The 144,179-nt window shown below is 40.9% G+C and overlaps 5 protein-coding genes across 10 annotated transcripts; all 5 read left to right on the top strand.

Moving 5' to 3' along the window:
• Window positions 1-14,056: 14,056 nt before the first annotated feature.
• hepacama (hepatic and glial cell adhesion molecule a) lies at window positions 14,057-24,633 on the top strand (the record flags this gene model as incomplete). The annotated part of the gene is made up of 7 exons (XM_080505874.1): window positions 14,057-14,153; window positions 17,805-18,152; window positions 18,501-18,782; window positions 22,565-22,655; window positions 22,771-22,838; window positions 22,957-23,027; window positions 24,265-24,633. The coding sequence occupies 7 exons, from the start codon at window positions 14,057-14,059 to the stop codon at window positions 24,631-24,633; spliced, it is 1,326 nt and encodes a 441-aa protein (XP_080362000.1).
• Window positions 24,634-31,407: 6,774 nt separating this feature from the next.
• On the top strand, window positions 31,408-39,478 carry pde9ac (phosphodiesterase 9ac; the record flags this gene model as incomplete). 2 transcript variants are annotated; one of them, XM_080514942.1, is made up of 18 exons in its annotated part: window positions 31,408-31,488; window positions 33,588-33,658; window positions 34,205-34,282; window positions 34,901-34,944; window positions 35,078-35,132; window positions 35,306-35,376; window positions 35,511-35,598; window positions 35,712-35,793; window positions 35,893-35,967; window positions 36,047-36,133; window positions 36,350-36,454; window positions 36,700-36,782; window positions 37,073-37,229; window positions 37,315-37,428; window positions 37,691-37,795; window positions 37,905-38,033; window positions 38,112-38,207; window positions 39,428-39,478. In XM_080514942.1, the coding sequence occupies exons 1-18, from the start codon at window positions 31,420-31,422 to the stop codon at window positions 39,476-39,478; spliced, it is 1,560 nt and encodes a 519-aa protein (XP_080371068.1). In that variant the 5' UTR covers window positions 31,408-31,419. The 2 variants fall into 2 exon arrangements, with proteins under 2 accessions (XP_080371068.1, XP_080371067.1); XM_080514941.1 differs by having other exon boundaries at window positions 39,425-39,478.
• A 21,068-nt stretch (window positions 39,479-60,546) lies between these two features.
• On the top strand, window positions 60,547-80,117 carry oafa (OAF homolog a). Its single transcript, XM_080508505.1, has 4 exons — window positions 60,547-61,123; window positions 76,212-76,346; window positions 76,449-76,629; window positions 78,095-80,117. The coding sequence occupies exons 1-4, from the start codon at window positions 60,893-60,895 to the stop codon at window positions 78,367-78,369; spliced, it is 822 nt and encodes a 273-aa protein (XP_080364631.1). The 5' UTR covers window positions 60,547-60,892; the 3' UTR covers window positions 78,370-80,117.
• Window positions 80,118-81,009: 892 nt separating this feature from the next.
• tlcd5a (TLC domain containing 5a) lies at window positions 81,010-87,296 on the top strand. The gene is made up of 3 exons (XM_080513680.1): window positions 81,010-81,127; window positions 85,244-85,444; window positions 86,753-87,296. Exons 2-3 carry the CDS (start codon window positions 85,252-85,254, stop codon window positions 87,283-87,285), a joined length of 726 nt encoding a protein of 241 aa, XP_080369806.1. The 5' UTR covers window positions 81,010-81,127; window positions 85,244-85,251; the 3' UTR covers window positions 87,286-87,296.
• A 5,550-nt stretch (window positions 87,297-92,846) lies between these two features.
• arhgef12a (Rho guanine nucleotide exchange factor (GEF) 12a) lies at window positions 92,847-140,457 on the top strand. 5 transcript variants are annotated; one of them, XM_080508136.1, is made up of 41 exons: window positions 92,847-94,442; window positions 110,036-110,056; window positions 112,273-112,364; window positions 114,242-114,307; window positions 118,594-118,692; window positions 119,700-119,749; window positions 120,016-120,073; window positions 120,181-120,353; window positions 120,574-120,651; window positions 120,896-121,015; window positions 121,466-121,576; window positions 122,522-122,656; window positions 124,488-124,589; window positions 124,736-124,846; window positions 124,932-125,030; window positions 125,465-125,507; window positions 125,802-125,907; window positions 126,027-126,164; window positions 126,265-126,297; window positions 126,916-127,030; window positions 127,223-127,328; window positions 127,416-127,619; window positions 128,575-128,713; window positions 128,807-128,842; window positions 128,969-129,120; window positions 129,287-129,433; window positions 129,989-130,074; window positions 130,811-130,936; window positions 131,146-131,260; window positions 134,655-134,755; window positions 134,993-135,070; window positions 135,177-135,252; window positions 135,342-135,509; window positions 136,136-136,223; window positions 136,315-136,392; window positions 136,480-136,574; window positions 136,711-136,914; window positions 136,990-137,226; window positions 137,789-138,021; window positions 138,119-138,194; window positions 139,142-140,457. In XM_080508136.1, exons 1-41 carry the CDS (start codon window positions 94,411-94,413, stop codon window positions 139,150-139,152), a joined length of 4,338 nt encoding a protein of 1,445 aa, XP_080364262.1. In that variant the 5' UTR covers window positions 92,847-94,410; the 3' UTR covers window positions 139,153-140,457. The 5 variants fall into 5 exon arrangements, with proteins under 5 accessions (XP_080364262.1, XP_080364260.1, XP_080364263.1 ...); XM_080508134.1 differs by adding an exon at window positions 105,330-105,353 and having other exon boundaries at window positions 136,315-136,574; XM_080508137.1 differs by lacking the exon at window positions 114,242-114,307.
• The last annotated feature ends 3,722 nt before the right edge of the window (window positions 140,458-144,179 follow it).

The raw sequence follows: 144,179 nt of genomic DNA, 5'->3' as shown, positions 1-144,179 counted from the left end.
GCCTAGCGCCGAATGTCAACAGGATACATGCGGCCCCCCGTTTGCGATTTGAACGGAGCAAAAAGGTCGACACAAATTACAGGTTCTTTCAGGAAACAAGTGGAACCTTAGTCAGCCAGACAGCGTTGGTCAGAGACGTCAACATGTCAGTGCCTTTCTCCAACACTCACCTGCGAGTCCCTCGAGGTTTCGGTGCCGTCCTGGAGGGCCTGGCTCGGGAAGTCCTCCGAGACCAGCCCGGGGACATCCCCGAATATGCCGCACGATACTTCCAAGCTCTCCTCAAAAAGAGAGAAGGTAACTTTAGCTTTGCGTGTTATCAAACGAGGGACTAATTTCTGCCACTGCCAGCGAATGTTTGTTTTGTTTTGCTCTCCCTGCAGAGAGTGGTATGGATCCCGCTGAGTGGGCTGCAAAACTGGAAGATAGATTTTACAACAACCGGGCGTTCAATGCTATCGAGGTATCAAATCAACCTGCTGAAGCTTTGTACTGCCATAGACTCAATACTTTACACAAGTTCTATGTAACTATGTGAATCCAGTGTCCATATAAAAATAAATGTAGAAAAGTCGCATTTCTGTGTAATTTCATTCAAAAAGTCACTTTTATCTACTTTGAGTTATCAGACATCAAATATGTGTGTGTGTGTGTTTTATCATCTCTTTCTTTCCTTTCACAAAAATTGAAAATACAGCATGTCAAATGATTAGAAGATAGCAATAGATAGATAAATAGATAGATAGATAGACAGACAAATCACTTCTAATTCTAAAATCTAAACACAAAACATTTGTAAATTTAAAATGTATAGAAATACTAAGTGTGTTAAAAGTCTATATCTACAGTATTTACATATTTCATGTGTATTATTAGTGTGTAGAAAATCTAAGATTTAACAACAACATTTTTAATGATTTTTTTTTTTTTCTAGATGCACATCCATTTTGTTCTGGTTCATCAGCTCTGCTCCAGTTCTCATCATGTTGTTGTTGCTGTTGTTTCAGACTGACCCTGAAAAGGAAACAGCAGGGGAAGTGACCTCCTCACAGTGAGTCTCTCCTTTTTGTGCAGCCAGGAAGATCAACAGGGAGAGGATGAACATCAGGGAAAGGATAGTAACATGTCCTCATCAAAATATCAGTGTTTGGAATTGAAACAGTATGAGGTTTACTTTGAAATCAGTAAAAATTATTACGTTTATCATCAATCATCAAACATCGCTTTGGTTTTTATTCATTTTTGTTGTTGTTGATTAGCTCCAAGCATTGTAAAGAAAAGCTGAATTTGTTCCACTTCACCCTCAGGTACAACTTAAACACAATGGTTTCAATCTGTTACAAACATAGAACAAGAAGTACACTTCAATATACACAAGGAAAAAAAATTAGAAACAACAGAAAAAAATTCTCTGCATCACTCAAATAAACCGCAGATAACCTACATTGATATTATTCACCTTTATAAGTGTTACAAAAGCAATCATAGCAGTCATTTTGGATTTACAAAAAAAACGGTTCCCCTGATACACCAAAGCATCACTTTAATCAGTATTATCTCTCCTCTTCACAAAATGTAACCTCATTCACGTCAGTTTGTTTCCTGTCATTCTTACTTTCTAGAGAAGAAACATGTGAATCACAAGCTGAGGATGAATCAAGTATTTCAACAGGAGCTCAAAATCTTTTCACTGCACTAACTGGAGTTGGCGAAAAGGCTCATGAAACTGAAAGCGAAGATGAAGAAAAGAATCACGACGTTGCAGAGAAAAATGCTTTTTCTGTGGAAACAGAACTTTCAGAGAGGGAATCCATCAACAGGTTGCTAACCACAGATATACAGCCTGATGAACCAAGCAGCGTGGAGGTACAGGCCGACCCGACAATAACTGCACTTGATCATGTTGACAAGGCAGTTAATGAAACAGATAGCAGCTCTGTTCAGGGACAAAATGCACCTCCGTCTGAGTTGGAGTCCACTGATTTGTCGTCATTCCGAGGGATGTCATATGTAGATGTGTGTGCTCAAGAGTTGGGAGCAGCAGAAGATGAAGGAGGTGATAAACAAGCATCTGCAGTTGTGGATACAGAGTCAGTAAACTCCAATGGAGAAGATAATAATGGAGTTGAGGAACCGGCGAAGACCTTTCCACATCCCACTCCTACTCATGTGGATGTGCGTGCTTCAGAGCTGAGAGAAACTGAGAGGGCAATGGAAGGAGGTTCTATTGAAGCTGATACACAAGTTGTCGAAGACATTAAAAGTGTAAAGCCCCAGCCTGAAGGAACTGTTGAAGAAACATCACTGCCTCGGGCTGAAAAGGTTGAGGGCAGCCAACAAGAAGTAGAAGATCGGCTGGGAAAAATGATAGAGGAGGAGAAAACAGAGACTCAACCCCCTTCTGAGGAGACACATGAAAGTTTGTCTCATGCTGAGTGTGATTTTGATTGTAATACTTTACCAAAGGATGACTCTTTGGTTGAGGTTAACTTTGAAGACATTCCAGAAGCTCAGCAGATCACTGAGGTTGTGGAGAAACAGCCAGAGGTCAGCTCAACGGAGCTCATACAGACTGAGATGTTGCACATTGAACAGAGGGAAGAGCCCATGGAGCCCATTCCAAGTACAATCCACCAGAATATATCTGATGAACAAATATATCATGACTTTGAGTCGGAGGGTGTCAGAAAGTTGGTTGACTCTGAAGAGGAGAAAGTGAAAAGTCTTCACGATTCCACTGATATAATGGAAGAGAGTGCCGTAACAAATGGCTCTAATTTGAATTACTGTGCTGATGAAAGTGGAATAAACACCGAAAACATCAGCTCATGCGATCAACCCACCACAGAGTCAGAAAAAGAGAAACAAGAGGAAGAAATCGTTCAAGGAATTGAAGATAATGAGACGGTAAATGAGGGCAAATCTCATCACTATGAAGATTCTGTTAAAGAGGCCGGGTCTGGGTGTAAAGATGAGAAGACAGATGCACTTGAAGCAGATGAAGACGAAATATACGAAGAACGTCACAGGGAGATGGAGGATGAAGAAATAAATGATGGTGGGGCAGGAAATAATTCATCACAAGTAACCCACTCGAGTACATCAGTGGTACCAGTGGAGCCGAGAAGTGAAATGTTTGAGGAGAGTGCACAAGATCTCACGGAGGAAGAAGAAGCGAGTGAGAGAACGCTGGGAGAGTCACAGCCAGGGGACACAAAGGAGAAAAAAGAGGCCACATCAAAGGATGCGCAGGAAGTTAACCAAAAAGAGATTGACTTTGAAATACAAGAGAAAAGTGACACATCGCCTGCAGAGGAGAGCGTCAGCCTCTGGACAGCTGCTGACCACCAAGACGTGGAAAAGCATGAGTCTGAGGAGCAGCCAACTCAGCTTGCAGGCGAAAGTGAAGATAAGGTAACGTTGCCAATCCCAGTCAGTGTTGGTATTAAAAATATGGCATCCCGTTTCCCTTATATTTCATACTATCGAAGCATCATCACAATATAAAGAAACGTTTTTGCACTGACGCAAAAGCCCCTAGTGCTTTATGATTTGCTTCCAGAGAGAGAGAGAGAGCAAGAGAGAGAGAGAGAGTGAGAGCAAGAGAGAGAGAGAGTGAGAGGAAGAGAGAGAGAGAGAGAGAGAGAGAGAGAGAGCTCCTACACAAATAAACTTCAAGGGTGACTGATCAACTTCAGGCCCTCATTTTCCACCCCTGCTCTCTCACAGGGTTTATGATTGAAAATGACTCAAAAATAATTCAATTTCTCTATGACGTTTCATCTGATTCACTGTATGGAGTTGTGTAAACTTTGCATTCTTAAATCGACATTCTTCCTGTCTGATGCGCAAGTGACAGGTCTACGCTCAAACATACATCTCAATGCGTCCCATAAGTAAGATCTAAGCTCCTGTTTTGCAAACAACACAATTTATTGAGGGATAGTAAGTATCCATAGTATGTGGGTAATCTGAAATACAGATTTAATTTAATCCATTAACTATAAATGGGATATATAAAAGGGAGTTTGTTTAAGTCTCAAAAGGAAAGAAAAATATCAAGATATGCTTCAACAACACTCTGGGGTTGAAATCCGCATGAAATTTCGATGAGTGCCCTACAAACGGCTAAAGTTGAGCACATCTGTCAGGTAAGGGCATGTGTAAGATGCTGCCTGAGGCCTTTGCTCTGCCGTGTGCTCATAAAAACTGTAATTCAGCGGCTGCGTTCGTTCCAGATCAAGCCTCCTCCCGGGAGCCACCGACAGCCTCCGCAGATTGAAACTTGATTCAGTGATCTATCATCGTAAAAGACCGCCGAAACAATTTGTCTGGTGAATTAGGCCCGTAACATTTTTACTGCTGTCACGGTTAGCCTCCTCTGATTCGTCTGGACCGACAGGGCTTCAAACACACGGCGAGGGAGTGCAGGAAGGGGTACTGAGGACGTTACTATGGTAACCCCTCACCGTCCTGCTCGCTCTTAGAGTCGTCATGGAATTAATAGGAGATGGCGATGCTGATCGTTGCTAGGCACCCTCTGTGTCAGTAATCCACCTTTTAATAGCAGTTTCTAACCGACTTATTAAACAGAAAAACATCTCTGTCTGTTTTTACTGCTGGATTTTGTTCCAACTGCAATATAACCAAAAACTGCACAGAATATAAACCACCGTTATCCAGTGGTGACCCGATGACAAATTGGCAAAGAATGTTGATTTGATCTCAGTGAAGTCAGCCATGTGTGTAACTTAACATATTGTTTGAATTTTTAGCAAACCAACAGCAGTAGTGTGTTAATGTCAGCGATATAACTCAGATAAATGGATGTTTTCTGTTTCTTGCTCGCTTGTTCTCTCTCTCTCTCCCTCACTTTCTCTCTCCCTCACTCTCTCGTTCTCTCGCTCTCTCTCACCGTCTTGTCTCTGAGGCTGGCAGAGGAGTGTGGGCGGCCGTACCAGCTGGGATCAGAGGGATGGAGAGGGCTGTTAGCTCACTCTGCCTCTAATAAATTTATAACACCTCTTAGTGTAAAATAGTCTGAGATGCTTGCATAGTTTTGTTTTTGCAACTATTAGTAGATTTTGAAAGTCAGCACTTATTGTTTTATGACCATCTGGCTTTTACATAGTATTGCTATATTAGTCATTTGTTAATATTTCAGAAGTTTATTATCGTAACACATTGCATTTTTGTTTTGTTTCTTGCTTCCCAGTGGGTAATATAGTCATTATATCCAGACTAGGATTTTCATCAAGATTCAAATCACAAAAATAACAAGTACACACTCTGGCTACTTGAAAGACTCAATCAGGTGAACTTGGTGAATAGTGAGGTTTGTTAAAAAAAAAAATTGTACAGTAAAAATTAACACAGTGGGTCAGCCACCTTAATGAGCCTGAAAAGATGGAACACATGCTGTTATGTTTGTAGGAGGTCTGAATTTCCCTCCCTCCCCCCCCTCTCTCTATAACTAGCTGTCCCTCTCTCTCTCTCTCTCTCTCTCTCTCTCACTCTGTGCGTGAGCGGGTGTTACTGAACATGCAGTGATTGTTAGTAAGAGCCAGTGAGGCATCTGTATTTTACCGGAGACTCGTTTGAGGAGAGCTTTGCTTGGTCTACATAGAGAAAGAAGCCCACAAGTCATATTAGGTCAACTTACCTGAAGACTGAAGTCATCTCTCTCAGTGAGAAATGGACTGCCACAATGTAAGTAGATGCTTCTGATTAACTTTTTTTAAACCTTTTTTTTTTTACAATATTTCACTCAGTTTTGAGGTACCCGCATATGCAGTTATTTGTAATTGTTTGTTATATTTGGGTTGTGTGTCCATTGTTTGTAATAGTTTCTTATGTTTGGTGGTTCTCAAACTGCATACCAGAGTCTCTTTTCGTGTCCCTTGTCTACACTACTAATTTAATATACTTATTGTGTATTTATGATGAATGTGATGAATGTTTCATCAAGGCATGTGATCACATAAGGGCCCATTATATAAAAGGCTTCCGTGCCATTTTCCTCATAAATGGATAATATTACATGGGATTTGCATCAGACTATCGAAAGTCAGTCCGTGTCAGATTAACTCTGAGACACACACACACGCACGCACACACACACACACACACACACACAGGAGATAAACACAGTAAATAAGCCAAAGGTGTGTTGCCAGGAACAAAAAAAAAAAAAAAACAGAGCCGCCCTGTATTATGTTGCTGTTAGAGACGGGGTTCTGGCTGCTCGGTGAGCAGTCAGACAGAGGCTAATGAATACTAGTTGAACAGGTGGGTGGTCACACTCCCACACTGGAGGGGTTTCACTGGAGACGTGATGCACTGCTTCACCAAGGCAGTGGGCTGGCAGTGGGAGCGTTTTGTGGGCTGCCTTTGTGTGAAATGTCAGTCTTTTACCATAAACGAAGCATGGGGTGTAGCTGATATGCGTCCGCCACACCATCTGAGTTGCTGTTTACATAACTCATCGACAGCCTTGGCACCGTTCCACTGACACATTGTGATGAGCCACAATTTCTCCCCAACACGTCCCATGTTTCTTCTATGGGATGAAGGCTTTGGCTCTGTCAGTGTCTGAATGTAATCTCATTGTTTGATATCTGATTATTATATAAAAGTAAATAATCACACCCCCAGCAATCCAATTAAGCAGCACCTTTCTAATGAAGGATAAAATGTTGGCTGAGAAATTAAGTTGTATGGCTCTCGTCTGTTTTTTTCCTCTCATCCTGCATTATTTCACGCTAAAATCTACAGATTCAAACATATTGTATTTGTATGGCAGGAGTTAAATAGAAGATGAAAAACTGATGAAGTAGGATACTGATCTCCTGAGAGATCAGTACCCTCCAAGTATAAATAGTCAATATTGACGTGTAATCATGAAATCTGCTTTCCTACTTTTAATTTCTGGTTTGGTCAACAGGAGGAATGCAGCCGGCCTCAGGAGGAGGAGGACATCATGGACATCCCCCTGGATGACCCTGAGGCCAACCGGGCTGCTGCCAAGATCCAGGCTGGCTTCCGTGGCCACATGACTCGCAAGAAGATGAAGCCTGAGGACAAAGCAGAAGGGGAAGAGGTGAGTGGCACTGGACGTGGACACACGGTGCGTTGTGATTATTGACTGCTCTTTTAGGTAGGGACGCTCCCATCAGGCACTGCACTGCATGACCTGAGAAAAATGAAGAAGATCATAAGACAACAAGTCCAAAACATGAGTGTTAAAGTAACTGAAATTAGCGGTGAGTGTGATGTGTGAATGAATGACACGCATGCTGTTTGGTGAGGTTTTAGCTGTTCCTCAGTGCCGTCATAATCCACAACACCAACTGATTTACCATTTCGAGCACAAGGAATCCATTTAAATGCTATACATAATTAAATACAACTATTAGAAGCCCTTATGGCTTAACCCAAGTGTGATTAATGCAATACATAACTGCATGACTCATTTAATTACCCCATAGGGTGCCCAACAACGGATGATTGAATCTTTCAATTTTTTTATTTATTTTTTTTCTCTAAATGGGGTTGTAGGAAACTTGCTAAAGATAAAAGACACTCATCAGACTTCACCTTACTTTTAAAATGTCAACATACATTATCATAATGTTTACACGCACGCTTTTACCATTTTTGCACAGGCAAAGGTTGCATCTCTATTTGTTTATCTGCCTTTTTCTACACTTTTGGGATGGATTTTTTTGTAAAAGTACAGACTCAAATGTCATCATTCCATCAGTTGTGGATTTGAGGGATTCTGTAAGAAGATAAAGCTTCAGCTATTAAAATAAAGCCCCCCTTCCCCAGTAAGACAACTATTTTCTTTTGGGATGTCATTGCCGAACGGTATCTGCGTCAATGATTCTTCCTAACCCAGATGCCTGCTGCTTTGTATCCTTATGTGGGGGATGTATTTATAGCTCCAGGTGCATTAGGTACAGCTTCAGAGGGCTGAGAAGAATTAATGGACCTGTCCAACTGAAACCAAGCATCCCAAGCACCTCCCAATGGGTGAGACCCCCTTTGTACAACAGAGGGCCTCATCAGTTACATCAGACATCACAGACTTGAGTTCTCAGTATCCTAAAATATCAACAGTAAATAATATATACACTGTACATTTAAACAAGAAAAGTCTTACTGTTTTATTTAAACGATTAATTAACTAATACAATGTTTTTTGATGAAATGAATATTGTGACAATAATATTGGAAAACAAATCTGATTTTCATAACTTAGAAGTTAAGATTATGAAGAATGAGGCAAAAAAGATTAAAATAGGGAGTGTTTGCATAATAAATCAAAGATATATGGGAATTTCACAGTTTGAATTGATTTATAAGGTGATAACTTCACTGTTGTTTCCACTCACTTCAAACTTTCCAATCGTGTTTCACTGTTGACCACAGAAATGGTTTTCATCATCTTCTCGGATCTTTACTTACGCTGCGCCTTTTTCTGTTTGCAGAGACAGGAAGATCGGGGCCAATAGAGAAAGCTGACACATCTGTGCCACAACAGTGTCCCGACCTGGATGAAGAGAAAGAGAGGAAGCACAGTAGTGAGAGATGGCAGGCGTAAGCCGGCTTGCAGGCACACTTTTTTAATCCAGGAGTCTTTTTTTTCTTCTTTTCTCAACACAAATTAGCAGTAGAAAATGAACAGTTTTGAGGGTGTGTTATGTGAATTTTGTGAACTTTTAACACTCCTTCCCTGCTTCTTCAGCAGCATCATCAGTACGGATGTCTTTGACCCAGAATTTGCAACTCACTGCATGTACTTGTGAAACTTCTGGTAGTGTGCTAGTTTTTAGATGATGATCTGTGAATGTGTAAATGAATGTCCTCTAAATGCTAAACAGGGCTTATTTTGGATGGATCAAATCACACCGTCTTTGTATGAAACTTGTACGCATCCTGTTTTGTGATTAGTGGCTTAAATTAAGTGTTATTTTGCATTGTTTCCTGATGTGATTGTATCATGACTATTATTTATCTGTTTGACTTGCCTATAAAATGATTAAAACATCAAAAACATGAAAAGGAAAGTAGCTATTTATGTTCTGATTATTTATCATTGTGTTTGGGCTCACATAACTACGCTCTCTTTTCACATTTTCATTCATTTTCTATAAATCAGATCTTCCAGAGCAGTAAGCATGCAGTAATTCTACTTTTGGTTTCTCTCCAAATGCATTTTTATCTCATAAGACACTGGTTCCATATACTCTGTTGTTCTAATGATAGGTTTGACTTGTTTGACTTGTAAAATCAGGTGTGTAGAGTTCCATTGTCAGAGTCCGCAGAGCCTTTATGCTTCAAAAGTAACTGGATTAGTACCTCGCTGAACTTTGTAGTAGTCATTACACTAATAAATCCACCTTAAATACACAGTGACATGTCTTTTTGTAAACTTCCTTAATTCAAGGATGTGTTTGTTTGCAACAGTGCGTTCGTTTCATGTCACCTCATCCTCTGTTGTTGAATCAAATAGTGTAAAGTGGAGGTATTTTATCCAAACATTACAGGGGCCAAAGCAAGCCCATTTTGTCTTGAACATAAGCAGGGCTGCTAATTAGAGGGAACAGATTTCCAAGAGGCTGAAACAATGTTTTGTCTCCTGGGCAGCCCACTTACACGGAACATCTAATGAATAATTCATCATGTAAAATTGTATCTCTATTATTTAGTGTTAACACCCACTTATACCAGACAAATTGATTTATTTTATACTAATAATATTTATTAGCGAAAAAATTATTTGATTCAATACAAACACAGAGCTTGTGCATAGCACATCTTCAACCTATCAACAGGTTGAGTGTTGTCAGCTCCTAACCCACACTGAGGTACGTGTCCAGGCTTTTACAGGGCATGCCATATTGCAATAAGGTTGCCGAAATCACAAAAGCAAAACACAATTTTGCTTCATCTGCCAAGGCAGTCTTGTTCGCTTTATGAGAAACAGGATAGAGCATCTTCAGTCTCCCAGTGCTCCCACTCAGCCCACCCACACACATCTGAGCCACACAGCACAAACTCAAGCTGCACATGCATTCTCACACAGGAAAATACACAACCCCTACTTCAGTGTGCAGATCCCACTCAAGTCACTCATTCTCACTTTCAGGCACACACACATGCATGCACGCACACACTTGTTGGCTGTGTCACCAGCTGTAGAAATGTAACGACCAACATCTTTTGCTCACTGTGGTTTTTTTTTTTTGTGGTTTTTTTGCAAAGTGCAAAACGCTTCCTTCTCATGCTGACATTCCTCCTCCGCCACAATCTCACAAACATCCTCTGAGGGTTTTATATGGACCTGTTCTTTTCTTTTCTCCTACTCAGTCCCGAGAGGTGTCATGGCCACGTTCTCCTGTCTCTTTAATGACTGTGGGAGAACAATCAATATCCTGCACACCTCCAAACATAGCACAACACCTACTTCCTGCTGTAGACTGAATTTTGAAAGTGAAGAGAAAGACAGCTTAAAAAAAAAATGCCCTGAAAATTGCGTTCGTCGGGATAATAATAGATCATCATGTGAGTGAGTTTATTGAACACATGGCAGCCTTTAGTGCACTGCAGGATTACACCTCTGTCCCATCCCTCTAACAGCTTGGTAATAAGAACCTGGACTATTTTCGGAGTGGATGATAAGAAAAATCTGCCTGGCTGGTTCACTGTCCTCTTAGACAGCTTGTCAGTGAGAAAAGCTCCCTGGTCTCCAGGGTGATAATTAAACATGAATAAGTCAGGACAAACAGCAGGGGGCGCATTTACCTTCCCTCCTGTGGTTATGCCACTGGCCTCACCATGTTAGGACTGACAGTCATTTATTATACTAAGGAGGTTATGCAACATAGAGGTATTACGTGGCTGTAAATTAATATTCTTCATTGTTACAATTGCATTAAATACGCCAGACTAAAAATCACAATCAGATTGAAGGAGATAGATCGAAAAGGGCACCAGAAGCTGAGAGTATCATGCACTGTATATCAAGATGTCACATGTGTATGTGTGAGGATGACATCAGTCTCGTTGTGGATTAAACGTGACAAAGGTTTCTGTCATAACACTTTCACCCAAACTGACTGAGATGCACAGGCTCCGTCTGTTCCCTCGGCTCTCCGTCCCTCCACTGACTGCCGAGTGTCCCCCTTGATTTAGAGCTTGTTAGAAGATGAGAGGGAGAGGGAGGTGCTTTATTTTAGAGAGGCCAGAGTTGCAGGGGAGAGGTTCAACTTTGATGATGCTCTACACAGGAGTCCCGAGTCCTGAGAGAGTGGTGACCAGCAAGCAGCTGTTCCCACAGCCTCCCTAGAGAAGGAGGGTTTCTATCAACCAATCTTTTCTTCCTCTGCAAACAAAAAAAAAGGAAGAAAAAGATTGCCTCTGTCGTCAAACGCAAAGCTCAGACAAAAAGTCCCCACAAAAGAGTTGTGGGTGAGCTGATTTATACAGCAACTGACTCATCACTGTATACAAATTGATGTCAACAATAGCAAAGTTTAAAAAAAGACTATTATATGGGGACTCTTCGCTTGGTATCACGTAATTTCACCTTAAGTTTCATACAGTGTTGCGGAGGTCAGTGCTCTCATCTCATCGGAAAATGGTTGTGACGTGACTCCTGGCCTCTTTGTGATGAGCTTGCGGAGTTTGTATTTGACTTGTGATCAATGACTGAAATGGCCAGGATTCATCCTGCCTTTGCCCATTGCTTGCTGGGATCAGCTCCAGCACCGCGAGGCCCTGAATTGGATGAAGCAGTATTGATAATTATATGATTTTCAGACATGTGTAGGTGTGTGCCGTTCAACAGTGAACAGGCCTTCTTTTTTTTTTTTTTTTGACTTATTTTGAAAGCCTATGAAGGATAAAGTGTAAAGTGCCACTTCAAGAAATATTTATTTTTCTAATAAAGCCAAGGGAATGATTTAATCTACTGTGATATTTATAGTTTTCATCTTTGTTGATCATTGTTCTTGTTTGCTCATACCTGAGTGTGATTAAAACTTACTGAAAAAGGTCATGACAATTTTTCACCGTGCAATATGTTTGAAAGTCTTTTGTTGGTCTCTGCTGGTCGCCTCACATTAGCTGAGCTCTCAGCTCTGTGATTCAATCTTAAAGACTAATTCAGTCATTACTTTCAGCTGGAGTTTCATTAGTTTGTTGAAACTTAAATAGTGGAGTTATTCATCAACGAAGTCATGTATTTCCTCCTGTTGGTGGAGACAATATAAGCCATGCAAAACTCTCTATAACATCTGTTCTTGAAATAAAGAGATTGTACAAATGACAACAAGTAAAAGCAGGAAATTAACAGCTGAGGAAAAGAACTAACATACAAAACAGTTCTTTTAAAGGTAAACAAAAAGATCTAAAGCATAAAAAAATCCCTAATATTAGTGTATGCAAGTGTAACTGAGAGGTGAGGAGGGTCCTTCTTCAAAGTGGGAAATAAGCATCTGATCACGTTTTAACATATATTAAGAAGCATAAATTGATATACTCCCTCTCAACTGCTTCAATGGTATAGACAAGACATCTGTATCGACCATATAGTTCCCAGTAGATGAGCACCACCCATTTTTCAAAGATATGGAGAGCATGAAGACAGAACAAATATCACTACTTAATAAAATATGGTATTTTGCAGTGGGTGTAAAAATACAGAAATAAGAGTCAATGACATATTTGTCATGCTTTTTTACTCTTAACACCACTCTCCCTGCCTCCCTTCACTACATTCAAGGGGCTTTCTTTCTCTCCTTCCTTTCTGCTCCATCACCAACATTATGTGTCCATGTATTTACCATCTCCTCCACACATATTGCAGCCATCTCTACCTGGCTTCTATATCTTTATACTGCTTAACCGAAGATGTCCCTGTGGTGTTTTCTAAATGCTTTTCTTTATCAGATTTGTACTCAGACACAGGTGTGTCCTTGTGTTTTTCTACTACTTTTTGGACGACACCTTACACTACATTTATCTGAGACCAATAATTTGACAGATGACAAATGAGAAAAAAGATGTATAGCTCAACAAGCCACACTTTCAAGTTCAGAAAAAGCTCCTTTGTCGACAGCCTGTCTTCAAGCTTCTCTTACAATTGCCTCTGATTTCGCCATTAGTCCCATCAGTTTTAACCTTGATGCAGCTTCTGCACCACCTAGAGGTCAAAGTAGATAAAAAGCTTTTCTATTTGCCGTCTTTATTTCCTGCTCTTAATTATTATTATGCAGCTCTCAGACAGGTACTGTGCCATGGATTTTACCCATGACGAAGTAGAAACGAGCAGCAACATGATTCAAGGCTGCCTGTGTTTGTGTGCAGGTCATCAGCAGGCTGGTTGCCAAGTGACAAACTGTGAGTTTATTGCAAGGCTCCAATCCAAAGTGGAATTTGCACAATGTGACAAAGAAGATTTAAAAAGAAGGAAAATCTGCCCTCCCCCCCCCCCCCCCCCCCCCCCAACTCAGACATTTCAAGAGGGCTCAATTTTAGATCACCAGTTTTACCCGAAGTACAGTTTTGTAACTCAATCAAAAATATTTCTTGGGTTTATTGGGTTGGAATTCAGATACATTAAGATAAATAACAAAATTTACACACACACAAAAGCAATACAAACAAACAATCTTGCCTTGGAGCTCTTTTTGAAAGGATAATGTAGAGTAGAAGAGAGGAGCTCATCTACACTATGCCTCTGTCTCACATGAACACACACACACACACACACACACACACACACACACACACACACACACACACACAGACACACACACACACACACACACACACACACACACACACACACACACACACACACACACACAGTTGGCTGTTGTTGGCTGTGACCGGGGTGCAGTGAGGAGAGTGGGGCTCAGTGTGGCCAGGCAGAGGCCAGTGTTGCAGGCAAAGCAGGCGCTGGGGAGAGTGTTGAGCCGTAGATACGTGCCCAGGGTGGATAAACCATGCTCACTAAGTGGGAGAAAGACTCTGCCCAGGACACAAGATGAAGGTGGAGAGGAAGCCCTCCTCTTCAGACGACAGTTTCACAGACATTCCTCCACTGCTGACGCTCTTTGGCCTCCTCTTCCTTCTCTTCACAGGTAAGTCCAAACATTTGTTGTATGATCCTCAAAAAGAAAAACTTGTAAATTCATTAATTATCAAATAGAAGCTTGACGAGGCTACAATAACTTTGCTTTAACTAAATTAGTACAGCTCCAGGATATTGTTTGAATTTCTTATATTTTGTTTCAATCATAACCAGATCAACAATGACTGTCTTTTTTAAATCCAGGTAAACTTAGTCTAAAATGTTTGGGGTTTTTTTCATCTCCTTTGTGTTCTTCACAATGAACTTGTTCATGGTTAGTTCTCAGCATTGGGGACCCCATTTTCTGCTTAAAGGAGCTTAGAGTGGCAATTGAAGGTGTCCATGAAGGGGACACAGGGGTTAAGTGTGATGATAATAAAGTTTTGTAGAGACCAGTTGAATTGGACAGGGCCCTTTTCAGTGTGAGGGAAGCTTTTGGGGGAAATAGTGATCAAAAGTCAGACTCGAGTTGTGTGGATTTGTTTAAAAGTTTGTGATTTGAATTTGTTGCACAGGCTGTGTTTGTACACCAGGCAAGTTTTGGTAGAATCACTGGATCCTGTGTCTATCTCCAGCTTCACCAGTGACAAAGAATTTCTCTCTCTTACCCTCTCTCACTCTTTTCAGGGGAGGAAACTCGCCCCAACAATCATGCCCTTTGTCTTATTGCCTTGGCAACCCCTGTCAGGCGGACCAAATGGTTACCACGGCAATGAGGCGATGCCCTGCTAACTGCCTCGCTTGCAAATAATAGTGAACAGTGCAGAGTCCCTCTCTCTCCCTCTCTCCTCCCTCTTTCTCCCTCCTGGGTTGATCTCTCCATCACAGGGGCCAAACAGTAAGATGCCCCTCAAAGGGCTGCAGCCAATGTTTAGACCCCCATGTGTCCAGCTACAGTTGAGTTATAGGAACCTCCGCTGGGAAATATAATGGCTTTTCTGTGTTTGGTTTCCCAGACTGGGCTTCCCTATAAAGGTTGAAATGTGGCTCATGCCATAATACCTTACCCCTGTGGGAGGTGGAGGATAACTGAGGAACACAAATCAAAATTAGCGCATTGCTTGTTCACGGCAAGAGGTTATGAGGGATTCCTGCAGAGAGTTTCTGAGAAACAGATTAGTTGATCAAGACATGACTTTACATCACAGGCTTGAGAGAAAGCTGAGGGTGTGCACACAAACACTAGGTTCAGCCGTGTATTGTTTGTCACAACATGAGAATATGTAATGTTTGATTCCTGATATTGTGAGACTGACAATGAGAGGACTGTTTGACAAGTTAGAAATTAGTTGGAGCACTTGAATAAACTCAGAGTAACTGAGTAGGGAAGTTATTTCAGTAGTTGCATGGGAAAGAAACGTGTGCATTAAAGTAACTGTCTCTCTTATTTAAGAAGTCTTAATAGTGTGCATGGAGTTGTGTTGCTGTGACACATTGGCCGAGCTGTCAGCTCCGCGTGGGTCAGTCTGATGACACATTAAGTTCAGCTGTCAGTTGGTTGGTAGTCAGATTGTGGTGCACACATGTTATTTTGTATTGTTTCGTAAACCAGCCATCATAAAAGTGTGTATTTTACACTGCTAAGCTCCCAACAAAGGGGACACAATTTCTAGCAAAGCAGCTCAACATGTTTGTATTGATGTACTGTATGGATAAAAGATGAGGGGGAGTAGCAAGGCTGTTGAAATAAACTTCCAAAATGAATATAAGCCATTTTTTTTTTTTTTTTTAATCTGTGAAAGGTTTAAGAAGACAGTCTCAGTGATTGCTAATACCTTTGTCATAGAGCAGGGCGGAAGGAGACCGCAGCTCTCCAATTGTTTTTATCTATGAAAAAAGATGTGAGTAACAAGCTCACAGAAACTTCAACAATTACTTCCAAAACATAGTGGCACTACAGTCACACTGGCATTCTTGTCATGTTTCAAAGTATATAATTGTGTAAATATTTCTTTTCATATCCGTATTCAAAGCAGGTCAAGTCAGTTCATTATATACTATATATTTCATCATTTACAAAATAGCCTTCTTGTGGCCCTTTGCAGCAAAAAACCTCAACAATCCTACATGAGCAAACATAGGTGACAGTGGAGAGGATAAAGTTCTTTGTAAGAAATCTCTGTGGGTCAGAGGTGGCAGCTTCCTACTGCAGTAGTTGAGGTTATAGGTTAATAAGAAAATGCACTGGGAGTCATTCTCTAACACTGCTGACACACTAATGTCAAAATGCCAGATTTTAAAATTTGATTTAAGTCATTTTTCCCTGTCCATGCATGAGGTGTGTATTGTGCAAGTTAGGTCACACAGTAGTTCATGATTTTCTGACTATAAGGAATAGCTTGCAGCTAAATTAAAGGTCAAGACTCATCAGCCTCCATCCAAGAAGTAGAAATCCACCTTTAACAACTAATTTCACAACATGTATTGCGATCATTATTTTTCTAAACCAAAGATAACCAGATTTAGCATATTTATATCTACACAATGCATCTGGTTCAACCAGCTAAAGATGAAAAACTAAACTTAAAAATTGTCAGAAAGATATTAAAAAGAAACAAATATGCCATCATTTACATTCATAGTTAAATATGTCAAAAAGTCCTTCTGAAGTATGACTTTTTCTCTTATAATAGTAGAATTTCCAACACAGATAGGACCATAAAACTCACTTTTTCCATTTCAATGGCAAGTTCAATATTAAGAATGGGAGCCTGTGAACATTTACATCAAAGGCAAGCCCTGAAAATTGTGTGATCAATATTTCATGCTTCATTCTTGAACCTTGGCACTCTAAGACAGGTGCATCAAAAAATATATCAGTTGAAATTAACACCATTTCAAGAAAATCTACAAAGTATGATTCATCCATCCCTCTTTGATTCTACCTCATCCTGTTCAGGGATGTGAGCTGTCAGAAACAATTCCAGCTGCGGGTGAAATCCAGGGTGGATCCTGGACAGGTCATCAGTCCATCACAGGGCAAACACAGAGAGACAGACAACCACACACTCACATTCACACCTACTGGCAATTCTACAGTGGTTATCCTCAAATGGATGGTAAATTGTGGGACGAAACTGGAGTACTCAAATAAATCCCTCATGCAAATTACTCACAAGCCTCAAACCAAGGACATTCTCACTGTGAGGTGTGAGCACTAACCATTACAACACTGTGGGACCCCTGGCAATTAGTTTTGATGGATGGATGGATACAAGTCAAAATTCAGTAAATATATTAGTGAAAATGGCCCTTTTTGCTTTTGATATCTCAATTGTAGTGATAGGAAATTACCCTCATGAGTATGAATGTTTTAGTCAAATGAAAGCATGTTATCAGTGAACTGCAATTACAAAAGAAACGTACTTAGTTATTTTCCTCCTTTACTTCGCAAGACCTCTTCTGTTCTGATGATTCATTCATGTTTGCATTGGCAGTAATAGCATTAATTAGGGTGGGAGTAATTAGTGTGCTTTTTTGCATAAGTTTGCATAAGTGTGTGAGCAGATGATCCCTCTGATGCCTTTTCGGTGGCACAGTATCAAAGACGGCAAAGTGGCTGCCTTTTATTCCCTCAAACAAACGCGGCGCTTACGTGTGCTCGCCACCGTTTGCTCGTCAGTTCCAGACCTCAGCGCTGCCTCTTTGCCCTCTGTTACAGGTGAGGTGTCCGGGGTGAATGTGACCAGCCAGGCACAGCTGGTGAGAGGCACGGTGGGCAAAGAGGCCCTCTTGTCAGTCAGCTACTCCAGCAGCAGCTCTGACAAGCCTGTCATTAAGTGGCAGCTGAAGAGGGACAAGGTGAAACCTGTCACCGTCGTGCAGTCCATAGGAACGGACATCATCGGGAACCTGAGGCCAGAGTACCGCAACCGCATACTGGTCTTTGAGAATGGGTCTCTCCTGCTACACAACCTGCAGCTGTCAGACGAAGGGGCCTACGAAGTGGAAATCTCCATCACGGACGACACTTTCACTGGGGAGCACTACATCGAGCTCACTGTGGATGGTAACACGATGACTGCTTGTTTTTTTTTTCTTTTCTCAAGAGCGGAGTTTTGCCTCGAAACATCTGAGCAATCCAAACAGCACACTGAAAAAGGAGTTAGAAGCTAAAAGAAAATCAATACCAGTTCAAAATACATTATTTTGCCCAGGGACATGTTAATTTTAATACTGGAGTTTACTCTTTAGAGTACAGAGTGATTCACAGTGTTGGTGGTGTTTTATAAAAGGCACAAAGAGGGAATTCACTCATCAATCGCTCTTCAATATCTTGAGTTCAGTCACCCTGTTATGTAGCTGAATGACATTCTCAGGCCTCCTCGTCTCATTGTCCTGTCTTCCTCCTCCTCAGTTCCTGTGTCCAAGCCTTACATCCAGATGATGGCCTCTTCTGTGCTGGAGTATAGCGAGCACTTCAACCTGCACTGTTCCCACGATAACGGTACAAAGCCTGTATACAGTTGGCTGAAGGGAGGGAAAGTGTTGACCAACGACACACGTCTGCTGCTGTCACATGACCAAAAGGTGCTGACCATCGCACGCGTTCTGATGTCGGACGATGACATTTACATGTGCACGGTGGAGAACCCTATCAGCAGCACGAAGAGCATCCCTGTCAGGCTCACCGTCTACAGTAGGTCGCATGTTACACTGGTACAACCTGTATTATCAGTCACACTGGGTTATCTCATGAATGCAAGCCTAAACAACCTTCAAAGACTTTTCATTTGGTGAAAGAAGAAGCAAACTGACCTTGTGTCAATTTCAATTCATTTTCCACAAGTGATGCATCATTGGAGCAGTCCGTCAAAAGTAGAGTGGAGAAAGAAGGCCAAAGAAACCATTTTACAATAATGAAAAATATTAAGGGCGGACAAAAATTATTATTATTTTTTTTTTTTTTTTATCAAATAATATTCTATTTCAGTAAACACCACAATTATCAAATTTGTATCATAAATATACACATATTTTCACTGTTAGGCTTTTGTTTTTCTTACAAAAAGGACTTTTAGTGGAACTGAATTGAAAAGCAGATGAAGGGATCTGGACACATTTTGGTAATGAGAATATAATTACCATATACTGGTAGTTGGTTATTCTGATAAAACATTTCATTCTTTTTATAGCAAATATCATAAAATGTTAATTAAATGTTGTTTTCTGGGAAAAGTTTCATGAGAATCACCCATATATACAGGAAAGAAGAGAGTACTCAAAATACATGCGTTAGCAACACATGTACAGCGACTGTTACATTGTTTCAACTGTCGGCAACCTCAAAACCTGCAGTGGTCAAAGTACGAGCTACTTTTCATCCTCATTTTACTGCACCATGATGGCAGGCATTTGATTCACTTTGACATGATTCCAGGGATGGACCCACAAGCACAACTTTGAATGTGGTCTAACAGATTATCTATCTTTATTTATTTGGAGTCCACAAACAGGCTGGCAAGTTCAGTTCACTTGATAGTCAGTCTAACAATCAAAAATACAATGATGAATAATTCTAATGAAATAAATTGTGGGCTTACTCATGAGTTACTTTTGATTTTTTTTTTTTTATTTAAAGGCAGATTACACAAGGCACATTTTGCATTGGTGTGAGTAAAGTTACTGGAAAAAAATGTGTAAAAGTATTTGTACACAAAGAATATTGCTTGATTACAGTAACATTAGCATTTGGAACTATATCATGTGAACATCAGCATTTATATATTACTCCATTGTTGAGTGTTTTTATATAAAATGTATCCAAAGCCTGATTATTGTGTTAAATAAATATGAGACTTATTGGATTTTAGGCAAACGCACCAGCTTGAGCTTGCCTCAGCTTGGATGAGCTCATTTCAAATCATCATGAATTCCATATAAGATTATTTGCTGCCAATTCAATTCACAGTGAAGCACTCTTATAGGTTATCTATGTTGTAATTATACGAGGTAGATTGATATAAACATGGGATGGTTTGTATATTGTACCAAGAGACCGTTGTACTATTGGTTTATCGGAGCACAGTGCCGTGGACACCGCTTCATCGTTCACCAGTTTATGAACCCAAAAGACACACACACACACACACACACACACACACACACACACACACACACACACACACACACACACACACACACACACACAGATTTCTGTCTCTTCTCGGCCACTCCTGCTGTTTCTTGCCCAATGGCCGTTCTAGGCCATCCAGCACACACCCCTCCGATGCTCAGCTGCTCTGCTCTTTCTGGTCCATCCATTTCCAAGTCAAATCCTGTTTTTGTTATGTTGAATGTTTCTGTGATTTATAGCTCATAGTATGACTGGAGTAGAGAAATATTTTGTTCCCTCATCCTCTTCATATAACCGTAACTACACATACAGGAGAAGTGAAGAATAGCACACAAATAATATGTGTGGAAGAGAGGTGATTGCAGCCAATTGAGGCTCATCAGGGGATTGCGTCCCTCCCCTCTACCACAGGAGCGTGGGACATCAAGGGCCTGTTCACACATGGCAGTAACATGCGCTTCAGGTGAACTGATCACAAGTGGCGAGCCCTAAAGACAAGTGTGAATAGGCACCAAAGGCCTTTCACTCAAACCACTTCCCAAGGTAGTTCGGGACACATCTGACAACATAGGAGTTGGAGTGTGAACAGTCATGCATCGCAAATGCACTCTGGGACAGTGGTATCGCAGGAAAATATGTCATATGTAAATGTCGTCAGTATGCACCATGTTTCCGTTCAAGAACATCCACTGTTCTGAGTTATAGTCTTTTCAACTTCCCAAAGAAATTCTGAAAAATAATATCTACGTCTGTGCCTGGAGGTCTGCAGAGACACTGCGCCTTATAGCAGCCTGGGCAGAGGACACCATCCAGCAAAACTGATGACCCATAAGTGCACACTGGGCCAATTAGCGGAAGTGACCAATGCTAGCAATACAATCCAAACCCAAGTGGTGAGCCGAAAACACATGATATGAACAACTGTAAAGAGTCTCCGTCAGGGTTCCCCACATGTGATCTGATCAGCCGAAGTGCATGATCATTACCGGTGTGAATAGACCATTGGTGTCCTGCGCTCCCGTGGGTGACGGCAGGGAAGCAATCGGTGACATGATGACCTTCAGGTGGCTTCTTCCCACTTATATTATTTGTGTACTAAGATAATCTTCACTGTTTCTGCATGTATAGTGAAGTTTACTTGAATAGGATGACTTAAATACAATCATTGTCTAAAGAATTGGTGTTTCTCAATTACCTGTTGGTAAGAGTGACTTCCATGTGGTGTTTGGCCTCTAATGAATTGATGACTTCGTGTCCTTGGTCTTACCGGCATTTCACTCATTATCATCTGCTTTCAATTAAGAGTGTCCTGCACCTATAACTTTTTTTAAAGAAGTTATTGAGCCTGTGTGGATGAGTAAATGTGATTGTATTGTGTAATGCTTATTGGTTTCTTGGTCTGACTATTTCTTTCAGCATTGCCAGGCTGACAATGAATGACAATGCCAGCCATTCTGAAAAGATATGTCTGATTCTGAAAGCTAATATTTTTTGCTCATTGTTCACAAGCAATCCATTTTCAGTTGCCATCAGAAGCAATTATCCTCTAATGTTGACCCATACAAAAGCATGGCAGGCCCCTCGAACAATGTTGTTTACAAGTGCGAGCCCAGGCTGTGATTGTGACGGAGTTGGCTCATAGCGACAGTTACTGGGCGCCAGTAAAGAGCCGCATGTCAGGCTGAGAGAGAGAGAGAGAGAGAGAGAGAGAGAGAGAGAGAGAGAGAGAGAGAGAGAGAGAGAGAGAGAGAGAGAGAGAGAGAGAGAGAGAGAGAGAGAGAGAGAGACAGACAGACAGATCCAATGAATGGACAGTTATTTCCGAGAAGAGAAGAAGGCAGGTGGGAAAGATGCTTTGCCTCAGTGGCCCTCAGTAATCCTGACTTCATTATTGCTGTACTATGGTGTGCTGCATGAAGGCACAGCTACAGGCACTGAAATGGCTCACTATTCCCTCTGCATTCACTGAGGCTTGGCACAAAGTCTCAGAGTGACTACACTAATGTGCTACTTCACTGCACCCCATTCCTGCCAGCACACACAAAGGCTGACAAGCAATTTAGAGGAAGTCAAATATTCAGCATGCTCCATGTCCTGGCTATGTTTCATTTTCTTAAACGTGCAACTTCAACTCATTCTACGAACTACATTTTCACTGCCAGGGAGGAAAATAGAAATAGGCTGGAAAAGGTTTTGGCTTTAGCAGATCCAACTTTGAGCTCTAAAACTATGAAGAAACTGCACACATCAGTGGTTCAGTGAAAACACTTTTAACTCAAAACAGCCCTCCTTCTTTCCTCCTTTTCTTGTGCTTCTGTCTACCTCTCTGTATCACTCTGGTTTAGGACGGAGCTCGCTATACATCATCTTGTCCACCGGGGGCATATTCCTCCTCATCACCTTGGTGACTGTGTGTGCTTGTTGGAAACCATCCAAGTAAGACCCCCCCCCCTCTCTCTCTCTCTAATGTACAATTGTACACGGTACATTGTTGCTTGTTTGTTAAAATGCCATTCATCAACAAGCTTGTGTGTTTTGTGTCCTTGTACAGAAAGAAACACCGACCAGTCCCCCAAAGAGCTCCTGTCTATGTGGAGCAAAGTGACAATGGCCATGATGGTGAGAAACCATTAATACGGCATCTCCCATCACTTACACGCTTGATTTGTTATGCCGAATTCAGGGACAGGACTGAAATATGTATGTGAAATAATTAATTATAATTCATATTTTGCAGTTGATGTTGTACCCAAACCAACCACACTTGGTCGGAGGAGTCCCATGCCTCTTTACGTTCTCAATGAAGACGTGAGTTATTTTCTAGTCTTCTGTTTAGAGGTGTTATAACGAGGAACAGTCAAATTGATGCATGAATATTCTCATGCACTTTGATGCTTCTAGCCTGAAAGCTCATATCAGTATGCAAACACAGTATCAAGGACAGCAGCTGGAGGATGTCTAACAGGTATGACGATACCATCCATCTTCTGTGCCCACTTTATTCAGCTTAGAGCTGCACAGTTGATTATGGGTTCAAATTCCGGGCACACCCTGGACCGGTCACTAGTCCGTCCTGCGGTAAGCACAGAAAGACTGACAACTGTATACATTCACATGCACATTCACCTCGAGAGGGAAGGAGTGTGAGTGCAGAAGAGGGAAAAAAAACTCATATGCACGGGGAGAATATGCAAATTTCACAAAGAGCGTTCCCAATATGGAATAAAGATGTGGTCATTTTGCTCTGATGCAAGACTTCAAATCATTACACCACTGTGCGGCTGTATGATTGGATGATATTACAGTTCAAAATGCCACATTGGCCAATCTGATTTTATATTGTGGTTTGGACAACCCAAAATAATGTCCAAATATGTTGACGCCAGGCTCTGGGAGGATAAGGATAAATGAATAGCGTGGAAATCAGATTGAAGAGATTCCAGATGGTGGGATTATCAAGATATGTGGGCTGTAGTATGTTTCTCTGTATATATTTTTATGGCAACATGCTATGTGTCGGCATAAATGTGCTTGTAGAAGGCAAGGCAAGGTTGCTTATTTTGTACTGCACGTTTTAGCTAAAAGGCAAGCTATGAGTAACAAAAGGATGATCTGAAATATTTACAATTTAAATAATTGGAGACAAAAAAGTTTTATCCAACTTAGACTCATAGGATGCTGGAGATCATCCCATCTACTGGGTGAAAGGCAGGTCACAGGGAAAACAGAGACAGACTGTCACATTAGTGCTTACAACTACAAACTCTATCGTGAAGCATTTTGAAGAATTAATCCATGCCTTTCTGAAGGCAAGCAACAAACAGAAATATCAACATTGCTTGAAAGGAACTCAGAGTTAAAGCCATCGTGAACTTTTCTTCAAGCTTGTTCCAAAGATTTGGCGCATAAGAACTCAAATGAAGCAGTGACTGTGCTCCAGCAGTTGTTTTGGTGCAAGTTCTGGCTTCGTCATTTGAAACTGATGATCGAACACCACAGCTGCTGATGAGTTTCACACATGTATCCTGGTCTTTATTTTTTTCAGGAAACTCTGGAGCGTTTGGAAGAATGTTCTGGCAGTGCTGTCAGCCAATCAGAATTGATTGTCCCAGCCACCTACGCTCCCGTCCTTCCTCCTACCTCCAACAGAACTGACCGGCCTATCTGGTCTGCCCCCCGCAGGTACCCCCGCAGCCCCTCTCCACTGGCACAGCCTCTTCCACAGCCCCTCCCAGGCCCCCCCTTCTTACGCCCTATCCACTCCCCTGCTCACTCCCCGGGCTCGTCTCCTCGCAGTTTTAGTCCGGTGAGGAAAGTGCGGCCTCCGGTAGGTATCCCCGCCAGCCACCTGCCTGTAGAGGTGGAGAGCCTCGATCCCGACGAGACTCAGACTCACTGTCCATCACAGCATTGACATCTGCGCGGATGTTTGTTTTTATAGTTATGTTGGTCTTCTGTTGCGTCCAACCAAGACAGTAATGGGCGTGATGCATTAGAGTAAAAGATGGAATCACTTTCAGCTAACGTAATGTCTTCATATTCCACTATTTATCATATATTTCTCTACAGTTATGCACAGTATTCTCACAGTTTCCTCTCAAAAGGTGTTATATCATGTCCATCAGCAAGTATATGATATTATATATATATATATATATATATATATATATATATATATATATATATATATATATATATATATATATATATATATATATATATATATATATATATATGTATGTATGTATGTATGAATGTATGTATGTATGTATGTATGTGTATATATATATATATATATATATATATATATATATATATATATATATATATATATATATATATATATGATGATGAAACAGTAAAGAGTTCTGATATATGTACTGGAGAGTTTTTCAAAGTGCTTGTATATAGTGTATGTAAGTTAATAGTTTTGAAGGGTTGACGGTTTGTGTTGTGCTGTTATCTTTTAAGTAATTAAACCACACACTGAGTTCTTATTCCACATTAGATCACTGTATAACCTGAGGTAATAAAAGAATTTTAATAGTTTATAGTTTGCTGTCTGTTGTCCCAACTATCTCAACCATGACTGAAATATTCACACTGTACATGTTTTTCTAGTCCCTTCAACAATTCCGCCAGCCAAATACAGTGAAAAAAATAATGCCACAAATTCTGGTGCGGCTGGTACATTGTTCAATAATTGCAAGGTTGAGGGTTTGACCCCTATCTAATAATGTACATATATCAATGTGTCTTCAAGCAAGATTGAACTCTAAATTGTTCCTAACGTAGCCTTTTGCATGGCAGCAGTCACCAGTGCTATATGTGTGAATGGATGAATGTGATTAAAAATGCAAAGTGGAATTTCTGAAGGGGGAAAGCAGTATATCAGTAAAATACTTTTAGTTTCACTTTCCTCAGTCTTTGTGGATAAGATGAATATGATCCATTATGGATAACTGGTGTCATCAAGTAATAATTTTGGCCAATTGGTCTTTCGTGTGTGTGTGTGTGTGTGTGTGTGTGTGTGTGTGTGTGTGTGTGTGTGTGTGTGTGTGTGTGTGTGTGTGTGTGTGTGTGTGTGTGTGTGTGTGTGTGTGATCTTTGTCAATAATATAATAATAGTATTGCAATATTGGAGTTTGGACTTGCAGCACTATTTGCGTTTGGGTGTAATGCCTATGTGATCCTTTAGATGGCAGTCACACATCTCCTTAAATACATAATTTCAACACACCCACTGGTAGTGTTTAGGTTATAGTTGTCGTTTACACTTTTTGTTGTACAGTTCTGTATCCATACTTTAATTTGCACAGTAATACAGGTGTAAATCACCAACTGTGATCTGTTGTGCTTCAGACCGCTATGTATTTTTGGCCCTTGTTTTGTCTAAAGAAGCCATCCACAAGCAGAGGGTTGATGGTTACTTGACCTTGAAGAGCAATCAGATTCAAGCATTGCTTTTACCCAGTTATATAAAAAATATTGATTAACGACATTAAATAGATACTAAGCATGTGAGTTAATCAACTTCAAGAGGACCTGCTATTTCCATGATGTCGGTCAATCAGTTCGTGAGGGAAGACGTGCAATCATGCAGCATCCACTTGATTTTCTATATATACATATTGCAAAAAAATTAACAACTGGATGAAGTTATCACCAGATCACCTGAGAGAACAGCTTGTGAGAAAGCATGGGACCATTAAATGAGAAAAAATATCTTGAGTTGACACAGCTTAAAGACATAACATTTATAAAAGCAAACAAACGGGGGAAAAAAATCCATTATGAATTACCAAAACTCATTGAATTGTGTTGTTTCGATGTTCTCTCTGTGCACATGTTTGTGTACTCAGGGTACAACCACCCATAGTCCAGAAACATGTGATTGAAGCTGATTGGTGTCTGTAGATTACCCATCAGTGTGAGAGTGTGTCGTTGTGTCTCTCTGCTGTGTGTTTGACGTACCTGTCCACAGTTCACCCTGCCTTCACCTGAAGTCACCTGCCTGTGATCTTGAGGTGCTGTAAATATATATACTTTCTGAAATTTCTTCAGTATCTCTTTTTCCACACTGGATACATGAGTAAAGAATGTGACTACTGTGATGACCCAAACTGTTTACATGGTTGGTTGTCCTCTCGAGGCCCAATTCTGCTACAGAAACACAATGAGGCAAAATGGACTAAAAAGAGCAAATTAATTAAATCATGAAGTATTTAGTGAACCGTATTTAGATAAGGAGCACCAGCTCATCAATGAGAGTGTAAATACATGCAAACGTTCCCCCACAACGTGACCTACTTTATCATTATTATCAAGATAATTTGTATTCCCCAGAGGCCCAGCTGCACGTCTTTTGTCATGAAAATCTGTACAGTTTTGTCCACTGCTTTTATCCTGAAATGCATCTTGCAGCACTGAAGGTGTGAGTCCCGATGTTACATAAGCAAATCACATCTAACCTGTTTTGATCTGGGCTCTTTGTTCTATTTGAAACACCATTTTTCCTCAGCACACAGGCTCATGAATACACATGCAGCCTCCATGGGCTCACACAAAATCATACATGCACGCACACACGCAGGCTGGCAGGCGAGATCTCTCTCTCTCTCTCTCGCTCTTTCACTCTCTCTCTTTCACTCTCTCTCTCTCTCTTTCTCTCTCATACACACGCGCACACAAATCTGCGAGCGGACGCATAAATGTATGCATAATCACCAGCGCCTTACAGAAAGTGCAAAATGAAATGTAGGAACGTAATAAAAGTGGGCTGGTCTGATTGAATGTGGAAATTGCCTGAACATATTGTGATCTCACTTCGTGAGTGTTAGTCACACAATCATGCCCCATCATGTCCCGCCAATTCTCAACTGTGGCAGAAGAGCTTGAAAGGCAAGGTGGTAATAAGACTCAGGGGGGACAGCGTCGCATCCGTGTGAGCAATATGTGCGCATATGTGTCTGTGCATCTGCCGACATATGAAGAGGAAGTGTCTTACATGTTGAATAGAGAAGATCTGTGATGCTCTTGTTTTTTTTTTTTTTTATAAATTACATCCTTCTGCTGTCTGATTTAGCCGCCTCACTAATTTCCTGGTCCCACTGATGCACAATCACCAGTGGAGGAGGCCGACTCCATTGTTTGGGAAGCTCTTATCTGATCTTTCTTCCTTTTTTGTGGAGGTCTGGACCTACAGTGTGGGCTTTGGTCTGTTTTGAGGTCAAAGAATAAAGCAGCTCAGGGTGGCAGAAGGAAGTTATCTAACAGTATCTCTGAATCACAGTAATTACTCAGAAATCTGTTACATGCTGTCACTTATTCACGCAACTTTTTAGAACTTAAAATGTGTACCTGATTATTGTTGTCATGTGTATTTATTCAATAATTCATATTTTATTGATGATTGGGTTTTTTGGGGGCATAGTGTATTCAGTCCTCCCATTGCCACAGTTGTGTACTTTGAACATAAACCTGCAATAGTTGAATGAAATGGTATAGATGTCAGAAAAAGCATGAGGAGATTTCTGAGACTTTTTTTTTTCGAGAACTTTTGTACAAACTGAACAGTTTCGTCGTCAGGAAGAGTAATATATGTCACAGACGTGTCATGTGCATCAAGTACATAGTATGTGTTTTGAAAGTCTCGTGGTTTTTTTTTCCTTCAAATGTATCTCTTGATGAAATATAAGTGTTGCTCAGAATAACTTGACAACTTGAAATCCTGCCAAGGGCCTCATCAAACTCATCTGACCAAACCACCTGCAAGACCTGTTACCAAAATAGAGGAGACGAGTGGACTGAGGTGAAGAACACACACGCACGCATACACACACACACACACACACACACACACACACACACACACACACACACACACACACACACACACACACACACACACCGTGGCTCAACTCTGTTTCCCAATACCGGTAAATTGAAATTTCAGTTTGAAGTCAAATCTTAACTTGAAACATTGAAGTGAAACATTGTTGTTTTGGTCGTCATTCAGCTGTCGGACCCCATGATGGTTCAGCCTGTTGTCAAGTTTTGAGACCAAAAAGACAGAAGAATACAGACACTTTCACACTCTGATCACTAACCTTTGTGAAGTACCAAAAAGTTTTCCACACTATTTTCTGATACTTCAGTTGAAAGTTGGATGATTTTCTAATGAGTCACCCTCTGCCTTACCAGCTCTTTCTTGAGTCATGTTTCATATGAAGTCTATTTAACAGAAGATTCCGGGGGTCTCCAGACATTTAGTTTGTGTTGCTCGAGTTTGTGCTGTTCTGGATCCAAAGCTGTGTTCTGGTTAGTTATTTCCTGTTTTCCATCCTTCAGAATGCAGGTTTCACCAATCTGGTGCCAAAAGGCACCTATTCACCTCATGTTCTTGAAAACTATCTTATTACGAACATTTTTACATGACGCTCTCTAAATATTCAAGAATATTTTAATAAGTACCCCCTCATTCTAGCTGTCAGTACGACATTTACAAGGTGGAGACATTAAGTTCAGGTGTTACTCCCTTAAAATGAACATGAATGAACAATTACTTACACACTTTACTTCGTAAGCGCTCCATATTTGAATTCCCTGACCTTGAGCTTCAAAAAACTCCTTAGAAATAGCACTAAAGTCAGAATTTTGATCATTTCTTACTATCCAGACGTTTGCACGCCATTGCTCATACTTATCACAAAACTCACTGGCTGCTGACGTCATTTGAAAATTTGTCATCCTTAATTAGAAGTGGAGCCCTCTGATAAGACATCATTTTGTTCTATTTATTGTTGAGTGCTGTAATCAGTGTTTTGTTTGTGCACTTGCTCTGGGACAATACAATGATAATAATAGCAGTGTTCAGCAAAGGTGTTGCATCATACAGAAATTAAATAAAAACCGAGTGAAGGTAGTGGGCAAGAAAAGGGTTTAAACTTACAGCAGTGTTACCAGTGCTTAGTAACTTACAAATCCTAATGCCTGTTAATCATGATGTCCACTACATTTGGGAGGTTTCTAATAATTAATTACAATATAATACATTATTGTATGGCAGTAACACAGTAACATAAAACTAGAATAATAGAAAGCTTTGCAGAAATACACATGGAATGAAATCCCATATAGTCATGTTTTAGGTTATAAAGTAAAAAAAATGTTTCTAAAAATGTCAGATTATCTCTTTTTAACAAATTTTAAATCAGAAATGATTTTCTTATTTAGTGCTTATATCTATACATCATTGATTACATATTTTAATAATACTTCATTTTTTGTAGTTTACCAGTGTTCCAACTCTATTCTATATTTGAAAGCTGCATTCGATTTAATTTTCACAGCACACACCTCAGTAGAATAAAGTTGTATTTTCGGTGGCCAACTTACATTTTGACTGTTTTGACACAATCCACAGAATCGAAAACCAACAAAGGGTCGTTTTTGTTTTTCTGATTTTGGTCTGAGTTTAAAAAAAATGGAACTATCAAAACGTACCTTGGTCATTTTCCCTTTACAATTTTATTTAAAGCTTCCCTTAATTAAATTTAAAGTGTTTTGAAGATCAATGCAGCTTTAAATCTTTCACGTGCTAACAGGGGAATAACAGTTTTTGTACACTGTTCATAAGGTTCGTTTGATTATGAGTACACAATATGCAGAATTAAAATTAGCTAATTAATTTAAGTGTAAAAATGGTTTAGGTTTTGAATCAGTTCTATATGTATGTTTCCTTCTGTCAGGCATGGTTAGATCCCACAGTAAAAGAAAAATAGAATATCCCTTTTGCTTTGTCATATAATCCATGTTTCTTACAACCAAGTGTGTAAGCTGTATTTGTTTAGCTGTGCATTTATGATATCATAGTCTTGATGTTTTATTTTACAAGTCTGATAGGAGGTTTGTGACCACACAGGTTAAAAAAAAAAAAAAAAAAAAAGAGCCACTTAAGACATTCGGGTTGTCTTTTTTTTCTCTCCATAGAAACACTACCATGACAACCAGTGTGAGTACCTGTTATATTCATAGTACTTCTTACCCCTGCGGCTCCCTCACTCATAGCCTGCGCTTGTTCTGTGGCTCCATCACTCACAGCCTCTCTCACCTCTCTCCTCCACACAGCCGGAGGTCTGCCTCTCGCTTGTGCCTGCTGGGGAATCAGCTGCATCCCCTGCACCTGGGACATTACTGCCAGTCTCCACAAGGGAAGCTACATCGCTGACACTGTGAGTTTTTACAGATGTCTCAATGGTTAACTTAGTGTTAAAAATTAACAAAAAATTATTACTATACAGCTAACGTTTAATGTTTGCTCAAAGTCAGTGTTTTATTGTGTAATTATACTGGCGGGAATTTGTGAATCTACAATATGTAGTTGTATTGATCCTTGGGGGGGGGGGGGTTTGTATATATATTTTGTAGTTTCCCCTCATGTATCCCTGATCAATTTAAAATACTCTATTACTTTTTTATTGAAAACTGTGCATACTCATCTGTTGCAGAGGATCTTGCGTGTGTTGTTTTTTTGTTACTATCAAACATTAACCAGTAATATACAAGAATATTACAATTATCTACCTATTTCTTCTACAAAGTGTATTATCAATGAAAGGCTTCTGGCTATTGGCTCTGCAGTTTTACCATCAGAGCTCAGGAACAGAATCTAACCAAGTGAGAGGAGAGGGAGGTCAACATGGGCTCCAGCTCCTCCTCATATGTCCCCAAAACCATTTACCTGGATGTGGATGGGAAGGTGCAAAAGGTGGGTCCTAATACACAACTTTGAACTTTTTTTTTTTTGTCGTTGCTACCTTTGTTTGATCATAATTAGAAATGTAAAAAGAGGTGCACAAAAGAAGCATATTGTCCAAAAGTTTGGCAATATTAAACTACTGCAGATGCAGTGAAGACTAATTGCAAAATGGACATTTGTAGTGAGTGAAATTGATGCATTCAGAACAATTAAGAAAAAATAATAAGTCTTCATTGTCAATGCAATAAAAGGCATTCAGCTCTCTCATGAAAGCAGTGATGTACAACATTTATCCAACACGGGGCACTCGTCTCTCAGGAGACACAAACTAACATATTTAGAGTCACAGTTTAGCATGATTTTTTTCTGTGAGGGGCGAAACAGAAGTACACGGAGGAAAACAGTGGATGCACATGGAGAACTTGCACACTTCAGTAACACGAAAAAGTCCATAAGAGAAATAATAAATATCCATAAATATTACAATTTGGCCTGTGAATCATTAAATGGGTGAAAATTATTTTTAAAATGATGCAATGATTACCAGCTTAGGAGCCAATAAACTATATTCAAAATAACATCTCCATTTTTTAGTATTTATAAGAAATTCAAATTTGGGCATTATTATAACTCTTTTTTTTTTTTTAAGATATTTGAAGCACCTATTCCCAGTGGTCTCACCTCACTTAAGGAGGAGCTAAAATGGCAGATACTGGTCGGGTTGCTGTGGAGGTGTTACTCACAAAGCCAAACACCTGCTGCTCACAACTCACACTGCACCATTCATTTCTGCTGCCGGGGATACAAAAAATCAAAGATTTCATCTGGATCAAGTTCTGATCAAATTCTCCCGAATCGGGAATAAAATATACGGAAAATCCTAAAGGGAACATGGACCTATTTTGTTTGATAATCAATAATTATTATTAATATGCAACATCTCAGTGATCACAAATGGTTTCAGGCTCAAGTTTCATATGTCTGGAACATCCGAACATACTGAGAAACAGACACCCAAAAACACTTGTTGGTCTGCTGATGTGGAGTGCTTCAAGTAGAGAGCTGCTGATGACACATGTCTGTTGAAGAGCCCCGAGGCCGCGGCCTGAGGCTGATCGTTTGTCTGCTACACCTGCTCTGTTCAAGATCACAGTGGTTTCGCAATAGGGATGTACACCCACACTTCACCATCAATCCTCCGGACAGATTCTGAGCTCGACACGCATGTACTGCACAACGGCTCATAAAACCATAGGCTCATTTGTTTATGCATGACAGGTGTGCAGAATGTAGCTCTCTTTAAAAGCTCCATGAAATCTCCAACTCCAGCTGTCACTTTCTTTCACGTAGTTCCTCCCCCAGTGGTCTGCATGACCTCGATTCATTCAACCATACAAAGATGTGACCCCCGCTATATGTTCCCGTGTGACTTGCTTATCTGAAGAACTCAAGAAACTGGATAACTCTGCAGGACACTGAAGCCTTATTTTAGCCTGAGCAGCTGTTTAGGTGCAGGTGTGTCTTTAGAAATAACACAGATTTCCAGAGGTAGAAGTAATACATTGCAAATACTCATATTGAGTATTAACCTAGGTATTATTAAATCAAGTATGAACTGAGTACAATCAAAATTTGAATTAATAATATTTAATTCAAATTGTCTACCAATTAATTGATTTTCATATCTGTAGCCAAACAGTTTAACCTTAAACAAACAGAATCTCTGACTTTTATTTACATTTTAATGTCATTGCCTCTATTCTGAACTATTTATTTTCTGAGAAATGTGCTTTAAATGCAGATATTTCATGTGTAGCTAAATTGAATCAAATGTCTGCTGTTGACAAAGCAATTAAATATAGAAAAAATATTAAATGTATACTTTGAGTACTTTTGAGAATAATGCTTTTTAACAGGACCTTTACTTGCAATCAAGCACAAGTTAAGCATTTTAACTGTATTGGTTGTTTTCATGAGTGAGATTTCTTAGTAGTGTGATGTGTCAAAGCCAATACTCCTACTGTGTGTCTCTTACAAATCAATTCACATACAGCCTATCATATGCATTTCAATGAAATCTCAGTCTGAGATTTGTGTTGATTTAACAGGTGGTGTTCAGTCGACACTGCAGTCCATGTGACATCAAGGAGCTCCTGTGTTCCTCATCCAACATTCCCAGGTCTGTCTTGTTTGTTCATTCACAAGGACAGTGCTCATGATACAAGAGATGTGATTAAAGGAAAATACAGAGATGAGAACTCTTGATCGGGGAAAAAAAACCTCCATCAGAAAAAGCAGCCGCTGACCTAATAGAATAGAATAGAATAGAATAGAATAGAATAGAATAGAATAGAATAGAACAGGATAGAATATAAAATACTGTTTTCCCACCAAAGCCTTCATTCGTTCCACCTATTAAAGGAACAAAGGAAAACAAAACTTAATTTCATTCCTATGTATGCATATGTTTTGCTTTGTATGCATTCTTCTCTGACTTTGCCATCCTCTCCCAGGACAGCCTCCGTTAACTTCATGACATGCAATAAACACAATGCAGGAATGAAACAAGACTGTGCCAACGAAAGCAAAACAAATGTTTTCACATCTTGAACGCTGTTATTGAAAAGATAGGAAGCAAGAAATTCTCATTCAAAAATATACATCATGGTTAATAGTTAAGCAGAGAGAACATCTCTTATTTCTGCTTGTCGTTCTCTCACTGCAGAAACACAGCCATCATGATGGTGGATCCAGAAGGTGCCTTAGTGTCCATTGATCCCACGATGCCCACCAACTCTCCAAAGTAATGCAATTTAAGCTTCACAATCATTATTAACTTTTTTTCAGGTTTTCATTTAAAATGTTGTTCCCTGCAACCCTTCAGTAGCTTTACAATATAGCAATCAGCCATAACTTTACACGACTGAGAGTTGAAATGGATAACGCTGATTATCTCATTTTCATGGCAGCTGTTAGTGAATGGGAAATAATTTAAGAAAAGAGTATATTCAGATTCAACCAGAACCTGGTTTGTGATTGATGGAAGACTGGATCAGAGCAGGGTGTTTGTCGTCTGAAGTGGTTATTATTGCAATAGTGGAACGGGGAGGGAGAACTGTGAACTGTGGCTTGACTGTGTGATCTGATCCGCCTACTGTAGCTCAGACTGCTACAAATGTTCATACTGGCTTTGTCAAAAATATAGAAGACAACGTCGGTTTCAGCTTGTGTTTTGAGCTGCAAAACAGGGATTTACATACACATATCCGAATGTTATGACTTAGTGTACGCCTATAAAATGTTCTCTTGGTGTGAGATAAGAATGTTCTGGAAACCTTAAATGAAGGTTTAAGGATTTAACTCAAACTTAAAAATTTAGAAAAGTGTCCAAAGTGTAATGATCAATTTGATCTCCTCACAGCTCCTTGTACAAAGTTGTGCCTTTGTCCACTGGTCAGCTTGGAGGTAAACCTTTTTTTTAACTCATTGTTACATACATTCATTCACTTGTTCATTTATTTAAATGTGTTTAACAGCATCAAACCCGACCGTGTTGCTGGTGTTCATAGTCTGTTCATGAGTATGTTTATGTGTGCAGAAAAAGAGGACATGTTTCAGAATGTGTTGTCCCAGGTGGCTGACCAGTTCAGCAGGTAATACCTCGGTGTTATGACTCAACCTCTGCCCTCCACACATACCTCACACACATACCAGACATCCACACACATCTCACAAACGCTCCACAGTGCAACCCACAGAAGCAGGACTTTCATATTTAGAAGTCATGATATATAATGGACATCAATAATTAGCCTTTTTCTTGCAGGGCCTTCCGTATTAACGAGTTGAAAACTGAGGTCACCAACAGGCTTGCGATGCTGGAGAAGAGAGTGGAATGTGAGTGGGACATTGTATGCAGCATATTTAATAGGATCTGGAAGGAAACACTGTTTGAATGCATACTTTCTATTTCAATAGAAATACCTAGAAGACACATGTTAGCTTAGCAAATATCACATGTCTTGTTGCAGTGGAAGGATTAAAAGTGGTGGAGATTGAGAAGTGTAAAAATGACCTGAAGAAATTGCGAGATGAGATGACTTCAAGAGGTGGTGGCAGGTGAATTAGAGTTTAATATAAAGCCGTAGATTTTTGGATTGTGATATGAAAGTACATTTTGAACAGAAATTAAAATGTAATAAAAAAAAAAAATGCTTTATGGTTGATGCCAGGGTAAATTGTCCCTGCAAATACAACTTCTCAGATGATGGGAAGAAGGTCACCCCTCGACGAGATGTCCCTAATTACCCAAAGGTAAATCTGCCGTGACAAAGCTCTTCTTCACTGTTAGACAATGCCAACTTCAAAAAGTATAAAGATGTACTAATCATTAAATGTATATGTCATACACAGTACACACTCTCTCAGGAGACTGTGGAGGCCCTGAAGAAGCCAACATTCGACGTGTGGCACTGGGAACACAACGAGGTTTGTTGAGTCCGTTCAGCATTTGACGATTTCCAGCCCAGTTGATTTTTTATGTTTCTTTGGCTCGTCTTTGCGTCAGATGCTGAGCTGTCTGGAGTACATGTACCACGACCTGGGACTGGTGAAGGAATTCAACATGAACCCCATCACACTCAAACGCTGGCTGGTAAAGTTCAAGCGGTGCAGCACAGTACATGAATGTTGCAATGCACATAATCCTGCAGCTTTCGGTTTTAGAAGGCATATCTCTTTGTGAGGGGACAATAAGAGTTGTGATGCAATTTCTCAAATACACTGCACGTCAAAGTGCACAACAAGAGATTTTCTGTGGATCACGGTTCATGCAAACAACACACTGAATGAGCAATTATGTCTCTTTCAGCTGGCGATTCAGGAGAACTACCGTAATAACCCTTTCCACAACTTTCGCCACTGCTTCTGTGTCAGTCAGATGATGTATGGCATGATACACCTCTGCAACCTACAGGTACGTGTGTGTGCGTGTGTGTGTGTGTGTGTGTGTGTGTGTGTGTGTGTGTGTGTGTGTGTGTGTGTGTGTGTGTGTGTGTGTGTGTGTGTGTGTGTGTGTGTGTGTGTGTGTGTGTGTGTGTGTGTGTGTGTGTGTGGACAGCAGTAATGTATTCCTTTCTCCCTACAATTATATCTCACCAGTAAATTATCTGGCTGACTCTTTTGTATTGTTTTAATATCATCTTTCATTTACATGTCCAGGAAAAGATGACTCTCACGGACATGGGAATTTTAATGACAGCGGCAGTGTGTCATGACCTGGACCACCCCGGCTACAACAACACGTAAGACTCCCTATTCTGTCTCCAGGGCTGTTGACAGATAGAGCACTGCTGACGCTCATTGACCCTCTTTATGTTTTGACACCCTCTGCACAACACTGCTGTCAATGAACTGTGAAACTAGTTCAGCATGGACAGAGTTCAGGTATGAAAACATGCATATTGAGATTATCACGTTGTTTTCGGTTCAGGTTTCAGGCAGGCGAGAACCTCTCTTATCTGGGAAACGTTCCAAGCGCGTCCTATACCTTCATCTCAAATTCATCCATTGAGCGGCATTATTTGTTTTTCAGATACCAAATCAATGCTCGCACAGAGCTGGCAGTGCGCTACAACGACATCTCCCCACTGGAGAACCACCACTGTGCCGTGGCCTTCCAGATCCTCTCTCTCCCAGAGTGCAATATCTTCGCAAATGTGGATCCCGAAGCGTTTAAACAGATACGACAAGTGAGATGTGCATGTCAACTCATGGCATAATTTCAATGAGTTCAGATTCAACAAATATACAACCATTTTGTTCCTACACTTCCAGGCAATCATCACTCTCATCCTGGCCACTGACATGGCCCGACATGGAGAGATACTAGACTCCTTCAAGCAAAAAGTGGATAACTTTGACTTCACCAATGAAGAACATGTCACATGTGTACGTATGCACGATGACACTCCTCACTGTCACATAGCAACTTCTCTTGTCATTGTTTATTGTGACTGTATTCAACTGATGTGACATTTAAACAAGTCAATTTATATTGTACCTTCAACAAAGATTAACTGAATCATATTAGTGTAACTGGAAGAGTGGACACAGCACATGCTGCAAGACCTGTAGCAATGAATGGGTTCCTTTGTTCTAAGTACCCGTGTGCTGCGTGTTTGTTTATACTTGTATTGGTTTGTGCTTTCAGCTGAAGATGGTTCTGATCAAGTGCTGTGACATTTCCAACGAGGTGAGGCCAACCGAGGTTGCCGAGCCATGGGTGGACTGTCTACTGGAGGAGTACTTCATGCAGGTGACTGCAACCAAAGCGTTCACTTCTAACAATGAATCCTGACCTCAGCTTGAAGAAACACAATTACTTTGGAATGGAAGACCATATTTCCACATGTTTGGTTGTCCAGAGTGACAGGGAGAAGTCAGAGGGTCTTCCAGTGGCTCCTTTCATGGACAGAGACAAAGTCACCAAACCCACAGCTCAAATTGGGTTCATCAAGTTTGTCCTCATTCCAATGTTTGAGACTGTCATGAAGGTACAATTACGACTTTACAGATGTACGCTGATATAAACCCATTCTCTATTATTAGCAACTTTTGTGTGTTTGTCCCAGCTTTTTCCACAGATTGAAGAAATTATGGTTCAGCCTTTGAGGGACTCTCGTGATCATTATGAAGAGCTGAAGCAGATTGATGACGCTATGACAGAGGTAGAACGCATTCCATCTATCTATCTATCTATCTATCTATCTATCTATCTATCACATACTGTGACATACGGTAGAGATAAGTGGGCATATCGCTGTTACTCCCTGCATTTGTTACTATCAAATGTCACTAACAGGATATAAAGCAATCTGATGCTTGCAACAATAGGTACGATCACAGATATCGTAATGCTTTTAACAAAATTAATTATTTGACATTTCAGAAAATATGCTAATCAAGTTTTGTGTGGGAAGCTAATTCAGTAGATATACCTTCCCTTTCTACTCTGCATGATGCGACAGTAAAAGAGAGACATGCCTTCATGTGGAAGACGTGCTTGATTTAATCACCTTCAACCTTACTAAAGCTCACTAATGTGTGTGTTTTGTTTCGTTTTACCTGGACTGGCCCCTCAAAAAACTTTTGTAAATGTAGTAGAAAATAAAATCTCTGAATAAAAAGACAGATAAGATTTCAGATTTTTACTTCACAATAAGTACTTGCTCACAGTAGCACTAATCATTTAAACCCCCAGGGCAACCAGTCAAGATTCCAATAAATTACTCATCATTCCAGCAAAAAAAAAAGCCTGTATATCCCCATAAAACCAGCAGCTGACACATTTACAATTATGTTTTGGTAATTCCCTGCCAGAAACCAAATAAGCATATTTCCCTTCATAAAAAAGTTCACTCTAAAAGTTGCAGTGCTGAATATTTTAAAGTGACCTTTAAAGTACAAGTATCAACACAAGCAAGGTGTTTGAAAGAAATGTGTGTCTTTGCACTGAATATTTTCATTACAATTACATAAATATGTCAAGAATGATAAGGTGAAAGTTTCCTAATGTGACCTTGGTGGATGCAGTGAGTGCTGCTGCTTGCACACACACACACACACACACACACACACACACACACACACACACACACACACACACACACACACACACACACACACACACACACACACACACACACACACACACACACACACGCAGCTGTTAAATCTGGCTGTGTTGACGTACCAAATTAAAGCTGAACAGATTGCTAAGAAAGTCATCCAAAACTATGCCTGTTTGAGGAGAAATAAGGTTGAACAGGTGAAGGCGTCGAGATGTGAGGTGAAGAGGAGCTGCCAAACACAGTTTTTCAAAATGTCACATGGACACATGCTCGTCAAACCCCTTGCTAACATAAAGGTGTGTCTTTTGTTCAATGAGGCACAGAAGAAAAAAACTGAAAATATGTCATTAGGCGGGAAGAAGAAGTAAGCTCTGCAGTGAGTGAGTGCAGTGGTGTCTGTGTAAGTAAAAGCAAACTGGCTCCCCTTGGTTGTGCTTGAGTGCTTAGTGTTAGTGTCATGAGTGCTCTCTGTCTCTGCATCTCTCCGGCCTCTCCACAACTGCCCTCCTCTCTGAGTGACCTCTGTCCACAAAACACAAGGCCTGTCGGAATGAGCAGCACTCTCACCACTTTGCTTTCACCTTGACAGGAAGTTTATATCATTTCACTGACGAGAGGTTTTATCCAGTTCACCTAAATCTGCTTCGACCTGAGAGTTTTGCCGTCAGCCCATACAGAAACGAAACAAATACAGTAAGGTACAAAGCAGCCAAGCCACGTGTATTATCCTGATGAAATTTGCTTGATTTGGGAAGTCACAAGTTATCGTAAGATTGATTTGATAATCGGTAGTCAATCTGCTGCTTGCTGAGGGTACCGAGCAGGGGTCTGCAACCTAAAGCTCTGCAGTCACATGTGGCTGTTTAGCCCCTCTGCAGTGGCTCCCTGAAGTTTGTGTTTTTTTGTATTGTTTTGTTTTGGGGTTTTTTTATATCGAGGTGCATGAAAAAGAATGTTTCAATAATCCATCAAGTCAAACACACACCACAACCTGAAGATTTATCAGACTTCAGAAAGTTAACTATGAATACTATTAAAAGAAAAGTATAAGAGGAAAATGGGGTTCAATTCAATGTTGAAAAACTTTTTTGTTTTCTCATTTTAGGATTCAAGGCTGCATCCTATTTTTATTAAATTTTTTTAATCAGTGTCAGTTTGTTTCGGTGCCTTCTTTTGCTGTGAAGGTTATAAAACAGTGATATATTGTTCGCAATCGTCAATGTTTTGGTGAAAATAGTAGAACAAAATAAATGAATACGTTTTTTTAAAGATTTTAAAAGATGAATATGTGTGGTTCCAGACAGGCTCTTTTTTGCAGTAAATGTTGCTCGCCCCTAACATAAAGGAATTTCCTCCTCTTTTACCCTTTCTGCTCATTCTTTTTTATTTCCACGGGCGATACAATTGATCTCCCTCTACTTGTGACCAATGCCACATCACCAGCAAACTGGACAAAACAGATGAAATAAACATATTTTCAAAACTAAGTAAAACAAGACTTTGACTATACAGACAATTAATAACAAGCTCGTATATGCAAGTAAGAAGTTTTTATTTGCACTCCATTTACTGCCTTGTATTGGTAGCAGGAAGGCACGCAGAGAAAAGCCAACCACTACAGCTCCAGGGCGCAGACAGAATCCAAAGCACAACATAGACTTGATGTAAGCAGTTTATCCTTAGTTGGGCAGCCATGCTTTGATACACAAACATAGCAATTCAACCATAGATGTACTGTCAAAATAAAGGTCGAAAAAGCAGGCAAGGGTGGGAACAAAAAGCATATTGAACATGATGCTATGCAAAGAAAAAACACAAGGCGAGCACAATGGCCAAGACATAGTAAGAGACTCACAAGACTGCAACACGCACACACACACACACACACACACACACACACACACACACACACACACACACACACACACACACACACACTGCAGGCAGTGGGGAAGAAATGAGGCACAGCTGACAACACTCAAGTGATAACCAGGGTGAGACATGCAGCGGGAGGAGCCACAAGTCACCAGAAATAGAAATTGAGTTGGCCCCACCCAATGTGTCACCCTCAACAAGATTTTATATGCGACCCCTTCCATCAGCGATTTACATAAGCTTACAAAGTAAATCAATTGTAAGGTAATATGGCACCCAATTTACATGCTTTATAAATTATAAACCAACACAACAGCATCTGAAATACAATATAAATACTCTTCCCACAAAATAAAAATCCTAGAAATAAGTGCATAAATGATAACGACATTAAATAGAACAATCAACATCAAACGATTTAAATAACCACGCAGTTTCCAGACTATGATACTGGTAATACTCTATACATACGGTATATATACACTATGCAATAACTACATACCAAAACTAATAAAGAAAAACTAAAAATGTCTATTTTTTAATTATTGTTGATGGCCCGACATTTGAACACGCTAAACTGAAATTTGGAGACGTGTCTTGACCTACCTACGATGTTATACCTTATAGATCCCAATAACAAAATATTTTGTGGTGAACTAAATACTTAAACACTTCACTTGCGATGCTTGAAAAGTGGAATCTTTGTTTTGATTGAATTCTAAAGTAAAATTATTTCATGTTTTGTCTGGTCTGTTGGTGAAAGAGCTTTAATCAGTGTGTTTAATCAGGTAGAGACAAGTTAATTTTTTTCTTACTGTTAAAAGAAATTATCCACCAGGAGAGGCGAACGGGGGAGTGAATCAACCACTTCTCTCCCAACAAAGAGTATCTTGCTTATCAGCCGTATTAATACACATGATACAAGTTCTATTTTTATTTTCTGTATGGGTAGATATGTGGCATCTCTCTGGGGGAATAGACAATAGATTATCTCAAAAGATAACAGATAGAGAAAAACAAAGGTGCAGTGTGTAAAATTAAAGTAATCCCACTGTTGTGCAATAGGTGGCTCTAGTGTGTCACAGCAGTTTGTTTGCAGTCCAACTCTTTGAAGTTTCTGTTTGTTTTACTAGGTAGTCATTTCAGAAATCCTACCTACTGTTGTCTTCACTAAGCAAACTGCATTTCTCTTACTGGACTGGGGACACACTACATGCTGGATTTACATGACTGGACAGGCTGGAGCTCGTTGTTTGCACGAGTGGCTAAAATCAGTACTCAGATCTACAGCGCCACACACAGACATCAATGGAATCACTTAATGACTGTTGTTTTCTGTATTGGCCTATTTTCACAAGTTTTAAATTAAAATAAATACTTACATACTGTACCTTTACATTTCTATCAAAGATATCCTGCAAACATGATAATCAAAGGTTAAAAAAGTTCAGCTTTCTCTATAACTTTGGTTTCTACAGTGATAGCAATCAAAATGTACCTTAGCCTTTGCCATATCTGACATGATGGAAACAAACTGGTGAAGTTGTTGCTCATTTGTTTACCTCTTCAACATTATGTTGTTGGGGTTTTTTTTAGTGACACAACGCACTGTTTTGTTTTTTTTTTGCTGTGATCCAAAGCTGAACCCTTTGATTCGTTTCATGTTTACTTTTTCTACAGATCTATTAATAACAAGTTAGCCTCCCAAGTCTGAGTGAGTTTTGACTGTCCACACATGGATGTCAACCCACACTCAGAGTCTGTTCCTGTTCCCGATCACCAGCCAAATGAGCTGCCAATGGCTTCTTGATTAGTTTGAGTTTGAGTCTCTGACCTCGGAGACCAGCTGATTGCATGTGAACCCAGCTCTTTTTTTTTTTTTTCCTTCTTCTTCCTTTCAGGGATCTTTTGTGATCAAATTCAGGAAAGACTGAAAAACACGAGTGAGCCTGCAGTGAAGACGTTCTGCACCGCGATTGTGAAGATGACAGATGGAGCAGGAGGGCAAGAAAAGAAAGGCTCCTTGGCTACATACTGAACTAAACTTAGACATCATGGTGGCATATTTTGACCTTTTGACCTTTGACTTAGACGTTTGCACGGGATGTTACAGAAAGAGACCTGCTGACTTCTCTTTATATATTTTTTTTTTATGTTGTTCTCACATCCTTATTTTATAGTGCCCACTACGAATCAAATTAAAGCTTTATTTTAGGGCCGATCGCCAAGCAATTTTACAGATATGAAATGATCACTGAGTGGGCGGAGTGGGCCAAAGTTTCAGGAAACATTTCACCAAAGCAATATTTTTATTTATTTTTTGTAATCCAAATTTATTTATTCGATAAATAAAATGCATTAAAGTGAGATGTGTTTTTCCTCACTGTAGCAATAAAGTTTTAAAAGACATGGTGCATGATGAGTGTTTTCAAAAGAATAATGCAGCTTCACGCCTTCACTTTTTGATCACACACAAACAAAGAGCCGCTCGTGAACTCACATGTAGGCGTATTTTTTTCACACAGATTCTGATAGAATAAAGCCAAATGGGGGCACATATTGTTCAAACTGTTACATAATGTAAAAGAGCTTCAACTCTTCACAACAAATGTAAAACTGATATGTATGTGCATATTCATCTGTGACACTGTGAGTAATATAAAGTTTGGTAAAACACATTTCAGCGTGTCTTTTATCCCAAAATGAATAACTTTGCATCTACAGGAAGTCCGGTCAAGTTTAAGCGCTCGATTTTACAAAGGTGGGACGTAACAAAGTACAATTACTTTATTAGTGTACTGAAGTAGCTTTTTCAAGTATCTGTACTGTACTTGAATATTACATTTTTGCCAACTTCTAACGTTTCCTTGCTCTATTTGAGAAGATTTTATTTTTTACATTTTAGTTATTACAGCTGTGTTTGTGTACGATGACATAGCTCCAGCTGCTTAACAACACCGAGAAGAAAGGGCAACCACAGACAGAGAGCGAGAGAGAGAGAGAGAGAGTATCGATTACAGTGAGTTTAGTTGGTCCATCCTTCCATCTTCTACACCACTTTATCCTGGTCAGGGTCAGGGTTCACTGGACAAAGTTCCAGCTGCGAACTCCATCAGAGATCAATCTGAAGGCTATTTTTTTTTGTTCCTCAGACAGTTTGGCGGTGCCAGTTCCTCCGGCGCAGATTCGTGTCAGTCTCACGTCAATGATGCAGAAGTCACATACATGCAGACCACACAGACAGAGGTCGCATTGAATAACATCAGATACATATCAAATTCGGCACCACATATGATCAAAGCCTGGGTCTGGTGTGAAAAAAATTGTAATTGCCATGTTCACACTGTAACAAGACAGTGTGAATGAAGCAGAATACATCAGTGGAGGGCACATCCTGGACACCAGTCAATCACAGGGCAAACGCACAGGGAGACAATCACACGCTCACGTCCCTCATGAGGCTTTCTTAGGAACTTCATTCATGTTTTATATACATACAGCTCAAACATATAGAGCCAATTCAATCTTTAATCTTTGAGATATTTTTCATTATTATTTTAGAACTTTGAACCTTTATTCAAATGCAAAGAGCATCTGCTGAAGTTGTCCATCAAGGGCTAAATTCGAATGTTGTTAATGCACAGAAATCATGACTCCCTACAGTGTGGGCTGCACACGACTTAACAGAACTGCATAACTTTATAAATTTGGAACTTACCTTCCTCCTTTGTGCGATATTTTCAGACAACCTGGGCCATGTTCACACAACAACGAATACGAGTGTATCCGCAAAAGTTTCTTCACTTTTGGAAGATCCGTTTACACGGCACCTGTGTGCGGATCCAATGTATCGGCAAAGTTTTTATACAGGCTCCCAAGATGGTAAGATTATTTCATGGCCCTTCTGCAAAGTGCAGGAGGCAAAGGAGCCTGTTACTGCGCATGTGCGTCTCTCCAGTTGTAAACAAATATGGCGCCCCGTAGTGGTATAACTCGCAGTCCGTATTCTAGTTTTATCATCCATATCAGTAGTTAAATAGTTGAGACTCACCCCTCATAGCATCCGTTCCGTCATCAGTCCGTGCGGATATGGTGCTCTCCATTTTCTTCACGTGTAAAGCGTATTGTTCTCTGCACACGTTTGTGGACTTTCATTACAAAATCAAGAAACAGCGCCCTCCAGTGGCTTGGCATGCTAACTACATCGTCATCTCTTTGCTACTGCAGTGTAAACGCACTCACTTTTTTTTAACGGATTAGGCGTTGTCACGTGAAACGTTGTTGTGTAAACGGGGCCCTGGTATGAAAATATTTGAACAAAAAAAACATAACTGTTGCACATATACCAGATTATGTTAAACATGAGCCACCATCTTCATCCTGTGTGGCCTTTGAGTGTAAATACAGAAATAGTGATCTGAGGGTCATCTAATCACATCTGAGCTCGATATGAAATTGCCATTACTCCTAGAATATTGTGAAGTGAAATGCATTTTAAAGTGAAAATATCATATGAGAGACAAACACAATTCACACAGTTTCAGTATAGAAATATTAAAGTGTGGATGGTTGCATCTTCATTCATGAACCCTCCATTTTCCTTTGTGGCATCCTTCATAGTTTTCCACAGTTATCTCCCATTTCATAATATGCTTTATTTGGCCCAGTTTGAAAAGCTGTGCACACATTCTACTTACCCTCTTGCCTATCGTCCTTGATTGATTGATATTTTATTGTCACACTTTAGACTTGAGGGCCAAAATCCAGTCAGCATGTGTTGACATATGACAAGCTATCCAGTTGAATAGCACCCAAAGGTGCCACTTATCTCAGCCTCACTCCACGCCCCGCTCTTCGTCTGTCTCTCAGCCTGCACAGATTCCCCTTTCAAGACTTATCAGATCTTGGAGGTTTTCCTCCAGCTATTCTGTGCTGTTTTATTACTTCTTTTTTTTTTGCAATGTTTTCAATTACTAGATTACTGCTTCACCGACAGGCTCCATGTGACACCTACTTAGTACCACCTACATAGAGCTCTGTTAAAATCAAATGAGTAATACAGATAACACACCAAATTTAAAAGTATTTTTGTTTGGGTTTGTTTTTAAGTTCACCAAAAATAATTAACCATTTACAGTGCAGCGAGAGAAAGGTTTTTTTGTTTGTTTGTTTGTATTTTTGTTTTTGTTTTTTTTGTTGGTTTTTTTTTTTTTTTGGGGGGGGGGGGGGGGGGGGGGGGGGTTAGCAATGAATAAGTGCTTTTGTGGTTCCAATTCAAATAATCTTGTTTATGGCTCATGGCTAAGGTTGTAATGGAGGCCTGGAAATACAGGAAGTCTTTGTGTGTGCATGTATGGCTTAAACTAAGTGAATCACCCATCCCTCTCTCCACATTACATTGTTTTCATGTCTTCTACATGCAGCTACCTATCTGTATAGCTTGTTACGTGTCACTAAATGCTCACTTTTTCAGAAAATACTTGACATTATCTTGAGTGCCTGATAAACTTTTCCACAGTTCAGATTTTACATCAAGAATCATTTAGACATAGAATCCAGCCAGCCCAGCCAATTCGGTCCAGCTTCCAGTGCACCATTTGTACGCGTACAACACTGGCTGAAGTAAACACTAGCTGATATCTAAAACCATTTGGTCTTTGCCTTGAGGCAGGGTGCCACCTCGTGTTAAACTGCCATAACAATACTTCAATGACTCTGTTGATGTGAAAATGAATGCTATTACTGAAACACATTGGTGGAGGTTAAATGAGCTGGTATTTTGCCTTTCTTTTTCTGGGCTTACCTGATATTACAGCTTTTCACTCAAAGTGAGGTGTGGCGCTTCAGCAGTGTCATCTGATCGCTGTCTTTGGACAAAAAAACTGCTTTGTTTATTTATAAATATGAAAGCAGAAAGTAGGTTCACAGGAATTATACTTTGTGATTTGCATAACAAAAGGCAGACTATTACAAGACTGAACGATTTTCAAATTTGAGGTCAAAACATCTTTATAGTGACACTTTTATTGGTAGAGAACATTAATGTGAATTATTGAAGAACTGTATGAAAAATAAAAGGAGTGTCAGTGAGTCAATGTCATTCCAAGTTTGTCATTGGTGTTTCAGTAGCATGTTTTTCAGTTAGTAATTACCAAAAGCTGTTGTATCATTATGTCATTTTCTTTTTTCTTATTGAACTGAAGATTGTCTCACCAATTTGTTTACAAGACTGTACAGGCCTGAGGCAAGCAGGTTGGCTTGCTAACTTCAGATCCAACGGCATCACACAGAGACGTTTATACAACTCGACCATGACTGGTTGCTCATGGCGTTCCTGGGAGACTGCCTTAAATTGGACCCAGAGTTTCATTACATGAGTTTATTTTGTGAATCCTTGTCTTAGTCACAACTTCGTCACAGCCGACTGTGGAGGAAGTCCAGACACACAGGCCAAATACAGACAACCTCTCACATCATCAATTCGTCAATTATTCACCAATTTTGGATTGTGGGTGGAAAACCCAGTACCAGGTGAATGCCCACATATATGTACAGATAAAACATATAAACAGCACACAGACAGCCATGTGGCAAACTTCAAAAGGACTTCTACTTTCAGCTTGAATTAGTCTTAACTAATGCATCACAGGTAAATCTTGATGGTTACAGCAGAGGGTCAGAAGTAAACACTGTCATTACTGACAAAAAAACATTTTGTTGTGAGATTTAACCACATAAAAGCAGTCATGACTAAAACAACACAGCATATGACGTCTTTTTTCTTTCATTAAAACAGATAGATTTACAGGTGAGGTCAAAACTCTTTTTATACTTTACAGGGTTGAGGTGAGGGCAATCACTGTATGTGCGTGCGTGCGTGCGTGCATGCGCGCGTGCGTCAGCAGGCCTTCCAGAGTTATAAGTCTCGCAGCACACCGAGGTGGACGATCCCTGACCTAGTTTCATGGGAAACTGGATAAAACACAAACCATATGGCGTTGAACAAAGCCAACTCCTACCTTGCGCTGTCCCTGATCTCACTGTTCGTATCTGTTCTTTATTATCTCCACAGCCTGTCAGGCAGTTTTTAAACTAATCAGTGTGGAGGTGGATGTGAAGGCCGTGGGGGTCTCCACCAAAAGAACCTAACCACAGGAAAGACTGTGGCCCCAGCCAGGAGAGTGACTCAGCCTCGCATACTTTCCTCCTGTGACCCGACAACAGTGCAGCTCAGACCTGCTTCAAGTGAACAAACACACCAAGCAGACAAAGCCATGCTTGTGGGAGAGGCAGTTAAATCATCACGGATGTCCCATTATTGCCACTCCCACACTCGTGATAATGCCAAGTTTCTTGTTGGCTGTGAGACTGTGTGAGGACACCGTCTACATTTACTGAAGACATCTACATCCCAGTCAATAATGTCAACAAGTCAAAGGTCAGAAGTGAACGTTGACCCTAAATTCTGCCGCTGTATTTTCGTGTCAGCAAGTAAAGCCTCCGTGGGAGAGGACGAGGAAACAAAGAGTGTCAGAGAGGGCGTAAATCTGGACACTGTAAAAATGTTTCTCCTTTGTTTCTTTTTTTTTTCTTTTCGAGATTTACAGATTCAATATCAATAAAGAAAGACAGCTTGCATTCAAGGGTTTTTTTTCCTCTCCGTCAAAGTGTACATGCGTGAGTGCATGTGTTTCCGACAGGACAGGATGTAACAAACTACAAATACTCACATTACTGTAATTAAGTAACTGTAATTTTACACATACAGTTTACAACATGCAATCCACTTTGGTCCATTCAGGATGAGAGGCTGCTAATAAATATATATATAATATTAATAATATTAATGAGAGAAAATGAGAGATCATCAGAGAGATAGATAGATAGACAGACAGAGACAGAGTTGATTCTTGTTTATAAAGGTGCTTTTAATGTACTTGTCTCATGCAGGTAAAGCAAATCAAATAGCTGCAATAGATGATGCAGTTATTGAGGTTCGATAGTGACTAATACTTTCAGTAATTTCAGAGGCAAGTGATCTGTACTATTATTGGTAATTGAAGAAAATATAACGAGGCAGAGTTTGCATTATCTCCCTGTGAATTTGTTTTTGGTTTATTGTTCTGGGTTTTTTTTTAAGGGCGGGAATGTTGTTTTTGACTCTAAATTTCCCACTGAATTAAATGTGTTTGCCCTGTGATGGACTGGTGGTGACCTCTCAAGGCAATACCAGAGGAGGAAACTTCGTCAACTACTGAAAGAAAAAACAAGCATGAAGGGGCAAGTGCCTAAAATACTGCTTCATTTGTAATTTACTTCGGATCATAGGAGAAACCAACAGAAACCCTCACAGACAAGCCTGGAATCAAACCAGCGATATTCTCATTGTGAAGCATTGAAGAATGCAAACCACAATACTCCCATGCACTCATACACAGAAATCATAAAGAATCAAAGGTTTGCATCCATTTCTTGCTTAAACAAATTCTGATCTATACGGAAACTCGAAACAGTATTTATTTATTTATCTATTTTGATTTATTTTCTTCAAGCTCCTTGGTTATAAAGCTGGTAGGACCTCACACTTCCGCCAGAGGGGCAAGAGGCAGCTGTTCAGCAGTAAAACTGGTCATAAATGTAATGCTTCCACAGAGCGCTGTCAGCAGAACACTGCACCCGGTTGTCAAACATGCGGCCTGCGGGCCAAAAGCAGCCCACCGGGAGGTCGACTCTGGCCTTGGAACAACAAGTGGTTGTTTTAATTACTGTAGTGAACACAACTGAGAGCCCAGAGATCAGCAACGACGCATACTTCAAATTTACACTGTGTGTATGTGAAAGAATGAAAAGTGCATGATCGTTCAACATGAAATATAATTCCCAAAAATATCTTCTATTTTTTTTTGCTATTTTCAGAGGCAACAAAATCGATAGAAAGAAAGGTGAGTTACAAAAAGACAGAATTGGGGAGTAGCTTTATATAAGTAGCAAATGTAAAGGAGCAAAATATTATTCAAGTCAAGCATCGCAGGCAGCCAAACGCTCCTTGAGTAGCGTAATAATGTATTTTGATTAAAGCCTACTCCTGTATTGAGTAATGACTGAGTGCTGCAGGTAATGTAATTCAATTAGAAAAAAAATAAAACAACATCACTTCTTGAAATTGGATTCAAATACTTCAATAACACATTAACGCAACTGTAGCCACTTAGTTTGTTTGCATTTAGGGAAAAAAATGCTACAGTATTTTATTCTTATTTACTTTTCTTGAAAAAAGAGGCAGACTTTCTATCATTGTTTTAATCCAGTGATTTACAAGTTTGTGGAAGAGGAATTATTTGAGGCAAAAATTAAGAACGTTGAGTAACTTCTGAAAGGAATGGTTATTTGTCAGGTAAAACAGATAATACTTCAGTGAGCGTGACACCTCTGCTTTTAACAGACAAACAAATGTTCTCCTCTTTTTATGGCTTTTTTGGAAATATAACGTTGACATTCACTTGTCTGGATTTTGTCCTGCCTTTGTCCAGAGTTCACTGGGAATGGCTCAAGCACCTCTCAACCCTGAACAAGATAAAATGGCAGAGAAGATGGATAGATCCCTGATGGAAATGTGTATCCATCTTCATGTGCCAGAGAATTTCTCTCTTCAGCTGCTTTTATTTGACTTCAGTAAAAGAATACTATGTTTTCTATCAAAGCTACTTACTCGTGATGCGTCATTGTCAGTACATTCGGAGTCATCATGCATCAAAATATCACATTACAGCCCTTTTCCACGCCACTTATCTTCTTTCAGGTCACTGCAGGGTTTCCCTATCAAAGGAAACACTGACTTCTGTAAATATTGAACGGTCTGCTTTCCAAAGAGCTGTGCACATAAAGGCTATCCAGCTCAAGTTTCATTTCCCTGCATGCTGGTATCTTTTAGTTTGTATCCTTTAATGTTTCAACTCACACATGCAGGCAACATTGCGTCGTCGAATCCAGTGTTGTTTCACCTCTCGTGATACAGATTTTATCAGAGAGGAACTTTTGCCTGAGAGCTAGAATGCTGAACTTGATTGTGTTTTCCCTGGAATGTATTGTTTTTACTGGGATTATGTAACAAAGTGAACTTTAAACTTCACAGTTGTCAATGTTATTTAAACAGCCTCTGCAAAACTAAATATAGTTATTTTCTCATTTAGGTTTGCTTTATCAAACTACATCTGTCAAAAGAAAGATTGTAATGGTTACTTCATATCTCTATGTTCAATTGCTTTTTGAAGAGAAAGAAACAGAGTGAAAATCATGAGAAATACTGCACACTACAAAAACTAGTAAGGACACCCGTTTTCCACATGAGCTGTTGGGAAGGATTGAATGTTGTCCCGCTTTAACTCCACACAAGAAAATGAGGCATTGCAGTCCCGGCGTTTATGGTTACTTCTTCATAGTTTAACATCTCCTATGTGTTAAAACAGGAGTAATACTCTCAAGATTTATAGTGTTATGTTTAATTAGTTTAATTGAAAGCTGCACATGCCAAAAAAGGTCATAAAATGAAACTTCAGTGTTTCCCCACATTTACAATTTACAGCCTTCCAAAAACAGACATTTTACAGGTTGGCTGTTCTCCTTGGTAGACGGCAGTTTAATTATTAGCTCCTCCAGTCACACAGAGCAGTCATGAATGATTGGGAAGTGAAAAACACCACCAGTAAAAGGATCATAAATATGCATTTCATTTAGCATTGATTTGTCAGGATCTATATTTTTGTGTTTCGTATTGTTTTGTTCCAGACCAATTAACATGGTACGTCAGAGAGAGCTCAGTCTGCTAATTCCAGTGCGTGAAAGAGGTCTGACAGTTAGCGAAGGGAGAGGCCTGTAACAGTTTGTTTACTGCGTAATAATCTAGAGCAGGCATCTTGATTGTGTGCTGGCAGAACATCAGCGACCCTGCCGTGACTGCTGGGCCACACGGCAATTATACTGGCCTCTTATCTGCATGAATAGCAGGCTTGTTACTTCAGTAAAGCAGGCCTAATGACAAATGAACATATGGGGCATGGTTGGAGTAAAAAAAAAAAAAAAAAAAAGCCATGACATGGAGTACCTTAAAGCACTCACATGGTAATCTCAGCCTGACTGGAGTGTGAGGCAGTAGTGGGATTGGGCCCATTTTGAGTGACGCTAAGCACAAATAAAAACATGATTTTCTGAGCTTTTCATTTCCATAATGGAAAACTGCTCTTTGGTATTGTTGCCAGAGAGGATTATAACATAAGGTAAAATCCCAGTTTGGGATGCTCTCTTTCACTAATTCGCAATAACAGATGTAATAACTTGGCCAGTGTAGGACACCGTCATTATTTTTGGGAAGTTATTCTGTGGCATTTCAATAACTTTAACTCAGATACAGAAAAATAATGACACTACTTCTGACAATCTTGTGTTTTTACAAAGGAGTCAAATTTCTATAGCAGAACGTGTTGATCCATCACAATATCATTGATAGAGATCAATGTCAGCCCTCACTGCCGGCCTCTTTCCACCTCGGGGACTAAGCAATTGATAAATCAGTGAAAAAGCAATAACATCTATCGAACAATTAGCTGGAAAAATAGTATGCACATCAACACCAAACCCATGAGGGTGACTTCAAGAAAACACGCATGCCAAATGCTGTCGAAAGGAGGAAGTGTCTCTTCCTGACAGGGTTCAAGCCTTGACTTTGGGACTATTGAGCCCGGATTCAAGTTCCAATTGTAGCAGAAAGGCCACCCTGTGTAAAAACTACCCAAGTGTTCAGTGCAAGATGTGATGATTTAATCATCACATTTAAAGAAAGGAACATTTTAATTTAAAGAAAGGGGAAACAAGAGAGAGCACTCAAATATAGTACATCGACTCTCAATCTAAACAGAAACACTAAGCAGGCAGTGTTTCTCATTGCACCTCTTCCTCAAGAACAATTGCGAAACAAAGTGCACTGAAATGGTATAGAATGGTTTCAGATAAGATAAGATACAATATACTTTTTTGTCCCCATGGGGAAATCTTTTTTCTGGACTCCGTCCAGCTGCAGTTTACAAAGTATTAAAAAAAACTCCAGCATCCTACAACTGTCAGTTGGATAAAGCAGAATAGAAGATGAATGGATAGTAGTTTTGCACTACAACTCAGGAAAAAAATGTGGAAGTTTTCTGTAGCTATAGTCCATGATGCCATCATTTTACTGGCTCAGTTGAGATTAAACTGTGACGGCTGAACTCCAGAAGAGTTGGTTTACTGACTCCTGAGTCTATTATTTAAGAGCTGTTATGAGCAGCTAAAACTTTAACAAACAGGTTTGGTGGTTTCTGGTGGATTCATGTGATTGTGTCAAGACAGGATAGTAATAGGAGGATTTTCAGGATTACAGTGTTACAACAATAAAGGCTCTGTGGAGGAAAAGATGACGACAAATGTTTTAATCAATGTTATGCTCAGTTGTTACAGGTACATGATCTCCTGAGGAGAGCACTCCCCATTGTGTGTTTCTTCTTCAGCCGAAACAGGCCAGGAGTTTGATTAATTAAATATTGAGGAAATCTCCCCTGTATCCTGATCAGATGTTCTCTGAGTCATGAGATCCTTTATAACCGAAGCTTTAATCATGACCATGTGATAGACTGACAGTTCCCTCAGATGTTGACCATGCCGGCTCCTACGACTCATCTCTCTACCAGAAATGTGACCTCTGAAACAAACACTTTCTCTGTGTTCTTCTCATCCAAGTAGACTTAAGATCAATAAAGTCCTTTAATTTGTCATCACAAAATAAAATAGTTTAGTCAATTAAGCCATAAGAAGAGTGAACTGAGGGGAACTGCACAATATGATGAATGTTCCCCATCTTCTAGTAAGGTACTACTTCTTTTGAGAGCATCTCATTCAAGCATTAATGTTTACATTTTGTACACATTACCCATGTTTTTCCTCTCCGTATAACCATGTGAGTGCAGTTAAGGTTCACAGTGTTTGTTTATGAATTTTCTCGAAGCAAAGCAAGTGGCAGCTCCACCTGAGCTCGTAGATCATAACAGATTTGAACCCTGCCATAATGGGGCACGATAAATGATACGTTTCTACGCCTGTGTTTAAAAGGGGATTGCCTTTCATCTCCTGCTGGGTTTCTGCCAGGAAAAAAAGTCTCACTGTGGGGTTTAATGCTCCGAGCTATAAGCCCAAACATGTTTATTTATTTTTACAATTCAAAAGAACCCTCTTCCCTGTTCTATCTCTCGTTGTCACTCCCTCTCTGTCATTAACTGGATGGGAATTTCCATGGAATTCTTGCACGGTATAAGAAGGTTGTTGGGATGAGCTATCATATACGAGGGCGTGATGTCTTCCCTGGCGAGGCAGGAGATAATTCACCATGTTCTTTTTTCCTTGAACTGGGGTGATGAGACAGAAACATCTGGACACCCTGACAGCGAGTCATAAACAATGACAAATAATTAGAGAATTTACAAGCAAAGGAGCATTCACAGTACAATTGTCTTCTTAAGGTTGCTTAATGATATTATTTCTCAACCAGTTGGAGTATTTATCCTGATGTGTTCAGGTTGAAATTTTCTATTTTACTGACTTTTATAGATGTCACTGAGAAGCTCTATCTGCAAACACACACAACAATCCTACATGACCAGTGTTGCACAAATTAATGGAAATTTGTCAAAGATTAAAACCACTAGTGGAGTAACTTCACTATTTACTAAATATAACAAGCACAAAGTGACTGTCAGTCTTATTAGAGATTCACTCGTTAGGTCCAGCTGATGTTGCATAACTGGAACTGGAGGAAGATCCAGATGTTGGATAGATATAGTTCTTGAAATAAACTAATGTATGATCCTATACGACCAACATGCTGAAAACAGAAGACAGCTCTTGAAGCTCTAGTGTCGTCGGACTCTGGTGCTGTTTTTTTTTTTTTAATTTGTTTTAGAAGGAATGTTAAGAAATGGGTTTATTGTTTTCATTGAATGTAGCGACACATTTGTTGTGTCAACAGTAGTTTTGTTATCACTGTCAGCACAATATTTTTATTTGTTTTATTCATAATACTGTTATAAAAAACATTGTCTTTCCTGTTTGTTTGCATCATGGTATCAAGAAAATGAGACTGTTGACTTGCCTTGGAGTCCTCCACATCATCCTACGCTTCTGTTTCGCTCTCTGTGTGTTTCTCCATGCAACCTTGCGCTCCAAAAAGGTTTCTGTGGCCCCCAAGCCCCACATGTGTAAGGGGATACCTTCAGGCTTCAGCCAGCCTGCACCAGGGTGCCCCAACAGCCACTGCACGCTGCCCAAACACACTGAGGGAAAGCGGTAAAACAGAAGGGTGAAGAGAAGGGGAGAAAATATATGAAAACAGAATCAGAGGGCTGGGAGTGAGTTCCAGTTTAAGCAATCCTGTGTAAATACTCCATATTCTCAACAGCGTACGCACACGCATAGATACACAAACACTTCTGGCATCTGTCTGCTGGAGAAATCAGCCAGAGATCAACCACTGAGCCTACACCCCCCCCCCCCCCCCCCCCCCCCCCCCCGACAAGCTGTCCTCATTTTTCAGTGTTACAGACACAAAATATCATCAGCACTGTTGGTTTTGGGGGACTTTTCTGATTCCCTTGGAATACTTTGTTCAAGCAAACTAATATGGAGGCCAATATTACATATATACAGGGAGCATTAAAGGAGTTTACTGCAAGGTTACATGTGATGGTGCTCACCTCCCAATGCAAATATTGTCTTTCCCTATCTCAAAAGTGTTCCAGATGAGTAATATGCCTTTAATCCACACTACTGTTTTTGTTTGAACAGTGACAGACCAGATTTGTTGCAGTTTTCCTTCTCTCTCTCTTTTTTTTTTTCTGTGCTCAGTTTAAAGGCTAAAAATGGCTGTTTTGGTGAAAAGCTCTATCTGGGTGGCACACAAATCCCTCGTCAACCGTTTTAAGCTAACTTGGTGCAAGTTCACGCACGTGCATGCACGTAAACACACACACACACACACACACACACTCAGGACTGGAATGCAGCATTAGCACCCAGGCTGCATTCAAAGTCGAATCCCTTACAAATAAGCACAATTGTGCTGCAGCAAAGGGTGGAAATACTTCACATTTCAAGAAAAAGGGGGAACTGTAATTGTCTAGCTGCAACAGTTGAAGATTATATCACATCCATATTATCCAGCTGAATGAAATTAAAATAAGTTGATAGTTTAAAGTTTTTAATTTACATGATTTAGCTCCATGGGAAAGGCATAATTGGGTGAAATATTGTACTGTGTTTTGTTTTCTGTTATTTTTTTATTGTAGCTTGCTGTTTTGTAGAAATATCTTAGCCACAATCGCTCCCTTCTTCAAGATCATCCAAATGGATACTGACCAGATCAAATGCCCGAAAGACTTAACATGTTGATTTTTCTTTGTCTACATTTTCCTATCAGCACCCATCGCTTCACAAAGGCCGAGATACAACATGTTTTTCTTATTTCACAACTGCAGGAGGCTGTCAAGATTGTGCATTTCGAGATAATGAAATTCTGCAGCTGTGTTGTCAGAATGGGAGTGCAAACATATGGGGAGTCCTCAGAACACCGAAAGGACAAGACTGTGGTGTCTATTTCACAAACTTCTCTGAAGAATGCAAACAGTGAGTCAGTTGAAAGAATCTGGAGAATATTTCATTAGATTTGAGGGGTTGGAAAAATTAGGATGAAAAGGTAAGAATAACGTTGTAATAAAGCAAGGTCTGCTTTATAATAACATGAACGCTTTATCAAAGTTCTTTTAAACTAGCAATATCAGCTCGATGACAGTTACATAAACCATAAAGTAGTCGGGTTTAACTTTAAGATGGTTGGTTGCTCGAGCAAGATCTGTAGAATCAGTTGAAAATCATGACAATGCATTTCACATGTGCTTTATTTGCACAATAGTGTGTGTTTTGACCAATCGTTGATTATTCTGAGTCTGAAAATGCTCATAACCCAAGAAAAAAACCCATTATACTAATGTGCTGTTGAACCCAGCAGTTGCATACGATGTTGTGCCATCATTTAAAAACCTTTTAGTCCATATGAAACACACTTCCTAGTTTTCAACCCACATTAATGAGTCACAAATAAAAAAAGTTTTCACATTTTCAGTTACTAAGTATTTAACTAAGAAGCTCATTGCCATTGGTTAGAAATATGCTGGCAATTTGCTCTGCAGGTATTTAGCAGAGAAACTAGAGATTGCTTCACCTTGCTTGATTTTGATCTGGGAACAAAACCTGTTCCAGATGATCTGAGGGGCCCAAGTACTTCATAACGTACGAGTGGATCAAAGATGTATTTCGGCCCAGGAGGATTCAATGTTTTGTTGACTCCTTCAACCAGTGTAATGACTAAAGTACTGGTATAATTTGCTCCACTCTCTTGGTGTTAGTCAGGGCTTTGGCACCAGCATTTGGCTTAAGATTCAGCTTTCTGATGGACTTGATGAGGAAGAGACGAGTCGGGTATAGAAGAGCGACATTATGGATGGATGTGAGGAGTAGAATTGTGATGTGGATGCATAGTTCAACAAGAGCAAGGAGAGATTTCTGATGGCTGCTAAAGGTTGACCTGGATGCAGAAAAACAAAAAAAAAGTTTCCGGATCAAGTCCTAAATTTAATGGAAACTTCCATGGCCTAATATCCGTCTGTGGTGGCAATTTCGACGAAATCCATGCTGGAGTTTTGACGTAATCTTGCCAACAGACATACAGACATACAACTAAACAGTATGCTGATGCTTTTATCACGTCCTTGGCAGATATAATTACAAGTTTGTGAAGTTTTCTGGAGGACAAATGGTAAATGATGAACAGATTTTGTGTTGTTGATAATCTGAGCATCAGCATTTTGAACCAGTTGAAGGTTGTGGATGGAATGGATTAGGAGAGAAGGGATTTGCAATAGTTCAGACGGGAGGTGCCCAGAGCGTGGATGATGTGGTTGATATTACAAAGGTCAAAATATGCAGAGTGCGAGATGTTATTACTGTGGGTTCGAAATGATCTTTGGTCTAGTTTATTGTCATAAAACCAGGGAGGTAAAACACGGATGTTGCTAACCATACAGTGATGCCTATGTCCGTAATTACCACAGCGCAGCGCAGTTGCTAGTTAAACATAAACACCTTTTGCACACTGTAGCCAAATCTCTAAGAGCCTCATAGATCCTGTGTACTTTGGACTGCAGTGTGTGTGTGTGTGTGTGTGTGTGTGTGTGTGTGTGTGTGTGTGTGTGTGTGTGTGTGTGTGTGTGTGTGTGTGTGTGTGTGTGTGTGTGTGTGTGTGTGTGTGTGGTTACAAAATGGAAATTCAGACCGAACCAAGTTCAATAAGTGAACAAATGATTTCAAAGAAGACACTAAAACCACCACCTTGGGGCCCATATGGACTTGTATCTTCATCCACAGCACAAAAGTACATAAACTGCCAAGTTTGAATAAGATATTAAACTTTTACACTTTAAAATCTACTACCAACTTTAGTTTTCATCTGTGAGTTCCCAAACTGAGATGTCGCAGGCGAATGCTTGAGAACCCCCCTCGCAAAGTGGCGTGTTTGCCTGACCTCTACTTTAGTCTATCAAAGTCCAGTGTGGTTTGCCAGGCCCACCTAACAATCACTGTTTACTCTGCTTTATGGCCTCTCTGTTTGTTTTCCCCTTCACTGGAGCGACCACCTCTTGGTCCCAGTAACGGAAGAGTGCCGCCACATTCGGGGTCACCAACCAGCAGCTCAGCCCACCCAGAATGCAGTGCCTAATCCAATAGAGATAACCAACCACACTCAGGTGGTTTTAGTGTAAGGACATCACCTTTGCTTTTGCAACACACACCCACACGTACACTGATAATCTCCCATTTCATGTGGCGCTGAGATCTCTGCTGCAGATAGGCAGCTTTTATCTGTTTGGCAGCTCACCCCTTGAGGACATCGTAAAATAAAATAACACATACGAGGAGTATAAAGAGATGAGTGTCTTTTTTTTTTTGTCCTTCAGCAAAAAACAAAACATAAAAACAGTGAATCAAGCATGTTGTCGTCAAAGCCAGTAATTACCTGGTAGATTTATTTCAGACGGTATCCCCCATCGAATTCTCGAGGCGTCAACCAGATTAGATGGACGCATGAACAACTGGGAAACAAGAAAGTGAGCTCACAAAGAAAAAAATTTTGCTTCTGTGTTATGCAACTTTTGTTTTTAGAACCATGTGAACATACATAGATGAAAATGGAGAAAAGTAAGATAAATAGATCATCCTATATTTTGTGTTTCCTCGTGAGTCCTCAGAAGTTACACTGCTTTGATATCTCATCTTTCTTGTTCAAGTTGTTTTTTTTATTTTTTTTTATAAATTCCTCAGAATGTTCAATTTTCTTTGTCTTCCAAGAGATTAAGCACATTTTTAAATTAAGTACATTACACTGATACCTGTGCTGTTACTGCATGGCAACGCCAGGACAGGTTTGATGTTTGTTACAAATCAAAATATGGTCACCCTACCAAAAAGCATTTGGAAGTCACAGTGACTCCCAGCGCTGGCACGTGGTAGTATCACACAGAAAGGAATTTGACATTGAAAGATGTTGTTGCTAAAAGTTCTTAGGATCCACAAGTAAATAAAATCATAATTAGAGGGGTACTAATTAGAGAATGTTACTAACGAAAATGCAGGGATCTTCTCACAGCGAGAAGCTCACGGATTAAAGAACCAGTCAGGCTTTTCTGTGTGGAGTTTGCATGTTCTCCCCATGTTCTCTCACGGTACTCTGGTTTCCTCCCACTGTCAAAAAACTTGCATGCAAGGTTAACTGGTGACCCTAAACTGCCCTGAGCAATGAATGTGAATGTGAGTGTATGTAGTTGTCTGTTGACTGTCATTCCTGATGTTGATTCTGATTTGACAGAGAAACAGAATTTAACCCTGGGGGCAATGTTGGTAAAGCCCCAACACGTTTTTTTTTTTTTAATTGATCACCATTTACTCTAGAAATGTTACAAACTGCACCTTCACGGGTGTAATCTTCAACAAATATGTTTCCAAAGTGCCGAGGATAAACAGAATTACCTTTTTGTAGCTGCAAAATATTGTTTACATTTTTAAATCGGTCACCTGCAAGTCAGGGTTTACCTGTGCCTCTCATCTATCCCCAACATGTCAAGCACAACATGCCCAAGGCTATGATTTACCAATCTCTAACAACACCTTTGTGATAATAGTTTGGGGGGGGGGGGTATTATTATTAGCCCCGGTTGCAGCAGGAGAGCAGAGGGATCACATGAGGCCCTTAAGGGGGATGGGCAGAGTTTTCCGGGGGTGGTGTGGCTTTAAGAGTTTACCAGCACCGCTGCTCTCGCTCGTACTCACTCAGTCAGGAAAGTTTGGAGGCCGGCAGGAGAACGGTGGGATACCGACGGATAGGAAGTGACGGGACTGCGCGGATCTCAGGAGGAGGAAAGAAAAAAAGAGAGGGAGGGAGAGCGAGAGAGAGAGAGAGAGGACGGGGGTTATTAAAGAGAAAACAGAAGGAGAAGCAACGTGCGATCCTCGTAGTGTGTGGAAACTGAACCGCGCATGATCTTATCAACAACACCGGAGCCGCGCACTTTCAATGGGGCTGAAGTAAGACCCTCCGGGGCTGCGAGGCACTGATTTCACCCTGCGGATCAGTGACCGATCAAACTTTTAACCTTTGACCATGAAGGAAGAGACTTTAGGAGGAATCCCGGGACACAGTTGGGGGCTATGAAGCGCACCTCTTCCGATTTCGGATCGTTATTTTTTCCACCTCTGTCCGGTTCAGTTTCGCGGCGACGGGGATGTTTGCCAGTTGCATCTGTGCGAAGTCGGTTCGGATCCTGACCCGCCTGTGTGCCCTGGTGCTGGTGGTGGCGGTGGGACTGGGCTCCGAGCTGCGGGTCCGGGTCCGGCTCTCCGACGGACTGGTGACCGAAGAGGTTCTGGAGGCGGACAGTGAGAGAGACTCCATATCGCTTGAGTTCAAGCAAGGGGATGGGACACTCGTCACCTTTGTGGCGGACTTCAAACAGGTGAGAACTGAACTGAACTGAGATCTACAAATTATTGAGTAGAAAAAACTTTCACCCAAATCCTTGTCCTAACAAAGTTGACTGACTCCATGGACCCCCCCCCCCCCCCCAAAAAAAAAAAAAAAACAAACAAAAAAAAAAAAAACGTATCACAGCAGTGATTTGACAAATTACAGCCATGTCTTACAAATCAATCAACTTTTGAATACTTTTTGTATTCATTGGATCGTGAGGTGTATGTTTTGATCACATTTAAAGTTGGTCCAAACCAGCCTTGTTTTTCTTGTTCCCCCCCCCCCACCTCCACCATCACCCTGGGAAATACTCATTTCATTTAGACCATGGAGGAATTTCACTTCATTAGTTCCACCAGACAAAATGTTATTAATGGATTTTGCATGATTCTCATCCAGACTGAAGTAAATAGTTTATACACAGTTTCATTAACCTGTTACTCTTCTTTTATGGTTGACTAATGTCCTCTAACCAAAGTCACAGTAGTTCTTTAAGACGGAAATCAATTACAAACAATGGCCTCTTGGTTCAACCTAAACAGTTACCCCAAGGCAAGTATGCAGGGACTGAAATGTGGAGCTTAAAAGCCCCCCCCCCCATTGCTTTAAACGCTCACTGCACTTACTGTGACTTGCGCATCCTCTCAAGCAGCCGTTTCATTCATCTCTTTCCATCACAGTATGAGTTCCACTGAACTCAAGACAGCTGTTTCTCCTTAGATGTGGACGCCCACAGACCCCAATGGCCTCAATATCCCTGCTGCTTGGGGATCCAGTCTAGAGCTGATCAGAAGTGGCCATATTTAGCATTCTTCTAAAAGTAGACAAGCAGATCAAGTGTCCAACCCTGAGCAGCAGTAGTGTCATCTTTTTTTTCTTTTTTTTTTTATTATTGGTGGGATGATACTTTTTGAAATTTTTCACAATGACTTATCGGAGCTATATTAAATATTATTCCTGGAAGGAATACTACAATCTGGATGCATCAGGGATACTCTGAGGTGCAGGGAGCGAGGCATGTGTCTGTGATGGTTGCTGTCACGCAGATGCTGACAAGCTGGCGAGATGTGAAGGGGGAGATTTACCAGGATTAAGTGGGCATGTCTGACCTTTTTTGATCTGCACGTCTGGTTCACTAACCAAAACAGCTAATTTCGAGTTGAAAGAGAAGAGGCCGTCGCCCCCAATCACTGGTGACACTCCAATAGAAAGAGATGTACAACGATCTTGGGTTGAGGAGCCTTTTCTAGCTTGCACAGGCACTCCATGTTGCTCCGTCTCTGTATGAACGCAATCACGTATGTACGCCCTTATACATCTGCACACATGGTTTTGTTTATTTGAATCAAGCCAATAAAAACTCTCAGATCACTTTACTTTTCCGCTGCCTGATTTATCTGTTCCAGTCGAAGCCTGGCCTCCTTGCACCCCCCCCCCCCCCCCTTCTGTCTCTCTCTTTCTCCTCCTGTCCTCTCTGTCTCCTGCTCGGTCCTCGTTCCTCCTGCATGTGGTTTTCATTGAGCTCTTGTGCAGTATCTCTAGGATTTATGGAAACTTGGATGAGCTGTCACTTTTCATGGCACTTCCAGCTGCCATGAGTGTACAGTTCAGATGAATGCGTGTGGGGAAGGGAAGTGTTTTAACAGGAATGTTAAACACAGAGTCATCGCAGTGCTGTACAGTCAAAGGTAGATTAGGTACTGCACAGGTTGATGTACTCTCAATTGGAATAATGCCTGTTTCTTTAGGACCATTTGAAGGTAGTTGGATAGATAAATATGGTTCTTATTCAGCCCACAAGATATTCGGGGGCTGTTGGCATGTTGTAGGTTCAATCACTCATCTTATTCTGTCTGTGTATTGAAATAATCTTGGGCAAGGCGCAGAACCCCAAGTTGCTTCTAATGGTGTGGAAATACCTTGTATTGCCATTGCTAATAATATGTGTGGATGATTGTGTGAGTGAATGCTTGAATGGGACTGCTCATGTAAAATGGACCCCTTTAACGACTTCAGACGATCATCAGACAGCAGTTTCTTCAGTGAATACGTGGCAACAAAGTGATGGTACATGTTATAGCCATTAGACAGCAGTGGAGGAGTCTGCTGGATGTGAGGAAGGAGTACCAATGAATCGCTGAGTATCAGCTCTGCAGGGATTTCAGGAGAACCGACTTTGCTCTGGAGGCATTTAGACATGTGGAAAAGATGATGCGGCTGAGGCTGCTTGTGACACCTCACTGCCATGTTGAGTAAATCCTGTGTCGGTGATGTCATCTGTTAAACTGAAACCATTAAAGATGTGTAATATGAAGCCTTCTGTAAAATGTGTGCATCGTGGGAGGGAGGCAATTATCCAGTGCTTCTTCTGTAATTGCAGTCGTAGATTTCTAAATTTACTCATCTTTTTACAGCACATTCGAGGGACTTTATATTGGCTACTTAGTTTTTTTGTCATTCACGTTTGCTGTTGTGATGAAACATTTACAACTGAGTCGATTCTAAATTATGTGAAATTGTAGCAGTCTGTCTGCAGCTTACTAATATCTTGATGACATTTTGAATGTCTGTGGAACAGGAGACAAATCTGAACACATGTGCAGTTGTAGCTCTGAATTGAAAATTGCTGTCGAGTCATCTGTTCATTGCCAATTTAGTACATATTTCTTTTATCCTACTGCAGAATTAACTAGTGGGTAATATCCATGTCTCACCCTCTCAACTGAGTCAACACTTTAGACCTTAGATGCTGTGGGTGCACAGCATTCTTTATCTGCCATTACACAAATGGTGTCTTATTAGGAAACATCTGAAAAGGATTTATCCTGGATTTTGTCTTTATTTTTTATTTATTTAAAGAAAAAATTATCAATAAATCTCACTGAGCAGAAGAATTTGGAAGAACTGTTGGTATTTACGCAACCCAACCCAGCGTGGGTTGTTTTACTAATATATGGGTGGAAAACTCTTATCACATCATGATAAAATAGTGGAATGGTTCTTAACTTTCTATTCAGGGTGCATAAGCTTCTTAAGCTGTTGCTTTTTAATTGATCGCGCTGCAGTCACATGCAGGGTTTGCAAACATTTTCATATTTCCTCTTCATAACCATTTTTTTTAAAGCCTTTTCATTATGTTTCCTTTTTCTGAATAGCTTAAATGGACTCCCACATGTGTGTAGCCCTCTGATGTAGCATTGACGGGTTGCAGGAAACCAAAAGATGCCAAGAACAGACTTAACGTGATGTCACACTGTCATGTTAAATGTGACTAGACTTTGTAAACAATGACGTTGTGACGTGAATTAACAGTCATTTCATTAAGGCCACGCCCACATGACAGCGCTGTTACATGTAACCACATCATTTTTGGCCGATCATCCGTACGGCACAGCGTTACAGGAGCCTAAAAACTGGTTCCAGAGTGGGGACATTTTAAAACGCCATCTCTTTCTGCAAGACGCACGTTTTCTGAAAACAACGACGTCATTGCCCCACCTTTCGACCCGATAACCCTGCGACCCTCTCCACAACGTCGCTCAACAACAACAATGGTGGAATACATGCTCTGGTCTAGATCATGGTGCAGAAGCTACTGATGCTATTTGGTCTCATAAGGAGAGATGTTGGACTTTTCAAATGAGATGATTTTTATTTTTTTTTCATGCTCTGTCTTCTTCTCTGTTTTGGGTGAATTTCTTTGGCAGAGTTGCAGCACCCCCTATAGGCCTGGCATAAGTACTACATCACTTTAAGTAATTTTTATGGTGCCATATGCATGGGGGGGGGAAGATTGATTTGGTTCATGTGGACAGGGCCAGAGTCTCTTCTTTTCAGTCTCTCAGGCTGGATTGTGCTTTATCCATGGATAGTCATTCAGGTTTGCAAACTGCGGAGTTGTGATTGTCTTCAAAACACACAGGCGTTTATGGACACACCCATCAGTGCACTTGCTCGAAGCATGAATTGGAGAGTGTAAGTCAAACAACGATTGGAACCTTTGGGTGGAGATGGCAAGTTGGTTGGCTTTTCTCTGTGACCTTCTTTTAACATGCACATTAAGAACCTTTTCGGAAGGTGCTCATTCTGCTTTTCTCTGAGCCTTCATTAAAATACAGTTGGCTTTAGACTGCAGCCTGTATTCATGATGAAGCAAACTCTCACTCTTCAGTGGAACGCTTGCTCGCAATCAATTTAGCCCTCGTCTTGCTGGTGGATCTCCTGGTGTTTGAAGAAAGTCGTTAACCACCTTTACTTTTCTTTGCAGGTACTGTATATGAGTTGCAAGTCCGATACAGAAACCACATTTTACACCTTGCTTTTTCTTTCATTTGGCTGCCACACCTTCCCTCTTACTCATTGTCACTTGCGCAAACTTGGGAAGTAAATTTTTATAGGTATGTGTCACCTGTGCCAGGAAAAGTTTTTTTTTTCTTCTTGTTTTCTTCATTTTTGGCATCATTATCAGTAAATCACCCACAAAGCAAATGTGAATGGCAACAATGAGTCATCTGTGATTTACAGTCTGATAAATCCTTTCTGTGAGGATTGGAAACAAAAAACACATCCGCTTATGTTCAACAATAACTTACATCAGTGGTTCCCAGCCTGAGGTTCGGGAACCCCTTGTAGTGAAGCCAGCTTTCAGATAGATGCTTTTTGGATGCTGGTAAGACTCCATGTGTTCACTAAAGTTTGGCCTCATTTTAATGAGTTGTCAGATCAACGATCTGAGAGGGGGAGCTGTTCTTTGAGACCATCTGGTGGACCGGTCTCCAAGGGAGAAAAAGGTTAACAATCCCTACCTGCTTTCTCTGTTTGTTTTAGGGTTCTTTTTGTGCGGAAGGTGAACACTAGATTTGAGTTACTGTGCAGTGAAACATAATGACTGATTTAGAGGACCTGCATTTCTCTCAGAATCAGTTTTTCTTCTGGGTGGCTGTTTTCCTGCATGAGAGTTTAAGTTGTTTGTTTAGATTTTTGTCTATATGAACTTGTGCACTTCAGTCTTTCTCCTGGCTACCATTTGTTCTCTGTTGTCTCTTAATCATAACAAAATACATTGTTTTGTGGCCGCGGTGTTGGCCCCACATGGTCTCCCCTTTTGGCCTTTCATGGCCCCTTTGGCCTCGTTGGTGTCTTTATCCTTCATCCCCCTCCCACCAGCAGACCAGATGTTCATCTATAATGCAGCTGATGAAGGAAAAAGCTTTCCATTCCCACAGGCTCCCGCATGCTTTCCTGGACACAGACTGCAGAGAGAGAAGTGTATCATCTGTCTGATTAGATTTTTCTCCAGTGATCAGCGGCAGCAGACAGGGCTGTGGAAGCAGCCTTCAATGGACAAAGAGACAGAAGCTATGGCTCACGGTGGACATAGTAGCAATCGTATACCACTATACCCCACCGTTTTAAGAATTGCATTTGGTTACCCCAATAGCAACAACTTTACCATGCGATTACCACACCATACCATCATACCATAAGTTTACCCTCTTCCCCTGAAGCCTCCCCTCCGTCCAAGTCATGGGTAAATGGTTTTTGTTAGCCTTGCCTGGAGAGTGTCGGGCTCATTTATTGTGTTTTACTTCAGTGACAGTTCAGTCAGAGTAAAAGCTAAAGCTATAAGGGTCTGCACCTGGGAAAGTATTACATCACCACTAAACTTGTCAAATAAACTGGTCTTCAGTCTTTTTTTTATTGCCAGAAAACATACTTTCTGTTGTCAAAGATGATTGGAAAAAAAAGAAAAGTCAACCAGAGAAGAGGATTTATTTTATGGTTTTAGAATGAATTGTGTCAACATTTTTTTAATATAGTAATTCATGATCATACTTTTTTTTCTGTGATATATGTGAACGTCGTCGTCTTTAAAGTCCCCCCCCAAAAAGCTCTTCCTTTTTGCTTTTGTGAGAAATAACTGCATATAACAAGAATAATCCCAATATTTTTAATTCTGGTCATGAAATCGTTGTTTTTATGTCTCTTGCGAAAGGATATGAAAAATGTGGAACAACAGCTCGTGGCTGAATGGGACTGCAGCCATCTCCATTGTTTATGTCTTATCTATCAGCTTCATTTCCTTCACTGTTAGCACTCACTGTTTACCTCCCGCTCATTTCCTGAATGCAAAAGCTCCATAAACAGTTTGGGTACCTGCTTAACTGTATCCAGATTCTGTGTCGATGAATAGTTCCCTCGTTTGCGGCTTGCGTTCATTTTGCACGGAATTGACGTCTTCCAAAATACGTGGTTGTATTCGAGCAGTTTTATGGCTGGGATTTCTGAGCTCTCGTGTACCTCTGAAATTGAAATACTCCTCCAGTAGGAAAAGCAAGTTAACCTTCATTGTTATTGGCAGCATAGCCACAGGGTGCACCTTTCTTACCATGGCCTCCAGTGTTTTGATTGTCCATTCAGTGCCTCTGTTTACTAATTGGTCGGTTCTTTGGACAGCCAGGTGTGACCAGCCCTGAATGTGACTCTACATTCTTGCCTTTGCAGTGCCTGTAATTAACCTCAGCTTACGCATTTCTTTGCTCAGTGGCTTTTCTCCTGCTCCTTTTGTGTGTGCATGCATGTCTCTCCCCCTGTCCCCCCTCCCAAATGATCTTTAATCCCTGCCTACACCTGTGCTTTTTGACTGCCTCCACTTGCACACAAGGCTAAATAATCCCCTCAACACCAACTATGGTTAAAAAAAAAAAAAAAAATCCATGTGTTTTTAAGCATAGAGCCATTGAAAGAGGCTTGCAGTCTTTAAAGCAAAATTATTAGATCGTTTGTGTTTTTTATAAATAGTACAATTGGAGGACAGTGTGATGCTTACCATGCAAGCCAAGTCGCCTCTGTGTCAGTTTGAAGATAAAATGTAATTTTTTAATACCTTTTCAGTAGTTCAATCAAGCCCGACCGTTGAATTGAAAGAAATGCATTCACCCTCACAGACCCACGATGATCCCAAATGACTCATGAGAGCATGTGTGACCAGCCGTCCTCCCCGGGTCAGCCATTAGCTTTATCAACAGACAGGGTTTTAGAGGGGATTTGAAAACAGGAAGGACCCTCTGCACAGGGCAAAGCTACTGCCATTCAGTTTGCAATTGTGTAGTTGCCCTTGTGTGCACATGCATCTCTGTGTGTTTGAATATCCACATTTGCTTGCAGGTGTGAACTGCTACAGTTAACATACCTTCTTTAAGCCAGTGGTCTAAATCAGGCTGGAGCATTTGACCACCATGTAGTCACTTTAACCCTCTTACGACTACACTGAATGGATTTATTTTTATGCAATTTTTGTCATAGGACAAAAATGTGCAGTGATTGCGTGCTTCCGAGATTTTTCCCCAATAAGACTGTGAATATCTGCCATTTCTTCAATATTACTGTGTTTTGGACTGCGTGCTACAACTGTCACATGCTGTTAACTGGACACTGGTACTGCACAAATCTTGGAAGCCACTTGGATATGGAAAGGAATTCCGGGTAAACGATTAGCATTTGGACACAATATCCTGTTTCGGAGTCATCCCAGATAGACACTTCCTAGTTAGATTCTCGTGGGGGTTTTTTTCCAGATAGACGCTTCCCATTTAGACGCCATATTAAAATAAGTGAATTATTACTAACATTTCAGTGACCCAAGATGAATATTAATGTACTTTTACACATAAAGACACATAGTCCTTTGCAGAAAAGATGCTCGAAGTGGGGGGAAACAATCATGCACATATGTGAACGCGACGAGATGAAATGATTGTGGGACAACTTGTCCACTGACAGCACCCATAGAGGACAACTTGTCCACAGAAAAGGTTTCCAAATCTTTGGGAGAAAATAAATCCTGTGCCATGCACTTTTACGTATCATTTCTAATTGATATTTTATATATTTTTTCATATATCTAGTATATGTTCATATATATTTAATATAGTGTAAATGGCTTTGTTTCTCACGAAAAATGGTCTTCTTTGCACACATTGCACATCTTCGCCCCCTTCGGCACTGCCGTGTGCTGCACATGCACGTTCAAGCTCGCTAATGACTAAATCAGTCATATTTTAACCATGTTAGCATGTAACATCGCTACTGTATGAGCCCGGCAGCTCCTTAACTTGTCGGAAAGCGCACTTATGTGATGTACCTGAATGTATCACTCAAAACTTTCAGCTAAAAGGTGGTGTTTTAACTTTATAACTTTATAACTGCACAGCCTATTTGCTTTCAGAAATACATTTCCGAAAGCAGTATTAGTGGTTGAGTTTGCGCCAACAGCAAAGTCTGCCACTGCTTAATGTTTTTGTGTCAAATATACTTAATAATCCTTCAAGTGTACTTTGAAATCCAATCCCCCGAATCAATAATGTTGAAAAAAAAAATAGTTGTGGATGAGTTGTCCAGAATCGCGTGGACGAGTTGTCCGGGGTTGCAGTTTTGTGGAGGAGTTGTCTGTTCACTGTTTGTCACTGGAAGTGCAGATAACTCCTGGTTCACTACATAAGTGAGATGCATTGCATAATTCTACTCACTAGCTGGAAATGAACGCAAGCAAAGCAGCATGTAGTATTCAAGAGTAAAAGGGACTTGTAACAGTAGTTTGTTTAATGAGACAGCCCATCAATCAAAATTTTTTGTTCTTGTGCTAATGGCTCTTTGAATGTGCCTTGAGTTTTTTTTATTTTTTATTTGATTCACCTACGTATTTTGACCAGATCTTTATGTTAATTCAGGGATTCGCAACCATCCTTGCACTCAAAGATACTCCTGCAGACACTGCATCTTGATTCGTCTGCCATGAATTAACCCACGCTGTGCCTTTCACATTGAAATCGACCCTTGTCTGACCCTTTTAGGAGAGGTTGGGTAACGCTGGCTGACCTTTTCAAATACAAATCAACGTGGATGTAACCCTGGGGGGGGGGCTCTGCTTGAAGGGGAATGTGCTGCCACAAAGTGTTCTGGCCAATTCACAAGGGCATTCGAACTGTTCTTTGCTACATAACCCTCGTAAAAATATCTTGACTTTTGCTCCAGCGTTGCGCCTGACACGGCTCCTGTTTTCACAGCCAGTAAACGAAGTATACACTCTGCTGAAAAGGCTGTGTTTGGCTAGCTGGGTTACAGTGACTGAGAATGTTCACTGTAAATGGCATCCTTTGAGTCACTGAATGGGCTTTTGTGCACCCCTTAAATAATCCAACCCACCAAAGGTAACCACCAATGAAAGAGCGCCCCGCTCTCGCCTGTTTAACAGGTCTTAGTTTGACCCACGAGTCGGCTCGCATGAATACAGACTTGTGTTTGGCGCTGTGCCATTGGTAGTTTGCCTGCAAATGAACCAGGTCCGGGGTGTACAGGATCAATGTTAAGGAATCTGCACTTGTGTGGATTATTTATAGCTGCGCTGACATTGACGTGTCTCTGGTTGAGGAAAACCTCCTGTGTCCTGTGATTACAGCATTGCCCATCATTTTCAAAACAGGGGAAATCTTTTTTTTCCCCTAATGTCCATACCTGGTGATTTTCTGTAATCTTAGTCCTCAAACCTTTCATTTATGTCAGTCTATGAAAATGCCTGACATAAATTGTGTAGTACGGCTTCAAGTGGCCTTTGATTCCATTTTCAGGTTGAAGCAGTTCTGTGTGAATATGTGGATGTGCCGAGTTTGACGAGTGTTTTTCTCTTAATATGCACATGAATAAGCTTATATTAGAAAATTAAATGAGTTGTGCCAAAAAAAGAAATGAGTTCCTCTTACTACTACCACAGAAGTGGGAATAAGTAAAGTGTTTCACTTCAACAGTTGAGTTAGTAGAATATTTTATTTTTAGTGTTGTAGAGTTCACAGGCTCCAAGAACTCTGCACCTACATGAGAACAGCATTTTGCTAATGATGTACTCTTAATATAAACAAAGGCTATTGCAATCAAATGATAGTTTAGGCTACGTTGCTAATTGGCTCCTAAAAGCCCCAGTAATTTGCTGAACGTTTGCTGCTCTTGCATATTTACAAGTGTCATTTCATCCATGTTTTGTCTTGTACAAGCGATTAAAATGTTAAGGTCATTTATGCAAAGAGTTTCTGTTCCTTCTTGTCATGTAAATGTTCCCAACTGGGGGACATTAACGGGACTTCTTCAAGTTCCCAGCTGCATGAATACACCATAATTTCCAGCTTTTAAAAACACCACTGCCAAGGGAGCCGTTGTTTGATAAGGCCACTCGGCATGAGCTCTCTTCTGTGTTTGCCTTTTACTTCGCGTCTTTACAACAGTTGTAATCCTACTGATCTTTAAGCACACTACAGCATGTTTCCCTCTTTTGCTCTGTTTTCTTTTACCCTGGATTCAGTGAATGTGCACAAATGAGAGCACGTACATGTGCCAGCGCTGGTTTTCCACGCAGGCACACGTGAGCCTGTTCAAACAATTGAATCCAACAGCTTCTGTCTGGATGAAGATGTGGCGATGATGTCATTGTTGGTACAGTTTGCTTTTTGAAGAGAGAATGATGAGTTTTTCAGCACTACATAAACTGCAAAGACACCACTGCTGGTTTGTTTGTGTCTTTTTAAAGGTGGACTTTGTGATTTTAGAGAATCATTGTTTGTATTTGAGCCCGACAGACTCAACAAATAGACTAGTTGTGAAAGCTCTACCCCTGACGTTCATGGACAACAACTAGACTACATGTTACTGCCCTGAGTGACGTGAATATAGAGTGCAAGGCGGCAGCAGTCCTGTCATCTGCATGTCTCAGTCACTGCTGAATGGCTGTATACAGCGTGGACGCACTGCATACATCACAAACGTAGGACGAGCATGTCCTGTGGTGCCATCTGTTTCTGATTGGTGAGAAATGTTGTTTTTTTTTCCAACTTAGTTTCTCAGTTAAGTCAACTTGGCTGGATACAATTCAGCCTCTTTAAAGATGGCCAGGTCGATGGTTGTACGAGAAGAATTGCTTGATTTTTCAAAAAGTCCAGATTTATTTGGAGGGGGTAGATGCACGAGCATGATGAGTCGAGGCCGGAGTCAGGACATGTGACCAGGCTCTCGTGCTACAAGCAAATGTGATTCCCATGTCCTTATTATGGAAATACTGCATGTACAATAATCCAAAATGCATTTAGAGATATTGGTGGCAGTTTATACTGCTGTAAAACAAAATTGTAGTTATATTTATTGTTTTGAAGCTCAGTGGCTCTCTATCAAATGTGACAATGGCTTGTAGAACAATTCCAAATAGAGCTAACTATCATGGCTCCGAACACATGATTTATCATTGCAGGTCATAACAAAGAAAGGCTCTCTGTGACCCTTGACCAGGTTCATCTGACCCCCGTGCAGCTCCGCCCCCTGGCTTGCAGTAAATGTTTATCGTGTCTTGAATTGTCACTGAAAACAGCATTTGAGCAAAAAAAAAAAATTGTTCTGTATGTTTACATTAACCAAGGTAAAAAAAATGTTTTAATTAATTTTACCTTTATTTAACCAGGAAAGTCCCATTGAGATTAAAAACTTATTTTAGAACATCAACAGTACCAAATGTTATGACGGTGAATATCAAATATACTTTTTTTTTTTTTTTGTGAGTTTTTTATTTTTTCTAAACTGGTCTATAAAGCTTTGAAATGTCTCGGGCCTAAATACATCTCAGTTTTACTTGTAGAATCTAAAACGTCCAGACCTCTGAGGTCCTAAGGAAGAGGTTTACTCAGTGTTCTTCGTGTCAGAAACGGACCAGGTGAAGCAGCTTTTAGTTCCGACCTCCTCAACTGTGGAACAAACTTCCTGAAGACTGTTGACACACTCACTTCTTTTAAATCAAGACTTAAAACGTTCTTATTTGCACAGGCTTTCGAATAAACAATAGATTTTACTTACTTTATTGAATTTATCTTGATAAATCTCTTCCCTTATTTATTCTGCTTTTCTTCATTATTTTAGTTCATTTCTTTTAAAGCTTTAATGTGTTTCTTTTATAAATATATTTCTTATGTCTTTGTAACATTTTTTCTGTATTTAGTTTATTTTATTTCTTTGTAAAGCACTGTGAATTGCCCTGTGTTTGAATGGTGCTCTATAAATAAATTTGTCATGCCTTGCCTTGCCTAAACAAAGATAAATCAAAACTTGTGTTTAGTGAGCCTTTACGCCTCTGCCTCCTTCTCGTGTCTTCATATTTGTCATGCAGGCGTTGGAGTGGTATTGATTTTCGTCATCTAACTGAGGCCCCGTTTACACAACAATGAAAATAAGTAAAAATGCAAAACCTTCGTCATGTTTTTTGTTGTCCGTTTACACGACAACGGTGCTCATAACCACTGCAACTGTCACTTTTGGAAGCTGGCTCCCAAGGCGGAACTTTTCGGCGACATTCCAACTTCACCCAGAGAGATGGCGGGAACACTGCAACTGCGCATGCACACTACCATTGTCGTAAATGGTTTTCTCAGCTTGTGCACCAGTAACAAACATGGTGACTTCCAGTGTGGCATGGCTCCCAGTCCATATTCTAGTTTTATAGTCGATATTGGTAGTTATATATTTGCGCTTCACCTCTAATACTAATTCCTCAAGTGTCCGTACGAATGTCGGGTACTTTCAATTGTTAATGCTGATAGCGTATTGTTCTCTGCACATGATCGTCTGGTTTAATTATAAAAACAACTAATAGCGCCTCCTCCTGGCCTGTTATTGCTAACTATATTGTAATGTTTCTGCCATTGCAGTGTCAACACAAAAATCTTCTGAAACGAACGATCGGTTGTCACTTGGAATGTTGTGTAAATGCGGCCTTAGTTTTTTCCAGCTTTGCCATGGCGTAAATAACAGTTGTTGCCCCAGTGAGGGTTGTGTGCTGCTCTGCCCCTCTCCCTTTTGGCCCGAATCCAAATCCAGGGGCAGCAGAAGTCGACGTTCATTAATCAGGACTCCTAATGACACGAGAGGAGGAGGAGAACTCTGCGTCGCCGCTCGCTTCCAAAGCGGTGGAGTTGGTGGAGTTACCCTGCTTCTCTGTAATTACCCAGAAAACCCTGGGGCAAATCCATGTGGCTGTCAGGAATGCCTTCTCTCTCTCTCTCCCTCTCTTTCTCTCTCTCTCTGCCTAAACACACATGTACATACACACGGCGTCGCAATCGTAGCGCCATGTGTCTGCAATATGGGAGGTCTTGAAGTTGTGGCCTCCATACTCCCTTCACTGGAGGGCAAATGGTGCTGTTGCCCATCTCTCTCTTCCTTATATTTCATTCCTGCTCCTTCTGATCTTGACACTCTTTAATCATCCCCACGGTTTTTTTCTTATTACCACGGTATGAGAGCAGCTGAAGCATCTCATCTCTACCGACGACCGCCTCTACTTCCACACTTCTTTGGGTGGGTGTTTTCTCAAAGCCTGAGCAGCTCAGAGATTTTATCAATATTTGCTCAGTGATTTTCTTTCCAAAGATTAAACAGCATAGCATGATTGTCTTGTGTAATACTCATGCTTGCATTGTAAGCCTGCCAAAACTCCTTTTCTCCATCTAAAGTGGTCATTTAGAAGGAGGAACCTCGCGATCATGCAAAGTAGTCCATAAAGAACTACAGAGCGTAAACACTTGTGAGGCAGGATGTGCTGCTTTCTGGCCAGTGTGTTCCCTTTAGATTCCATGCGTGCATGAAGGGGGACCGAGGAGCTCAAGGAGAACTCGATGGGGTTATCGCTGTGCTGTTTATCTGTCCCGGGGCTGCTCTTGCAGGGAGTGCAAGCCCTCAAACTGCTACTCCTCTCCAGCCTGTTTGCTTCAGACGGGTGTGTGAAAAGCGGAGGAGGGGTGTTTGGGACTGTGTGTCTGTGTTGAATCTGCAGCCAAGGAGGGGGGGGGGTGGGTGTCTGATGAATAGGAGGACAGGTCTGCTGTTCTGCTCTCCCTACCGTGGTGGTTTCCCATCATGCTTTGCATTCCCCCTCATGGAACTCTTTATGGCCTTGCGTTTGGTGCCAGATCTTGCACACACTCGCCAAAAGCAACACTTTTTTTGGGGGGTGAATTCTTATTATCGGCATTTTCCTACTCGTGCAATCCTATCATTAAAGAGCCTGCTAATATGTTTCTGACTTTTATTGCACGCGAGATATACTGACGCTGCTTTCCATTTGAGTCCAACTCTGGGAATCTATGCATTTTTGGGTGTTGAGAAGGGGAAGTAATAAAAGACCCGCGCCCATTTGGGTCGGTGTGCCAACCATAAACTCAAGGCACCATCCCTTTTCAAGATGGCTGACCTCAGTGGAATACAGTGCTTTGATGTTGTTTTAACAACATGTAAACATTTTCTCCACCTTTCAATGACCTGTGCAATTATATTTCTTGATACTCGACATTATCGTCTGTTACAACCTGGTTTTCATTCCAAGTTTGCAATTCTGAACATTGGAGGCTAATGCAACGCAACATAATTAGCCTATCCAGAAGACCCCGACCCTAAATTCAATCCTTTTAATGGCTATGAAACCTGGATCTATTTAGATTTTATGCGTGTAGAATTGTTCAATGTGTGATGAGTGAGTGTTCCTCCCCTCTTTTCCAAGACAACCTTAACTTTCAATAGCAGACATTTACTCACACACAAAGCAAGATTTCTGTACTTTCTTGGAATTTCGAATTGTTCAGATATAATCAAATATCTAGCAGTTCTGTTTTTTTTATACCTAATCCTGCCAGCGAGGACGGGATAGGAAAATAAATGTTAACTTGACAGTACCAGTAACTACAGTGAGATTGGATCAAGAGTGCCAGGGCCATCCAGACAATAAGAAGTATCAACAAACTGTCAAAAGAGGTTTTATGGGTGTAGTGACTATAAACTCTTTATTTGTAGCAGTTGATTGAACGCTTTTGAAGTCCACATATTGAATTGCTCAATAAATGGTTCATCAAGTTCTCAATCAGAGTGAATATTTGTTGTACTCGCTGCGAGACGGCACACATAAACAGTGGGTTATATTAACTGCACTTCGTGCACCATTTCACTGTCCTGTGGGAGTTTATCCATGCCACAGCTCATCTCCGGTTTTATTGCAGGATGTGAAGATATTCCGGGCGCTGATCCTGGGTGAGCTGGAGAGAGGGCAGAATCAGTACCAGGCCCTGTGCTTCATCTCTCGCCTCAGCCGCAATGAGATCATCCCCAGTGAGTCCATGGCCCGACTCCGACAGGTATGACACAGCAGAGTCTGCGTGGTGAACCATTTCCCTTCCCGTGGCCAAGAGAATCTGAGGATCACTGCTTTTGTGTGGTTGTCTGTGCTGTCTCCACAGAAAAATCCACAAGCAATCCGTTTGGCAGAGGAGCGGAGGGGGCTGGAGCAGCTGACCATGAGTGCAGCGGTCAATTTGACTCGGGCCTGGCAGCTCAGCTCACACATCCACAACATGTGCAGCGAGGCCCGAGAGGCCATCTACACCAGAGAGGCAGACGTCAAACACTGGCTGGACAAAGGTCAGCATTCCCCCGATGGCTCTGCTGGTGGTTTTAAGTGGTGGTATAGTGCTGTAGTGGTTAATGCAGGCTTCTAAAGCTCTCCTATCGCATGTCTGCGTTGTCTGTGTTTTTCCGGGTTTTTTTTGCAGCTGAATATGTTTCTGTGTGTCACAAGCTTTCTCTGGACTTGACACCATCTCTCCACTGTTGACATTCCCTTCTGTGTTATCTCGATTGCATGTCCACAGGGGTTAGAAAGACCAAGAAGCCAGTTTTGGAAATATGTGAAGTAACGATAGATATTTATGTTGCAAGTAAAAGAAGAAAAAAAAAGTCATTAGAAAAACAAATGCTTGAATGGATTTTTTTTACATGTCTCTATAGCAACTTTCTACTTCTGGCTTTTGTCGAAATGCTGCATCTCCTGCTTTGCTCTCCAAACTGTCTCTGTACCACTGTAATCTCTGAACTCGCACTTCTTATCTCACAAACACGAGTCTATCTCCCCTGCTTCTATCACCTGAACACCACTTTCAACTACATTTTAGACGATATGGCTCCGCAAGTACGATCCTCTCGGTTTGAGCTGATAAGCTTCTGCGACTGCTCATGCTATTTATGTTTCCCTTCTTCCTTAACTCTTTGCAATCCAAATCAAATTTTCACTTTTTGATGAAAATGTTTGTTGAAAACTGAGGGGTCTACAGCATTGTTTATTTTCTCTCGCTTAAAGCAGATTGCCCAGTGAATTCGCTGAGGAAAAATCGGTATTTAGTGTGAACACCTGTTCCCTTCATGGCAGCATAAGTTCATCTCAGGACACAGGTCTTTTTAAGGAACCTGCAAGAATGTTATTTTAAAACTAAGTACCCATCTTCTAGCTCCCAGAATCCTTTTCTTCACATGCAGGGTTTTTGCTTGTAATGCATGAAGGTAGATTTTAATAAACACTGTCTCTGTGTTTGTTTTTTTCGTTTTTCGTCTGCTGCAGAATAAATGTGAAGCCGATCACAAATTCCATTGCTGGTAGTCGATGAAAGAATAGTCCAATCGTCTGCCTAAAAATGTTGCACAGTTCTGTAACGAGAACTCATACAATGAGGACTTATTTAGCCAGTTTCAGTGGGATCCAGGTTTTTGATGACAATGACGTCCCAATTATCCGGGCTGAGGAGAATCCATCTGACAGCTCGATTGTCTACTGACAGCTTAGTTATAAGGAAAACAATGTTGATGGTCATGGTCCCCCATGCACCGTTATCTGCACATGGAATCATGGTCGCATCTCCTTAACATGACAAAGCTCCCCTTTTTACTGCCCCATCTCCTCTGTACTCGAGCCACTTTGTGTCCCCTCACCAGCTCAATACAGTATTAGAGTGGAATCAGAAAGGGAGTAATTCATGCAGCGGTGTGATAGCTTGATTTAGTTTCAAATGCAAGCGGCTTGGATAATGATGCTTCTGTTCCCTCTGTGCCACAGGAGTGGATGGTTCCATATTCGAAGTCCTGCCCCAAACAACGGAGGTGCCCAGCTTTCAGGCCTGCCATTCGACGAAGGACTTGTGGCAGCCCTGTCTCTGCACATACAGCCTGCGCCTGGAGTGGTACCCCTGTCTGCTCAAATACTGCCGTAGCCGGGACATGACGGGGAAAGGCTCCACGTACAAGTGTGGGATAAAGAGTTGCAGCAAAGGCTACCACTTCACCTACTACGTTCCCCAGAAACAGCTCTGTCTATGGGATGAGGAGACCTAGCATTTAGTTGTGGATGGCTTGGAAAAGAGAGACGTACAGTTTTGTTTTGTTTTTTTCCCCCCATCCAAGCCAAGCCAAGCCAGTGCCTCTCCACCCAGCTCTTCAAAGTAAACACTGGATCTCAGTTTAGATGATGCTCGGTGGAGCTTTATACGGTGGGGAGTGCTGAGATCCACAGTTTCATGCTGAAAAGATGTAATTCAGGTTCCAAGTGAGACCAAAATCTCTGGATGGATGTGGGCAGAGCCACTGACAGTCAAGAAGCTGCCACGTTTGTGCCTTTTATTTTTGTTTTTGGAAAAAATAAAAACTATTAAAGCAGAAGACAACAAGAATAAGCATTTCAAAGCTAGACCATGCTTTTCTGGTTATTTAAACACCAGCAGAGGAACAAGAGTGTCCTAATCTCGGCCAGAGGAGTTCAACAAAGAAGGAATATATGGAAGGTGGATTAATCTCTCTTCGAAAGCTCTGTGAAAAACTACCAACAGCTACACGCCAGTTTATAACAATGTAAGCAGGCTGACAAAGAAGTCCTTCAGCGCTGTCTTTATTTATTTTGGTTGCAAAGGGACATTATGGAGGACTATTTTTGTAACTTTGTAGCGAATGCCTTCATCAGTTTTGTCTTATTTGAGCATTGAACAAAGTTCCTAAGCTCACTTCTCTTAACCACAGTCTTCAGAAGTAAGTTCTTAAATAAAAAGGAAAAGGAAAAAAAAAACACAAGGAAAAGTTAACTTGTTGGATTTATGTCATTTTTCATCGATGCTAAAATGAATTTGTTTTATGGACAAGTGTAGCTGAACGGGTTTATTATTGCATTTAATAGTCCAGTTTTAGCTCTGATCCACCTGATGAGCGATGTCGCCCTCACCCAGCAGCCGCATGTTTGTTTAAAAAGTGTCAAGTCAACCAAAGTCATATGAGAAACTGTTTGGGGGAATAAAAGGGCTTATATTTCACTTTATAGAAGCAAGCTCCTTAATATTGCCTTTTTCCACGTGGAGATGCACTAAAACTGCAGTGTAGAAGTTTTATTAATATATACTGCCACCTTCTGGTTAACCAGTGTTTTAGTGTCTCGTGTTTTCCTGTTTATACCACACTGTCAGATCTCTAATTTTGTTGTCTCCTCATCTCAACACTATAATTTATGCATCTCAGAACACCCCCCCCCCCCCCCATGTAATTTAATACTGTGATCCTTCAACTTGCGGGACCAAATCTGGACTTGTCCGTTTCTGCATTCGGGTGCAGTGGATTTTAGACTGTCTTATCTCCAGCTTCACCCTCGGTCTTCACTGCCATATCAAATGTTGGTGTGGAGAAGGTCAGGGAGTAGTTGTGTCCTGCTAACTAAAGAACCAAATGAGTGAAATATTTCTATTTGTGGCCTTTCCCGGTTATCCAAGTGCCTTAACATTTCCACTGATATTTTTTTTGTTTGTTTTGTTTTTGGCATGTAATTTGTAGATTAAAAGTTGATAAACATATTTTTTCTATGAAAGAGTTTGGAATATGTTGTGAAAAATGAATAAAGTTGCTATGAAAAAAATAAAATGAAGCAATTCAGTAATGTACCATTGAGAGTTGTTTTACATTGTTTCAATAAAGTCTCTTTTTGCACAGCATTGTGCTAATATTCAGGGTATGCTGGGTAGACTTTATGCCTTGAATTGGTAGGCAAATGCATAAATATCTCAATTAAGTCAGCTAATACCTTTATTTCTTAATGGATTAAGTGGAAAGGGCCTTATATTTTGTAGTTAAATAAATAATGTATGGATTGGAATGTAGAGATATTTGTGTTGAACTGAAACAATTAAAAATAAAATTTCAATGGAAGAAATACTCGCCTGGTGAGTACTGTAGGTCAGGCCCAAAGGCCAATGTGGCCCTTTAGCTCTGCTTGACAATCCCTCAAGTTGTCAGTGGGGAATCCTGAATCAAATGAAAATTACTGTTAGTGGCTTTATTACATCTTAAATTGTCATATTTGTTTCACATTATTGGCTATTATTATATTATTGGTTGGTTCTAGCTCCTTTGCAAGCAGAGCTGGCAATTGTTACTTTGCAAAATTGATGCAAAATTGATGTTTCACGGTGGAAAATAAAGTTAATGGAAAAATATAGTTTTTGTTTTTTTTACTGAATTCAATTTTTTAAAAGGTGTTATCCTGATTTGAAACTATTTGATGCATAGCAACAGTAGTTCATAAAAAAAATGTGTTAAAAACTGCTTTCTCTCGAGAGGCAATTGTTAATACAACATAAACCTCGACTGTCAATCGTGTTCTTCTTCATGTGGCCCTTTGAGAAGAATAGAACTTTCTGTTGCCCTCAGCTGGAGGGTAACATGTGATTGCCACTGTTTGGCACAAGATGTCGCCACCGTGCAGAGGAATGGAAATGAGACGCTCCAGCCCATCAAGAAGAACGAGAGCATGCTTTTCCTCTTTCATATTCAATAACCTGACACCATCTCTTACTAAGGTCAAAACGAGGACAAACAATCTGGATCATAGCCACAATTCTTCTCGTTTGTCGCCCCTACATGTGTTTGCTCTGCGTCTGTGAAGATGCAAACAGGCACGGTGAGAGGATGCTGATGGAGGAGGCTGCTGTTCTCATAACGGGCAACACGTATCAGCTGAGTGTGCTGCAAACCTACATTTTGGAGATTTGCACACCGGCAGGACACGGACCGACACACCGGGTGTGAGCGGAGACACGGCCACATGTGTCCCACCAAGGTAAAACCGGCGTATGAGAGGCTCTTTGGATGCTTTGCTTAGCTCATTGGCGTTAGCTCGGCGGTTAGCCTGCTCGGTGATCCGGCTAACTGGGCTGTTAGCCCGCTGGTACAGCATCAGCATCCGCCCGATGGGAGCCAGCAGCCGGCTGGGTGTTACCACATATTCACCATCTCAACGATACACAGTTCGTCCTGCTAGATTTCAGCTGTTTTTTTTTTTTTTTTTCTTCGTTTGTTTGTTTTCCTCAAGTCTCTTTCCACACTGTGCCTCTCACTGCTGTTTTACTTGCTTTGCCTAATTTCTGGGATGAAAATTAACTTTTTGAATATTGTCACTTCAATTAATCATTTTGATAACACTAAAACTTGGTTTTGCATTGTAAATATTTAATTGAGTATACTCATAATCTTGAATAAGGGTGTATCATAGTGCCATAATAACCTTTAAAGCACTTTGTATTACTTCATTGCATAAAAAGTGCTATATAAGTAAAGTTGATTGAAGTTTTTTCCACAGACGACATTTAGAAAAAGTCTATTTTTTGCTAATCTTAACAATTAGGACCAGAAATTATTGCTATCTCAACATAAAACTAATTTATGCAAATGTATGCAGAACATCCAGGACTATTGACAAATATATATAATATACAGAGCACCACTAGTGATTAGCAATTCCTTGCCATTTACAGCCACACGATCAATGACTGGTGGCCACTTTTTAACAATACTTGGGATAGATATGAAGCCGTGACCACAAAACTCATTGTTATGTAGCCTCAGTCAAATTATGTACAGCTTGAAGATCTGTAATGTAGCTTTTCATCTTTTTGATGGAGATAACTGATTTTGTCAAAAAATAGACAATTAATTTTGGATGGTGAATAGTTATTATTTCATATTATAACATGGTCCCAGTATATAGTAATGTCATTCTCATGCTTCATCATCCTTGATTGTTGTTTATGAGACAGGTTCAGATTGTATTGACACCGATTCTGAAATTACATAAACTAATAGCCACTCATCTAAAAAAAGGTACAACATTATTCACCTGGTTTGAAACTAATCTACGGCCCCGTTTAAGTGAAAACGAAAAATGTTTTTGCGCTTTGTCATCCAACTATAATGTGCGCGTGCTTCCAGATAAAAGTAAGCTCATGTTTGCTCTGTCACAGATGTTCTGTTAGTATTAACTTGTTGCAGTTTAACAAGCGGTAACTAGATCACGGCTGCAATTGTTTGTCGACCCGTAACTCGAGCTCTGTGCAAATATTTATCTTCCAGCATGTGAATTGTTACTAATGAATATACAGCACAGTTCTGGAGTGTTGGGGACGCATTACACAGCTGCTGTATGTTTAATCACTTGTTTAAGATATCAGGAGAATCCTATTTGTTGACTGGCGGTTGCAGAACTACTTTGTTATGGATCAGTCTTAGGGGAGCAATGGACTGAATTGTAACCAATGCTCACGACTTGTTTGCACCTTCGAGAAGCTCGTCTAACACGTAGAAAACGAATCTTTTCTGAAACGCTGCTACTGCACATGTGAGAAAGATTCCTTCATAACCATGACTATAGTGCACGCTGTTCTCTCTTGAATTTAACAGCACTTGTCTAATAAAGTGTATATTTACTACAACATCATCTGGATCACATGTGGAGACAAGTTTATTTCTTACAAACAACCAACGCTAAGTGGGCCAAAATGATGAACGAAGGGGGTTTAAAGGAGCTTTGAGGTTTTACAGTCAACTGTTCTCTGTATGCATATGGAGCTGGTGTTATTATATACACGCAGCACCCACTAGTGGTCCATAAGGAGAACTATATCGTTTTCAGCATTTCTGCCATAAAATGGACATCGTTTTCAGAACGTTGCCTTGTAAACACGAAACCTTTCCGAAAACGCACAAATTATGCCTTTTCACAAAGCACGAACTGCAACCCCAAGCTTCCAAAGTTTTTGGGTGATATTATTCAGTTCTTTGGACTGTTTGATTTCCATCTGTGCTCATACACGGCCCAGTCAAGGGGGTCTGGATCAGCACCACTTCCTTGAGAAAATGATTGTGGTCCTCATAATACTTATTTATTTAATGTTGGGCCTCAGATCTCCGATTTGGCCCCAGAATGGCTGAAGAGCGGTTTGAGCAGTGAGTAAAATAAGTGATGGAGTCAGCTTTGTGGGTGGTCCACGTCTTTCCTTCTTTTTATTTTCAAAAGTGCACAACAAAAAAATGCAACGTGCTAAAAGTGCATTGGAGGATTGCGGAGTGTGGCTTCTCCAGCAGCACCACCCATGAATGATGTACAAAGGCGCCTTAAATACATTTCCCTCAACTGGGTGAAACCATTAACAACTCCATAGGTAATAAAAGTTTACATTAGTGTCTAAAAACTAAGTTAAAATCCTCCAAATCAAAACCATAACTATAACTTAATGAAACAAAATCCCGATTAACAAATACATCTCAAACCAAACACCTCAATGATAAACTAAATCCTAAACCCTACTAAAACTATGTGCAACACCCCCACTTGCTCCTCCTCTTGGTTCAGCCCGGAACCTTCTTTAACGGTGTCAGTCCCAGGGGGAATCTTTTACTCGGACACCGGCCTGAACACAAGAGAAGGTTAGTGGGAACTCCTCACCCGCCACACAACACTCTCATCCACATCTTAAAACATTCACAGCACACACAACAACTAAACGAATCAGATAGTCTCAAATACACATATATTGCACATTGCTCAATTTATCAATTCATTGTAGTGTTGTCTCCACAGGTGGCCGGATCTACATATAACAGAAGAAAATCCAATAAATAAGTTAAAACAACAATTGTGTGCAAATTCATTTATATCTGTGCAAATAGCTTGATCTTAAACTGCTGTGCTTCTTTAAGTGCTGATGACCATTTAAAGTGCTGAATAAAGTGCTGTGAGTGCTTAAAATAAGAAACAAACTGCTTATTCGTTACACTCACAAAAGTGTTATCAAGATATCAACGTGCACGTATCGCAAAAGATTGACTGAATTGTTATAAATTGTTTCCACGCATTCATGCTCTGCAAATTCAAATAACAGAATTTTAAATATGAAAGATGCTGCATTTTGTAATTAATTCACAAAATGTCAGAAAAAAATAGTTTATCATTTAAAATGAAGAGAAAATGGTTTATTTATTACAGTGGACAGATTAATTTGTGTCCACTGCCTACAATGATGGCTTACCTGCATGAGATGAAAATAAATTAGCACAAAACCCCAAAAAATAATCTTCAACGCACTAAAATGATAATGGTTTGTTCTTATTGTAGATCTAAAACTCAGAAATGCAACATAGACTTCAATATTTGTATATCAAAGCCATATTTAAAAAGTTTATAAACTGTTACATTTATTTTGAAGCTAGAAATACAATTTCCACGATCAGACTCGTTTTATTTGGTAGGACGGGTCAAGATGTAGCTGTTTATTTCATAAGGGTTGCAGATCCTTGCACAATAATTACCCAAGAGCTGTGAGACGACCTGTATCATAACTCGTCTTTTCCCATCTTGACACATTTCAAGCCATGTTTTTGCAGCTGTTCATATTGATCTTGTGTGGAGTAATCAAACACACAACACATTTTTAGATGCTTTTAATAGTGATTTTGAAACTGAAGGAGCTTCTCGTCGTTCACGTGAGCTCTCCGAGGCCCGGTGACCTCTCATCCACTTGTGAAACCAGCCCGAAGTCTTGGAAAATCCAGTGTACATCTTGTTCCAGTCGTCCGAGGGTGGGCCCGTCTGTCCAGTCTCACCTCCTTGTACAAACGTCACGGCAGAAGTAGGGACGTCCCCCTCACCCCACCGGACCCTCCTTCAGCCCACTATAGTACTATTATAGTTCAAGCAAAGGCTAATTGTTGGCCTCTCACAAAGGGAGCACAGTGCGAGCCTTCGGATGGTAATTCTGCGTCTTTCTACTGTAAGCGATATCACAGAGCACTTTTCTCTCGCCGTGTTGTGAGATCCAAAGTCGGCTTGATGACTGCCGGAAAGGTGATTGGACTGTTTTCTTTTCAGTGAGTGTTGGCTGTGCTTTTGTCTCGTCTTCAGAGGGGAAGATGGCACTGCTTGTGGTTTGTGGTCTGTGCCTGTGCTGCTGGGCGTCCTTCTACTTCACTTTGTGTTACGTGAACGGGTCCAGGAGCTACGAATGGAACTGCCGCCTGGTCACGCTGGTGCACGGCATCCTGGCAGTCTGCATCACGGCATATATAGGCTATGTGGATGGACCGTGGCCCTTCACTTATCCAGGTAGGAAATGTATACTTCTTTCCCCCCCCCCCATAAATAAAGCAGATATAAGTACCATGGGGCAATGGTCTCATATCACTTCATTTTGGTAGTAACAATTATGATCATTACATTTTGCTTGGCCTTTTTCAGCATGCAACTTGAAAAGCTGGCATTTACAGTAGTTACAGATATAAGTTATAATTTAATACAGACATGAAATTCAATACACTCAATCAAGTTGAATACGCTTAAACAAGTGTGTGAGGCGATAACGCGGTTAAGACGTAAATCATGATGTCAAAATTGTTTTGTTTACGGTTAGCTGCAGGGTTTTTTTTTTTTCATGTTTTCTGCTTTTTGTAGCTTGTTGTCTGTTTTCAGTTCTCCACTTTCACTGACTTTTTAAATGAAATCAGAAGATACAACCGAATGTACATGGACACTGAGATGGACTACAGACAAATAATAGATTTCTGTTCAGATTTAGGATTAAACAGATCTCTTAACACGCAAGGATGTGTCGGCCAATGCTGAGTAAATCAAATTCACACAGATGATGTCCTCCGTATGCTGCTGCCGTCCTAGCTTAACCTCCCAGACAGCCGTGGAGAAGATTACCGACAGCCTGGGTATGGTTGTCAGTCTGACCCCTGCATTACAGCTCTTGAATCATCTCAGATTAGATCTGGAGTGTATGTGTGTGAATAAGAAAAAGCCCAGTTTTTAAAGGTTGGACTCTCTTCAGCTCAGAGTCAATATAAAATCACCTGATCTTCAGCCTCGGACGAACTACCATTATATAATTCAAACATAAGGTGGATATTTACACAGAAATCCGAGATCTTTTTTTAACATGATGCGGAGATCAGTGACTTATCATCCAGGATTAAGTTTGTCAATTATCCTTAAAATAACCTTTTAGTGCATCTGGTTCGACGAGCAGTAGGAAATGAGGGGAAGGGGAAGAAAAACAAGCTGGGATATTATATGTGGAGACTGTACTGATTGCTTTAGCTATGTTCGTGTTTTTCGTGTATATAACTATTGTTTGGCGTTCACATTCTGGCAGTTCACTCCATGCAGAGTCATAGTACTTGGACTGATGATGTTATGGTGTTGTATTTGTTACTCTTGTCTCTCCTACTGTGTAATTGTGGTTAAAGGAATAATCGGGGGAACGTTTCCTAAAGTAAACAGTTTTGCTAAGAAAATGTTGACTTATTATTGTATTTCAACACAGCTATATAGACAATAATTCTAACCTCTGTTGTTAGTCCATCAACGGCATCTTCAACACCCTGTCTGTCCCTGTGTTTTGACTGGCAGGTACCCCGAACACGCCTCTCCAGATCAGCGCCATGGTGCTGAGTCTGGGCTACTTCATCTTCGACATGGCTTGGTGCGTGTACTTCCGCACAGAGGGCGCCGTTATGCTGGCCCACCACACCATGAGCATCCTGGGAATCCTGCTGACCCTGTGGCTGGGGGAGTCTGGCATCGAGGCTTGCGCGGTCCTCTTTGGCAGTGAAGTCACCAACCCTCTCCTGCAGGCACGCTGGTTCCTCAAACAGACGGGACGCTACGGGACTCTGCTGGGAGACGTAGTGGACGTCGTCTTCGTGCTGCTGTTCGTGCTGATGCGAATCTTCGTGGGCGGTACAATGCTGTACTGTGAGCTGAGCTCCCCGAGACCCAGATTCTTCATCAAGTGCGGGGGAGTGGCCATGTACACTCTATCCTGGGTCTTCATGGTGGACATTGTTCGATTTGCCAGGCGAAAAAGTAAGAGCTGGCACAAACAACAGCAAGACTGCCAAGACTCTGTTGCAATTAATGGCCATGACTGGAAGAAGGACTAGTTCCTCACCTCTCAAACAGTCATCTGTCTGTTTTCTACGTGAGATGCTTAATGATAAAAATGACACTCTGTGATGTCAGAGTAATAATCGATTCTCTCCATACATGTTTTTATCCGGTGAACACAGTTTGAAGATGGGACTTGTTGCTTGGCTTTTTCAGAAGCCAATACCTATTTATGTGCATTATACACATCAGTGTTGCAGAGGAGACGGTTATAGTCTCACACAAATGCACAAGCATGGGAAGGGACATTTTGTGTGACGGGATCGAAACATTTGTCATAGTTTTACAAGAAAAGAAAGACAAACAAGATTCAATAATTTTTACAAGAATTGTTTATCATAGATGAAGAGATAAATGAACACTTAAACTATAAATACAGATGAGATACTTGGAATAATACCTATGCGCTCTTTTCTTTCACTAAGGATATTGGTGAAGCAGTTCATTCAGCAATTTACATGATACCACAAATTGGCTATTTGATGTGTACACAATATAGGAGTACACAATTGTTTTAGAGAAACAAAATTTGAAAGCAAGCCCATTTGTCTTCGAGAACAAAATTTGAGATCATCTTCACCTGGGGGAATTTTAGTATTCCCTAAAATTTTGGACTTAACCCATAGAAACAGGAGAAATACTGGAAATTATCGCTTTTTTAATTTCATAGGGGAAGTAAAGTCTGACTGGAACCTTGAATTTTATTTGGATTATTCATGTATAAATTCCTTCAACTAAGAAAGCAATGTTCTACCTCTCATTCCAAAGGCTGAGAGTATTCCCGAACATTTTATTCCAACGAGATAAAGATGACATGGACCAAGGATGGACAACTGGAAATAATGTATTTTATCATTTCATAAGAGCGTGACGTTATTTTTGCTGTGGTATCTGCCAGAGATAGTTGATTGATATGGAGAGGAACCTCCGAATACTTCTACACTTATGCTATTAGCTTGAAATTAATTTAGATATTTTGGTTTGAAAATCTCTTTGGGTGTTTAGTGAAATGATTCCCACAATATTCCAATAATACCCTTAATATCTTTTGACCACAGATGAAGAAATAAAAACTTTCAACACACAGAGACTGGCTTAAAAACTGAAAATAGATTTTTTTATTTTTTTTTATTTAATGGGGCCTTTGGATAACCTGTGTATTTTGAGAGATTTAGCAGGTACTGCAGCTGCTCTTTGCTCTTGTTACACTATCGCCGAAAACCTGCAGAACACAGAGGTAGTTCATGTCACTGAAAACCAAAGCACTTTGTATGTACACGTTAGTTTAGCTGCAGTGAAGTGTGGCAGAGGAAAGTTCACCGTTGGAGAACAAAACCGTTTACATGTGATGCCCCTTGTCCCTGTGACAGTTTGTGAAGGTGCAATATGTGAGATTTAAGTCATGTTGAGTAGTGTGTCTGAGTCACTGTAGCATCCGGTCTGTCCTCAGTTTGCTGCTGGTTAATAGTTATTGAGAGCTTCAGAAATCAATCACGATGCCAGCGTGGGCTCCTGCTGCTGCATCTTCCCCTGTGAGATGAAGGGCAAGAGAGATAAGAGTGCAAGAGTCTGCAGCGTCTAAAATTAGTGGAATGTTTTAAACAAGAACGACTTAAAAATGGAAAACAAAACATACAAAATGTCAATATTAGTTAAAAAATGCTGAAAAAGAATGATGCAACTGATCAAATCAAGTACAAAAACAGCTGAAAATGAAATGTTTACCATCCAGAACTGGAATTGAAACTTTAATAAATGCTTGCATCATAACTATATGACACATGTTAGACTAATTTCTAATGTTGAACATGTTTTGTGGCTCCAATTAAATTTGATTTGGTAAAAAGTCACTAAAGTGTCTATTGGCCATAGTGGTTGCAGACGCCTTTACTCACTGCAGCTTCCCGTGGAGCATTGTGGTATTACAACCCTGGATACACTTTCCTTGTAGATCAATGTACCAATGTGCTTGAGATGAAATCCAAATTGTTCTTTCATCATGTTTAATTATTCATTGGCTCTAGTCTTACAATTCCACATCCTGCACCATTAAGGCATATCAGAAAATTGGATTTCTTTTTTCTGTAGTCTTTTTATGTGTCGCTTTGATAATTTTGAAAGACGACGTACTCAGGGAAGTTAGGTAATATCAAAGTGTGAGTTTTAGAAAAAATGTGTGTGGTGTGTTTAGAGATGCCTGTCTGAAATCCTACTTTAGGTGTGCCTCAATGTGTATTTAAAGAGTTTTTTTATGTGAAGTGACAGGTTTTTTTCCCACTAATGATTTGATTAACTTTCACTTCATTTAGATGTGTATGAATGAATCAAACGTGTCCTTCCTCTGATGTGTGTTGGGTATGATTTTTCTGTATTGGCTGTTTGAGTTTAGCCCTGTATGATTAATCTTTCAGGCAGATGATCGGTACTCAATAAAAGCAGGTGATATGTTCTAGGCGTCCAACACATTGACTGGTCCAATATCCACACAAACTACCAGTTTTATATTTTTGTGTTTCCAATTTGTGTTGTGTGCATAAGTTATTTGTTTTTTGAGCGTATATAGATTTATTTTATCTGGTAAGACATGGATAATTTCTTTGGTGTGCATTTAATTCTCATTTTCACTTAGACTTTTTCTCACATCTAAGTCTGTTTGCCTGATTTCAGTTTCATGTAAATCATAATTACATTCAAGGAAATGCAAATCTAACTGGTGTGTGCCTTAGGTATCTGAATGTACTTTCTTAATCTGTCTGTTTTGGTCTGTGACTGTACTGTAAATCTCCCAATGAGAAAGTCAATGACTGTCTTAAGTTTGGGGTTTCATCATGCTTCATCTTTGTAATGTGTGTGTGTGTATAGTAAAATAAATTATAAATTATGTTTTGGCCAAATGTAGAAAACACTCGATGGATCAGAGACACAGAGGAATTATTACACTGAGACTGACGTTACCTCAAATGTCCACATGATGGTGTCATATCAATAATGTATGAATGGTTAAAGAGTTTTTGCTTTATATTCCAAATAGAAAATTCCACAATGAAAGAAAATAACATTTGCACTATTGTCAACTGACTGTGTTTACATGTGATTGATTAAATGTTTGATTTGGTGCCAATTTCATAATGAATTTCAATAATATTAGATATGTTTTCATGAACTTTGTAGTAAAGTAGGAAATAAGCTGGATTGATGGTGCAGAGAATACAGATTATTTTCATTTTCAATTTGGCAGCTTTTTCCCCCAGTAGTTCCTATTGGCAGGCATGCTCCAAACTATCTCTGCTATACTGAAAAAAAGTGGTATTTTAATTGTCTGAACCAGACAAAACAGAAAGAAATAGTTGTGTAACTCACTGCTTGCTGAATAGGAGACTTGTCCACATTGGGCAGAAATAAGTAGAACTAAAGGCTCAGCCCCTCCCCCACCTTAGATTGTAAGGTGGCCCCCTCAGAATGTTAATTTCCAACTCCTCTGTTTGATCCACTGCATACTGAATAGGTTGTGCATCTTGTCAATTGCTTACAAATTGAATTAAACAAATATGACTTTAGGGGCTATGTGAGTCCCAGTTGAACATTTGAATGTTGTTGCAATCATGTTTGACCATTTTTTTAAAGTTTAATTTGTGATCATTTTGACATAGTTGAAAAGAATAGAAAACAAATGACATTATAGGAGTAATTGTCATGACTACTACAATGACTTCTACAATGATAGAGAAAAAAAGTATTGTTTGTCATTGTTTTGATTAAAAAAATAGCTAAACCTACCCCCTACATTTAATTATTCAAGATGGACCCATAGTGTATAACACATTCTAATGTATTGGTTTGGGCATGCAGCTACTATATAATTTCCATTAGTGGCACAGTGGGTAGAGAACAGTTTGGCATGATTTCATTTAATTTCATAAAAGAATTAAGATAGATAAACCTTGGCAGTGAAAAATAAAAAGCACCTGATATTCTTTGCAGTTATTAGTTTTAGGATTCATTTACAAAAATGCGCATCGACAGTCTTTACAGAGTACTGGCGGAGTCAGTAAATATTGATTGAGCTCATAACACTGACTATGGTCCTCAGCCCTGGAAGCTTGTGAAAGCTGACTCCCCACCATGTGGTTATAAAATGGAATAAATACAAATCCAAGAACAAAAGCTACAAGAGAGATTTAGAGTATTGTTTACATATTAGTTTGTTTTTTTCTGTAATGTTTTGTCACGTCACTCAGATTTTCAGCAGGTGAGTTGTGGACATTTTATCTGAATAAAGGTCTCTTCCAATGCATTAGGTTCTGGACCCTGAGGCGTTAATGAGCCATGTAATTACTGTTTTTTAAACACGGGCCAGCCACAGGCTGCCAAACAAAAGATAATGATAACAATAATAACTGTGATCAAACCTAAAGGAAAAGTGCCTCCTCATTGACACAGTGTATGTATAGCTCTCTCCTCTGGAGAATAACAAACTATGAACAAAAAATGTAACAACAAGAGCTGTATTTATTGATTATCTCTATGAAGACATAATTGTTTGGTCAATAAACACTGGTAAAGAATTTAAAAATGCTGTGGCTATTTTTTCTTTGCCCGACAATGTGTATTTAAAGCCATTCAATACAGTGATAATTACAAGGAACAAAACAGGAGGCTCCCTGCTCTGGGAAACTGAACCAAAAACAGTTTTGTAACGGTTTCTCAATGAAACGATTGACTACCTGACAGTTAATTGATGAATCAACTTAACCTCAACATATTGCCCTCTCTGTGTGAACCATATCTTACAGCCAGATAACCCATTTAACTAATTTGCAAATAGAAAAGTAGGAAAAGGGATTTGCTGAGGGTACAACTATCAGTAATTGCTTGATCAGCTTATTGGTTTGTCTCTTACATTTGGTCTGAAATGAGAAGAGTGTCCATCAGAAGCTCACAGAGATGCTTTCTAATAGGTCTAATCACTCCAAGTTTGAAATCCAAATATATCGGCAAACCTGAAACAATTACTTGAATTTAAACAATATGCTGGGTTCGTCTGATTTATATTAATACAACGAACATACTTGTATACAGGTCTGGTCTGGTGAAACTTGAGGCAATACAATACCATACAATATTATGTGAGCCTTATTAAGATTTTTATGAGATATGTATTAGTCACTTTATCGTATCTGCATAGTTTTTCTTTAATTCACACACACAGGTGGATAGATAGATGGATAGAAAGATAGATAGATAGATAGATAGATAGATAGATAGATAGATAGATAGATAGATAGATAGATGGATAGATGGATAGATAAGAAAACACGTAAACAAGTACAACAGCATACATTTTAATTAAAAAGTAATAAATGAAATTACAAAACAAGCACAAATAAAAAGTAAAACGTGACAACTAAGACGGAAGGGATACTAAAGAAATCTGTTGGTAGTGTAACGACATGACTTGTTTTGTGGTGTATTTTGGAGTTGTTTGACTGCAGTGTGAGTGACATTATGCTGAAACTCTCTGTTCCCATCTCCCGGCGGAAGTGGTCGGTCTGGACGACCCGCTCTGGACTCTGCTAGCTGGCTGCTAGGGCGTTGCTAGTGGCAGAAAGTGGGATTTTTTTCTTCTTCTTCTTCTTGCTGTCTTTCCACAAGTTATCCTCCCGAGCGAATAGCGTCCTACGTGTACGGGGGAGTGAGACGAAGAAGAAGAAAAAAAAAGAAAACACCAAAAAAAAAAAAAAAAAAAAAAAACACCCAACCTCGTTTGCTCTCCGTGTGAAGTTTTTCCCAGCCTCCCGGGAGGTGTTTCGCTCGTTGTCTCGCGGCGGAGCGGCTGTTGCTTTCTGTCCCGTTAGCTGGCCTGGGAGCTAGCTCTGCTCTGCTTCACATCCACCGGAATTCTGCCGAGAAACGACCGAATCCTGGAAACATGGAGTCAAGGAGCGCCGCGCTGTGCTAACCGAGCCGCTCCGCTGGATATTCACCCCCACCTCCCTCTCTCCCTCCTCAAGGAGACTTTTTTTCTTCTCTTTTTTGTGTGCGAAGGACATAAACGCGGAGACACATCACCAGCTTGTCAACATTCATGAGGTGTTGTGTGTTATATTTATATTCGGGTGGTCGGCCGGCCTCATTGTTGTGAACTGGGAGTTTGCTTTAGTTTGCACACGAAGCAAAGTTTTCTGCTGAAAGAGCTCATCTGTTTTGTTAGCTGGTAGCTGGTCACATCCAACGCCTGCCAGCTTGCCGTGGAAAAAAAAAAAAGGATCTTCCCGAGAGGAAAACCCTCCCGCATGGGCTTCGGGTTTTTTTTTTTTTTTTTAATTAATACTTATTTTAATCCCACAGTCGTCTTTTGTTTTCGAGTGTTAAACAAACGCGTAGCTCCGGCGGAGCATTAGCCGCAGTTGTTTTGCTAATTTCTGGATCACGGCTCGCTTGGAAACTCGGGTGTTTCTGAGCGATTCTCATGGTCACGGGAGAGCCGCCGTCCACGCAGCTACAGACGGGCTTTTTCTGGGAGCTGGGACTACCAAATGGGACTGCAGGAATTTCCAGCATCTCCGCAGATCGTTTAAGCGACCGCAGCAAGGCTTCTCCGGCCGAGCCAGGGTGGTGGCAGGACGGGACTCCATCGCAGGGCCACACGGTGTCTGTTACATCGGAATAAGGATTGTTTACACGGTTCATATCGGCGGAAAACCTGGGGACGTGGATGCAAAAGGAGTCACACAAGGAGTCTCTTTACATGCACGACAAACTTGTGCCAGCTGGAACAGTGTATTTATTGTTGTTGCCCTAATATTGTTAATAGCCGGGGCTGGACAAGCTCATACGACCGAGGCCCTGATTCATTTGTAAAAATCCGTGCTGCTATTTAATTCTAACAAGGACACATAGTGTTAGGTAGTATTTTTTTTTTTTGCTTCATCCAGTGTTTGGAGGTGCCTTGCTTGCAACGACACAACGCTGTCCTCTTGAGTTTGATTCAAAGCACCGTGCTCACAAAAAACCCTACTAAAGACGAATGCCAGGGAAGGACGATCCAGGACACTGCCTCACCACACTCTGGAAAATGTTAATGGGATATAATTTGCTGCAAATCTAGACCAGGAAGCCCAATGAGTGACACACAGTCCAGCTTCACTGACAGGTACAGTATAACACTCACCTTCATGTTCTGTGACACCACAGTAGTGGAACTGTGACGAGGCTGTGGTGATGGTGTATGTTTGGGTCTGAAACACAACCCCCAGTCTCTTTAACTGTGTCTTGCATGGTCCAAGTAAAACGCTTCTTTGTATTGATGTGCTTGGTAATAACTGCGTTATACAATTACTAAGTAAGGACATTAGGTCTTGATGGAAACTCTGCTGATCTCAGCATGGGTAATGGAGTTCTCTGCAGACCATAAAGTACTACTTACTTGCCCAGGGAATGAGAAGGCCTGCTACTGTTTGTGTGCCAGGGAACAGTCATCCGTGATCCCTGTACACCTTTCAACATCACTATTACCCCTAAGCCTTTAACGCTAACCTTCTCCTACACCTATTAAAACAATCTCTGGATTTAGACAAAACCTTAGCTCCGTGAAGTAATCACCTTATCTGAGGCAGCTGTCAACTCAGAGGTTGAACCAGAGGGTTAAATCACGTGTCATAGCCTGAAGAATAGACTAAATTAGCTGATAAAGATCAGTTCGTGGTGGGGCTGCAATGATGGATCAATTAACAGAAAATTATTCAACAAATGTTTTGATATTCAAGCATTTGTTTTTTTATGTTTGATTTTAGGGCCATGTTTCGTCTTTTTTAAAACTCTTGAGCAGCTTATATGACATTTTAGTCTGTGACGCGGGCTTTGGAAAACACTTGTTGACATTTCCAGTATTTTGTGATACTTCAGACATCATGAAGTGACCAACAGATTCATCAACAATAAAGTTGAAGCTCTTGCTCATACTGACTTGGTTCATTGAGGCGTAGCATACGTAACTACTCTCTGGTTTACATCGTCACAGGAAGGAATTCCTCCGTGATATTTGTACCTGCGGAATAGAGAGGTTCCTATTCTCAATCAGATGCACTTTGGCAGTGAAACGGGAGAAACTGCAGCGTTGCATCAAGCCTTCCTACCTGAATCCCGCATACCTGTGAGAACAGAGAAGGCCAATACGCTGGAATGTGGTTGGTAGACTCAGAATAGAGGGGAGCTTATTGCACAGGTTGGGATATGAAATCTCCTCATGGCAAGAGCTGAAGGCTAAAGCCCAACCCCATTTTAACATGACCCCCCCTCCCCCACTGCAAATGATGGCAGCAGTAGCTGGCACCAACTGCTATTGTGTGTGTGTGTGTGTGTGTGTGTGTGTGTGTGTGTGTGTGTGTGTGTGTGTGTGTGTGTGTGTGTGTGTGTGTGTGTGTGTGTGTGTGTGTGTGTGTGTGTGTGTGTGTGTGTGTGTGTGTGTGTGTGTGTGTGTGTGTGTGTGTGCGCGCGCGCGAGAGCGAGAGAGAGATAGCATTAAGACGGGCACTGTTGACTAAACCTGTATTAGATCTTGTGACGCTTCAGCGAGCTATTATCAAGCCTTTAACAGAGCCAAAAGTGATTGACTAAAAAGTGAATATCACTTCTGACAACATGTAGCATCCTATCCTCTGGTGGATGCTTTTACACACGTATAGCAACCTCAAATAACTTTTGTGTAATAGACTTCCGACACAGGTTTTGTGTACGATCCTGTACCTTTTAGTGGTGTATGTGGAATCTGGTCCTGTGGTTGTGTGTGTGTGTTTTGTTTTCTTGAGCTCAGTGGCCTTAAAACTGTAATTGTTAATCTGCCCGTTTGACTTGGTGCAGTATGTTTGGATAAACCAAAACAGACGAAATGCAAAACAGTGATTGAGCAGACTACAGGTCATGCATGCAAGCCGCTGTGTACCTCGCACAAAAATTACAGTTGTCTTACATTTGAATTATTGTTTAGCATGCAGCAGCTCATGAGTGTTTTCCACTATGGTCCATGGTAATGACTTTATCGATTAGCAGTGTTATGTGTCCCCACCTCCCTCCTTCGGTCTATCCGCATTCTCTTGGCCTTGCTTTCTCGACCTTTCACATGTGATATTGTGCATTTCTTTTTCGCCCTGTTGGCCTTGGATCGGGGCGTATACATCCAGCATCTATTGGGGTTGGGCTGCCAGCCGGTGGATCAGTTCACTGTGCGGTGAGCTCTTTGTCATAGAGTTCTGCTGATCTCCACGTTTTTCCCACCGCCCCCCCACCCTGAGGCCCTCCCGGGAAAGTGGTGCTGGTGACATCACTAATAGTAAACAATAGCTTTTAGGGGGACAGCAACCCCGGCTGCGTGTGGTATGTTTCTCCCACAGGTCTGTCAGTGGAGATCAGGTGTTTTCAGAGCGGGGGCTGGATGGAGTGTGTCTCTGTTATTGTATTGTGGGAGGGAAAGTGTGGATATATGTCAGCCCCCATCAAGTTTGTCAGGAATTGATTTGTTGTCATTGATTAGAATGTAAATGATGTTGGTGAGTTAGCAGGTATTTGTTGGACATTAAACTGTCAGTTATAAGGCAAGAATGCCAATTGCAGCTGAACAGAGCCCAGAGTGATATCTTCATGGCGTTTTCTTATCTGTGTGTATTTCCAGTCATCAGCTAAAAACTCAAGAATGTACAATTTATAATTACCAATACAGTGGAAGCATATTTGATGTTGCAACATTATAAATTACTTAAAAGCTTCATCATTTGTCAGAATTGTTATCAATTACTGTCATGTGTTTTGACCAATAAAGTAATTATGTAGCTGGATAATACCAGGGTTGTAGGGTTTATATTCAGCCCCACTGCAGTGGAGTTTGTTTCCTCATGATAAATGTCCTCAAGAGTAGGTCTGACAGCTCGGTCTGCTCGTATGCGTCTCCTGTATTTGGCATCCCTCCCTGATAATGCAGCATGCGTCGACTCCATCTAGTCAGCGCTGATACAGAGGAAGCTGTGTCAGCTGCTCTTACTGTGCATTAAAATTAGTTTCCAGAGGTCGTTCAGAGCCCTGATCAGAAGAGCAACGGCTCCTACTCGGCATGCACGGGATAACAGTGTTTACGTACCAATAAGGCTTCTGCAATAAAGATTGATGCGTTTAGACACGAACACGGCAACAATATTTCATTAGGCATGATGGCTTAAAAGGTACTAAATCGACTGTCATATTTAACTAGAGGGGTTCAGGTACAGTTAACTAGTGGTGGAGTAAAAGATGGCTCCAGGCTTGTGAGATTTTGATGTGTAAAGTTTAATCAACAACTAATTATTTTACAATCTAGTTCTATCAAAATTACTGCAGACTAACCTGTCATCATGATTAGTCAGATTAAAAATTTGAAACAATGAAACCCATCGGCACGCAGAATGATACAAAATTCCTGAGAATTCTCTGGCAATGTATTTCAGGCAGTTTGTCTCAGTAGACTTACCTTTGCACATCCGCAAATGGGCCATTGCTAGGGTAGTGACAGTCAGAAGAACCAACTCGATATGGAAGATGTGAAACGGCACCTTGGCCCTCTCGATAGGAAATTTTGAGTCCAAAAAAAAAAAAAAAAGTTGACCAACAAAGTATTATGTACACTCTGCAGGAAGGAGTTTTCTTTTCATTGAAGCTCGTCCAGCTTAATATCCCGCATTAATATGTGGAATACGTTAGTCGAGGAGTCTGCAGACTTCTGAGTTTGGAGGCAACATTGTAAACAAGAAGCGGTCAGCTCTCCTCTCCGACAAAGTTAGTTTGTTGTAGTCGCTGGCTGAAAAAGAAGCAACAGGGCCACATTACATGTTTGTTCGCATGCTGTTAAAGGTGTTTAATAAACATATTAAAAATCCTATTTTCCCCTTCTCTCTTGAGTGTGTTTGCTGATGGAAAATGAAATGTTATTCATATAGATTAAAAATTAATGATATTTATCGGAAAGAAATCAATTGTAACCCTGTGATTAATCTGATTAGAAAATTGTAATCATAAGAGGCACCACTCATGAAAACAAATGTGACCTGCAGCCATATTTTTGTGCCCCCCGATTCCTTCAGGGATATTAAAGGTGCAACAGGCGATTTATCTCGGTCTGTTGTACTTTATTTTTTCATTTAAAAAAAGCTGAAGTCATTACTGGAACATACAATTCTTGTATTGATGTGGTTGATATTGCTCAAAGGGTAGAAAACAATCTCTTCAGCATGATCTCGTTGATTTTTAATTAAATGCAAAATAAATGTACACATACCTAATGTTTTAGATTTAGAAGGTGCAAAAGGCACAATTTCAATGACCTGCCTTTTCAGAACATGATATTTTTCAACTATATACATTGATTTGTAATCTGTAAAAGAGATCTGTCACTAAACACAAATAGGTTGAAATCGTGGTGCAAAATAAAATAAAAAAAAACGCCACAGGAGTGGCTGCGTAGCTTTTATAGTTCCTGCCAGTAACCAACCAAACACCTAAAATATTATGTTTCAATAAATGTGTTACATATGCACCGTGTGGCAGATAATTTGTAAAACATGAATATGAGTTTTGGAAGCTCGTCTTTCTTCTTCCTTACTGTGTCTGGTTTAATCCAACGTTGTTAGCTCAGCTGTGTGTAAACACTGACAACGTGGTGCTCCAATAGCCTGCAATGTAATCGGCACAATAGTGTGTATTTATTTTGCACAAAGGTCTCAAATAGAGCTATTGTACACTTGAAGCCTTTATTGAACTTCATAAAGAATGAAAATAAAACATCTGCGTGTGGTTACAGTATATTCTATCATGCAGTGAGCCACTGCCACAGTTAGAAGGGACACTAGTTAATCCGCAACACAGATGCTCTCGTTCGACATGTCCAATATACGGTCTTGCGTGAGCCCTGTTACATGCACTTCCAACTTCTTATAAGTGTGTTCTAATGGCCGATCTAGTTATCTGCAGTGCATTAAATGCATTGCTCTTCAGATTGGATTTGTTATTTATGACTTGCCCACATTTTGGCGGCCTGATGTTGTTGGTGCAGCATGACTGCAGCAGCGCTACTTTGTTATTGTTGTGGTTATTGCTGGACTTGAGATTTATATTTTATTTCTATCTCTTTGAAACATACTACCAAACCAGAGACTAGTGCACAGAGCAGATTCCTTGTTTTGGTTATTTATAGAATGTAAATGAAGCCCTTTGGAGAAAGGATTCACACCTGAATGTCACTTTGGCAGGCACACACCACATCCCACCATACCGAGTTCACCCTTGCCACTCTTCTTTCACCCCCTCTGAATTATATGCATCTTTAATTTCAGTTTTTAAATTGCCCACTTTATTTATGTATTTATTTTTTAGTTTTCACTGTGCACATCAAGGTAGAGGTTATTTACAAAATTGTATCGGAAACATTTGAGTAAAAAAAACAATTATTTTCTTGGTTATCAATTTGAGCTTGACTGAAAACAAAAGAAGTCGAGATAGAAGAATGGTCGGGCATGGTGGAGAGGGAAGAAACTAGTTTTGCCTCGGGGGAGGTTTGTGATGCTGTGGAGTGGGTGGAGCCGGGGCATAGAGGGAGCTGGGGCCCAGAGTGCTGGGGGAGTTGAGGGGGTCTATCACCCAGCCCTGTGATGTTGATGCTTGTGGACACCCTCTACAATCCTGCCCTGGTAGGCTAAAGGGCTTTAGGGCCCAAACATTACTTTCACTCCACAAAAGATAGGCTCACAACAGAGGAGGATAAAAAAAAAAAAGGGGGACAAGAAAAGAGAACTGTCTGAAGTGTCATGTCCTCACGTTGTAAATGTAAGGGGGTTGTGTGGCCTTAAACTAGACTCTTGCCTTTAGGCTTAATGCAGCACGCTTGAAGTGTTGATATTTCTGCTGATTGCACAGTAGAGATTTGATTGTAAATACAGATATTAATGTTGTTACTGAGCTGATTATTGAAATAGAATGGATATTACTACTACACTGAGTTGGTCACTTGGGTGTTCCCAGCAGGAAATGATAGATTTCTGTGCCATGCCATGCTGGTGCTCTTATTCCCAGGGACCGAGGATGCTCTAATTGAGTCTGTGAAGCACTTTGAGAGGCTGTATTGTCGAGAGAATGAACCAACTTGCTGCTCATCTTTGATTAATCTTCCATCGCCTGTTTCTGCTGATTCAGGGGCGACGAGACGGAGTAACACACTCCAGCTCTTTCTCTCCAAGAACAAAGTGTCGGAACACAAGTTCTCTTATTAACCTACAGACTCACTGCTTTCTGCATGGCTGTTCACTCTTTTAATAGCAGAAAGCAATAGGAAAAGCAAATGAAGAGGAAGCGCAGGGATGTAACTGCAAAATATTATACGGTTTCCATGAGGATCTTTCGTGTATATTCTTGTTGGCCAGTGAAGGCCATAATCATTCTCTGTTTCCCTTAGCGACTGGCAAGTCGGTGTATTAGGTATCGCAGACGCCTTGCATTCATCAAGCTAAGTTGTTTTAGTTCAGCGTAAATGAAAAAACCAAAAAAACAAAATCAAATTTCTCTTCACTGTATTGCTATCTTGGTCACTCTTTTATTCACCCCCTACAGGGCTTAACCAGAGGATTATTTCTTGTTTTAATGCATTTTTTATAATCAGAGTGGATGTTGCATGAGTGCGGCGACATCATTCAGCTGCATCAATGATGCAGGGATGCATTTGTTCACTATGAGGAGGTGCCATCAGTTGTTGTCTACACTAGATCATTGCTTAGCTCACCTACATTCACGAGTCTGACAACAAAGGCGACCAGTATATCCACAATGAATAGGAAAAAAACAGACAGCATTTGAACTGATGATGAAAGAGAAATCAATTGCTTAACAGTAAATATTTCAATGCTAAAATGTTTAGGAAACTACCATTTCCCATCTTGCAGTATTTTTTTAATAATGTTTTAATAAATGTAATTGTCTGCTGAGCCTCTTCTGAGCGGGGAAAACTCATCTAACGGAAGCACAGCAACAGCCGGCAGTATGCATTTTGAGAACACAGTTTCTGTAGCAACTGGTGTCAAATCAGAAAGTCAACTTGATGCCAAAATGTTATTGATTGTGGTTTAAGTTTTCAAAAACTAAGAGCTCGCCATTTAAAAGAAAAACAAACTACATTTAGATCGGCGCACCATCCTTTTGACTATTGTATGCACAGCAATTCAGAAAAACAACAACAAATAATTGTATACATTTAGAATATTTCTCCACAGGACTGTTGTTTTTGGATCTATTCTCAGCGTGATTAGGCTGGCTCTCTGTTGGTGGAAATGTTAAGAATAGAATAAGATTCAGAGTATATTTGTGCATTTTACTGTAGATTTGTAAACAGAAAAACTTCGATGGAAAAACAAACCCAAACATAATGAAATTAAGTATGATATAAAAAAAAAAGAAAGTTCCCCCAAAATTTGAGAATCAAGCATTACGGAAAACTAAAGATCCCAACGTGACCAGACTGAACAACTTTTTCTGTGGGGAAACATTGGGGACATTTTGCAGCTTTGGAGAGAGTGTCAATACCAGCATGCTGTCGTTCTGTTTATTAAGAAAAAAAATATTTTGAGGTTAGATCTCTAGTTAGATTTTCTTGAAAGATTTGACTTTTCAGGTTATTTTATGTCCCTGCTAATAAATTACATTTTTGACTGGTTAACAAACCTCATCAATAACAACGGGACAAACTTTCAGACATTTCAACAGTTTGAAATCAAAAGTAACTGAGAAAGTGATGCCTTGTCGACATCTGAAGAATCAGTTCGGAGGATTTATCGATCGGAGAAGTTGTCAGGTTTTTGAGGCGGTGCTCGTAGCTCGCACCGGTGTGGACGGTGAAGCATGTTGAACCACCTTCTTTCTTTTCCCAGTGCTCGGGGACAGCAGACAGCATAGCGTGAAGAAATGTCTATCCCCCGGCCCTCATGTCAGGAATCCTGATGAGGTTTATTGGGGCAGAAAGGGCACAGTTTTCCCCCCCGAGGCTGTAGCTTGAGCTCCAAAGCTATTGGCCTTGTCTCTCTCGAACACACTGCAACCCCCTCCCTCGCTCTGTCTCTGTCTCTGTCTCGTACACTGACTTAATCCTTTCTTCCCTTAAATCCATACTTCAGTGTACTCAACACTGCATTGTCACACCACTGGGGCCACATGTTGAGAATGACATTGCTTTGTTGGATGAGAAACCAGTGTCATGCAGAGGGTGGTTTAAAAAAAGAAATATAATTGTGTGGGTGTCGACAACTTTCTCAGTGGCAGGGAGTGGAAAAGAATGACGTCATGCAGTCTGTGTTTGTCTGCGCACCCACATTGTGTGACTCAGGTATAAAGATTAGATAACCGGCAGTGTGTTTGTGCTCTCGCTCACACTGGCTACAGGCCCTGAATCAGACTGTATCATTACACCATTCAGAGAGAAGCACTGGCTCATTTTGGTGATGTGCTGTGAATGGCCCGGCTCGGTTGAGAAGCAGATAGTGCCAGCCGCTTTTGGTTCTTGGCAGGCCAGCGGCGTGACTCGGCACAAAACCCAGCTGCGAGGAGATTGTGCCGTCACCGCAGACTCGCCCGCCAGTTTTGCCAAAGCTTGCAGCGTAATCTCGACATCTGAGGATGTGCTGTAGTGTGCGACGTTGTATTTCATCTCCTGGTATGGACACACCTCAGTCTGATCTTTGCAGCCCGCGGGCAACTCCTAAAAGGGTCCAATCCTCTGTGAGTTTCACTCAGGCCTCGCCTCTCCCAACCCCAGCAACACCTGCGCTATGAGCTGTGTTGCTCTGCGCTCCAGTAGAGACTCCGCATTACCGCAACTTCTCCTTTCGTACAAGTCACAACAGCAGCTTTGCATGAATGACGGGGAGATGCATTCTTTATTAAGCCGCGTTTCCTAGTATCAGATGCATGCTGCCTGCTTTCATCCTCTTGAGCAGTTAGACGTTGTTGCCGCCTGCTAGTTACTAGTTGCTTCATAACTGTCACTTGTTATTCTAAAAGGAATTGAGTGTAACCCGTAGTGCTTCCTCTCTATCCAAGTTGTTCTAGTTCCTTATAAGCTGTTTTCGTTCCTCTTCACAGAAGTGACTGTGTCAGAGTCTTGCTCTCTCAGGGCTGTTTTGTCCCTCCCTCTTTCCCTTCTTTCTCTCACTCTCTCGCTCTCTCTCTCTCCCTCTCTCTCACGCCTCATGGTCTGGTATGGTCCGGTCCCAGCCTTGCTTGCTGCCACTGTTACTGCAGTTGGCCCAGCTCTGCCACAGTTTTCCATCAAAACACCAAACCTCAATGGTGCATTCAAGCCCGGGCCCGCTCCAGCGCCGCTCCTCCCTCACATCCCACCCTGTTCCGACTCTGCCTTCTTTCGCCCTTTTTTGCTTTTTGCACATTTAACGGCCTTATCCAGGAAGAGGTCCTCGCTCAGAGCTTTATAGCTGGATCTGAAGAATCAAATGAGCTTAGCTTCTTGATTCTCAAATGCTGTCTGTGAGGGGGTTTTTGGAGGGAGGAAAAAAACAAAAAAAAACAGCCTTTTTTTGGCATGTCTAGGTTCTCCTAGATGTGCATACTGTGTCATCTGGAGTCTTAAAATGTTTAAGTTGAAGCCGCACTTGAACAGTTGCAGTCGTCGCTCAAGAAGAAAGACTCCAGTTTTAACGCGATTTTTGTTTGTATTACCTTGAAAACAACATTCTTGCAGCAAAAGCACAGTTTCTGTATGACTTTACACGCTGTGTTTGAAGGCAGCTGTAAGGCTTTACTCAAATGAGCATGACAGCAGAAGTTCTGTTTTTTCCATGTGTATTTTTGTACTGCAGTCATAATTTTCATCACAACCTATTAGAGTTCTGTTCTTCTTTTGCTTGGTATGGAATGACGGAAAGTAATGAGCTAGCTGACAACATCTAATATCTGACATAGACAATAAATGAAGATTTAGCACTTCATTATTGCAGTTGTAGATTTCATATGAAATGTACCGGATTCTTAATCATCCTGAATAGTAGTCGTAAAGTACTTGAACTATCATTGAAGCAAGGGTTTTACTGCTGATATAATAAAACCCGTGTGATAGTTGACTTGGCTTTTCCAGTGAAGTTGTGCAAGTCGTGTCTTGTGTGTAAGCGATGTATTTGAGTGGAAAATCCAGAGAAAAGTTGGCCTTGGAATGAGACCCTTTAATATGCCCAGTCAGCCTTGCAGTCATCAGAGTCGAGCTCCATCAAGATACAAGGGGACTCCAGTGAACTATCAGAGCTCGCTAAGTCATAGCAACACTTTTTCTTCACAATGTCTATATCTTCAATACAGAGTAAGCACAGTACTCTTCTCTACATACTGACGGACGATTTTAGACAAGGCTCGGCTATCAGCCTACGCCAGTGTCGCTAATTAAAGTTGTTAGTTCCACACATGACCAAGATAATTACTTCCCTCAGACAATACTTCTTATGTCTGGCTCAATGTGGGTCGTGAGGTTTGCTCGCAGTGCTCTAGTCAGCATAAATTAAGTGGATGTATTGTAAATATACTTTTAATGCTTTCTCCAAGTACATTGATAGGATTTTTCCAGCTCTTTTTATGATTTGCAAATAATGGCATTCTAAGTCTGTCCAACTCAGCAGGGAGGCTCCTGTGTTATGTTCTTAAAATGTATTGCATGGTTCGCACACATTAATATAATAACAGCTGAAGCACCAGAATACATGATGGTTATTAACTATTAAGACGGGCTTCCTCAGCCTTTTCTATATCTGATGTCCTGAATCCAACTGCATTGTTGTTGGAAGCGGCCATTTAAGAATTCCCCTCAAGGTATTATATATTGCATTTTGCAGTCTTAGTCAGTCAACATTGCAATTTCCAATTGTGTTATTATATTTGCTCATGCAGTATTTAGTGTCTTTACCTTGTTAGATATATTTTTTCCATGTCTTCATTATATTCAAACAAAATTGTTTTTCTATTTATTTTGGCCTTTCAGCAGGAAGTAACATGTCGCCTTAATGTAAGTGCTTTCACTTTTTTTCTCGCATCATGGTGTTGCATCGAATACAAAATTTCAATTGATTGAAGTTTTACGTCTTTCCGCTGATTTATGTCTTGCCACTACATAAATCAAGCTTGATGATTTGACTGTCGGCTGGCTGCAAACACGTTTGTCTTGTCGTGTTCACAAGTTTGTGGTTGGTGTGTATGATGTCCTTTTAGTTCCTCTTTGCAGGCAAGGACACTTTTGCTTCCACATTGGAATTACCGATCTGGTTTGATATTTTTTTTATCATTCCTGTCAGCTCAATCTCACACGATGCTCACAAGAGCTGAAGAGGCGAGTCATGATGATGTATTCTTGTTTTTGTTAGTGTAATTTTTTTTCTATCTCTTCAAAAGAGTTTGCGTGGTCAGCAGAGTTAGCTTAGTGAGCATGTTGTGGCTTATTTCTTCTTGACTGTTGTTGCTATGCATGTCAAATAACGGCAAGTCTTGGCTTTTAAGGAAATGAAATAAATCTGGTAAAAGAGGGCAGTTTGTGCACACCGAGCAATCTGACTTTGGACCTGATGCCTTTTGTTTGGTAGAGAGGGTTTTCTTCCAATCCCAATATTGGCATTTTGACCTCCATGTCCGGAAAAGGCACTGATTTCCTAATTGCTTCCAATGTTGATGCTTGCTTGACAGCAGTTAATTTTTGTGTGCAAATGTGTAAATTTGACTGGTACCTGTAAAAAAAATCCCTACACACTGTGATTATTGTCCGTCGCAAAGGAAAGATAGCAGTCGTGGCAAAATCTTTGGTCTTGGCTCTGAGACAACCTGTGATAAAATTCAGACAGCAATTTGAATTTTATCAATCAGAAATTTGGTTTGATTGTGACTGCTGCTGTGACCTTCGACCTGTATTCTACAGTTATATGTCGTTGGTTTTCTTGCAAAGTGAAAGACCTTCACAGTAAATGCTAACGTTAAATGCCAGTTCATACTAACAAGTACTTACTTCTAGATCCCTTTGCAAAATTGGCCTCTCTTTCCTAGCCACGACCACACCAATATTCTCCTCCTCCTCCTCCTTTTTGTCAGATTTGTTTCCAAGCACATATATGCCAAAATTGCGAGGGCTCCATTCACGTTTATGTTTAGAACGTGTTCTTGTGCACACGGCAAACTTCCCATTTATTAGATTCATGTCGTACAGTGTGGCAAGTTGTGAGCCTATAAGATTGTTAAAATCGCAGTCTTCCACAGTATTCCACTTTTTGAAAGTAAAAGTCTATTTGTCATTACACCATCCCACAGTTGTTTTCTTTCACTTTCGTCATGGCTTTTTGTGGTTTTTGATGAGAGAAAACACTGAAAATACTGGTTGTAAATAAAGGACTGCAGACCTCAACAGTGATGAGCTGTCATCCAGATCTCGTTGCTCGCGGCAACCAGGGTAGTTCTGAAGTTGAGTCCTGCTATGGGTGTATGTTTTCAACATCTTCTCCCAGAGGCCTGGCAGCTCCAGGATATTTTCAGCTTGCTCTTTAGGAGCAGTACCTATAATTAAAGAAAAAAAAATGTTCCACAGTGTATTCATTATAGCTTTAAAAACCATGCTATGTTTGATATTCTTTGCACTACAGAGATCCCCATCCCTTCGTATGGGCATGATGTTTCCATCTTAATCTACAGCAGAGGTGTCAAACATCTGGCCCAAGGGCCAGAAACATCCGTCAGAGGGCCCAACCTCGCCGATGGAATGACGCTGTAATATTAGGTCTTGTAAAAAGTGGATTAAATGTGAACATAATCAAAATATACTTATGCTTCTTTTCACTAAAAGTATTTGGAGTCCTTTTTGCGATCTAATATCACTGAACCAGCCGACTCAGGCCGCGTGTGGCCGATGAACCAAAGTGGACTTGATAAACCCGCTCTGGAGTGAATGGCTATCGGCTCATTCTGCAAACATTAATGTGATTTAAGTTGTAATAAAAGCCGAATGCTATAAAGCGTGTGTATTTTAGCACTTGCAGATTATTTGAAAAAATTAAACCATTTAATAGAATTGGTTAACTTCAAACAACTACCTTCCCCACTTCTTTGCACTAAAGCTTAAGTAGCTATAATTTTACTGATTGCATGTGGTGTATGTGGCACCTGAATTGAAATGAGTTTGTCAGCCCTGATCTACTTCATCATTACCCTCATAGTGGGTAACATGCATTATAATTTGAGTCTATATTTAACCTTGTATTCTAGTTAGAGGACTTCATCTGCCCTCAATAAGTTTGCCCCCAGCAGGTTCTTTGAACTGAAGTGGGCTTTTTTTTTTCCCCCCCTGTAGATTCTTGCATGATATTATACTGAGCACAGTGTTTTTCATTTCCATTTCTCCAAAGAAGAACACGAAACTTAAAACCCCATACTGAGCATTATTTCCAAAAAAAAAACCCTTGACTCATAAATGAAGCTCAGCTCAGACATTTACAGACAGCTGACACATCATCCAGACCCAAAGAGCTCTGTCACGTTTTCATCTGTTCCTGTAGGATCAACCAAGAACAACATCTGCCTGCTCAGTCTTGCCTTCTCCCAGCTTGTACATTCACATGTACCATTTCGCTATGTGTTTATATGCTGACTTTTCCATGTCTCCGATTCAGAGGTTGCTTAGGGAGTGGGCTACTTAGGGCACTTTTTTTTTTTTTTCTGCAGGAGACTCTGGAACTTATTACAGTCTGAGGCATTTTCATAAACGGGCCATTCAGCTGCCCCTGCTTAGGTCTGAATGGGACACAGTGTCGCAGGCAGAAAGAGAGTTAATGTGGACTCGTAAGTCCCGAGACCTCCCCATTACAGAACACTAATGTTCAGAACCATGTTGCTGTTAGTTGTATTTTTCTTTGTTGAAAATGCTCTCCACTTAGATACAAGAGTGCAATTTATCCCGACCGCTATTGTATGTGTGTAATGAATAATTTACAAAGTATATCCTATATAGTTCCAGTGAAAAAGAAAGCTTTACATTTGCTGAGCAAATAAAGAGATGTGGGCATGCCAGTAAATGTGTGGGACCGTTTCAAACTCCAAGACGACAATCTTTTTTCCTTCATCAAAGTAAAAACAATAATAGACTATTTATATTTTGTCTTTATGATCCCAAGACAATGTAACAATATAACTTGAAGCCCAGTAGTGGAAGTAGCTTTTCATACTAAATGGATGTAGAAATGGCAAAAAAATGCGTCCCGCTGTCTGAAGAAAAATGAGCTGTGCTGACTGCACCCCAACATGGACTCCTCAATTAATGTTGAGAAGAGAGGGCCACCCAGATAACTGGCACAAGCATCATATTTAAAAGTCTTTCCTTTCAGGGGAAAGTACATTAACAATATGATTATTGTCACCATTTAAACGACAGCATGTTGTTTTAGAGTGGCTGACAAAGAACTTTAAGCATTAACGGTTCTTTTGTTTTCGTGAAGCGTATTCATGACTTATCTTTATTTCATACTGGAGTTGAAATGGTTTGTTTTGTAAGAATTGCGAGGTAATATCTTTTTTTTTTTTATATATATTTTTTGAAGTCCACTTCCACAGATGCCAATGTGCATTTTATTTGTTTTTCCATCACCATTTAGAGTGAAATTGTCAAAGTTGTTAATAAGTTTAAAATTAATTAGAACTTCTTGTGTTAAACAAAAAAAAAAAAGACAAAAAATAATGTATTTTTTTGGAGTCTTTTGCTATATAGTAAAGAAAAAAGAATTTAAACCAAAGCAATGAAACCAGTTCAAGGACGGCTGATGTCATGGTCTTGCGACCAAACACAACCTGTGATAAATATTAGTAAATTCTCGGAGAGGCGAACAAGTACTGTACTTAATTCAAGCTCCCTTTGCAAAATTAGTGTCTAAGTTGGCCTCTATTTTTAAGCTCTTTCCAGTTGGATCCATACTCTTCTCCTGCTCTTTTTTTTTTTTTTTTTTTTTTTTTTTTTTTATAGATTTCTTTCCAAAAATATAAATGCCACAATGCCGAAGACTTAGTTCATGTTTACGTTCGGAACATGTTTTTGCCTGATCACGTATTCTTCCACAATCATGTCGACTTACGTCATCATAGGCTGCTATTTAGCTTGTGTTTTCATCATACTGTCTGCACACAGCAAACGTCATGTGGCGGCCTAAGTTTATTTAGATCTGTGTCGTACAGTGTGGCGGGCTGTCAACTTTTAAGCCCGTTAATATCACACAGTCGGCAAGAGACTGTACCTTACCAACAGAGATTTAAAAGTATTTATCGCTGCATCAATCTGTGTCAAGAATCAGTCTCGGGGCAGGCTGCTTCAAGCTGAGCACGCCATGAATGTGATTCTGGTGTCATTATTACAGTCGAGTTGCAATGGCTGTGACACACAGCTCAGATCTGCGAGACGGAGGACATTTGACCTGGAAAAAGCTTTAATCTGCAACTAAAGAACTCTGATGTTTGATCAGATTATCGTGTTTACCACGATAAGAATCTAAGGAGAAGCTGTCACCCCCCCCCCTGCCCCCCTCCCTCCACCGTCCCCACCACCACCACCACCACCACCACACTCACTTTATAGGCATCAACAGCTCAGCTTCCTCAAGCTATTTTAATTAGGTAGTCTATCAGGGCCTGTGAGAGATATACTATTAATCCATTTGTTTTGTCTTGCAGGTTTCCCAAGAAAGCAAACAGGTAAGAATCTCCATCTTGTCTTGTTTTGTTGTAAAGACTGGTTTGCAATCTTTGTGTGAACACAGAAGTACACACCTCTTGTTTTTCATACACAACTACAGACGAGGGAAATGATGTAGGTTTTACTAGGCGGGGTGAACTGCAACACAGAGTTCTTCAGAATCTGGACATACCCCACCAACCCCCACTCAGGCAACACACGCAACACACACACACACACGCACACACACACATACACACACACACACACAGTGAGGGACAAAGGGGTCCCTCTTCTAAGGGTGGCCCATCACTGCCTTTCACTGTGAACAGAACAGTGGCCTTTCACAGTTGGGGCCAGTATAGGCAGAGGCAGCCGCACATCGCCTCCCAAGGTTCAAGCCGGAGTCTGGCCTTGTGGCATCTCTGCTGAGGAGCGCCCTTTCTCTGGCTTTGCTCTCTGCGCACTCAGCAGAGCAACTCCACATCCTCTCCGCTTGTCGCATTATACAGTCGACACACTCGACGTGATTCATACACTACGAGTGTCCCCTGACACATTATTCTCAGTGCTGAAATGAACAATTGTTGGTTCTTTCTGTTACTGTAAGTCCTTCTGAAGTCTCACTTGGCTGAAACTTGCATGCATTACAATTACCGCTCGTACAAAAGATGCGTCTGAAAAAGGCTAGTGTTATGGACTCGACTTGCTGGACCCGGATTTGTAATAAAAATGCAAATTTTTCGATTATTAAAGTACAGTATTTCACAAATTTATGACGAATGTTACAAATGTTCCATCGAAGGTCAATAATCCGTGATCTTGTGCACCTCATCTCTACGAGGAGATTTCCAATAGCATTTGTATTGCACGAAGGAAAGAAAGGCAGAGCTTCTAAAGAATTTGGAAATGCATAAAAAATAGAAGATTTAAGGATCATTAGTGTTATTTTAAAATCATTTACAACAAAGCTGAAGCAAGACAAAAAAAAAAAAAACAATAGCTCATGACGATGATAACAATGGTATTGTTTTTAAGCTGACTCAGCGACCTGCCTTAACGCTCTTAGGTGGCATGTATGCCACAAGTCTTGATGCTCTGATCGGATTTGCTGCCTAAATCCGATTGTTGTTTTTTTTTTTTTTTATAACATATTATATCAAGTGACCCATATCTGATTCTCACAATTATACTTGCCTGCAATGCCAGAAACACTGGACATGCGTACTTGTACTGTTTACATATTTCAGGTGCTGCCACGGATGCATCTTGTGCATTTTGTAGCGCAGGCCGGCCCTGCTATGAATGGATCACTGAGATTTCGTACTGGATCTCAAAGCTTGGACTTCCTGAACATGAACTCCAACGCATCATACAACAAAGGGGGGTGTGAACATGCAACACCCGTCTCACTCATGTTATAACATCACCTGCACTGAGCAGGGTAATAACAATGCTTGATGAAACAATAACAGAAACACAAAACCGGCGCGTATAATTACAATAAACTTCTAGAAAAAGTCCCGGGTAATATCATCCCATAATCCCTTGCACTTACCATGTCCCCCTGTTGGTTGTCATTTCAACATGAATGTGAACTTTGTAAAATACAGTTTTGTTACATTCTGCAACACCCAGAAATTTCAAAGTTTCCCCAAGTTAGAAATAATCTCACAGTTTGAGCCAGTTTGCAACTGCTTCATCCTGCTTGGCTTTGACTGTGAGAAAACCTGTTGGCAGAAAGATCTGAGGAGTCTGGGTACTTCATAACGCACGAGGGAATCAGAAACGTGTTAATGTCCAAGGCCGTTTAGTAGCAGAATTTTAAAGTCTTATCATTTGAGAGAGCGCTGCACCAAGAATCTGACAAGAGGATTCACAATGTTGTGCTGAAGCCCTACAATGACAAGTGTTATGCTAAAGTACTTATTACCGATAGAGAGTAGTGTCTCCAGGCGCAGGAGTGCACATACAGTGGTTTGACACATATTTCAGGATGTCAGTGAGAGCCCTCTGGGAATACTGTCATTGCACGAGGAGGTAGAAACACAAGCCATCAACAAGTTTTTTTTTTTTTTCCCTGCTTTGTCGGCATGTGAACAGCAACAGTCCAACATGGAACAAAGGTGTGTGAAAGTCTTAAGGAATGAGCTCACATCCTGGACAAAAGCAAGTTCTGCTTACTTCAACTACCTGCTCGCTCTATTTCTCACAGATGTCCTTCTTTTCTGTCCAGAACCAGCAGCATTCTCAGTAAAGACCACCCGCCAGACAAGAAACCCAAAAGTGACAAAAGTTCACTTCCCTGCAATGAGTTTGACCCTACAGGTAATTTCTCACTCTCATTTCTCAGTCCACTCTCATGTTCTGCTTTTTTCGTCTCCTCCCTCACTCTGTCACACTCTGACCTGGGTCCATCTCGATCCTCTGTCTCACATTTGCATCACTCCCTTTCTCTCTGGCTGTCCCTCTCACACATTTCTTCATGTCTTTCTCTTGAACACATAAATTGTTTCATTACACAAAGTGTGCTGATGACAGTTTGCACAAGGCATGCTGAGATGATGTCGGAGGATGTGTGGACTTTGCTCAGTGCTTTGCTCTTGATTGATGGACAGCTGTCGACGACGTCTGGGCACCAATCTGCACATGTGGACTAATCCAGATGTGTGAATCTTACCATCGTGATTGCGCCACTTGTTTTTGAACAGGAGGCATACATGTGTTTTTGCTTTTATCTAATTCGACTAATCTGTCCATTAAAAAAAAAAAAATCAGATACATACGTATTCCACTTGCATTACAGTAAGGATTTCACATGTTGCATTACATGTTGTTGACTATTAAGCTGATAAGCACAGTAAGGTTTGATTAATGCACTGAAAACGGACAGCTCTGTGTATAACGTTCTTGTAGATTCACATAAATCTCTGGGTTTTGTGTGCTCAAAGTGGTTGGGTGGTCTCATGCTTGCATGCATACTTGAAGGGCATAGAAAGCCTCTAAGCCTGTTTTGCTCCCCAGTTTGCAGTTTATAGCGTGGCAAGGCGGTTTAAGTTGAGAAGCAGACTGATATGATGACACTCCCTGTGGTATTTGTCAGTAATCAGGGCAGTGTGATTTCAGATATGACTGAAGCTTCTGTATTCACAACAAAACCAGAAATCCTCTGCCCCACATGGTGGCTTATCTGTGTGTGATGCAACAGAACACAGACAAGAGTGGTTACACAAGACATGCGTTCTGCTGCCTGTCTGCGTTCACACCTTTCCTCAATGTTTTATGTGCATTCCTGTGATTTTAGAATAGTGGCCAAAGGCTGGAAAATACTCTTTATTTAACCGATACGTCCATCTCTCGGGTCCTTTTTAAAGCTCACGTGTAGGCATGAGTCATCCATGCATTTTTGTTGTGAAATTCTGCTCATCTGCATGACGCTTACGACTGCATTTTCCTTTCATTCATCTGCAAGTTGCATGGACTGTTTTACCAAAGTCTTTCTAGATTTTCTCCTGACTGCATGTTTTCTGTCATAATTAAAAAGTGGTTTGGGTTTGTTAGTGATCAGCAGAAGTAATAGACTTTAGGAATAAACATTTCGAGACAAACTGACATGTTGTGAAGTAATTTTCCACTTGATCAAAATTTAAGATACACGGGATAGTCATCTAAAGAAAACAACACTTCCTCTGTTAGTAGAGTTTGCCTAATTATAGATGCCTTTATTGTGTCATCTCCTTTGCCACAATGTATGGCACCACCCACCAGGGTGTCTAATAAAAAGTCTCAATTACACCACTTATGCATGCAATTGCAACAGCTGGATATTTAAACATTACAACATGAAACGGAATATACCAGAAACCCGTATAAAGGTTCCGTTTAACTGAATATTTACTTGTTTATACAATAGTTTTATTTGGATAGCCCATAGTTTCACTTTACAAACTTCAAGTTAGTTGATTTCAGTGACTGCACCCTAGAATACTTATCCAAACCATAATTATTTTTTTTTTAATTCAACAGCTTGTTTATTCATTTAATTTTCTTCTCCCATGATTGTTTTTTTTCTCCCTCATGATTTTCTCTTTCCTTTTTGTGTGTGTGTGTGTGTGTTTCCTCTCCTTGTCTTTGTGTCGTCTGTTTGTCCCTGTGTGCCGCTGTGCTGTCTGCGCTGTGTTCTGCCTGGTGGGGGCTGTGAGCAGAAGCTCTGGTGGTGCAGAAGAGTGGCAGCAGCAGTGTGCTAGCAGAGGGGAAGCCTGAGTCCTGTGGTAAGATGCTCCATGCTGAGGATGGCCGGTGCGACCGCTGCGTGTATACATGCTTCCAAACCCCGCGTGAAATAGCCACTCGCTGTTCGAGGCAGAATGATACCGAACAAGTCTGCATCCTTTTTAATAGTAAAAAAGTATTTTGCTTTCATAGCCAGAGGTCTGAGAATAGGTGCCAGGAGATTAGCCGAACTAGGACACGTCCGCTTGTAATTCACCTGTTTTGTAATCACGAAGGGTGCACGGAGCTCTGGTGTTTGGAATGCATTAACTGATTACTCAACTCAATGCACATTTCTTTTTCTTTTTTTTTTTTCTTCTTTTTTTGCCAAAACAATTTTAATCAGCAGTTTGACATTTTGCTGTTGATTAGGACAAAACAAATAATTTAAACATGTCAGGCTTTGGGAGAGAATACGTTGCCTTTTCTCTCAATTCTCTGAAATGTTAAAGAACAAATTGATCATCATTGCAACATTATAGCAATCGACAGAATATGATTAAAATCATGATGAGCTGCAGGTGTGAGTATTTATAATAAAGCTTAAAAGAATAAATCCACATCACAAGTGGCAAGTGTTGGCATCTAAAAACAGGATAACATTATAAAACTAATTTGTTTTTTTCAGTTATTTCTACATTCAAGATCTCGATATTGATACGTTTCATCCATTTTGTTTTAATAAGTCAAGTTAATTAGTACATCTTGTTAAATAAAGAAAATGTATGATCTCTTCAATCATTCCTTTTGTCCGATACTCTTTCAATTTTCAAGGCTCCAAAGATAAAATGTATAAAAAAAAATGTTTAAATACATTTTTTTCATCATGTAGCGTTGATACGATGAGCAAAATCTGACATTCATGTGGAATTTTTGATGTGATTATTTTCTGCTTTATGGAAAATGGATTTATGTCGCTTCAATAATTAATTCTGCCAGCACGGCAGCAATGAATCAAATGTGAGCAGCGGCGTCTAATGCACGGATTACTGAGTGTATGAGACATTAGCAGCTGTACTGAGTACTAACATATAGATTTAGGATTACCGTAATGCACTTTCTCTATTTATTTTCCCCCCATTAGTTGAGCCAGATCATATTATGTTGTGTTGGATTTTCAATAAGCAGATATTTTGAAGCCAAGCCCACACATTATCTATTTTCTCACTTACAGGGACTTACCCATGTTTAGCGTACAGCTAAGCACTCCACCAACAATGGATTTAGTGACTTGGTGTCCGCATTAGGGAAGTCATTATGCAGCCTCGTCGTCCCTGTGGCACTTCCTTGCCTTCTACATGATCTTTGTCTCTTGTTCAAGTGAATGTATAAGACCAACTCTTAAGGATAATGTCTTTAGCTCGCTAATGTTTTTGCAAGTGAAAGTTAATTTCTGTCAAGGAAGCACTTAATCAACGATATGTTTTGTTGTTCCGCGTCATGTTCGATCTGGTCAGTTCAGAGGTGAATAAATCCACTGCTAAAAACAATTAAAAAAAATAATTTATCATAAACCCGCACTTGGAGCTCCCAAAACTCAGACTTTCACATGGAAGGAAAATAACCTGACCTTTCTTGTGCTATTCTAAAAACTTGGTTTCCTTCTGTTCGTGATTGTGGCGCTGAAGGCGGTCAGTGTGAAAGGTCAGATCACTTCCTTGTGTTTGAGTCAAGGGTGCTGATTACGGATTGGTCAAAAGCTCTGAATAATACATGAGCTGAGATGGATTAACCTGATCAGTGATCATGTCAGCACACCCACTCTTCAGTGTTTGTAGCCAGCCACCGAAGACCTGTAAAACAGCATTGAACCGTGAACACAGTTGAAAGTTCAACATCTAGAGGCAACTTCACACCAGCTCTGGGATATGGATGGCTTCATCTGCTTTCTTGACACCTCTGCCCTCTCTACATTTCACCCCTTGCTCCCCTAAGCTCTATGCTTACCTTTTATTTACTGCCCTTCCCCCAGCCTGGGGATTTTGGCTACGCTGACCTCTCTTCCATATATGAGCTGCCTCCTTTCCACTTTCAACCCTCATCGACTGACTCACCCCACAAGCCGACGCCGCAGCTCAAAGGGTAACCCAGCTCAGTCTGGGTCATGTTCCGTATCCGTTTCATAGAGATGCTCACAATTTGCTCATCTCTGTATTTAATGACATGACATGGTATAACGTCTTTCTCCCATTTGTGATCATTTTTGCACAATTTGCATTGTTTCCTTAAACATGTACTGTCTTGTCCACCAAGTCGGAGTCAGATAGACATGTACGATAAGCACTAATCTCTTCCTGCCATTCTCCTGAAAAATCAGATAAAGAACCTGAAACGTTAGTTTCCACCTTTTGACTTGTGAGACACAAACAGATATGTCTGACTGATTTCCATCATCAGTCTTTTACATTTTGAATTATAGTCAGGTTTTTGTTTTTTTTCCTGTATTGCTAACAAACTCCGATGTGCTTTTATTGAGTGTAATTGCAAAACGTCCTTTTGGGTCCAAAATACTTAAAACCATGGGTGTCAAACATATGGCTGTTGTTTCAAAGTTTGAAAGTGACGAATAAGATATCAAATGAAAAATTGTCAATAAAAGCAACTGCCGCTTCGTCGTTTGGTCAAACTTATAGCACCTAGTTAGCAGTAAGAGTAGCAGAGTGAATGAAACACTGAGACTTATACGTGAACAGCAGATGGCAGCATTGCTGGCGGTTGACGGATCATTGACGTGGTTGTGAAAGCTAGCTACCTCAATGCAAAGTAGTTTCAGAATCAGCATCATCCTACAAGGCCTCACTTTATGAAGGCATGTGTGCTAAACTGCATTAACATTAACATTGACTAGTGAAACATATCCTTTTGGCAGATTTGAACAGAAGTTTTGAAGAAATCTGAGGATATTCCATGATATTTAGCTCTAGTGGCTTCACGTTAAAATCACACTAAAATCGATGAAGGCATTTCATTCCTCCAAATGTGCTTCTGAAGTCGATACTAAAACAACAATGTAAATTTAGAGTTGTCGCTATCTAAAGTTCAACGACGACATTTTAGTGGCCAAACCCAACTGGAACCTTTTGCCTCCAGTTACATTAGTTTCTTGCCAATGGACTCAATCATCCTGAAAACAGTAATCCGTCCCTGGAGATATGTTATCTGTATGTTAAAAGTTCACTGTGTGTCGAACCTTTCAGATGTGTACATTGAAGGTCTTCTTGGTTGTTTACACAAAATATTATTGACGTTATAGACCTTGGTTTTTATGCCTGTTCTATACTGCAGCATAACATTAATGCTAAAGGTTACATGTCATTTTCTCCTACATCTGATCAGTATTTGTAATTCGATCAACAGTTACTTGTAATGCAATAGACACACTTTCATACGAAGGTAAACGTATTTTATAGTTTTGCTAAGATTCCTTCAGGCTTTATAGCTATTTTAATTTACGACAGGCCATAAAAAAATCAGGTGTCACAGCAATCAATCAAGCCCACGGTATGACTTCTCAATGAAATCTCCTGTCATTTTACAAGGAAAAATAACTAAACAAAAATGGCCCATCTTCAGAGCAGGTGGTATGGATGCCAGGAGCAATATAGCAGTGAATGCTCGTTAGTTATTTGAAGCCAATTCCAGCTTCCTATGGGGAGAGGCAAGGTACACCCCGGCATGTTGAGCGTCCACTGCAAGGCAAATAAAAACAGAACCACACACTCAGACTCGCATGGGCAATTATAGTGTCACCAATTAGCCGCACATGCACGGTTTTGGAGTGTTGGACGAAGCCAGATTACTTGGTGAAAATGCATGCCTGCATAGCGAGAACATGCAAACCGCACAGTGAGACCTGGCCCAGATTCAAACCCGTGACTTTCTTGTGATGAGGTCACTGCAACACCTTACAGAGCAGTGTTTCTAATATGTTTATGAGGAACAAATAAACAGTCTATTGTGGAGATTTTCACAATACACCTGTTCATCTTTAGATTAAAAATATTAAATAGATAGAGTATTAGAGTTGCTATTCATAACTTCATATCTTGACTTCCTACTGGACCAATATATAAACTGTGGGCGCCCATATTAAACCTAAAATAATGGACGGTTTTACACATTGTATCACTCAATGGAGTCCCTTCACAATTAATGTTTTAAACGAGCTGGATGGTATACATGGTTTTGCTGACCACCATAACTTAGGTAAACTTCCTTCAGTGGCTTCCTAGTCCTTGTGAAGAGGCTGTTCTGTCTCTCACTGTCCTCTCCGTCTCTCTCACAGGTCTGGTCCCGCGATGCGTGATCATCCAGAAAGATGAAAATGGCTTTGGGCTCACTGTCAGCGGCGACAACCCAGTGTTTGTGCAGCTTGTCAAAGAAGGTAATTCTGAGTGGCTCACACTTAAAAGGAAGAAGAAAAAGATGTTGTTGCAACAAGTTCTTGTGGTGGGAGCGTTTGTAAAGAGATGTGATCTGAGTGATCATTGGGACACTAACCACCACAACCATTCAACACCTATTTAGACCAGTGACGTCATTGTCTGGGCTCTACGTTTCTTTCCCAGTAGTGTCGCTGCAGCTTCTGTTTTATAATGTGGTCTCCTGAAGAGGGGACTTCGGCAGGATGTCACTATGTTTCCTGGTCATTTTTTACTGGTTAGAGATGATGATGCAGGCTATATTCGGATCACAGAAAACATTACACCGTCTGTACTTTGGTGGAAGAAACAGAAGGAAGGAACTCGTGGTGTGCTTTACTTGCACTGTCATCAATGCTCTGCTGTGTTTACCGGCTCCTGTATGTACTACTGTCACTGACTCAACACAAATAGTTTAATTTGTATGATTTCCACAACTTTGTGCAACTTTTTCACTTCAATGACAACTTAGAAGTGGGTAAAATGTGCCTGTGATCTCTTGATACAGTTTTTTTCATGTTTTGTACTGTGTTGACCTGCATATCTGTTCTGATTTCATGCAAACGTTATACACGTGAATTTGGTGACACTTGTTAAACGTCCTCATAGACAGGAACTTGAAGAACCTAAAGTTGTTTTCGGTTGACAAAATACTTAATCTTTGCACTGCTGACTGCAGAGTCAGACGTAGCTGTCATAATAACCTGTCTCATGTCTAAATCCCTTTGTTTGGGGTGGAGCTGTGAAACAGGTCCTTCTTGTAATATAACCACTGTTATGGTCTTTCAAAATAGTCATTTTGCCGCATCTGGTCTGTCGAGGCTATAAGGTGTATTCAGCCTGCAGAAACGGCACCATGAACCCATATGGTCTCCTTCTCATTTGCACTTACTTATGTCACTCCTCCATTTGCTTGATTTATTTCTGTACCTTTAATGTGTTTTTTTTTTCCTCCTGTCGTCTTTTCTAGATGGGGCTGCTCAGCGGGCTGGTGTTCAGACAGGAGACAGGATCATCAAGGTATTATCTTCCTCTTGCTCCAATGCCTTCATACTGCTCATTTCTGTATCTATCTATCCTCTGCTCCAATCTATCCTCTGCTCCAAGGCCACTGGAAAGGCTCCAGGCTGCCACCTTCTGGTCACTCAGTGTTTCTACTCTAGCTCCACAATCTTTTATATAAATGGCATTCATTATCTGAAGCTGTTTCTAAAATGGGAGCATTATGACCTCTTTATTTTATTTATTTAAAAAAAAATTTCATCCTGCCTTTTTTTGTCTTCCAGGTTAACGGGACCCTTGTTACACATTCTAATCACATAGAGGTGGTGAAACTCATCAAATGTAAGTGTTTATTCAAGTGTGAGACATATTCAAAAAACACAACAATGTTTCTATGAATGAGCCTGACAAATTCTCTTGTTATTTATGCTGTTCTTTTTTTGTCTTAGCGGGCTCCTATGTGGCCCTCACAGTATTGGGGCGTCCCCCAGGGCTCGCCCAGATCCCTTTGCCTGAAGGAGAGCCTGAAATGTTGGGCGTTAGCATATCCTCACCAAACTCTCCAGCTACAGAACGCCCCCATAGTCCTCAGGACCGCCTCGCCTCGACACAGTCGCCATGGGTACGACAGGCATTAGTGCCTTCTCATCCTCTTTTCATTTCTCCAGCTGTCTTTATCTGTTACTTCTCGAAATGTGCTGTCATTTCTGCGGCGGCTCCTTTTTATCGCTGGCATTTTGTCCCTGTGTGCTTACATATTTAATAATGCACACGGATTATGTCAACGTGGTATCATCTTGAATGCGTCATTTGTCAGCTTTAATTTTTGTTTTCGCCCACAGGATGAAAACAGTATTGTCTGCAACCAGAAGGCTGACATCTTACAAAGGAAGCTCTCTAAAGAGCAGCAGGAGCTGCAGGTTGGCAAACAAATGATTATCATTTACTGTCTTCTGTTGTGCCACTGTCTTCCTCATCATTGTCTTTCGGTATATTGAAGCCCTTTATAGGAACATGGCTTGTCTCTGTTGAAAACAGCACGCATTTTTGCCTACCTTTTATTGAAATGCTTTTTTTTTTTTTTTACAATATGTGCACTTGTTTTTTGTGTTTATGGATCCATATTGTTGAATGGAATTCCGTTTGCTGTTCTTTGTTGTTTAGGCCATGAAGGAAGAGTACAGCAGGAATCCCTCCCCAAAACTACTGAAAGACATCCAGGAAGCTAAAAAATACATTCCTCAGCTGCAGGGTCAGCTCTTCAAGGCCACAGGGACAATACAGGTACTAATTCACAAATTCGCCCCGCAAAATGAGACGTCTCGGCACAGTGATGCACCAGTGACATCCGAGCAGTCTTTGTGTTATTTTGTGTCGAGCATTTAGAGATGGTTCCAGACAAACATTAATCCTAATCTTATCAAGGGATTAGGCTTTCGCTGTGGGAAGCCACTCTTTTGTGTCTGTGTGACAGCTTATTTTATACACATTACTCACTGAGCTCCGTGTTATGTGTATCAACGCATTAGTCTGCCCCATGTGTATTTTAAAGCTGTTGTATTTTATGTAATTATGTTCTTGAAATACTCATGCATACTTAGTCTAATTTTCAACCCCATATTAGTGCCTTTTTGGGGGGAAACTGCAAGTCTTATGCACATATCAGAGATTTTTATTGTGAATATCTCTTGTTAACAGTTACTAACGGAAGTCTGCCTTTGTGTGAATCTTCAGGATGCTGTTCTAGGTGGCGATGCAGACGATGGTAGCATGTATAAGCCAGAGCGCACACTGGCTTCTAAAGGAGACAACAGCAGCTCAGACCTGTCCTGGAGCAGCACTCCTGTAAGTTATTACAACATATTCTACCTCATAAGAAATGTTTGTTTTGGAGATCAGGTCAGATTTCAGACAGCAGTGCCAGTATTGTCATTCTAAAGAAACGATCAGTCCTGGTTAGATTTAGACTACTTTGTAATGGGGCATTTACCATCTGAGAAACTACACATACATGTGTATACCAAAAACCTAATGTCAGTAAAAAAAAAAAGTGTATTTGTTGTTGACTAAAAACAGTGTATAATTTAGACGAATGTACACTAAATAAACCGGTCCTGAAAAGTAGAGCCCACACCTCCGAATACCCACTTGATTCTAGTATACACTACTGATCTGTGAATGCACGCGATTAGTCCACTAAGCAATAAAAATATGTCCCATTGCCTTTCAGCACCAGGGATATTAGTCACTTGAACCAATTTGCGTTTTATTTACATACATGCCTGCTTCACTGCCACTAATTAGAGCTCCAGGACCATGAGACTGCAGTCCTCCACCGCATAGCAGTGCTCAGGTCGACTGCAGATATAAAACAGCGGGAAGTTGGCGAGGAGTGCAGTTCATCAATGCTTTCTTTGCGAAAATAAAACAATGTCATTTGTAAGCTGTGTCAGGGGGAAAATGGCATTTAATCACTCTCTTGGAACATTTTACAACCACATAGACTCAAGATTTTGGATATTAACCTGCTTGAAACAATACTGCTGCTTCTAGTGGCGCTCTCTAATGACACGCATGCCAATTACTCATCGTGTACCTCCTGCAGTGATTGTGCTTGATGTGAAAACATAATACAACTCATCATGGCATAACCTCACAAGATATGCTTCCACTTCACTTTGTTGAAGTGGAAAAACTTTAAGTTGGCAGCACGGTTAAATTGTTTCTTAATTGTTCTGGTCAGGCCGAGCTTAATTGAATCCAAAATGTTTTGTTTATTCACACCTGCAGATATCTCGCACATTCGGGCCTGGATCTCCAGACAGCCTGTGTCAAAGGGAGTCGTCCTTCCCCAGCCCAAAGAGCACACCAAGAAACAGCTACAACTCCTGCCACTCCCCAGAGACAGAGGACGTCACTGACCTGGTACCTGCTCTCTTTTGCCCCAACACTAATTTTCCTCGGCTGATCAAATATCTGTAAACACCAGCAAAAAAATAAAAAAAGGTGAATAAATAGTCCAATGGTGACTGCGGTGAGAACAGGCATACAGAGAGCTGAACAGATGAGGAGCACCTGAGTGTGCCTGTGTTAATGTGGAGGAGATCTGAGAGGTATGGGGGCCCAGGTTGTGGATTACCTTGATTGTAAGGACCAGAATCTTGAAATGGATGTATTGGTGGAGCCGCCAGAGCCCTGGGGTGATGTAGTGGGTTGAGGGGGGGGGGGGGGGGGGGGGGGGCAGCTGTGTTTTGAATGAGTTGGGTGTTAATGGAGGCTTTTTTGATGAAGGCCACAGAAAGGGGGGTTCCAGTAGTCCAGACATGAAGTGACGAGGGCGTTAACCAGGATGGTGGTGCTCTTGGCTGTGAGGGGGGGGGGGGGGGGGGGGGCAGTGGATATTTCGCAGGTGGAAGAAAGCTGAGCGGGAGATGTTATTGAATGGAGATTGAAATATTATGGAGCTGTCCAGGATGACTCCCATGACTCTTCAACAACAGGGCGGTAGAGATTATGGAGTTTTCAAACTTGACAGTGATACTGATGGTGATTTAGTGCCAACCAGGACTGCCTCGGTTTTATTACTAGTTAATTTGAGTGAATTGTGAAAGAGACAGGTATTTATTTCACTTCTCATTCATAGAGGGACATATTATGAAGGGGGCTTAAGAAGGGTGAGCTGAACAGCGTAACGGTGAAAGTGGATGTTGTATTTCTGAGTTGACGAGGGGGAGAAGGTAGATTATGAAGCCGGAGCGGACCGAGGGCAGAACCCCGTAGAACACCCGAAGTGACGGGGGATGGCTGGGACGTCAGTGAGCAGAGTTGGATGACTTGAGTGTGTCAATATTTTTGTGAGTGATTTCTCAGTGCTGTTTTGAGGAGGGACAGACTGGAACTGTTCATGCAGGTTGGTTAGGTGTGTGGATCGGGATGCAACTGTTTCTTCAACAATTTTGGTTACAAATTGGAGATTAGATAAGGGACTGAGGTTTTGGAGTTGTTGTTTTTTGGGGGTTTGTTTGTTTGTTTGTTTATTGTAGCTGATTTGAATAGAATTTGAACAGTTCCCGTGGAGTGGGAGGAGTGGATTATTGCAGTTATTTTTGATGATAGAGAAGGGGAGCAAGAATATGGGGGGGTGGCATTGAACTGCTCGTATATGTTGATTTTTGTCTTGAAAAATGACATTCGTGAATCACAGTAGGTTGTTTGTAGGTGGGGAGGCAGAGAATCCGGTAGCTTGTAACTGGTTGGCCAGGGAGAACAGGGTGCTTGTCTTCTCCTTGTCAGAACTGATCAGACCAGTGTAGCAGATTTGACCACAGTGAATGAACATTTGTTTAATGTAATGCCTGTGGGAAGAAACTCGTAGCAGTGGTTAGAGGGAGAGGTTAGAGACGCAAACTTCACTGGAGGATGGTTAAGCCTTGTTACCGGTAGAGATTTACATGAGGAATCAAAGCCAGCGCTGCATTGCAGCAGCCCACGGCTTCAGTTATGTGTATGAATCAGGTGGGTTGGAAACAGAGCAATAACCTTTCGAGAGGAATCGATAATAAATATGATCACTGAGAGTGAACAGATTCACAGCTACATCACTTTTCCTTTCCGTAACACTATTTAGAAAAACTGGTCAGAGTCGATGGTTTAGAAATTAGCTTAATTTTTTTACTTATCTGTAGTGAGGTATTTGTGCACTTTTGTCACCTCTGGAAGTTAATGCCTGAAGTAACCTCATTTGTCTTCTCTTCAGGACTCTCTGTCTCCGACCACAGTCAGCAGTCCCTCCTCCTCTCGCCTTGTCTCGCAAATCATTGGAGCTGAAGACGACTATTTTGATTCCGATCAGGAGCAGGTATTTGTCTTCACAGGGTAATATCAGCATGCCTGTCATTCATCACTGACCCACCAGATTACACCTCTGTGGAAAACGATGAAACACCACTTTCCAGATAAGGAAATAAGAAGTAACGGTCCTGTTCTGTCCTGGTTGTGTTCCAGACAAACGGCCAGTGTAACAGCTTTAACAGTATTGAGCAGCTCAAATCTCGCCCCGCCCACCTTGCTGCCTTTCTGCATCATGTCATATCTCAGTTCGACCCCGCTCCTGTGGTGAGACTCTCCTCGATTAATATCTTTTGTCTGGTCATTTCCTGTTTTCTTCCAGCCTGACTGTGTTATAATATTGTTTTCTCAGCTGTGCTACCTCTATGCTGACCTCTACAAGCAGACCAACTCCAAAGAGACCAGACGGGTGTTCATGGACCTCCACTCTTTCTTTATTGACCGGGGAGCAGTATGTCATCAGTTTTCTACCTTGTACTACTGCACTACCACACACAAAATACACCCATCAGCCATACTATTATGACCACCTGACTAATATTGTCTGGAGGCATGAGCCTCTGCAGCAGTTCGATTGACAAAGCTGCTGAATTAGACCACATGTGCAAGCTTTCACTCCATGTGTGCGTCCATGACCCAGTCACTGGTTCAATTCTTCTCCTTCATTGGCCCATTCTTGATAGAAAGTGACTGCAGAATTGGAACACCCGACAAAAACTGCTTTAGAGCTGTTCCGGGTCCTTGTCGGACTTGTTAAAATGTAATTTAATTACTTCAAATGTAAGTTGCCATAATGTCATTGTATGTCAGATGAATACATCAGTAATTTTCTTACCTAACATCGCACTCTTGTGAATTTTCTCAAATGTTTCATTTTTGTTGCAGAATTTAAAAGTTGCTGTTCCTGAATCGGTCTCCTCTGATCTTGGTGAGTATTTCATGCCACCAGCCGTCTTGTAAAGGTGGTGTTTTTTTTTTTTTTTTTTAGCCACCCTGCAGTTCTAATAGCTCACTTCAGCCATTTGGCGAGCCCCATTACCCCTTGACGTTGATCACTCAGTCAGTCTTGCACACTCTTAACCACGGTGTTAGGAAATCAAATGCTCTCATGGTTTGGAAAGTATTGCTTAAAGTTAATAACACCTATCTAGTGCGCACATGCTACAATCCCTTGATACCTGCTGACTCATTGATGAGTTCGGGTGTGTGTTTGTACTTGCAGACCGGCGGCGGACAGAACTGATCCCGGAGGAAATAAACAGACAACATGTTCAAACGCTGCAGGACTCCCTGCTTCTTGATATCCAGAGAAACCTCGAGGATTTCAGGTACGCACACCAATTCTGGATTGACATTTTAGCATATACACGAAGCTTGGGATCATGTTAACTGTTTAGTTGTTGATATATCTGATGCACGTGTACGACTGATGTGTTGGTGCGTGCAGGCAGAAGCGCAGTATGGGCCTCACAGTGGCTGAAGTGGAGCTTTCTAGACTGGACCAGGAGAGAATCAGAGATCGTGTCACGCTGGAGCGAGAACGTTCCTATGCTGAAAACATCATCACCAAGATAGACGACGTCCTGTAAGGAGCCATGCAGATCCAGACGGATGCAATTTGAATAGAGAGATGCTCATTGTCTTCAGAGTTTAACGCCATCCCCTCTTATTTGTGTTGCTCACAGGTTAACTACTCAGACCACAGAGGAAGAGAAATGGTAAGAAATCTTCTATTAGGCAAGTGTTCAGCTGATTCCTATGAGGAGGAAGTAGATTGTTGGCCACACAAATTATTCAGGCTTTCTTAACATTACATTGAAATTAGGAATGTTTCTCTTAAAGAATTGCGGCATGGTCTATTGTATTAGCCCCATTTGATTCCTTTGGATTGGAATTTATAACCGAAGCAATAAGCCTGTCAGTTGTATTGTTTCTTATTCTTTAAAGTAAAGACTTTGATGTTTCAACCAGGAGTACATAACGTCATGAAACACACACTGAACTCACTCAAGACGCATTCTACAACCCCCTCACAGTTTACAAATTGAGCACTCGGGCAGTCTCTTAAAGAAAACATGTAATTTATGCAGTATGTTTACGTTAAATAATTCAAAAGTGTGACTGACTGAAACAGCCTTGTTTGAAATGCCATATGGTCGCAGCACAGCCCAGATGGTTTGTGTAGAAATTGTATGAGAACGACTGGTATGACATATGGTACGCGTCACAATTTGGTTACTTGTTCTCCTCAAATCTGAGCTCTGCCTCGTTTTGTTGGTCAGGATTCAGAAAACTCATTACCAAATTCATGTGTTGTCGTTTTCGCTTTCATTTAGCACTACAATGCAGTATGTTATCTATACATACATGAAGCACCTTGGTGTGAGGGTCAAGGAACCTCGCAGTTTGGAATCCAAACGGGTCCGAATCAGCTTTCTTCCCAAAATTAAGGTACATCTTTTCTTCCTCAAACTCTCTCTCTCTCTCTCTCTCTCTCACTCACACTCACACTCACACTCACACTCACACTCACACTCACACTCACACTCACACTCACACTCACACTCACACTCACACTCACACTCACTCTCTCTCTCACTCTCTCTCTCTCAACTTTATGTTTTGTTTTTTAATGATTCACAGAAAAGCATCAAGGCAGAAAAAGAAGGAGAGGAGAAAGTGAAAAAACCCAGATTTCCTAGTATCCTTGGACCTCAGCGGCGGCCCAGTCGCATTGAAGCAGCATCAGGCGAGTTGGTGGTTTTTGATTTAGAAAAATGGCAACATTGCTCCTCGAGCTCTTTCAAATTTTCACGCCACTTCTCTCCATGTTCAGTGGGTAAAGCCCTGGATGGCCGGCCCCGGCCCCAGAAACAGCTGTCTCAACCGACACTCGGGGCAAGCGACCATATGGAGTCTGGTCGTCTGAGAGGCAGCCAGTCAAGCGAGGGCTCTGAACTCACACACTCCATGTCTGTCAACACCTCATCTCCAAACAGCGCCACCTACAGCTCGGACGTTAGTCGAGATGCTGATATCGGTGAGTATCCAAATGGCTTAAACCGAGGGTTTTTGCACAGCTTCGCAAACGGATGCAGATAAATGTGGGTAAAGCAGATATGCCAAAAATACTCACATTTTCGACTGGAGTAGAAGTACACATACTTTTTTTTTTTTTTTTTTTTTAATTGAGCAAGTAAGGGACCAATTTTGAAAAAACGTGCATAAGAAGTAAAGATGTTTTTGTTCAAATAGGGAGTGACATTATAAAATGTCCAAACAAAATACTAAAATACAGCAAAGCTTCTAAAACTATGTTTGTCTCACAATTGTACTTTGATGAGAATTTGGTCAATTCTATCTGTGAAAACCACTCTGTCAGAAGACCTATAATTATTTGAAGACCACATTCAATTAACAAATACTTGGCCCCATTTTTTTTTTTATTTTCTAATGAATAACTGCTTAATTAATGGTTTGACATCAAAGTGTATTTTTCCAGCTTGATTGCTTGTTCTGAATTCAGTTGGAATGATTCCAGGTGCATCTTAAGATATCAGAATACAATGAATTGTTGCATTTCTCTCTGTTAAAAGCACCTGGAAATGACTGCGCTGTATGTGGTGCTATATAAATAAAGTTGAATTGAATTGAATGAAGGGGTGTATTTTTACTCATAATCTAATTAAAACTGAAACTTCTATATAGTTTAACCTCAAGCCTTTTTGGTTCATTTGTTGTCATTTTCGCGTCTTTTTCAAAATGTTGCAATGCTTTATAATAATCGGTGGTTGTAAGGCCATAGTTACAACCGTGCTGGAATTGTTTTAATTGATATGTTGTGAGAGGATCTGTTGGGGCTGCAGTCAATCAAATTTTTAACAAGCGCCTCCAAGTATTGTAATTATCATCCGGTTTGCGTTATCAGTCACTTCATGGAGCCTGAGGTGTTGATGATGGAGAACGAGGTCATTTATCTGTTGTTACTCTGTTAGGTGGCACTTCGACACCCGGCCCCTCCAGGCTGAGTGACGGCCCTCAGTCCGACCCTCTGGACGGGTTGCCATATCCTGCTTCGCACTTTGACCTTTACAGTCTGGACCAACTTCAGGAGGACGACAGAGAAAGCGACAGGTGCATTTTCAGTCACAGCCTGAGTAACACTTGTGTTTGTCTCGCATCGGGATTTCTTGTTTTCATTATTGATTTTTCTCCTGACATTTCTAGCAGAGCTCATGAGGGAACACCAAAGGCCATAAGAAGGTGAGAATGCTCTGCTCATTCGGACTTTCTTAACTGGTATCGATCTGTAAAGAAACAAAGAAGTGCTGGTATGCTGTCGTGAATTTAATGGAGCCGACACAAAGCTAAGTTTGCTTCTCACTCTAGGCTGGAGGGATTGGGCGCCGCTGATGTCCAAAGTGAGGACGACCAAGGGACAGACTCTGAGCACGATCCACCAAACTGGCAGCAGCTGGTGGGACGGGAGGTTTTAGCGGGTCTCAGGCCTCACGAAATCAAGAGGCAGGAAGTTATCAATGGTGAGAACCTTTAATTGAAGATTCCCTTGGAAGTTCAATGTATTTTGTCAAAGAACATAGCAGGTATTGGAGAATATGGAGTAATTGTACAGACACATATGTGCATGGAGCATGCTGTGGCAAATCATCTGCCATCCTCAATGAACATTTCCTGTTGTCCTTGCAGAGCTGTTTTACACGGAGCGTGCACATGTGCGAATGCTCAGGGTGTTGGACCATCTTTTCTACCAGAGGCTCACGAAAGAGGGCATCCTGCCTGCTGCAGACATCAAGAACATCTTCACCAACCTGGAAGAGATCGTACAGCTACATGGTACGTTCCACAATAGCATGCATCCTCTATTCACTATTCTGAACATGACTGTGTTTAAACGAGGGCTCTGATTTTCTCTTCATGATCATGGTGCCTTATTTTTAGATCTTCGGAGTTGACAGACGAAGGCCGATGTTCTTTTTTTGAAATGTGTTCATCTCTCCAGTTGTCAATGCACACTATCATTACATGTTAAATGGCTGTTTTGCGCTTACTGAGATGACGCAGTGGGAAGAAACGGAAAGATATGCCAAATAAAAAGTTATACTCGATCTTTCACACAACATTATCATATCTGAATTTGAACACAATGTTAAAAGGTGGATTTAAATTTCAAGTGTCGCAATTACATAACTGGTAAGTCGCACGGGCCCTCGTTTGAACTGTTGGGAAGTATAAATAAACCTCAAAAGTAAGTGCATGTCAATTAAAATAAAGTTCAAAGTCAAACTTTATCATTATATAGTTCCTCGCATTGCTGTGTTGTATTATTCGTCTGTTATCGTACACATGCATATGCCGACTGTCCTTCGGTGCCTCTGCTTTGATTTTCAGTTTCAATACTTGAGCAAATGGCAGCGGTTCGGAAGAGAAATGAGTCTTCGGTAATTGATCAGATAGGAGATGACTTGCTCTCCTGGGTGAGTACAATTCTCAGGCCAAAATTGTATTTCCACTTTCACACAATTTCTTGTATGGAATAAATTTCAAGATGACTGATGTGGGTGGGGGGAAAAAACATATTGTGCTCAATGAAATTGAACTGTTGCCCGAAATTGCTTTATGATGAGAAAAAAAAATTTGATGTTGGTATGGGATTGCTATTCCCGGCCTCAGTTCTATTATTTTCGATGTCATGTACATGAACTCAACAGTACATTGTATACATGACACTGAAGGGATCGTCTGTGGTTTTTTTTTTGTTCATACTTCACATGAAAGATAAAAATTGATGCTGAAGAATGTCTCCCCTCCTCAGTCACAAGAAATGTCATCTCGGTGGCACCAAGAGCAAGAAGTGGGAGCTCCTTCCTCAGTAAATGGTTATGTCACACAATGGCCTAGATTTGGATGACATCTCGGCTTCTTGGTATCACATTTGATGTGAGAAGTGGCCATATATCAGCTGGCAGCCGCGTCTAAATTCTCTCTGTGAAGAATAAGTAGGGTAAACGGTCCCCTGAGGGCCTGAGCATTGATCCAGACTGCATTGAACCTTAAGCCATGTCTACTGCAAGGCTATAAGTCCGGCCCCCTTCCGGGAGCCGCCTGCTCAATTGCAGTGGTTAAATACGGGCTATTTCCATGGCAACAACCCCCGACCCAGATTGGCTGACTTTCTGTCCATTTCTGTTCTGGCCTGTCTGGTGGTCACAGTTCAGCGCTGGAGAGGAGGAGAAGATCAAGCAGGCTGTGGGCAAGTTCTGCAGCAACCAGCCTTTTGCTTTGGAGCTCATCAAGACCAAGCAGAAGAAGGACTCCAGGTTCACATCATTCATCCAGGTACTCTCAGATTGCTCATGTCGCACAGAAAAAGAGTAATTTGTATTAACTGTTCATGTAATAGTTGGTATTACGGCCTGAATCATGCTCAGAATGTCACTACCAAAAAGGTTAAATTGCCAAGTCACAATATATGTTGGTTAAAAGAAACATTTGAGCTGTTTTGTGTCCGTTTCAGTGCGTTTAACTCCGATGACATTGCTTTACAGGAGGCAGAGAGTAACAGACTGTGTCGCCGACTGCAGCTTAAGGACATCATTCCTGTAGAGATGCTACGGCTCACAAAGTACCCCCTGCTGCTAGACAACATCGTCAAGTACACAGGTGCTGTATTGTTGCCTTATAATCAGAGTGCTTTTACCACAGGTGGCTGGGATTTGCTCATCAACAACTCACATTACATGCACAAGGTTGCTCCTGCCCAAATTATTTCATTAGTGGGTGTTTGTGCTCTTAGATTAGATACATGGAAAATTGTGAAGAGTAGTCACTGGGAAATGAAAGAAAATCTGCAGTTTATTCAAGGTTTGTTTATTGAGCTCCTGTGATTCCATCCCCGGCTTCTGAACACGAGAACTGACCTCATAGGTAACACATTAGAAAAAGTCATTTTGATTCTGCCTCGCATGCTGGGGACCTTTATAAAAAACATAATTAACTGATTAACTGCTGCTGTTGTATTTGCATGACTGTAACTTGTCTGAGATGCTCTTAAACATCCTGCTGTTATAGATAATAAGTCAACTCAGACAAAGCGTCAGCGAATGACTTAAAGTCACAAATTACATTCATTACATTAACTGGAAAGCCTTAGTTTTCTGACTTGTTTGACGTGCTGTTTTCATCCACGTAAAGGTGTGTTTCTATGGATATTTCATTATTTAGAAAACTGCAGCAGAACATGAATTAGCCAACACTGCAGCAAAGATTTTATGTTACATTTGAAAGAGCCTGCTGTGTCTATATACTCTGGTATGAACAAAGTAAAAAATAACTGCACAGAAATGTAAAAGGAAAAAGTTGGATTTTTTGGGGAATAATTTTCAGAGTGAGATCGATTTGGTCAACCTCCCATTATCTGCCAAACAAAGTCACAACTGCACCCTTTTCTGCTTGAGCCAATTCCATTTGACCTGCAACGTCACAAACTAAGACAATAATCATTAGTGAGTTTGCAAGTTAACAACCGAGAGGAATGACAATGGACAACATAAACAGTCCGCCGGCTTCTTCTGTTTGAGCTGCTTATCTTTTTATCTGTTGTGCTACCTCCAGTCAGATCAATTTACATTTGTATTATTTAGTTGTGTTAGTCCCATTTTCAAAACATCAATCTTTACATTTACTTTGAATGTCCAGTACTCTACATTTTGCATTAGGAAATGGATTGATTCTCTCTAATCTATACATACCCTCTGACTACAACATTTTATTGCCGGGGGGAACAAAATCTACACTTTCGTCATAGTGAACAGCATTAATTCACCACAAAACACACAAAATAAATGTATGATTAAAACATGACTTCCCCTGCTGAGTAAAGTCAGAAATTGGTTTCCATTATTACATCATGACAATGCCCAACCTACAGGTACTATGGTGGAGCTTTACCCAATTAACTATAGGCAGACACAAAGGAAACGTGTTTAATCTAAATAAAATTATTATTTCTTGATCGATTTTGACATCCACGTTATACAAAGCAGATTTAGACAGAATTAGATCTCTCTCATGAAAACAGAAAGTTAGAGCATGAAGAATGACCACGGTTTAGAAAAGATGATACTTTATGTAGAAATTTCAGTTTTTCATTCACACACACACACACACACACACACACACACACACACACACACACACACACACACACACACACACACACACACACACACACACACACACACACACACACACACACACACACACACACAGACATAGTCTGCTTACAAGATTGTATGTTTTTTGTTTTTTTCAAAAATATTCGTGTCTCGGTTACACCGAATTCAAATAACCAAAAAGGGAATTGAAGCACCAATCATGCCCACACAGTGTGTGCGTGAACCTCATGTTGATCATTTTAAATTTGAATTCTATGTTCTTTATAGATTAATCTAAGTGGTGTCCTATTTGATAAAATTGTGTACTTTCAAATGAATTTCTTTTCATTTGAATTCAGATTTTCCTTCAGTTACCACCAGGTGGAGCTTTTGTTCGTATGGCTGCTTCAAAATCAATGTCCTACATCAGGAGTGTTAAACTGGAGTTCAATGGCCACACACAGCTTGGTTTGATATCTAGTGGGATGAACCTGTGACGTTTTAACATAACGACATTTGTAAGCTCAAAATTTTTCCTATGTTTGTGAGCTAGTTCTCACCATTGTTCACTTATTAATGCAATCCACCAAGTCGTTTATTATATTTAATACTGAATTGTATTTTTTTTCTCTGTGATTTTGACCATCAGAAAGTTTATTCCGTGCAGCCTAATGGATCTTCTGGTAGCCCGCTTTCATGGCCCCGCTTTTCCCAGGTGTTTGCGCTGTTTGGCAAAATGTCAAAACAAATTTGAGGAGTCCAAGCAATGTCACCAGCTGTAGAGAAGGACAGTATTGCAAGGTTAATGTTTATTCACTGAAAAACGAGTTGATGAAACTGAAGTTGTCCTTGCAAAATAAAGCAATAGAAACACTGTAAACACTGAAGAGTGTGCACATTTTGGGGGAAACATTGTGTCACCCTGTTTTTTTTACCCAGGGTGGGGGGGGCACAACATATACCTGTATAAATGAGACTATACCTTTCCAAAACATTGCCACCACAAGCTTCCATAGTCCAGTCACAAATACTCAATTTGTCACTGACTGTTTGAAAAATGGCAGTTCAACTCTCTATTAAACCTGTTCTGCTCAGAAATGCATGCAGCTCCAGAGTCTGCTGACTTGATAAGTGATGCTTTATTATATCTGCAGTCTAGTTCATCACACTTGACAGGTTCGGGTTTATAGCGGGTTGCACCACTGAAAAGTGTACAAAACAAACTCTTGTGATTATCTTATCAAAACCTAATTCTTGCTGTGGAAGTTTGGCTGCTTGATGTCTATGTTCGACCTCTATCCAGTACAAACTCTCTTATTGTGTTCAGCCCAGCTCTGCTGTGATCCTCAGGTCAATTATATCCCAATGAGGCTGTTAATTCAGGATGGAAATTAATTTACCCATGTTGCAAGTAACCATGGCAACACATGAAGGGAGGCATTAATACTTAATTTGCATTTAATCATGTGAACACAGTATAACTCAGTAGATAAAAATGGAAATCAACACTTAAGGAAGAAGGGGAGTGAGATGAAAGTGAGCCAAACAAAGTCTTTAACATGTGTGCGTGTGTGTATCAACAAGCCAGCTGTTGTGAATTACACAGACAAATGGAAGACATTTTAATGATGCTGGAGGGCCAGCGCTAACTTTTGGGAAATATTCGCACCCTTTATTTGGTCCCATCATTTCAGCCCTGGCCGGTTTGACTTGCACCCCAAGCGAAAGCACTAATGATAAAGAATAACCAGCTATTTTGGGCCATAATGCCCCCCCCCCCCCCCCCCCCCGCTTTATCATCATTTTTGAGAATGATGACGTGTTAATGGAGAGGGGAAGTATCAATTTGTCGGACAGCTGCCCAGCAGGACTCACCACGCTCTGTTCTGGTGTCTTTTCAGACAACACGGTGGAGAAAGACAAAGTCAAGCAGGCAGCGGACTGCTGCAGAAATATTCTCAGCCACGTCAATCAGGCTGTGAAGGAATCTGAGGACAAGCAGGTATTTTGATTTATTTCTTCTTCTTCTTCTTTTTTTTTAATATGTTTTTTAGTTAAAGACAGCTGCTAGATTTTCTCTTCCTTCCCTTCAGTCTCATCCTCAGTTGTTCCTTTTTTTCCTGCTTAGACACAATTGGGTTTTTTTTCACGACCTGCTTCGCTCCTCAGACGGGTGGGTCCCTTCTAAAAAGCACTTACTTACCCCCCCCCCCTCTCTGCCTCTGCTTAACTCCTCCAGAGGTTGGAGGACTATCAGAGAAGATTGGACCTCTCCTCTCTAAAGCAGACGGACAACCCTATGATCCTGGAGCTGAAGGTGAGTTCTTTGCACAACCCTTTTATCTTTACACACTCCGCTGGCATGCACTTTTCTGAATTTGGCCCCATTCACATTCTCTGTGTTTCTTTTCCACATCCATCAGCATCTGGATCTAACCAAGAGAGCAATGGTGCACGAAGGTCCACTGTCATGGAAAGTGAACAAGGACAAAACTATTGGTTCGTGAATTTTTCCTCATAAGAATTTAATGGCATTCAGCCTCCTGTAACCCAGCTTCATGTCGACCCATGCCATTCTTTCCTTTCAGAATTGTACACTCTCCTCCTGGAGGACATCCTGGTTCTGCTGCAGAAACAGGACGAGCGTCTCATCCTGAAGTGTCACAGCAAGAACCTGGCAGGCACTGCGGACACTAAGCATATCTTCAGCCCCATCATCAAACTCAACACTGTGCTGGTGCGCTCGGTGGCCACAGGTCAGTTTCAAACGGAGTCGAGTGAAAAATTGAGCAGGAACAACTGCTCACATCTTCGCACTGTCGAAGCAAAGAGAAGATCAGGTCATGATCGGGATGTTTGCACTGTGGTGTGCGAGAAGAGAGCAAAAAGCCACAACTTGGCTGCCAGTCGGCCATCAGCTGAATTTACAACAGTCGACCAAAATTTGCTGCTTGTCATAAATTTTCAGGCCGCTGTGGCGGTGAAGCAGCGTAATCCATCCACGCTGTACCTGCACGAAGTGTCGATCAGTGTGAACGCGCCGTAACAAGGCTGTCTGTATAGAATCCATACAGCAAGATCCTTTCCTCAGGTTCACTCTTCAAGTCGGCCAAACACACTGCCCTTGTCTTCTCGGTCACCTCGTGTTCATTTGATCAGATTAAGAGATGCACAGATGACAAAGGCAGCACATTTTGATATGAAACAGGTGCTAAGAGCTTCACCGGTGCCCACTGATCTGTTCTTTAGTGAACAGTGAGGGATTTCCAAACATTCTGCTCAACATAGAGAAACCCGTGGATTTTGTTTAACAAAATAAAAGAAAAATGTCTCAGGATTAAAGTCAGCATGATGTGTAAAAGCCTCCCTCTCCTCCCGCCAGACAACAAGTCTTTCTTCGTCCTGTCCATGTCAGACAACGGAGCTCAGATCTACGAGCTGATGGCGCCCACAGTCTCAGATCAGAGGACGTGAGTCCAAACGCCCTTCCATCGATTCATAGCATTTTTACTGCTTCATTTGTTAAGTGGCCTAATGGCTTCTTTCTCCCCTCTATGCAAGGTGGCAGCGACTCATCACCCAGAGAGCCGATACCATGAAAGTGAAGCCTCACAGCGTCATACCGTTACCTCAGACCGAGTATGCTGCTCAACGTTATCAGTGCACTTGTGACGCTTCCCAGTGTTTGGGACTTGTTACTAACCTACAGTCCTGCATGTGTGATAGTGGAGACAGAGACGGCGTGGAGATGATCACAGCGGGCGTTTCCAGGCTGAGTCGAGACCCGGACCGTACATCCACCGGAAGCACACAGTCCACAGGTAACTGGAGCCGTCTCACTTACCCACTTGAATCCTTCTCCCACCACATTGCTTAACTATCCCACCCAGAGCAGCTGTGTTGATAGTGTGTCTCTTCATTAGAGCTGGTCTGATAGCTGTAATTACACCTCCTCAGATAAAGAGAGCAGTCCAGCCTCCAGAGGAGCACTGCAGACTTCTCTACCTGGGGGTAATCCATTTGAAGGAGTGAAGGCTGAGGAGGAGGAGGAGGAGGAAGGTTTCGTGGACCCAGAGCTCCCTTATCAGGCTGCCGAGGATCGCCGAGAAGGAGACTCATTCAACGCGTTTCCCTCCAAGGCCGACGAGGCCTTGAAAACACGTACGTACACAGGAGAAGAGCGACCCTACGTGTGTTGCCCACGCGGCGAACTCACTGCTTCCTTTCTTCTGTCAGTGGCAGCGCTGAAGCAGGTGCTGGTGACCCAGCTGATGTCCCAGGAGGCGGCCGAACAAACCAAACGCTCCACGGGGGCCCGCCTCCTCCGGACCACCTCGCTGCGGACCCCCATCGACAGCCGGGCTCGGGTGATGGTCCACAACGGGTCCGAGAAGACCAGCTCCCAGACGGAGGACCTGGCGCTGGACCTGGGCTCAGGGGACACCGGCTTCTTCGACTCTCCAGAGGATTATGGTGAGACGAGATGGCTGCGAGTTGGTTTCACTGGATTTTCCGCTGTCGGATTCAGCTCAACCTGCGGTTTCTCATGACGGCGTATATCAAAATCCAAAAAGTTTTGAAAATGCAGAGCAATCCCAAACTCAGTCAATATTTAATCCCCAAATTCCATTTTAATTCTTGAATTAAAATGTTACTCTCAACACACAATACAACCACTTTGTTCTCAACCTTTTAAATCTCCTCTTGTGATATTCCATTTTTTTTTTTTTTTAACATTCATTTATCCTCAACATTCAGAATTTTACCCCCTGATGTTTTGACCTTTACCGCTGACAGTGAATTTTATGTCTCCACTTTAAACATTCTGATTTTATTCATTATTTATTCTCGATATTACTCTCTTTTCTTTATTTCTTTCTTTCAGGGTGTTGACATTCTGTTTTCACTGTCAGTTTCTCTTGTTTGTTCACTCAAAACATCTGGCCTTCATCGTTTAGATTCTGATGCCAACGTTTTGTCGTCACTGTTGAATTGCAGCATAGATAAATTTCCAGTCTGCTTGTGATCTTTCCAGCGGGATATTTGGTCCTGGAGGGTTACGGCAATCCGGGCGAGAGCAGCACAGACGACGACATCTTGGCAGCTGCCACAGGGAAGAAGCAGCTGAGTGCCTCCAAGGGCTGCGCCGCCGACTCGGGCATCAACCTGAGGTTCTCCTCCACCTCGCAGGTCGGCAGCCTCTCGTCTTTCAGCCGGCAGGTCCTGTGTCATCTTCGAAGTCTTCAGGCCAACCTCAACTATCTGAAGGTATCCAACATGAGACCCCCTCACAGCGAACACCCGCGGTAAATATCACGATGCGTACGTGCAGTGATGATTTCATCAATGTGTTTTTTCTTTGCAGGAGGTTGAGGCCAAGTACAATGATCTAATACGCCAAAGGCCCGAGAGGTCGGCATCGGACACGGAGGGAAACAAAGGTATCCCAGTTTCTGTTCAGTAGCTGTGAGAAACTTGGAAAAGTTTCAGTTCGGAAACACGTTTCTCGATTTAACACCCACCTCAGCAAATTACAGGTTATCAAAAACACAGGTAATTTGTCTGCCGTACGTGAGAGGTGTGTGGGAGGAGCAGGCAATACTTTAAATTCTGCAAACACATCAACTCGACCACAGCACGGAGATTTACTTCAAGTCCAAGAAAAACAGAGCAGCTTCCTCTCCCAAATCAAAAGTGAAAGTGAACGCACACAATCTCATAAGCATCGAAGGGATTTTACTTTAAAATATTAGTAACAGCCCGCTGGGATGCGTGGGCAACTCGAGCAACAGCAAAGCCGTGCGAATTTTATTGATAAGTTATTTATCGTTTCAATTTCAATTTCCTTTTTAAAAATAAAAATTTTTTTGGGAGCTGCCACAAAGGATGACAAGAGAGGAAGCTCTGAAAAGATTGATGGGTGTAGCGATTTAGCTGTAACAGAAGAGGTGGAGGCAGACCAAAAGACGAAGAAGATACTCGTAAAACCTTTTTTGACATTTATTGTACTTTCAGTTGAGAAAAGATGAAGTTTAACGAGGTGGGTAATTCATTTTAAAACACCACTTGTTTTCTTCATTTTAATCGCAATGTCATGTGAAAGAAATCTAACATACAGAGAAAAGAGAAAATACACAGGCATTTATTAAGGCTATGTAATCTGGTCAAATGCTTTTATTTTATTTTTTTTATGTGAACTGGTTAGTACTGTGTTTTACTCAAATGAATGAATGAATGATATTTGGTAACATTTGTTGAATTAAATTGCTTTTGTACTTTTTGTAAGTGTGAGTTAGATTTATGATTTTCAGCATCAACAAGGAGTCGCATGTTTTTATGTCCATATGCGCCGTTAATCCGTTAATCTTCTGATCTCTTTCCTCCTCAGAGAAAAGATAGTGGGAGAGTCTCCGGTCCCAAAGAGGATGTACCGACTGGTGGTCTGTTCCTTCCTCTCCTGTCCCGGACTTTTCTGGACGTCCTATAAGCTTGTCCTCTCACTGCTGAGCCGCTCTGCCGTTCTTTTTCTCCATCGCCGTCACCGCAGGAAAAAAAAAACAAGAGACTTTGAGTGCGAGCGAGCGTTTGAGGGGAGGAGTCACCGTCGGGACGCCGCACCCTCTCCACCCGCCTCAGCACAAGGCAATCAGGGAAGTGGGATTGCCCCCCCCCCCTCCAGAAACCTCACCCTCCACCTCCTTTTCCACCATTTAAGCCCCACCCACCCCCCGAACTCCCTGCAAGAAAGAGAACTTATACCAAAATGTACAAAGATGTGTGTTTAGAATATATATATGAAACACAAAACAAGAAAAGGAAAATTTTAAGATAATGTATTAAGATTTTTTTTATCCCAAGATGTATTTATTTTCTTTCTTTTCGTTTTTTTTTTTTAAGTGTTTTTCCCACATTGCTTGCATGCTTTTTTTTTGTTGTTTTTTTGGGCCATGGCGTTTCCTTTTTTTTTTTTTTTTTTTGGCTGCTTGGATCACACGGGGTGAGTGTGAGTGCACACGAGCATACACGCATCCTGTGATGACAAGGTAGGAGTATACTCAGACTGATAGAGGCCAGAGTTGCACTGGTGGTGAATAGATCTCATCGTGTTGAAAACAAACAAAGGAAAGAAAGAAAACAAAACAAAAAAAAGAAAGAAGAATCCTCTTCAATTGTGTTTCAAATTGAGAATTCCCCATGCATTCAAGGTTGTGCTATAAACTAGAATGAAGAGTCGCTCGGCTCTGATCTGGTCCTGTTGTATTTCTATGCTGACTCCTTTGTCCTCGTCCTGCTCTTCCTCGCTGTGAAGGACTATTTTGTCTCATCTTTTTTTTTTTTTTTTCGTGACTTTCTCTCTCCCCCTTTTCTCTCTCCTGTGAACATGTATGGGTGTCATCTCTCTACTCCTCCCTTGCAGCCCAGTGGATTTCCATGCTTATTTATCCCCTGCTACCCTCTTATGTCATGCTTCCTCCTCTGCCTCTGGGTATCTGTTGTGTGCTCCCCCCCCGTCCTTGTCCCTTTCCTCTCTTCTTCAAGGAGTGGTTATGCCCTTTCTGTGTCAGCTCCTGACAGACGCTGCTTCTTCATCTTCCCGCTACTGTTGGCAACGCTGATCCGACTGCCGGATATTCTAATAATGTCATGAAGTTCAACATATACTGTACAATGATCAAGTTGGAAGGTTTATGCATAACTTTACAAAAATAAATGGTGCCATGACACATCCAAAAAGAAAACGTGCCTCTTTTTCTTTGGGTTTTTTTTTGTTTTGTTTTGTTTTTTTTAACCACTGCTGTGCCTGGTTTTAGGAGGATGAAGCTTTTTCACAGAGCTTGAAGTGGTAATTTTTGCTTGATTGCAGGCGTTGTAACTTTTTTCTCTCGCTCTTTTTTTTTTTCCAACAACATCAAAAAATGTGACATTGCTCGTGGATGAACTTGCAATTTCATGTAAGTCTACTAATTTCACTGAACACACTGCTGAGAGGGAAATAAAAATGTGTGCCACACTAGCAAGGCGTTAAACCAGCCGGCTTGAACATTTGACTTGTACAGTACTTATTGAGTGACAGGTACAGTAATGGAAAAATGATTGGAAGCCATTTTGAAGACTGAGATCAAGGACAAGGGAGAATCACTTGTAACGGCTCTTTGTCTTCGATAATTCTTGAATTTTTCTTTTTCACTCCCTGTTGCTAAAAGCACTTTTTTTATTTTATTTTATTTTTTTTTAATTGACGTGACGAAAATGTTCAGTTGTGTTATTAATGTCAAAACATGAAAGAAACAAGACGTGAGGCAGTTAGCCTGCTCGCCTCCTTTCTATCTGACTGAGTTATGGGTCATCCCCATGGGAAGGGTCAGTGTTTCCTTTCCGTGTCTAATGGCGGTAATGTACCCGTCCTACATGGACTGTCCTCGTGTCCTGACATGCCTCACAGTATAAATCCGCCACCCGTCTGGGCCGTTGCTATATTTCCTTTCGACGAGGCGTCACCTCGACACACTCTCGGGTTACTTTCTGTGTCTGTGTGTAATCGGCCCCCGGTGATTTATGCTCTGTTCATAGAGCTTGTTTTCTGAAGGATGTTGCAGGTCATAATGGTAATATCACCCGACAGTAAGTGAACCCCATAAAGCCCAACATAAACATAAAAAGTGGCAACCACAGCGGATAATGGTCATTTCTTTGTTGTGAGAATTCTTCACAATAATTTAGCTTTGAAACCATGCATGTTTATAATGGACATAAATTTGTCGGATCCCGGTTGCCCGCCAGCCTCAATCAACATCTTCCACTAATACTGAGGCTCCAGTTAAATTAGCTAATTCTCGTTATTCTGGAGTTTTAATCATTCAACCGGCCCAACAAAAATCAAAAGAATGCGTTTTCCAAAATGGGCAAAAAGACTGGTCTACTGCACATTCCACAAACGCATGTCTCTTATAAATATAGCATCATTTCAAGGATAAAGTTAATAACAGAAACTGTCTCTCACTAATTACTTTGGTAATTGTTGTCACAGTTGCAGTTACTGAAGTTTGCGTGAGCTTGCTTTTCACTACTTATGTCATGGATGACACCATGTGGAGAGCTGCTGTCTCTCTGTTCCGGCTTCCTGCGTTGTCCTCAGGGATGTTTAACCTGCTAAACGTTTGAGTTTTACTGTTACTTGGAGATAATTGATCAAACACTACAGAAATCTGAATATCCTACAGTTCAGCTCTTTGATTCATGGGACGTATTGTCATTACCAGGGCTGCAGACAATGTGAGACATATTTGCATATTGATCAAAGTAGTTATTTTCTTTTTTCAATTTTCTCTGACTGTATTTAAAGGAAGCCTCCACTGGATCCATGCTTTCATGTTACTGTTTGTTTTGGGGTTTTTTTCAGGAGTTTGAACAGTAACTGGAGGACCAGGCTCTCAGTTTGCATGTTGTCTTTTGTGCATGTCACTCACAGTGCTTGTGCCTCCCAGCCCTGAGCTGGATGGACATTTGAGTACTTCTGCAGCCACTCGTGTTAACAGTGACGTTTTGTTTAATATGATTTCAGGAGTGTGTTTGTCTTTGAGCCATATCAGATTTATCTGGAGTTGAGGTCCGCCGAGTCAAAGACTGCTCCACTCTGGAGTTATAATAAAATCATCAAATTGGATTTGACTGTATTTATAATTCAGCCTAATGGCAGAGGGAGGGTGCTTCACTGTTGGGTTTGAATTGCAGGAAACTCAGCTGTAATTCCATAAAGCTGCACTGTGTGAGTGACTTCAATAAGGAGCACTTTAATCGAGAGTAACCAGAGTCTCATTTGTATTGCAGACTCCTAGAAAGTGTTCTATATTAGTGGCGAAACTTTGACGCTCACCTGTTGCTTGTGAGTGACCAAATCTGAATGAAACATGACATGTTAAGCATCTTTTTGCCCCGAGGAACTTCAATACTAAAAAGGTAGTTGGAAACATGAGCAACGCGGGCATTTCGGGGCATTTTAATCTTATCCCTTTAGTCAAAATGCCAGGAAATTTTTTTCTGACCTTAAGAGAAGGAAGTGTTTTCAGTCGGCGCTTGGCAGCAGTAAATGTCAGGCTGGTGAGGAGTTTTAAAGAAACTGAACTCAGGGAGGTTTGATGAAGGACACAGGGGGAAGGTGATGTTCATTACCAGCAGGTGGCAAGCTTCCACCATTAAACCATGTGTGGAGGAGACCCACCCGAAAACCTGCAGTGACATCAGTGTTTTAAATAACCCAGGGTGCCTATTGATCTCCCAGATATATGTGAGCCCAGTGTCGTGACGAATAAACGAACGAAGGAGTGCTTCCTGCTGGCCTCCGTAATGAGAGGACGCTGCGGTCAAGAGGCTCCTGCAGTGGAAGAGACAGCTTTTATGGTGATTTCTGTCCCATTTTACTGCTACCTGTAGTCCTGGAGTTGCATCTGCTGGTGATTGTGCATGGTGTGTGCTAAGTGGAGAGCACAGTGTGAATGACACTCTCCTTCTTTTGGTCTCCCCCGACTGAAGGCATGCTGCAGTGAAACAGAGGAGAGAGAGAGAGAGAGAGAGGGGGGATGTTATAGGGAGACAATGAGAGGGCAGACGAGTAGAAACTTGGCCAAGCAGTTAATAAGAGAGAGGCTGATAAATTAACAGTTCGGGTGGGGGGGTAAAAGACAGGATAGATGAAGCAGGGGACAGAGGGAGAATAGAAGGGTCGCTAATTGATTGTGTGACTCCTCCACATGCACCTGTCGTCCAGCTAATTGGAGTGGTGAAGACAAAGAAGAGAGAGGTGTCATTCAGTCACATCAGAGGCTTTCAGGAGGTCTGACCCTGTCAAGCTCTGACAAGACGACTCTTTCCCCTCTCATATCCAACTCGAGCCATCGGGGCACATGTGGGGTTTTTTTTAGCCTTCAAGAGCAGTCCCAATGAGAGTGCATATGTGCAACTGTTGTTTTTCTCTTATTTTTCACCCACGAGGTCCTTGAAGTTGTGTCATCCTCTAAAAATAGAATGAAAAACAAAACAAAAACCCTAACAGAAAACATTCATGTTTTCAAATCCTGATTTGCATACATTTTGGGAGCATATTCAAGGTGGGAAAAAAATGAAGTTGAGGATTTGATGTGTTTACCTGATGCTCAGGATCACAAAGAACTGTTTTGCGGATGATTATAGTGGAGCACATCATTAAGGTTGTTGCTATGGGGCTTAGTTCTAAGATAAGGATGCTTGACTAAACAACTCACCTGTGACAGGAGGCAAACACTTTTACTTTTTTTTTAAGGAACTTTTACGTCCACATTTCCATAAAAAGCTTTGCAATAATCATACGGTCTGTGCATACATTAGTATACTGCTGCTGAAACATACTTTCCCTTCATCCATCTGCATCCATCTTTATCCAGTCCAGAATC

The sequence above is a fragment of the Blennius ocellaris genome (genome assembly GCF_963422515.1).
Source record: "Blennius ocellaris genome assembly, chromosome: 2".
NCBI lineage: Eukaryota > Metazoa > Chordata > Actinopteri > Blenniiformes > Blenniidae > Blennius > Blennius ocellaris.
Note: the sequence above shows the minus strand (reverse complement) of the source record. Positions and strands in the feature narration are given on the sequence as shown.

What these genes read in the sequence shown, in the direction of transcription:
- tlcd5a (XM_080513680.1), top strand. Translation starts at nt 85,252, where the DNA reads ATGGCACTGCTTGTGGTTTGTGGTCTGTGCCTGTGCTGCTGGGCGTCC. An exon ending in GTGGCCCTTCACTTATCCAG is followed by an intron (nt 85,445 to 86,752) that starts GTAGGAAATGTA and finishes TTTGACTGGCAG; the next exon opens with GTACCCCGAACACGCCTCTC.
- oafa (XM_080508505.1), top strand. Translation starts at nt 60,893, where the DNA reads ATGTTTGCCAGTTGCATCTGTGCGAAGTCGGTTCGGATCCTGACCCGC. An exon ending in TTGTGGCGGACTTCAAACAG is followed by an intron (nt 61,124 to 76,211) that starts GTGAGAACTGAA and finishes GTTTTATTGCAG; the next exon opens with GATGTGAAGATATTCCGGGC. An exon ending in CCATGGCCCGACTCCGACAG is followed by an intron (nt 76,347 to 76,448) that starts GTATGACACAGC and finishes CTGTCTCCACAG; the next exon opens with AAAAATCCACAAGCAATCCG.
- arhgef12a (XM_080508133.1), top strand. Translation starts at nt 94,411, where the DNA reads ATGAGTGACACACAGTCCAGCTTCACTGACAG. An exon ending in CAATGAGTTTGACCCTACAG is followed by an intron (nt 112,365 to 114,241) that starts GTAATTTCTCAC and finishes GGCTGTGAGCAG; the next exon opens with AAGCTCTGGTGGTGCAGAAG. An exon ending in CCAACCTCAACTATCTGAAG is followed by an intron (nt 138,022 to 138,118) that starts GTATCCAACATG and finishes TTTTCTTTGCAG; the next exon opens with GAGGTTGAGGCCAAGTACAA.